The sequence below is a fragment of the Malania oleifera genome, chromosome 8 (assembly GCF_029873635.1).
Source record: "Malania oleifera isolate guangnan ecotype guangnan chromosome 8, ASM2987363v1, whole genome shotgun sequence".
Classification (NCBI taxonomy): Eukaryota; Viridiplantae; Streptophyta; class Magnoliopsida; order Santalales; family Ximeniaceae; genus Malania; species Malania oleifera.
Window position 1 is genome coordinate 8725605 of NC_080424.1, and position 144179 is coordinate 8869783.

The following is a 144179-nucleotide window of genomic DNA, read 5'->3' on the forward strand; positions in this document are numbered from 1 at the left end:
GATTGGTACCATAACTGAGTTAATCCAATAGTAGAGATGCCCTAAAGATTTAAAGGGCCCTAACCTATGAAGATAGATTCTCCTAAACTCGCCATAGCCAACAGTTATTTAGCCCATAAGGCACACTCTGGGATCGCACTTGCAAGAGAGGTAGCTCCAAGTAGAAAATTGTTAGATAAACTCAGACTGGGATAGGATAGAGTAGGCGATCTTGAGGGCTAGGCAGGCAGCCATGGAAGCTGAACAGGAAAACGCCAAGGCATAGTAGGAGGCCTCTAGAGTAGAGGAAGCCTTGACCTGAATTTAAACAATAAATCACCAAATTTTAATGTCCCATCTCCAGACTCTTTTCCATTGCATGAGACATTTCATAAAAATCAGGAGTGCCCACCAGCACAAAATCTCACCCAACATCAAATCCTACAACATTATGATCTGGGCGTTTTGTGTTAATGGGGCAACTAAAGTCCAGGACGTACATTGGGCTCACTTCCACTCTTCCTCGCTCAATTTTTCCTTCTCCCTCATGCCTTGTTATTGTTATTGCTAATGTTCTTATTTCTGAGAACTTATTCAATGGGGTTCTATGAAAAAACAAAAATAGAATGTATACATTTTAATGGGAAGTTGACCAGCACTCTCTTGATAATGATTTTAGATTTCATAATGTCTTGAAGCTAATACATAGCCAAATGCTAATTTTTCTTTTTTATATTTTACAGGTGGTCGTTAGGTGCTATTATGTATGAAATGCTTGTTGGGCACCCACCCTTTTATTCCAATGATCCTATGTCAACATGTAGGAAGGTAAAATTTATGAACTATACTTTTAGATTTTTTTTTCCATAAATTGTTATGCTAGATTCTTGTAGAATTGATCACTTCATAACTATTGTTCATTGTTTATAACCATCAGTTTTTCGTTTATGCTTTAATTTTTTGATTCCATTGGAGGCTTAAACTGGCTTGAGCTACACAATGGGAGGTAGCTTATCTCCCATCTGGTATCCCTGTCCATCCTCCCAAACACATTCGATTCACTTATTTTTCCCTTGTTTAAACCCCAACCTCTATTAAGAGGCTATTAAGTGCAAACAAAGGACTCCTAAACCCATATGGGCCCCAACACCTTATGCCTATCTATCCCAAACACAACCACCTTCACTTCACTCTCCCCAACCTTTCTAACCAAACTACCTTTTCCCTAGGATTCAAACTCCACTCTAACCTCTCAAATATTGGTGTCTACACCCATCCTATTTCTTATACAAATTAGCAAAAAAAAAAAAACTGTAATCTCATTATTTATCAAACTAGAATCAGAGAAGTTGAACCTTTTTTGAATTTCAATTTTTTTTCTTGTTTTGATGGAAAAATAAAATTTATTATGAGGGATAGAAACATTATAATCAAAAGAAGGGCAAGACATCCTTGAGACAAAAAAAAAGGTCAAAAGTAAAAATGAAAAGAAGAAGACTACTTATTCAAGAAGTGCTTCATCAAACTGTTCTCTTCAAAAAATAATGGGTCTTCAGAAGAGTTAAGTTTCTTATTCTTTCTCATTTTAGGTTTACCACAATTCGATCTAATTTCTTGCCTAGCAGGAACAATCAAATGAAAACTCAATCATTCAGCAAATTCTGAACTCCATTGCCCATCTCATTAAAGTCCTCTAGAAAAATGCGAATTTGTAAGATACCATCCCCTTTGTAAGTGCTCTTTTGGTCCTCCTTTACCCAACCCATATCTGGTTCCTACGGACTTTTCATCCTCATAAAAAATAGAAATATCTTCCAAATCAACTGTAGGAGTTTGACACATGGAAAAAGTTTTCAAGAGATGAGTCTGAACTACAACAATACAGGGTGTGTGACACAGCCAATAACAAACTACCATCACTATAACGGCCCGACCCTCTACATGGGCCCGAAGTGCTACTAAAACATAACATACACGTCTCTCTAATCGTCATATACATACACAACGAAAATTGCATACCAATACATCCAACACTTACTAGAGTTCTAACTATTTCCCACATACATACATAACTAATTCCATATCCTGTTATTACAATCCCCAAAATAACAAAACTACTGTCTATGTCTCACTAGCTCTGACAATATCTATCGACTGTCTAACACCAGCTTGGCAGAACGCTAGACTCGATCCCTCGAAGGACCTGAAACATGATTTGTATAATAGGGTGAGACACCTCTCAGTAAGACGGATTATAGTATTATCAGTGTGGCTAGCATGAGTTGTCGTGTACACATATTACTCTTAACATTTAAATACATTTAACTGGAATTCTAAAAATAGTACTACAATATATTTGTCGGCAAACCCATAATTTCATAATAAAATACTGCTAGCTCAATATAGCCCATTCTATAGTAAATATGTTCATATATGCCTAGAAGATACAACTTGGACTACCGAATTAGCATCGTCACATGGTCACATACTACTACGACATGCTTCCCCCCATGATGGGTTATGCGGCCTGTAGGCTGGACCTAGCATATAGCCGACTGACTATAGCTAAGTCAAACTAAGTAGTAAGTACTATTGTGCCTACCCTATACCCATAATTTTGCATCGGGAGGGTCACCCAGAATTCTGCATTGGCAGGGTCACTCGGAATTCTGCATCAGAAGGGCCCCCGGAATTCTGCATCGGGGAGTACTACCCAGGTCTCCAATCGACTATCCAATACCAAAACTCTCTCTAAGATGTGTGGTTGCACTATTTCGCAACATATAACTACGATACCGTGCTCATAACATAACATCATATTCACATGGCTTTAAAATAATATATGGCAATATACATCATAAAACTGAAATCATAATTCATTTTCATAAAACTATATAAAATAGAAATTGTTCGTAATTCTGTGAAATATCTGTCATATGTTGTTTACTAACATCAGCCCCCGACCATCAATCATAACCCGGCCCCCGACTGTCATATCTAATCTTGGCTCATAGCCGTTACAATTCAGTATTACACAAAACTTGTTCATTCATGCCAATTAAAACTGTACTCATGCCACACAATTTTTCACTTGGTAAATTATAAATAAAATAACTATTTGAGAAAATAGACACTATGCTGAAAATAGGGGTATGAGTATCTCCAAGTTGTTATTTTACTAAAATATAGATACGTAGTTAAGTATAGGAAAAACGAAGATAATCAACCCTACCGCCTTTGGTTCGTATTAAAACACGCCTACGGTTTGAAACCCCAAATTTTCAATTGGTGAAAATGTTCATAAAGTCCAATAAAATATCATATTCAAATTTAATCGGTTGGTTTTGAAAATAAAGTCTTTTAACCGAATCTTAGGTTCGAAAACCTAGGAAAAGTCGTGACTATATATATATATATATAAACATATCTAGTATTTCAATCAATTAAAACTTGCAAAAGTAACTGACATAATATAATCCCCTTACCTGATTCCCGAAAAACAACCCTAGAATTCCTGAAAAAAAAAACCCTAACTTTTAGAGCGGGGCTTGAAATCCCACGAGCTGGGAGGAGGGACAGAGGATCGAGGAGCACTTATGATTGATCCAGTGGACTTAGAGAGAGAGCGAGACGTGAGAGAGAGAGAGAGAGAGAGAGGAAATGAGAGTTATAAAATAAAAACATAACTTAGCCCTTAAGTAACTTAAAATACGTCCTCCAAGATATTTATATATAAATATCTAAAAATATATCTTCCAAGATATTTGTATATATAAATATCTATAAATATCTCCTCCAAGATTTTTATTATTATATTTATTTATTTATTATTTTTTTCTGTTCGGGTTACTACATTCTCCTTTCCTTATAAAAATTTCGTCCTTGAAATTTGCTTATTGACTCCCATCACATCCATTGGATTACTATTGATATGCTGATCTGACTTTAAGAAGAGCGAATGGCTACCCATATAGTAGCCCTGTCCAAAGTTTATTGTAACGCCCCAACCTGGGTCTACCAGGGAGCACTGCGTCTTTCCTCCTCCACCTGGATCAGACAATAGGGGGGCGGGCTTTATCAGACTAATGACTGGCCCCACAAACCAACACGTCCTTTTCAGTGTGTTTTGTCCTCACTCACACACTTCATGAGAAAACTTTCCAGGTGGTCACCCATCCTAAGATTGCTCCAAGCCAAGCACGCTTAACTGTGGAGTTCTTATGAGAAGGCTCCCGAAAAGAAAAGTGTACAAAAAAAAAAAAAAACTAATTGAAATAAGAGAAATATATATAAGGTAAGTTATTATAATATATAAATATATATATATATATATATATATATATATATATATAAAGTAAAAGGAGAAAGTAAACTGAAGAAGGAAGAAGAAGAAGAAAGAAGAAGACAAAAGAAGAAGAAGGAGAAGACAGAGGCACGCCCCCCCTGAACTTATTTCCTACGTCAACCACTCCTCCGTATCCGTCTCTTTCTCTCTCTTAATTTCTCGACGAGTTTGTGGCGAATTGGAAAACGGAAGGTGCTGTTGGATTCCTGGCTCCGCCACCGACATTTCTACTGGAGCAGATTTGTCGTGGGAATGGCTTAGGTACTGCTCGTGGGGAAAGGTAATTTTTTCCTATTTTCTCAATTTCGCTGTTAATCTACTGTTGAATCGACGATCAGACACCACCACGGGGTCCTAATCATCGTTGTCGTCATTTTGGCGTATGTAATTTTCAATTGTGATTTTCTTGGCCCTACTCCAAAGTGAGAGTAGGATTTGGGAAATTTGGCAATTTGGCTAAATTTAAGGGTATATTTCTTTATTTAGGAATTATGGCCCTAGGAAATATTTAAATAATATTTTATTCAAGAATAATTTATTGGAATTAGGAATTTAATTTTAGGGTCCAGGTGAGCGCCGTAGGTATTTTTCGGAGTCTCAATTGGCGTAGTTCAAGAAATCAAGTAAGGGGGAAATTTATATATTAAATCAGGTTTTTCATGAATTAAAAAGGATTATGTATTATTTATGTATATATATGTTTTTATGTGGGTTTAAAAATGCCAGCCATGAAATTTGTGTTTTCTGAACTTAGGAATGTTTATATAGCTATGTATATGGGAAAATAAACGAATGAAAGTGAAAAGAATTTTCTGATGAATTAAATAAGAAATTAAATGTATTTTTAGCATGTAAATGTTAATTATGGGTTGGCTTATTTTATGAGAAATATGTATGAATTTTACAACTAAATTGTGTGGCATGAGATTCTGTGCAAATATATGTTAAATGTATGAGATGCAGGCTAAGTAAGTAAAGTAATGAGAATAAAATATGGTATGGACAATGTTGCCTGTGTATGTTAAATGCAACCATGTAAAGGTACAACAGTTGAAAGCCGGGTTAGCAGATCTAGCTCATTTCTATGTGGACTAACTGATGACAGCAAAAAGAAGCTGTGTTAGATTCTAGCGCATTTCTATGTGGACTAACAAATGACGGCTAAAGAGTGGTTGTAGTACAAATGAATGAAATGACAAGGAATGACAACGCAATGAAATGAAATGCGAAATGTGAATGGTACAAATGGGAAAGAGTCACTTAAAGTGAAACACAAGGAAATGTTAAGTTATGAACATGAAAGAATGTGAATGATTGAATAACGATGGAAATAATGATGTATTATGATATTAGAAGTATCTATGTACATAGAACATGATGTGATTGGGCGAGGCATACTCTTCGCCTGAGGGCTTGCTGAATTGAGGGATGGCGTTACGTAACGCCTCAATCTTAGTGAGTGCTCTGATAGGTACCCGTTGTTGCCATGGGCGCAAGGCCCCTAAGGGAAAGTGACAACGCCCGAAAGGGGGACATTACATTGTGGTATCAGAGCAAAGGGGCAGTTACCCCTGATCCTTGGGAACTCTCGTTTATGAATGATTGTGGCGAAGTAAGACTCTTCGCCCGGGGGCTTGCTGAATTGAGGGACGACGATACATAACACCTCAATCTCAATGAGTGCTCTGATAGGTACCCGTTGTTGCTAGGGCGCAAGGCTCTCAAGGGAAAGTGACAACGCCCCAAAGGGGGGGGGGTCGTTACATTTATTACCTACCCTCACTTATTGCGGAGGAATACGTGGTTACATACCATGTCTCAGGAGATTATAATAGCCATACAAAACTCTCCCTAAGACCATCCATATACCAAAATCGTAAACACACTGATAATTTAAACAAACCTACTCTAAACAACCTATATGCAAAACCAAACTTACCTAAGCTGTCATACTTACATGTTTAATGCTGAACCTCTCTAAATAACCGTGGATACTTCTAACATATTTCTGTCTCTAATTCCCATGAAACTTCCTTGACTGCATGATTACGCCAAAGTACCTTCACAAGAGGAATCCTCTTAGTACATAGCTTCTGTTCCTTACGGTCTAGAATCTAAATCGGTATTTCATTATATGCTAAAGTGTCCCCGAGCTCCAAATACTCGTAACTAATCACATGCGAATGATCTAAAACATATTTCCTTAACATGGACACATGGAACACGTCGTGAATCCGAGACAGTGCTGGGGGTAATGCTATCTTATATGCCACTAAATTGACTCTTTCCAAGATCTCAAATGGCCCGACGTATCTAGGGCTCAGCTTGCCCTTCGTACCAAACCGCATCACCCCTTTCATCGGAGCAATCCTAAAAATTATAGCATCTCCTATATCAAACTTCAGCTCTCATCGGCATATATCTACGTAGCTCTTCTGCTGACTTTGTGCTGCTTTTAATCCATTCCCTAATGAGCTTGACCTTCTCAGCGATCTGCTGAACAAGCTTTGGCCCCAACATCTGCCGCTCATTAACCTCATACCAGTACAATGGAGATCGGCACCTCCGACCATACAGTGCCTCATACGGTGCTATCCCAATACTGGTATGATAACTATTATTGTATGTGAACTCAACCAATGGCAGATATTTAATCCAACTACCCCGAAGTCCAGTTACATGCCCGTAACATATCCTCTAGAATCTGGATGGTCCTCTCTGACTGACCATTGGTATATGGGTGGAAAGCAGTACTGAACATGAGTTAAAATCCAAATGCTTCATACAGACTCTTTCAAAACCGGGAAGTAAAATGCGGATCCCTATTTGAAACAATAGACACCAGCACCCCATGCAATCTGAAAATATCTTGAACATAAAGATCTACCTGCTTTTCCATGGAATAATTGATTTTAACCAGGATGAAATGGGTAGTCTTCGTCAGGCTGTCAACAACTACCCAAATAGCATTATGCCCGTGAAGTGCTGATGGCAACCCCATGACAAAATCCATGGAAATGTGCTCTCACTTCCACTTAGGGATGAGAAGTGGTTGCAATGGTCCCGCTGGCCTCTGATGCTCGGTTTTCACTTGCTAGCATGTCAGACACTTCTGAACAAAATGGGCGATCTCTCTTTTCATGCTGAACCAATAGAAAGATTCCCACATATCCCTATACATATTCGTGTTACCTGGATGCACTATATAGAGCGAGCGATGTGCCTCCTCTAGAATGACCCGTTTAATCCCAGCGTCATTCGGTACATATATCCTGGTGTGAAATCTCAACACCCTTTCATCTGAGACATTGAAAACCAGTTTCAAACCAGTTTCAATCCATTTTGTACTCCCTCTATAACCTCTACTAGCTCTGTATCTTTCGTCTGAGTTGTCCTGATCCTTTCCCATAAGGTTGGTTACACAACCAGGCTAGTAATGAATGCCTGGTGATTTCCTTCCACCATCTCACCCAACCTTTCTAGGTCCATACTGATATGATGTTAAACTCCCACTGCCAAGACTGACGCATCTACTAACTTCCGTCTTAGAGCATCAACTACCACATTAGCTTTTCCTAGGTGGTAACTAATGGTACAATCGTAGTCCTTTATCAGCTCAAGCCATCTCCGTTGCCTAATATTCAACTCCTTCTGGGTGAAAAAGTACTTAAGACTTTTATGATCTATAAAAATCTCGCACCTTTAACCATACAAGTAATGTCTCCAGATCTTTAGTGCATACACTACCGCTACCAATTCCATGTCATGTGTCGTGTCGCGACATCCCGGGAGCGCGTGTGCCCCTGGGCGGCGAAATTAAAGTCATTTTAATATTTTCAGGAAAAATATGGTGTAGGAGTCGCCACTAACCTTTAGTGTGGTTAGAACACATGATTACTACCCCATTAGGGGTAGAATCGGTCTACATTACCAGAGTTGGGGCCGGGAGTTTGGTTACGCGAGGGGAAGGTACGAGCACCCCCTACGCGCCCGTTCTTACGAACGGTACCTAATTAATTTGAAATTATCCCTAAATTAATATAATAATTCTTTAAATTACTCCCTTTTATGAATTTATAAATATATGTAAAATAAATAAATAAATAAATATATACATATATATATTCCCTCAGAGCTTAGGGTACGTGATGCTCGAAGGCTCATACCCCCGCAATAAAATCATAGGGATTATAAAAATAAAAAATATTTAATAAAAAATATATATATATAAAATAAAATAAAATAATAATAATCATTATAATAATGAACATAATAATAACAATAATAATAATAATAATAAATAACAATAGTAAAAATAATAATAATGGTACTAATGATAATAATAATAATAATATTAATATTAATATTAATAGTAGTAATCCCATAATGACAATAATAAATAATATTAATACGCAAATATTAACAATAAATACATATTCTAAACATCATAATGGTAACATAATAATTTCACACATGATAATAATAATAATACACTATAAATAAAAGGTAATTATAATAATATTCCTAATGGTACACCCCTAATATCCTATAAATACCTTTACACCCATATGGAAATAATTGATAAAAGAGATAAACCAAATTTCAAATTAAAACATGGAAACCTATGCACAAGTAAAGAAATAACGAAATTATGGAAACAAGGTATTGCTGAAAATAATAAATACAAGATTGTTGCCAAAATTAATACACAATCCTAACTATACAAATATTAAATACAAAGTGAGTACAATAATGACCAAAAACCCTAAGTACATAATTTATATGAAAGCAATTTCAACCCTAAAAGTACATCAAGATACAATAAATCAAAATATGAGAATACAATAAATCAAAACATGATATACAATGTTAAGAATATATAGTAGTAAGGCAGCAATTTTAAATATACCCTAATATACAATATAATAACATAATCTCAAAGTACTAAGGTTACCAAGATAAATGATATTGTGTACATTAAAATACTAAAAATATGATAGTAATAAATATATAATATGCAATATCAACTATAATATTGAACATACCTTAAAACTAACATGCTAAATACACTAAAATACTAAACACAATATTACTAGATATATCAACATACTAACCATAATCAAAATATAAAATATACAAATCAACTATATAAACCTACATATAATAATGAAACAATCTACATAATAAACACAATAATAGCATATAACAATAATGAAACAATCTACATAATAATAATACCAACCATATACAAACAATAGAATATTAATACTAATAAAAATCAATACGATAATTAATATAATAATAATATCCAAACCATACTGCAATTTTACTAATAGTAATATACAAACCGGTAATATAAGAATAACGCAATCATGTAATTAATAATAATATACAAACTACGTAATACTAATATTAATATAATAATAATGCTAATATTAATAAACCAACTATATAACGATATTACTAATAATGATATATAAATCATATAATACTAATAATAACAATACACCTATAATGTGATGACAATATTAGAAATATTATACAAATCATATAATAATATTATTAATGGTAATATACAAACAATATAATAACATTATTGATAATGATATACAAAACAATATAATAACATAATATATAAATAATAACAATATTACTATCAATAATATACGAACAATAATACTAATATGGTTAATATAGTATATTCATATAGTTGCAAATATATAAAAAAATTTAAACTTTAAGTATTAAAACCCCAAACAAAACCAACATATGTGTATATATATATTAACACTAATGAATATATAAATATATATGTGTATTGTGTGTGTGTGTGAGAAATAGTGTTCATGGGTGCAGGGACTGGCAGGGACTTACAGAGGGATCCCGTTGGAATTGCAGCAGGTGGGGCGTGGCTGTCGGACCTTCGGCTGGTTGCAGATAGCCGGCGCCGAGGGTGCAGCGGATAGAGACTGGTCTGAGGTTGCAGCTGGTGCACGGAGTCGTGGCTGGAGTTACTGATGCTGGTTTCAGTTGCTATGTGGTCGAGAGGGTGTTGATCTGCAGAAGATTCTCGGCTGGAGAGCTTGGGGAGGAGGTCCTGGTGAAGCTGGGGCTGGCAGATGGTTGCGGAGGATGGCGGAGACGGCGCCTACGACAGCGACGCGAGTGGCAGAGTTGAGATATGGCGACACTGTGCTGGTGGCCGTGTGGGGTCTATGAAGGTGAAGATGGGATCGTGGGGTGATTGCTGCGGCCTATGAGCTTGCTTTGGCCATGCTTGGGTGGAGGTAGCCGGGGAGCAGATGGAGAGATGGCTGGGTGCGGTGGTGGTTGCTAGAAGTAAGGTGGCCGGAGATGAGGGGCTCGGAAAGAAAAGAAGAAGCAGGGGATTTTTTATTTCTAGCTCCGGCTGTGGCTGTGCGTTGCAGCAAAACAGGGCTTTTTTTTTGTTCTTCTTGCTGTGCCTCTGCGCGGTGTTGTGCCCGTGTGCAGCGCCTCCCCCCCCCCCCCTTGAGAGAAGCCAAAAGAGACCCTTTATAAAAAAAATTTAGAAACCCTACTTCTCTTTTCCTTTTTTGGTTTTTTGTATTTTATGGTATTTTTTTCTTTTTGGAAACAATATATATGAGTATAACTACTTATTATGGTAATAATAATAATAATAATAAGGTAAAAATAATAATAATAATAATAATAAAGTGAATATAGAAATAATGTTAATAATAAAGATAATAATAATAATAATAATAATAATAACAGAAATAAATAATAATAATAATAATAATAGTAATAAAGATAAAAATACTAATAAATAATAAAAATTAAAAATAATATTAATAATAATGAAAATAATAAATAATAATAATAATAATAAATAAAACAGAAGTAAAAATAAAAATAAAAGTAATAATAATAATACTAATGAAAAATAATAATAATAATAATAATAATAATACAACTAATGAAAATTAATAATAATAATAATAATAATAATAAGAATAAATAAAATAATAAAAATACTAATAATATTAAAAATACTAATAATAATAATAATGATAATAAATATATTGGGCCGGGATAAAAATGGGGTGTCTACATGTCGGGTAGTTCTTTTTGTACTCCTTGAGTTGACAAGAAGCATACGCAATCACCTTTCCTTACTGCATTAAGACACACCCGAATCTCTTCTTAGAGGCATCACTATAAATCATGAATCTACCATCTCCTGATATAATGGTCATTACAGGAGCAGTAACTAGCCACCGCTTCAGTTCCTGAAAACTCTGCTCGAACTCACTAATCCACTCGAACTTTATGTTCTTTCTCATGAGATGTGTTAGTAGACCTGATAGTCTGGAAAACCCCGCTACGAATGGATAATAATATCCTGCAAGACCCAAGAAACTTCTAACCTCATGCATGTCCTTCAGTCTTGCCCAATCAACCACCGCTTCTATCTTACTCGGGTCCACTGATACACCTTTCCTAGACACTACATGTCTTAGAAATGCCACTTGCTCTAGCTAGAATTCGCATTTCTTGAACTTTGCAAACAACTTCTTCTCCCTTAGTACCTAGAGTACCAACCTCAAATGAGTTGCATGCTCCTCAAGACCCCTCAAATAAACCAGGACTTCGTCGATGAATACCACCATGAATTGATCTAGATACTCATGGAACACCTTGTTTATCAAGTCCATAAATGTTGTAGGAGCATTGGTCAATCCGAAAGGCATAACCAGAAATTCATAATAGCCATACCTAGCGGAATGCAGTCTTCGGTACATCTTCTGATTTCACCTTCAACTGATGATACCCGGATCACATATCGATCTTGGAGAAGACCTGTGTGCCCTGTAACTGGTCAAACAAATTATCAATTTCTGGTAATAGGTATTTATTCCTCACTGTTACTTTATTAATCTCCCTGTAGTCGATGTGCATCCTCATCGACCCATCCTTCTTCTTTATGAATAGCACTGGTGCTCCCTAGGGTGATACACTCGGCCAAATGAAACCCTTGTCAAGTAACTCCTGTAACTGCTCCTTTAACTCCTTCAGTTCTGCTAGGGCCATTAGATACAGAGCTTTTGAAATCGGTGCCTTCTCTGGAGTCAACTCAATAGCAAACTCCACCTCACGATCAGGAGGCAATCCCGGTAAGTCCTTTGGGAACACATTTGAGAACTTCCTTACTATGGGAATATCCTCCAATTTAAGCTCTTCCCTTAGCGCTTCCTTCACAAATGCAAGGTACCCCTAGCATCCCTTTAGAAGTAACCTCCTCGCCTGAATGGCTAAAAGGATCTGTGGTGCAAAGTGCACACATGATCCTACAAACTTGAATTCTTGCTCCCCGGTAGGTCTGAATACTACCTCCTTTCTATGACAATCGATACTTGCATAACTGGTCGCTAGCCAGTCCATCCCCAGAATGATATCGAAACCATGCATATAAAAAACAATTAAACTGACCAGCAGCACTCTCCCTTGAATCTCCATTGAAAAATCTCTAATCACCCTACTACATACTACTGCTGACTCTGACAATGTAGCCACTGCTAACTTGGTACCTAATAATTGTGCCTCTACCCCACATAATTTGACAAACCCCTAGGAAATGAATGAATGCGTTGCTCCTGAATCAAATTATACAATAGCTTTAGTTGAAAGCATGTAATTTTTTCCTGTCACTACATCTCTTGTATTCTTAGCGTCGCCAGGAGTTAAGGAATACACCTTCACCTGGGTCGTACCCCTCTGATATCCACCTCGCAGTACCTGATTACCTCCCTAATATGACTGTTGTGGGGGTGCGTTACTCCCCGGCGAGCGGCAGTCTCGCACCATATGCCCGGGTTGACCACACTGGTAGCAGACACCTAATCCAACCATGCACTTCCTTAGATGCCGCTTGCCACAAGTAGGACAAGCAAGGTATGATGTGGTACCCTAAGATGCACTACCACCCGTCTCTCGTCGTTGGCCTCCGCCACCACCATACCTCTTCCAATAACCCTGCCTCGCACCTATATAAGAACTAGAAGGCATTGGCCTCTTCTTTGAGTTATATGCCTCTACATACCCTTGCAAGCTCACCTCTGCCATGGTAGCTTTATCTACTAGTGTGGAGAATTCCTGTACCTGAAGCACCGCCACCTGCTTTTTAATCTCCTACTTCAAACCCCTCTCAAATTCCAAGCCTTTGTAGACTCATCTGGTACCATGTAGGGAGCAAACCGTGACAGCTCCACAAATCGGACAGCGTATTGTTGAACTGTTAGCTGTCCCTAAGTCAGGTTTAGGAACTCCTCCATCTTTGTGTTCCTAATAGAGGCTGGAAAGTACCGCTCAAAGAACACCTCTCTAAAATGGCTCCACGTCATCACCACCGGCACTAGTCTCTGTTCCTTAAGTAGCTTTACTGATTCCCACCATCTCTCGACTTCTCCAGTCAAATTGAACATCGCATAGAGCACCTTTTGCTCATCCATGCAATGTAAAACAGCCAAGATCTTCTCAATTTCTTGAATCTAGTTCTCCGCATGGATTAGGTCTGTACTCCCCGCGAAGGTAGGAGGCTTCAGTCAGGTGAACTGATCAATAGAACCTCCCAACTCAGTGGTGGGACAGTCCTGCCCCTTAGAACTTCACATAACCTTCACCATAAACTACTAGGCCAAGTCCCACAATACCACCGTAGAGTCACTGCCAGCCTCATAGCCTGCCCTCTCACTGCTACTCCCTCCAGCATTAGCAGTATTGTCCTTGGACTCCATCCTAAAGAGACAACAGAGATAAATTTATAGAATCTTGATCCAAAAAAACATTGAAGTCTGTCAATGGATTCCTGCCTCCAGGCTTACGAAGCAAAACTTAAGCGTCCTATCCTACCAATTCCTATCCTTGTCCTACTCTGACACCTATACTCTGGTAAGATCATCTAACTTAGTCTGTAGAACCTAGCAAACCTAGCCTCTGATACCACCTATAATGCCTCGACCCTCTACGTGGACCCGGAGTGCTACTAAAACATAACATACACGTCTCTCTGATACCATACATATACAATCCGCCCAAATAAGGGGAAACAGGTGTTCTATACTGATCATGACATACATACACAACGGAAATTACATACTAATACATCCAACACTTACATAAGTTCTAACTATTTCCCACATACATACACAACTAATTCAATATCCTGTTATTACAATCCTCAAAATAACAAAATTACTGTCTATGTCTCACCAGCTCTGACAACATCTATCGACTGTCTAACACCAGCCCGACACACTAGACTTGATCCCTCGAAGGACCTGAAACATGATTTGTATAATAGGGTGAGACACCTCTTAGTAAGATGGATTATATTATTATCAGTGTGTGGCTAGCATGAGTTTTCGTGTACACATATTACTGTTAACGTTTAAATACATTTAATTGGTATTCTAAAAATAGTACTGCATTATATCTGTCAGCAAACCCATAATTTCATAATAAAATATTGTTGGCTCGATGTAGCCCATTTTATAGTAAATATTCTCATATATACCTAGAAGATACAACATGGACTGTTGAATTAGCGTTGTCTCGCATTCACATACTACTACGACATGCTCCCCCCCACGAGAGGTTCGTAAGCTGGACCTAGCATATAACTGGCTGACTATAGCTAAGTCAAACTAAGTAGTAAGTATGATTGTGTCTACCCTATACCCAAAATTTTGCATCGGGAGGGTCACTTGGAATTCTACATAGGATGGGACCCCGAAATTTCGCATCGGGGAGTACTACCCAGGTCTCCAATCGACTATCCAATACCAACACTCTCTCTAAGACGTGTGGTTAAACTATCTCCTAACATATAACTATGGTATCGTGCTCATAACATAACATCATATTCACAGGGCTCTAAAATCATATATGGCAATTTACATCATAAAATTGAAATCAAAATTCATTTTCATAGAACTGTATAAAACATAATGTAGTAATCCTAAAAAAAAAATTAAAAGATTAAAATTAAAAAATATATAATTAAATTAAAATTTTTAAAAAAAATTTAAATAAATTATTATTATTAATAATTAAATAATCTAATACAATATTATAATAAAATATTATATATATATATATATATATATATATATATAATCCCTGAAGGATCCAAGATCTTTCAGGAACCTTTTCTTTTGTTTCTTCTTCTTTCTCTCTGTGAACAGAGAGCTTCACGCAGCTCCTTGTTCTCTCTCTCCCACTTTCCTCCATCTCGTTTCCGTTATTCGACCGATCAAAATCTGAAAATACCATTGGATTCTACTTGCTGCCACTGACATTTCTACTGAAGCGAATTTGTCGTAGGAGTGGCGTAGGCATATCTCTTGGGGTAAGGTCAAATCTCAAACTTACCTCAATTTCTTTTAAATTATAAGCCCCATTAACGAACAGAAATTTCCAAGAGACTCATGGAGAGATTCTCTACAATCTAACCGGAGCAAGTTTTCGAATTGGAGCTCCGGGGTACCAATCCTAAATCGGGGGTAAGTTTAATAATTTAGACTTTTATTAGGCTATTTAGGATATTCTGAACCTAGGGAAATTTTAGAGAAAGTTGTTCTAGGGATTGTGACGAATAATATAATGAATTTTGAATTTCAGGGCTTAAGGATTTTTTTTAACGCCTAAGGCGTAGACTGGGGTATTAGCGGGCTTTTTTAAGAATCAGGTAAGGGGATTAAGTTAAGTCAGTAATTTTATGAAATTTGAATCAATTTAATTGTTATGTTTATATAAATTTATTTATTTATTTCTTTGAGAATTTAAAGGTTATTTTGAAAACCAACTGTTCTAAATGGATTTTACAAACATAGGATATATGGTATGGTATTTTTGAATGAAATGAACGGTAGAAAGCTTGTTTGTTTATATGGATATATTAAAACGTGGAAAATCGTGTGGCAAATGATTTAATTGGTATGAATTATTGTATATTTGGATTTGAGATTTTGAAATACTGAATTGTTTGAGAAATACTGGAAATGCTTGTGAAAATACTTGAATTGTTTATGAAATGCAGGTGTTTGAACTAAAGGCCAGTGGCCGGGTATTGTTTGATTGACCAAGGGCCGAGATTATTATTTGACTGCTGAGGGCCGAGTTTTAATTGATGGTTATATGTCGGATTGTATTTTTGGTCGAGGGCTGGGTTTTTGGAATAACAAGACATATATGTAAAATGATGTTTTAAATGGTATTTTCTATTTTTAAATTGCATGATATGCTTTAGGAACCCTGGGGACCAGCATAGTTTGAGCACAGTACCGTTGCTAGAGATTTGTTATGTGGTCGTGTGTACCCACACCTGTACTGAGAGGTGTAGGGTGGCGTTGTCCGATTTGCCTAGGTGAGGAGAATGCACCCTTGGGTGAGGGCAATCGAACCAGCAGTTGGAGCTGCATGTACCCGCGGATTATGTCAGTGGAGAGTATAGATGACTACTGTCTGGTGGATCCCCCAGGACATTTATCCAGCTTTCGGGCCGTACAACCCGTGCCATGGGGATGTAAATGGCATGTTTGTCATAGGAAGTGTCTTATATGCATATATGTTAATTTATGTAAATACGGTTAATTAATAAGATAACTTCGAGGGCTTACCGAGAAAGATGAGTGCCCTAGTAGTAGTAATGGTACTAGAGTAGAGGGAAGTTACTTGTATGGGCGGGTAATCTTCCCTGTCCTCGACTAATTATGTGTGTGAGTGTGAAATAAGAATGTTTTCATAAATGTGTTTATCTGCTTGGTGAACTGGTTATTTTCTGTACACTAAATGCATATTGGCCGCATACATTAACTTAGTCTTTCCCTTACTGAGTTGTGCCTCACCCCTACTTTACAAATTATCTTTTCAGGAAATCCTAGAGATCGGGTCTAGCGGGCTAGAGGAGCCGGGCTAGAGGTGTAAATTTTATATAGGTAGTGTGTAGATAGAGATTTTATTTTTGTTTAGTTTTATGGGATTTAATTATGTGAAAATGGATATATTTGTGTATAAAGATAGTTAGAACTCTCGTAATGTGATTTGAGGATTTTATATTTTATTTCCGCTGCATATGTGTGTTTTATATTTGATGAATAAAGTATCAGATACATTGACGTCACTAAGTAGCACTCCAGGCCCACGTGGCGGGTCGGGGTTGTTACACATAAACTGTTCGTAATTATATGAAATATCTATCATATACTGTTTACTAACATTGGCCACCGACCGTTAATCATAACCTGGCTCCCTGCCGTCATATTTAATCTCGGCTCATAGCTGTTACAATTCAGTATTACACAAAACATGTTCATTCATGCCAATTAAAACTGTACTCATGCCACACAATTTTTCACCTGGCAAATCATAAATAAAATAACTGCTTGAGAAAATAGACACTGTGCTGATAATAGGGGTATGAGTATCTTCAAGTTGCTATTTTACTAAACTATAGATACGTAGTTAAGTACAGGAAAAAAGAAGATAATCAACCCTGCCGCCTTTAGTTCGTATTAAAACATGCCTACGGTTTGAAACTCCAAATTTTCAATCTGTGAAAACGTTCAGAAAGTCCAGTACTTTAATCCAAAAATATCATATTCGAATTTAATCAGTTGGTTTCGAAAATAAAGTCTTTTAACCAAACCCTAGGTTCGAAAACCTAGGAAAAGTCATAACTATATATATAAACATATCCATTATTTCAATCGATTAAAACTTGCAAAAGTGACTGACATAATATAATCCCCTTACCTGATTCCCGAAAAACGGTCCGAAACTCCTGAAAAACGAAACCCTAACTTTTGGATTATGGCCTGAAAATGAGATCCCACGAGCTGGGAGGAGGGAGAGAGAATCGAGGAACACTCGTGCGTGATCCAGGGGATTTAGAGAGAGAGAGAGAGGGAGAGAGAGAGAGGAAATGAGAGATAAAATAAAAACATAATTTAACTCTTAAGTAACTTAAAATATCTCCTCCAAGATATTTATATATATATCTAAAAATATCTCCTCCAAGATATTTATTATTATATTTATTTATTTATTTATTTTTCAGGTTACTACAAAAGTGTTTTCAAAGTAACTCTCTCATCTGCCGCTTCATTGCAATTCTTAATCTCCTACGAGCAGCCACCCTTACCTCCGTCATCCCCAAAAGCACTTCCTGAACTACAGGAGTTTGGCACATGGAAAATGTTTTCTATGAGCTTGAACTACAATGATACAGGGTATGTAACATAGCCAATGACGAACTACCATCACACTTTTGAAAGTACTTTCAAACTAACTCTCTATGTGTCGCATCATTGCAATTCTTAATCCTCCGTGCAGCTACCTTTACCTCCTTCATCCCCAAAAGCACTTCTTGAACAACAGGAGTTTGACACATTGAAAACGTTTTCTAGAGAGGAGCCTGAACTGCAACAATACAGGGTATGTAACACAGCCAATAACAAACTACCATCACACTTTTGAAAGTACTTTCAAACTAACTCTCTCATCTGTTGCATCATTGCAATTCTTAATCTCCTCTGAGTGGCCACCCATATAGCCTTCATTCGCAAAAGCACTTCCTGAACTAGTTTGACTGTCCACCAACATAAAGTTCTTATTTTTGTTCTCTAGTATATTCTTTGTGAACAATTCTGGGCAGATCCTTTGTTTTTTGAGAATTTTGCATAGCTGGAAACCTAATTGTATGGCCCCAATTCAAGCAGCTCACTTACCAGAGCCAACCGAAGAAGCCTGTGTATGAGTGTCAAATTGAGTATCAATCCTTCTCCTCTGGTCTTGGCTGCCTCATCATTGTTGGAGGGGGAGTGTACTAAATCTACTGGAGAGTCTCGCAGAGAGAGAGAGAGGAAGGAAATGGGAGAGAGGCACAGAGGGAAGAGTGAGAGTGTATACGTAAGTGAGTGTGAGTGTGCGTGGAAAATTATGCATTGACCAGAAGTTTCCTTGGGGAGTACCTTTGACGAGGGAAAGGGCATATGGGTTTAGAGGAACCGTCACGATTGCCGCTACGGTGAACGACTGACGCCCCAATAAGACGCCCACTTGACCTGCCAACCCGTTTGGCAGGTTGGACCCTACTTGACCCATTAGGTCATTTTATTTTCCATGTCTATCAATAACCCAACTTTAGTTTCAATTTGTGTAATTTAAATAAAATATAACATAAAATTACACCTTATATAAATTTGAAATTTAAAATTTATGAATCCAAACATTTTTTTTAAAACTTTTTCTGTAATGTTTTTCTATTTTTTTTTTTGAGTAATTTAGCATATGAATAAGACATTACATAGCTGTGTTAAAATTTCTTGAAGGTGTTCAAAATTTTTGTATCGAGATTTTTTAATGAAAGCATGAAAACTAAGGCATCATATAAGGAACTTTTAAAATAAAAGCATTGATTGCATCAAAACTTCTTAAGCAAATGTTTAAAATTTTGTTATTAAGTTATTTTTTTATGAAAGCACGCTTGCAAAGATACATTATTCCTAAATAGGAAACTAATATTTGTATTAAAAGAATCAAAACATTTTAATGTTTAATTAGTTGACTTTAATTTTGCACAACAATTAATTAGACTAAAGTCGCACCATCATATTAGGAAAAGGGGTTATTCTTATCATTTTGTGTTCATTTTTCAATTTCAAAGTTAAATATCAACTTAATATGCATGATAAGAAGTTTCAATTTGATAGTGGTGTAAGTGGTGATTCAATTCACATTTTTAGTATATACAATTGGCATGTGAAATTTGAGGTTGACTTGTCTGTATTACGACTTTCAAATTTGATTTTGAATGGATTGAATTTTAAATTTTTTATTTAATTTTTAAGCTCTAAAAAAATAGAATTCCATTTTTTTGCTAAAAAAAATAATGGGATTAAGAATCTACTAAGTGTCGAACATTGGTTGCAACAAGGAGAATTCTATCCTAGAATTGAAAAGATTGCAAAAAGTTGCCTAAACATAGATGATTGGCCTTTTTAATTTTTTATTGGCCTAACCACACATAGTTTCTTGTTTTGTCCATGAGGTGCAGTATAATAATAAGGGTGAATGAGAAACTATAAAGATCCTAAATTTGATTTTTCACATGAATGTCATTATATTGACTGTGGCAACCGTAATCTATTGATCCAAAATTTGGTAAAGGGGACAAAGATACAAAAAATCTAACCACCCTAATTTTTCAATGAAAAAATACCAAAAAAAAATAAAAAAAATGGCATAAGACAAAAATGGAACAAACAATGCATAACTATCTCATTTGTGACAAGGATATTCTAACAATTGTACATCCATTTTTTATTTTTTTTTGGGGTTAAAGAAATTATTCTTGCATGCAAATTTTTAATGTAATAATTGATATTGTTGAACCACAGAATGTTGCCTTTTTTTAGAAACCTATCTTTTGCAGGGACGAGCTTCTAGGACAAGAGCTCCAACATTTCTAAATTCATTGTAGTTGCATTTGCATTAGGAGTATGTCATTGCCTTAGTTCCGATAGCAAAATACCCTTCATGGTCGAACCTACAACAGATATAACTGTCGAACCAAAGAAAACACCTCAAACTCATGTCGAGACTATTCAGGGCCAAACAAGGGACAATCTCTTCGATTTATTGATTCCAGTATTACCAGCCACAGTAGACTTGAACATCCATCTGAATCAAATAATTGAGTTAAGGGTGGTGTGGGCCAGTTAGAATAAGGAAAGAAATAAATAGTTTAGTTGGACCTATGGGCATAGTGCATCTCTTATAGACATCAGAGTGAACCCAAAATTCGTAAATGTTGTCATCATGTTCTGGAACACTTCTTACAACTACCTCATTGCGGGAGGTAAGGACTTGGACTGCTGGAATTGGTGTATTCCCAAAAGGGGGGGTGAATTGGGTATTTAAAAATTTATGCCTAGGTCAATTCAGATTCCACAAATAGTATTACACAAACCTATTGTAACGTCCCTTAATAAAATACAACATAATAAATAAAATGGTCGACCCGAACCCGTGGGTAACGGGGACACCTCTCATACACAGCGGAAAACCTAGCAGCAGTAAACATAAAAATCCATACATCCATCCATAAAACATAATACCAGAGCTTTCTATTAACATCAATATATTGTTCATATGTACAATCTCCAAAAAATCAAAATAACACTAGGACTATGCAACCAAAAATCTCCTAGTCCTAGCTCAGGGCTTAACCTTCTAGTAGGGAAGCACCAATCACTCAACGGCGGCCCTGACCCGCCGGTCTCTCTGGGTTTCCTGAAAAATATATTAATGTTGGGGGTGAGACACTTCTCAGTAAGGGAAAGTAAACTAAATATAGCTGTGTGGCAACATGAATATTTAAAATGTTTATACATACACAGTACATTTCATAATTCTGGAAATAATCATAATATCATGCTGGATAATCGTATTTTCATATTCGTTAATAAATCATAACATACATAAACATCTGTTATACCTCGTAATACTGAAAATATACCCACGATAAATAGCTAGCTAATGTCATGTATTACCCCCTATGACGGGTTGTGCAGCCCGAAGGCGGGACTCAACAATGGCTGGCCGACCACTGCCGAATCAAATATGTTTGTAAGTACGATGGGCCCGCCACACCCTAGTCCGGACTGCCAAGTGGACGTCCACACTCTACTGAAAGCCACATCGACTATCCATCTCCTATCCCCTCGTGGAATGGTTAGCACTAATACGACCTCGTGCCAAATCTGATCTACCCATAGCTACGGTACCGAGCTCCTGGTCTGAACTAAACTAACATCCTAGTTATGATAACATATAATACATGATCATACATAACATCATTACGGCCTCGTGCTGAAAACATAGATACGGCCTCACGTCGAAATCATACGTATGGCCTCGTGCCAAAATCATAGTAAATATGGCCTTGCGCCAATAATATCAATACGGCCTCGTGTCGATAGCATAAATACATGGCCTCGTGCCGATAACATAAATATGGCCTCGCGCCAAATACATTTCAGGTATTTACATTTGAAAATAATTCATTTATCATATATTCGTCAACTCAATATAACATAACCCATCTTTCCAAAATACCTGAAAATGTATTTTACTCGTAAAAGCATTCATATCATATCTCATTTTACGTAAAATAATATTCATGCCACACATGCTCTATTAAAAGTCATACTTCATACTTTGAAATCATGATTTTCTAACATCTCATATATACATATACTTTTTAAGCATCATAGCAATATTTTCCCAATTTTACATTTCATTCATAATAAACGAATATATCATATGTTTTTCTGAAAATAAATCTACTCATAATCAATAATAATTTGCATGGAAAATTACTGCTTTAGTTTACTCCCTTACCTGGCTACTGAGAAAGCCCCCTAAAATCCTAGCCTGGCCCTCGTAAGATTTCCTACTCAATATCATGAAACTCAAAACTCCCAGTATTAAACGTCCATATTTTCATGCGTACATCAATTTCTATAACTACCTCAAAGTCTAATTTGGCTTAAAAAGCCTTACCTCAACTTTGGGATGATTTCCAACTTCGTTTCCCGACGATCCGCTCCGACAACCTTGCAAGGAACTTCGCCAGGAGGGTCGTGGTAGCCTCAGATCTTCAATCTGGCGTAAAACCAGCCCAAAATCGAAGAGAGGGAGTGAGAGAGCCGAAGGGGAGAGAGAGGAGAGAGAGAGATTTCTAAAAAATGAGATTTTTTTTCCCGAATTTCCATATTTATAAAGCAGAGGATTTCGTCGACAAGCCCGACCTTCGTCGACGAGTCCTTCACAAATTTCGTCGACGAGACCCTGTATTCATCGATGAAATTCATGCTGCCTCAGAACCCCTCTCAGTATTTTCTCGTTGACGAAGCCCTGTGTTCGTCGACGAAATCTTTAAAGCCTTCGTCGATAAAACCCTGTGTTCGTTGACGAAGCTTGGCAGCTTCCCTCTTTTTCCTTTTTCTAATTTTTCTTTCTTTATTATTTAAATTTCATTTAAAAATTCGGGTCATTACACCTATGGTCTTTCTATATAATCATAAATTCAATCAAATATTCAAACAATTAAATACAAACATTCAAGTGTTGAAATTTAAATTGCAAAAATTAAAAATAGGTACAAGAAATGTTATTGGGGTTCGACCAATACTGCCTACGTCCCCGCCTCAAGCTAACAAACAAGAGAATTCCACTATGGCTCGCTTAATGGGTGGAGCGACACCTAATACAACACTTTAATAGGATGGTGCACCTAGTTCTCCTAAGTGGGTCTGAACCAGTTCGTGACTTTTCACAGGACGAGTCTCCCTCTCTGACCACACGTCAGGAATACAACAAATAATTAATATTTTTGTGTACAAGGAAATGTGCTTCTAACACAAGCAGATGATGTACAACAATATGCTCAGAAATACACTCACGTATGATAAGGAGTTAATGCTCAACTGAGATTTCATTAACCAATGTGTTAACTCTCAACAATATATGTGTCAATATGTATATGTGAGAGTGAGACCTTTAATTTCAAGATAATGTATTTGCAATATGAGTGTTCAAAGCATCTCTAAAACCCTAAGAAGATATCTCAAAAATATTTTTCAAATATCAAGCACAATGAAAATTAGGATTTAAGCTTGTTAAAAATGATTTTATCGAAACACAAAACAAGCTTATGAAACTTGTAATAAGGTTGCAAGTTTTGAAGCCAATGAAGAGTCTTTCCCAATCTAATATTTATAAATAAAATACCATGGGAAAAACTTTATGTAGTGCCCCGGCCGTTATACGGCCCCAGAGTGCTACTACACCTGTATATTACACTTGTCCCTGATGACATACATATACGACCCGCCCTGAATAGGGACATACTGGTATTTCATACTGATATGCTATTTCATGCACAACGGAAAACATAAACATCCATATGGGAATCTAAAAGACATACTAGAGTTTTCTAATTGTATCCTCAACTACATACATCCAAACTTAAAACATAATCAGTTCTTACAATCCCAAAAACGTTTCGAACTAATCTGTAGCATATACAAAATAACTTACGTAAGCTAAATACAAAACGACCCTTTTAGGTTCCTCTAGCAACTAGGACTGACGCCTTGTAGGACCTAAAACAAAGGTTGTATATTGAGGTGAGACACTTCTCAATAAGGTGGAAGATATTACATCAATGTGTGACCACATGCATTTATTTTAATTGAAAACAGATACTTATAAGGAATATTCTCAATACTGTAATATAGGAGATATATAAACATGAATCCTATGATAGATGGTTTAGCATCATAACAAGTAAGAGTCCCTGAGGTTAGAGTAGGGTACATACCCATACACTGTACGATCTCTCTGCCCGGTACTCAAACCTGTGACTTTGCCCATTTTAGTTTTTAAATCATAAATATGCATATTTAGAACACTGTCCAGCTTAGATACAATAATAACAACTACCAACACATTAACCCTTGGCCTACGAGTTATGCAATTTACTATAGTCCGACTGGTACCACCTGGTCCATTAATCCACCAATGGTCACTCCAATATCCAGCCAACTATCTCGATACCCACACTGAAAATCATATGTGTGGTTGCACTGTATCCAATGTATATAAAGCAACGAAACCACGCTTAACGTTGAGCTTTTTAAGGCTCTCTTATAACGATGAGTTTTTTAGGGCTCTCATATAACGGCAAGCTTTTTATGGCTCTGATATAATGGTGAGCTTTTTAGGGCTCTAGTAGTAACAAGCTACAATTTCCAAATATCATATATACAATTTACTGTAAAACGAATTAACTTGTTTCACATTCACAAATCACATGTACAGTTCCAGTATTTTCACAAACTCATGCAATCGTTCTGTGGCATAAATCAGCACACAACCTCTTGATTTAACCCTTTTTATGTTTATAGCTTGGTATATAACTAGCACTTGTTTTCCACATTTTTCACATAGCAAAATGGAACTCCAGTTCCCATAGTTCATATATGTATTTAAACAGATTCACATATTCCATTTCATATCGTATGTCAAACTCGTTTGATCAAAATTCCGCATATATAGTATATAACTTGATAAATATCATTTAAATGGAAAATAAAGGGTTCAAGCATCTCCTACGTTAAGATTAAGGCAAATAAAGAAGTTTTTAAAAGTTTGAAGATCATATGCCAAAACCCTTATTTTTACCAAAATCGTAAAACCGACATTTTCACCCGGTGAAACTTTGCAAACAAGCAGTCAATACGTGCATATAAATATAAGCTGACTTAGATATACACTCTAGATCTGGCCTGAAAATATATATGTGATTGAGTGTTTAGCACACATTAGAGCACTGAGCATATTTACATATCATTCGTGCTTGCATTATTGGCTGAGCTATATTGGTGCACACATCTACTTGTGTTGAAGCACATTTCCGTGTACAAACATTTTTATAACCATTGGCTGTATTCCAGGCACGGGCCTGAAGAGGGAGACTAGCCCTGTGGAATAGTCCCGGATTGGCTTAGACCCGGTTAGAAAAGCTAGGTGTGTCATCTTGTTAAGGCGTGTCAGTTGAGGTCAGCCCTTTGAATTGACCTGGTTGTATTAGGTGCCACTCCACCCATTTAAGTGAGCATTATAGTGGTAATCCTTGTGCCGGTGTGGCCAAGGCGGGGACATAGGCACAGTTGGCCGAACCTCGATAACATATCGTGCGTGTTCTTTAGTTTTCGGCCTTTTACATTTACTGCACATGTATGTTTGTTTGATGATTGCATAGACTGACCCTAAGCTAAATTACATTGTTGATAAAATCAGTAGACCTAGGCAACAAATTTTAAATATCCAATTCACCCCCCCTATTGGGGTTGCACCATAACTATCAATTGGTATCAAAGCCTCGTTACTTAGACTTAGAAGTTATTTAGTAAAAGATCATGATGACTTGTGTTAGTGCATCCCCTTCCTGTGAGGGAAGATTAGTCACACACCCACCTGTATTCTGTGGTATTTATTATGCTATATGGAAATTTAGAATGACTGTGTATGTGAAAGCTCTAAATTGGAAATTTTGGAAAGTCATTGATCAGGGTGATTGTGTGTCTATGAAGTCTATTGGGTGTACTGATGTTCCTAAATCTAAGTTTGGAATGAATGATTATGATAGGGACTTAGTACAAGTAAACTTTGATGCCATGAATACCTTACTGCATGCTTTATATTCTAATGTTTTATGTGAGGTTATGGCTTGTAGTAGTGCTAAGCAGATTTGGGACGAACTTGAGTGGAGATATGGTGCGTCCACGCAAAAGGGAGTTATCTCTCCATGCGACTCAGGCTCCACTGATCTTAAGGAAGGTAACCAATGTTATGTAACTTTAACCAATGATGAGGTTATTTCAGTTCCTTCTGTCTTAGTAGATGAATATGAGCATGATTCTTGTGCTGAATTGAATATTGCATCTGATACTGAATCATATGTTAGCACTAATAGTGAAAGCATGCCTACTTATGAGGAATTGCAAATTGAATATCTTAGGACTCATAAGTTACTTGTTAAATGTAATAAGAAATATTCTGTTTTGAAAAACAAGTATGAAGAATGCATGAAAGAATGTGACTCTAAAGTTCTTGCTAAAAGAGAAAATACTTTGAAAATTAATATACTAGAAAGCAAGAATGAATCATTAGAAAATGAGTTAACTGTTTTGAAATCTAAAGTTTCTAATGATGATAATAAATATTACTTGATAGCAGATCTTGAAAGTAAAGCAAACAACATGTCTAAAGAACTTTTGAAACTTCAGAATGTTTGCAAAAATTTGGAAAACTAAAAAATTCAAGATCTGGAGAAGAAAATAGAAGACCAATCTAAGATCATCTATACGTTCACTAGAGGTAAGGAAAACTTTGATAAACTACTAGGTGCACAAAATATGACCTTAGATAAAGAAGGTATAGGTTATAATGGGATTGAAAATAAGAAAAGAAAGAACCTATACATGGGGTACTTTGTAAAAGAAGGGGCATCGAACACTATGCCAGTACCTCCTCTAGTCCATACACTCACACCACATGCATCTTATGTAAAAAGAAGGGGCACACAAAATTTGATTGCCCATTTAAAAGAAAAGGTGTGAACCCCAAAAATGTATGGAAAGCTAAAGAATCACCAACTCCTAACCCATCAAAAGTAAAAAGAAGAAAAATGGTATGGGTGGTTAAGAAAGAAAAGGAAGGACTTGCTCAAATAGGAATTACATAATCACATAGCTCTTCCTTAGTAGTTAGGATTAGCTGTAGGGGGTAGCATTCTCTAAAAGGTTAGGTAGTGACTTGAGGCAAATTAATTGAAATCTTGTACTTTCACCATTCAAAAGCATACCAAGCATCTTGGAGAATTAAGCCAATATGTAAATTGAAGCACAAAACCAATCTGACCTAAATGAATATTCTTGTTGGTTTAAATATATATCATTGGCTATTTAAATAAAAATCCTCTCCTAAATGGACATGGCATGAGTGCTTTGCATTTAAACTTCAAATTGCTTAACCCCTTCAAACATCTTACGTGAAGCATACTTAGTACATTGTTTAGCTTTGAGATTTGGAATTAAAGTCATAAATCCTGCCTGAATCTTACCTTTAAGTCATTTCAGTGTCTTAAGCCCTACAGATAATCCATAGGGTCTCTTGCTTCAAGAAATAGATCAAATAAGAATAATAAGACCCAAATCGAGCGACCGAACCTTTAAGTACATTTGTACTTCGGTCGATCGAACCAAAAGGTTGACCAAGCCGTTGACCACATTTCGGGCGGTTGAATCTTGGTGTTCAAATCTGCTCGGGTTGCCGATCTATCTTCAGATCCTCGAATATATATTCGAGCTACCAAACTGAGCATTTCGGGTGACCGATTAAGTCAGTTCAAAATCTGTTCAGGCAGCCGATCCTTGAAAATACAAAATGGAGCTTGAAATTCAGCCAATCGAACCTTTCTTTGAGCTACCAAATAGACTCAGTAAGCCCTCATAATTAAAGCTATTCGGGCGACCGAACCAATGCTCAGGCGCCCAAACCGTGCTGACATACATGGTTCTCCGCGAAAAATGGTTCATTTCCTCCATACATTTGAGAGCCGCCTTAGCTTTTCCTATCACATCCTTCCCCAACATTCTGTTAGATTCATTTCCATGGCCAGAGATGAGAGACGTGTTGTCGCGGGTGTCCTATTGGATTAGTGGTTTCCCACACCCGATCGGAGAATAAAATATAAAAGGGTGTTTCGTCTCAAGGATCCCATTCTGGGAAAAATCCTCGATATCGAATTCATGCAAACCCACTTCAATAATGTTCTAGACATGTTTCGATATTAGGGATGGTATGAGCTCATCGCCTTTCAGCCCAAGGGGATGTACCTACTGCTCGTCCGACTCTTCTATGCCAATCTTGACAAAGATGGCTAGGGCTACTACACCAGGGTACTGGAGACAGACATCCACTTCGATGATGAATACCTGGCGGAGACTTTTGACATCTAGCGTGGCGACTTCATCTGCCCCTATTCTTCCTCCACTAGGATAGCCGAGCAGGACTTCACTGTGAGTACATTTGTAAATTTGGTCATGACAAAGCCTGTAGCTGACTTAACCCATACCCCAAGCTACAGATCCTTGACTTTGGAGGCAAAGGTGGTACACCACCTGATTTCCTATAATATTTTGCCCAAGTCAGGATCGAGGGATCATGTGTCCTATTTGGAATGCTTTGTCATGTGGTGCCTCTTCACCAGGAAGAAGCTAGACCTGCCTAGATTGATCCTACGGTGGATGTTTGTCAAAACCATGGGAAAGAGGATAATTTTGCTCTACGATGGGATTCTATCTAGGATATTCGTTAGGGAAAGGATGAATAGGTCACCACTAGCTACCATCAAGAAGGTGCGACCCTTCGACGTATTCAACTCCACCACCTTAAAGTTGATGGGATACGAGCTAACTGGCAACATGTGGTTGACTACTACACATGAGAGAGAGCCAAAAGCTCAGAAGGTCCCACGGGAGCTGCCCCATGTACCATCTACTACTGAGATCATGACAACCATCACCAATCTCACCGCCTCTTTTCAGGAGTTCCGAGTCTCCATGACTGATCAGGCATCTTCTTCTCAGGCTAGACTTGACTCCCTTTACAGTGAGTTAACTGATTTCTAGTTCGAGGTGCGGGCTAACTACCACATCCTTAGTGAGCGTCTGCGAGAGATAAATGATGAGGACATCGGTGAGGATGACCAGATGGAGTTGAGTGGGGAGGAGGGAGATGACAATCATGACGACGGAGAGACCTAGGAGTGCTTCATGAGGATCCAGTCCGTCATTCTACAGCTTCTTATTTGATCATTTATTTATTTTTATTCAGATACATTTTTATTATTATTATTTGGTCTGTATTTATACTTAAAACAACTTTTATTTGTTCCTATTTGACTTTCACATTCACCACACACATGCAGATACTATGATATGGTGACTGTGCTTTTGATTATGATATATATATGCAGTACTTTGATTTGCATGTGTTTGTGTTTAAATGGTTATTCTAATGAAATACATGCTTAGTATAGAAAGCCTCCTACATGGTGGATGCAGTGGATGAGAATTTCCTACTAGTAGTTTATAGGTTCTTGCATGCCTTACTCTTGAAATACTGCCTGTTTAAGAATCGTTTTTGTGCAGGATAATTTTGGGAAATGTCCTGTTTACAGCCGGCATGCTGCCAAATTTTCTATAGACATTTGCCCAAAATAATTGAGATGATTTGCTTTATTGTGTGCAAATGTGATTTATACTTAAAGTTTAAATGCTTACGCTTTGTTCATTTGCTTAATTTGGTTAAACCCCTTGGGGCTGGTTGTGCGTATTTATTTAGATTATTGGAAGATTCTTATGAATTGCTTACATCTTTAGACAAAATGTTGCCAAAATTTTTTGAAACCTTTGCACTTAACCTAATATCATTTTCTTAATACTAAACTCCTTAAAACTTGAGTGCATTTCTAAGATAATTTGCGATTTTTACTCAAGTTGATTTATAAAGAAAATGCATATTCCTAGGGGGAGTCCTTTATCTTAAAATCATTAGACTCTGAGAAAATAAATATATATATCTTGCATTTACCGCTACATCTTTTGGAAAATATAATAAAAATTGGTATTAATGTGCACATCTTGGTAAATCTATATTTGATATCATGTTCATTTCAAAACTAACAATATGTCCTTATAACTAGTGGTATTGTTTTAATAATTGATATCTTCTCTACCACGTAGTTATAACGATTGGTATCAAACTCACACGTTTATTATACTATACCTTATGGGCATACATGTCTGTTTTGGAAACCAAAGATGATTATGATAAAATTAACTTTAAAATATTTTCTGAAAGGATGAGTGAAAACCAAATGAAAGATTAATCTTCATCCTTGCATAATCATCCATTATGGGAGTATACAACATTAAAATTGTCAATGTGTTACATGCTACTTATACTTCCTTGTTACATATTCTGTTTGGGTTAATTGATTGAAATATGCTATATACTATTCGTTATAACTCCAAACAGGTCACTTAGGTACAAAGTTATGATTGGGAATAGTCTACTTTCAAACAGCATGCTGCAGAATTTTTTAATCTTCCCAATATACTTCTTGTAACTAATTGATGTCCTTTGCCTTCGCACTTTATTACTTAACCCTTTTTGTTGTTGCCAAAAAGGGGAGAAGAGGCAAAAGTGGGTAATACTGTGCTTAATTATGCTTACATTTCTTATTACCTTTTACTTTAATTATCTTTATGCATAAAGTTAGGAGGAGCCTCTCTTGGCTGTACCATTTTTGCATAAAGTATTTGTTATCATCAAAAAGGGGAATATTGTTGACCTTATTGGTCACACCCAGTTTTGATTATGACAAATACTCTTGGTACTAATGGTTGTACTGAGAATTGCATGCAGGTTCACCTTGTGCGCGCTTTAGGACTAAAAGACATATCATGATGGCGTGAGGTGTTCATGCCAAAGAATGAAGATCTATGTGTTATATTTTGTATTCATTTGATTATTTCTTCATTTTGGGATGTAATTTATTATGAACTGTGCACGTGTATGGCTTGTAATAATTTGCATCATGCATGGTAGGTAGGTATGCTCAAAATGACTATAGTTCGACTTTAGGGCCCTACACAGACCTTAGGGGATCAGGTCGACCAACGTCGGATTTTTTTCGGTAGGATAGCAAGTCCTTAGGTCTCTAAACAAATGCACAAACAACCCTCATTATCATCTTCATATCAGGGGAATAATAATTGGCTAAAATTGAACTGAAAAATTGAAAAGGTTGAGAGGGTTTGGGCGACCGAACCTATGCCGTGTAAAACGGCTCGGGCGACCGAACAAGTCAACATGTTGATTTAGCTTCGGGCGACCGAACCTCTTTTGAACGTATCTTCCTCAGGCACCCGAATTCTTGTCAGCGTACTTTTCAACTACTTGGGCGACTGAATGTTTACGTTCAAATTGAGGCTCGGGTGACCGAACTGCCTGGTTCAGTTAACCAAACTTAGCTTTAGGCACCCGAACCTCGGACATTTGGCTACTGACTTTGGTTTAGCCAACCGGTCCTCAACTTGGGCACCCGAACCTCTTAAAGTTGAATTTTTGACAGTGTTTGTTCAGGCACCCGAACCTCAGGCCGGGCACCCGAACCTTACGGGTTAAAATAATTTTTACTAATTTTTTAAATGGGGTAAACTAGGTTAATTTTCTTAATGGTCTTTTAAACAATTTTAATTATACCCACTATGTCCCCAACGGTCAAAAAATCCTCCTTGCCTATATATACCAGTTCATTTGTCTTAATTAGTACGGGCTTAGCAAACTTCATTAGGGCAAAAATTCTCTCAACTCTGAAAACCCTAAAAACCCTATATTAGCCAAATTCTTCTTGAAAACACTCACATACTCCTCATTCTCTTTCTTTAAGCATTGTGAGTATTTCTATAAGGCTATTGTGCTTAAATCTCTCTAACTTATACTCTCTCTTGGTATATTGGTTGATTGATTTTACTTGAGAGTATAGCCTAAAGATCTTCCATCGATTTCATTTGATAAATCTAGTGTGGAAAGACTTGAAGGGTTTTGGTTCTTGCATTATTGTTGCAAGTTACCTAAACCTAGATTTTGTGTGCAAAAATCTTTTCTCAAAAAGCTAGTCTTTCAAACAACTCCATTGTGCTTTATATGTCCACCAGCCAAGGAGACATGTGGCTCAATTTTTATTTATTTTTATTTTTTTTAGATTACTTGTAGTAAGGTGATGTCAACATCATGTCACTTGCCACGTAGCGATTTTTTTTTTTTTTTTTTGAATTTTCTACAGTAATGTGACGTTAGCACATGACGATTTTTGGTTGGCTGTGAAAGTTTGAAATGGAATGCTAATGTAGTGATCCAAATAAATAAATAAATAAATATATAAAATAAAATAAAATAAAAAAATAAAAAAATAAATTATTTAAATTATATAATATAAGATTATATAGTTAGTAACTTAGCTTCAGGAAGAAGAAATTTTTTTTTTCAAACAGAGAAGAACTGTGCCCCCCAGCATCTCTCCTTTGTCCTTCTCTCTCTCTCTCTCTCTCTCTCTCTCCTCATTTCTCGGCAGATATTCGGCTGATTGGGAAACGGAAGGTACCGTTGAGTTCCTAACTTTGCCACCGACATTTCTATTGAAGCGAATTTGTCGTGGGAGCTGCGTAGGTACTATTCTTGGGGTAAGGTAATTTCTCCTTATTTCTTCAATTTCTCCTTAAATCTGTCGTTAAATCGACGATCGGCTACCACCACGGGATCCTAGTCACGATCGTCGTCATTTTGGTTGAAGTAAATTTTCAATTTGGGTTTCATAGGTACGACTCCAAAGCGAGAGTGAGATTTGGGGAATTAAGTAAATTGATTATATTTGAGGGTATAATTATTTATTTGGAATTTATGAGCCTAGAAAATATTAAAATAATATTTTATTTATGGTTGATTTAATGGAACTATGATTTTTTATTCAGGATTCAGGTAAGCGTCGCAGGTATCTTTTCAGGGTCCCTATTAGCATAGTTCAAGAAACCAGGTAAGGGGGAATATATATTAAACCAGATTTTTTATGAATTAATTGGGAAATGAAATATGTTATGAATATACATGTAAATGTTTTTGTATGGGTTTAAAATGCCAACCATTTAAATTATACTTTCTGAGCCTAAGGCTGTTTTATTAGATACGTATATGTGAAATTGAACTGATGAAAGTGAATGATATTTTCAAGATAATAATGTAAGAAATGAAAGGTATATTTTCAGCATATAAATGTTAAATGTGGGTTGACTTATTTTATAGGAAATATATATGAATTTTATTACTAAATAGTGTGACATGAGTAAATACGAATGCTGTATGGAAATATGTTATATGTATGAGATGTAGGATATATAGGAAATAAACTGAGTATGAAAATGTTATATGAAATAAGATGCATGTGAGTGTTAATGCAACCATGTAAAACAGTTGAAAGATGTTGGGTAAAATAGTTGAAAAATATTGGGTAAAACAGTTGAAAAATGTTGGGTAAAACAGTTAAAAGATATTGGATAAAACAATTGAAAGATTTTAGGTAAAATAGCTGAAAACTAATAGGTAAAATAGCTTAAAGATACTAGGTAAAATAGTTAAAGGATGCTGGGTATGTTATGAAATGAAATGAAAATGGAAATTGTAAACGCCCTATTTTTGCCCAAACCAAATATAACAAAGGCGCCATTTTGCTATTATTATTATTAGTATTATTACTTTTAGTATTATTATTATTATTAGGATATTTTTACTATTATTAGTATTAGTATTATTATTATTATTATTATTAGCTTTAGTATTATTACTATTATTTTTATTAGTATTATTACCATTATTATTATCATTAGTTTATTATTAGTTTTATTATTATTAATATTATTCTTATTACTATTATTATTTTAGGATATTATTATTATTATTATTATTACTTCACTATTATTATTATTTTATTTTATTTATTATTATTATTATTATTATTATTGTTATTATTATTAGTTTTATTATTGTTATTATTATTATCACTATTATTATAAAAAGATAAAAAACAAAAAAAGGGGGCTTTTTAGGGTTTTGAAATTTTTTTATAAAGGCAGGATACACACGGCTCGAGAGGTGGGGGGGGGGGGGGGGGGAGGGGGCGTGGAGGGGGAGAGGCAACCCTAAAAAAACAAGACTCTCATCTCTTTGGACCTTCTCCCTCTTCTCTCCCTCTCTCGTTTACGCACAGCAGCCATCACAGCTCCTTCCTGCCCCCGGTAGCCTCACGGCTCTCCATCACCACCACCACCACCTCTTGGCACCCTCCTCTCCTTTCCTCCCGACCACACGACTCCCAACCGTCATCCCATCTCCACTCGGCAGCCCCCATTCTCCCTCTCTCTCGTTCTTATCTCTCCCTCTTTAACTCCGGCCACTCCCATCAACTTCGGCAACCCCAGCAGCCATTGGAGATAGGCACACAGCACCACCCTCAATCCTCCTTCGCAGCAGCAGCAGCAGCAGCAGCAGTAGAACCCGTCACTGTCACACCCGCCTCTGGCCAGCACCCAGCCTCCCACGGCCACAACAGCCCCCTACTCCGTTCACAGCTCCGGCACCACTAGAAGCTCAGGGTAGCCCTGCAACTATCCGGCCACCTCTTCGCCTCTAGCTCGCTGCCATTGCTTACACACTTCACCGTCTCCCGTTCGTTGCCGGCAAACACCACCGTCGTCGCACCAGACGGCTTCCAGTCTCCAACCTGCACACACACTTTTACACATATTAAAACACACACCTGTAACACACACTAACTCATGCACACTGCACACACTAACACACACACTAACTCACGCACACAGCACACACTAACACACACACTGAAACACACACCAGCACATATATTTAAAGATGTCTTTTTTTTTATTTGTTTATTTATTCATTAGTTTATTTAGATTTATATTATTATTATCATCTTGTTTTTTTTTTTAATTTTTCGTAAATATTATCCGGTTTGCTCTCATTATTGTAGGATGTTTTTGTGGAGGATTTTTGATGTCATAATATTCATGCATGTTTAAATTTTTATTTTTTTATGCATATTAAATAATAAATATTATTATTCTCAATGTTATAATATTTGTTCTTTTAGTTAATATTCATATTCATGTCTTTTATGTAGGGTTTTCATTGTTGATGTATATCCAATTTTAATTACTTAGAGTTTTCTTTATTGTTGGTGTTATATTTAATGTATGAATACTTGTATTAGTATTTTAAGATATTTAGTTTTAGTATTCTAGTATTTTATCATGTTTATATATAAATGTATTAATCATTATGGCAAGTTTAGCATTTTGGTATATATTTAGTATTTTGCTATTATATTTAATATGATAGTATATAGAATATTATGGTATTATTATTATGTTTATATTTAGTTTTACTTAGTAAGGTATTTTTTTTTAATATATATGGTATTACTTTTTATAGTATTTTTAGTATTTTAATATATATTATATCATGGTATTTTATTACTTATTTTGACATTTGTAATATTTTAGTAGATATGTGTTATTATTATTATTATTATTATTATTATTATTATTATTATTATTATATGTACTGTGGTAGTTTAATATCTTAGCTTATTATCCTATTAACATATATTGCAACCTCCCAGAAATTTTAAAAATATCTTAAAATTATTAATAAAATCCTACAAAATTTTGAAACAAATCTGGGAGTTATTTTTGTAAAATATTTTATTGATTTTTATCCCTATGATTTCAAAAAAGGGTATAAGCTTTCGGGCTTCACGTACCCTAGTTCTGATGGAATATATATTATATATATTTTTATGTGATTTATTTCTTCAAATGTGTATTTCAAAAATTCACTAAAAGGGAGTAATTTTAAAGATCTATTAAATTAAATTTGGGATAATTCTTGATTAATTAGGTACCGTTCGTAAGAATAGGCGCGTAGGGGGTGCTCGTACCTTCCCCTCACGTAATCGAACTCCCGATCCCAGCTTTTGTAACGCAGATCAATTCTACCCTTAATTGGGTCGTAATCCAGTGTTCTAACCACACTAAAAGGTTAGTGGTGACTTTGTTATACCATTTTTTCCAAAAATATAAAATGAATTTTATTTCTTCACCCCGGAGCACCTGCGCGCCAGGTCGTCGTGACAAAAATGAATGAAATGGAAATGAAATGTAAAATGTGAACAATGTAAAATTAGAAAGAGCCACGTAAAGTGAAATGAAATGAAATGTAAAAGATGAAAAACATGAATAGTTGAGAAATGCAGAATAATGGCAAACAAAATAATGTATTATGGTATTATCTGTATTTATGCTGGTTGTATCAAGTGTAGCAATAGGCTATATAATGTGCTAGGGTAGAGGTAAACTACTTGTATGGGCAGGTAAATTTCCCTATTCTTGGGAGTCTTTGCTGGTAAACTTTTGTATGAACTGTGTGAATACGAGATTAATCTATAACTTGAGAGTTTACTGAGTAAGGTGAGTGCCCTGGTATGCTTCAGTTGTGACCTTTGGGTTGCCTAATGTATCAGAGCAGAGGGGTGTTACTTATATGGGCGGGTAATCACCCATATCCTTGGGTAATCTTGTGGGTAAAATACCTTACATATGTTTGAATATGATCAGAAAATGATTTCAGAAATTATGTTAATGATTTGTAAATGATGAATAATATGTTATATACAAACCTCATGTTGGTCACACACTGTTTTAATATATTGTTTGTTCCCTTATTGAGATGCGTCTTACCCGAATATGAACTTATCTTTTTTAGGACCTCTACAAGATCGAGCTTAGAGAGATCGAGCTGTTATAACATTTTTTAGGAAAAGGGTATAATTTTGATAATATTTTGGGATGTATATATTTTATATTTTATGTTTTAAGTCTTCTGAGAAATGGATGGTTGTGAATACTGGAAGTTGTAGATTATGTTTTTGGAGATATATGTATATGTGGACACAGGTGGATGTATGGTTTGTTTTGAATATAGTTGGATGTAGAAAACTTTGGTATTAGTGGAAGATTATATTTATGTTTTTCGCTACGTAAATATTAATGGAATAACAGGTACAGGGAAGTGAATAATGTGGCACTTGGGTCCCACAAGGCAGGTTCGAGGCGCCACGAGGCATGGTCTATTTAGGTTTAACGCACTGGACCGGGTTTTCGAGTTCAGAGCGCTACAGATGGTATCAAAGCAATGTCCAGCCGGAAGTGTGATGAGATTCATATCGTCTGGTTATGGAAATGTAAGAGCATTAGGTTTTGAGATTCTGAAAACCTAGGGATGATTTATACTAAAGTATAGAAATCAGTTAGGATAAGGATACTAGATGGATAGGTTAGGTTGGGTGTTGAGAAGTATATGATTTTGTCTTGTAGTTTAGAGGCAGAAATACATCAACGATTTTCTGTGATTTTTCTGAAGCAGTCGACGGCCTCAGAAAAGCCACGGTAAACCTTAGATGATTTCGTTTCAGAGCTATGAGACTAGTCCTTATATGGGGAACTTGGATGTATATTGGATTTAAATAATATAATTGTGTTGTTGGGGTTATGATATGAAATTATTATCTCTTTCTATCCTATTTTTAAGATGGATCCTAGAGATGAGGATGTAAAGGCAGAAGGAAGGGATGATTCGGAGACCTCCAGTGAAGAGGAAATTGATACCTCTATGATGTTGAGGGGTATAGTCCGACAGGTTAGGGCAAAAATGAAGAAGGATCCCAGAGAACAGAACTGCCCAACTGCAGATAAAGGCAGTAGCATCAAGGAGTTTATGAGATTGAACCCTCCTACTTTTAAGGGAGGACCTGATCCGATGATTGCAGAGAACTGGGTTCAGAAGATAGAAGAGATATTGGAGGTACTTGGCTGCATGGACGAGCAGAAGGTCTGGTATGCCGCATTTAAGATGACCAAAGAAGCAAAATGCTGGTGGCTTTCTATGAAGCTACTAGAGGAATATAGATTGGTAAAGATAGCTCTGACCTGGGAGAGATTTAAGGAGCTGTTCTTTGATAGGTATTTTCTTTCATCTGTCAGAGAGGAAAAGATTGAAGAATTTACTAATCTGACATAGGGGAATATGACAGTCGGAGAATATGTGGCCAAGTTTGTTGAATTGTCGTGTTTTGCTCCGTTCCTAATTCCGAATGAAGTAAGAAAGGTCAGGAAATTTGAAAAATTCCTTAGGTGCATAATTTATGAGCTGGTGGTGGGGTTTCCAGTTCATAATTTTTTAGATTTGGTTGATAAGGCTTCGGTGCTGGAAAAGAGCATCCAAGGCAGTATTAAATCTATAGAGAAGAAGAAGAGGCCTGCACCATCCAGTTTTCAGGCTGAGGTCGGTCAGAGATCAGGGAAGAAAGGGAAATATGCAGTGAACTCGAGATAGGAGACAAGAGAACGAGGTTATCCTGGTTATCAGGGTAATTAGTCCTACCCCGTATGCCAGACATGTAACAAGAGGCATAGGGGAGAATGCTGGTTTCAGACTCCTACCTGTTTCAGGTGCGGTAAATCAGGGCATGTTAAGAAGAATTTTCGGGAATCGTTGCTTGTAGTACCTGAATAGACCCAGGACAGAGGGAAATAGCAGATACCACTAGGCAGAGGTGGACCAACATGTGTTTATACGATAGTCCTGGATGAAGCAAATAAAGTCAAGGGGGTATATATGAATTTATGTTTAAGATAATGATGATTTTATTTAATTATTGATGATACGAAAATTTATTTGGGAGATATATTTACTGAATTGTATGAGGTATAGTAAATTGTAGAATTACGGAAATAAAAGATTAGGTAACGAATTTCAAAGATGAAATTCTTTGTAGGAGGGGAGAATGTAGTGATAAAAAAAAAAGTAAATAAATAAATAAATAGATAAAATAAAATAAAATTTAAAAAATTTAAAATTAAAATAATTAAATAATTATTATTATTTTAAATTATATAATATTATATATTATATTATAATATAAGATGATATAGTTAGTAACTTAGCTTTAGGAAGAAGAATTTTTTTTTAAAACAGAGAAGAATTGCCCCCCCCCCCAAAATCTCTCCTTCGTCCTTCTCTTTCTCTCTCTCTTCTCATTTTTCGATGGATATTCGGCTGATCGGGAAATGGAAGGTACCGTTGGGATCCTAACTCCACCACCGACATTTCTACTGGAGCGGATTTGTCATGGGAGCGGGGTAGGTACCATTCCTGGGGTAAGGTAATTTCTCCCTATTTCTTCAATTTCTCCTTAAATCTGCCGTTAAATCAACGATCGGGCACCATCACGGGATCCTAGTCGCGATCGTCATCACTTTGATCGGAGTAAATTTTCAATTTGAGTTTCTTAAGTACCACTCCAAAGCGAGAGTGAGATTTAGGGAATTAAGTAAATTGGTTATATTTGAGGGTATAATTATTTACTTGGAATTTATGGGCTTAGGAAATATTAAAATAGTATTTTATTTAGGGTTGATTTAGTGGAACTAGGATTTTTTATTCAGGGTTCGGGTGAGCATCGCAGGTATCTTTTCGGGGTTCTTGTTGGCGTAGTTCAATAAGCCAGGTAAAGGGAAATATATATATATATATATATATATTAAACCAGATTTTTTATGTATTAATTGGAAAATGGAATATGTTATGAATATATGTGTATATGTTTTTATATGGGTTTAAAATGCCAACCGTTTAAATTATACTTTCTAAGCCTAGGGTTGTTTTATTAGATACGTATATGTGAAATTGAACTCATGAAAGTGAAAGATACTTTCAAGATAATTATGTAAGAAATGAAAGGTATATTTTCAGCATATAAATGTTAAATGTGGGTTGGCTTATTTTTTAGGAAATACATATGAATTTTACTTCTAAATAGTGTGACATGAGTAAATAGGACTTTTGTGTGGAAATATGTTATATGTATGAGATGCAGGATATATAGGAAATGAACTGAGTATGAAAATGTTATATGAAATATGCTGCATTTGAGTGTTAATGTAACCATGTAAAACAGCTGAAAAATGTTGGGTAAAATAGCTCTAAAATGTTGGGTAAAATAGTTAAAAGATGTTGGGTAAAACAGTTGAAAGATGTTGGGTAAAACAGATGAAAAATACTGGGTAAAATAGTTGAAAGATGCTGGGTAAAACAGCTAAAAGATGTTGGGTAAAACAGCTGAAAGATGCTGGGTATGTTATGAAATGAAATGAAAATGGAAATGAATGAAACGGAAATGAAATGTGAAATGTTAAATGTGAACATTGTAAAATGGGAAAGAGCCATGTAAAGTGAAATGAAATGAAATGTAAAAGATGAAAACATGAACAATTGAGAAATGCAGAATAATGGCAAACAAAATAATGTATTATGGTATTATCAGTATTTATGCTAGTAGAATATGTTACGTTTGGGCAAGACAAACTCTTCGTCTGAGGGCTTGTTAAGAAAGGCGAGTTCCCTGGTTATATCAGGTGTAGCAGTAGGTTGCATAACGTGATAGAGCAAAGGGAAATTACTTGTATTAACGAGTAGATTTCCCTATTCTTGGGAGCCTTTGCCAATAAACTTTTGTATGAACTGTGTGAGTACGAGATTAATCTATCACTTGAGAGCTTACTGAGTAAGGTGAGTTCCCTGGTATGCTTCAGCTGTGACCTTTGGGTTGCCTAATGTATCAGAGTAGAGGGGTACTACTTGTATGGGCGGATAATCACCCCTATCCTTAAGTAATCTTATGGGTAAAATACCTTACATGTGTTTGAATAGGATCAGAAAATGATTTCAAAAATTATGTTAATGATTTGCAAATGATGAATAATATGTTATATACAAACCTCATGTTGGCTACACACTATTTTAATATATTGTTTTTTCTCTTACCGAGATGTGTCTCACCTGAAATGAACTTATCTTTTTCAGGATCTCTACGAGATCGAGCTTAGAGAGCTTAAGCTGTTATAGCATTTTTGAGAAAAAGGTATAATTTTGATGATATTTTGGGATTTATATATTTTATGTTTTATGCTTTAAGTCTTCTGAGAAATGGATGATTGTGAATACTGGAAGTTGTAGATTATGTTTTTGGAGATATATGTATATGTGGATATAGGTGGATGTATGGATTGATTTGAATATAGTTGGATGTAGAAAACTCTGGTATTAGTGGAAGATTATAGTTATGCTTTCTGTTGCATAAATATTAATGGAATAATAGGTACAGGGAAGTGAATAACGTGGCACCCGGGTCCCATAAGGCGGGTTCGGGGCACCACAAGGCGTGGTATATTCAGGTTTAATGCACCGAACCGGGTTTTCGGGTTTAGAGCATTACATCTAATGTGGTAGAAATCTATCTATTCAAAGAAAACACAGACTAGATGGCCAGGATTGCGCCACATCGCCTTCCAAAGGTGCGGTCTTGGTTGGGTTAGCTGGTTTAGATTTGGCTATGGTTGAATTGGGTTAGGAGTAGGAGTTGATGGGCTTGGATTTAAGATTGGACCGCAGGATAATTAGGCATTGAGCTTGGATTTAATTAAATGAGTTCTAGGATAATTGGACTAAGCTTGGTTTTAATTAAACGGGCTACAAGACAATTGGGCTAGGTTTGGATTTAATTAAATGGGGCTCAACCAATTGGGTTGAGTCCAATAAGCTCAAACTGGGAAATAAGCTTATTGGCTTTAGTTCAGTTGGGCTTGAAATTGGGTTAAAGGTCGATGGTCAATGGACCCAGGTCCAAATTGGATTTGGGTCTTTGGGCTTTGGGCCAATCATTTAAGATCCGGATCAGGTGGGTACAAATATGAATTTGGGTAATCAAATCCGGGTATGGATATTGAATAACCGGGTATGTGTAATCAGATCTGAATCTTAAATTCGGATAAATAATCAATCCAAATTAAAAATTTTTACTTGCACCCAAATCACAAAACTTTGAATTCCAATTTTTGCAATTAAAATTAAAGAGCCGACCTTTGTCTTCAAACTCGTCTAATCTTTAAGCTTGACACCAATGCTTCACTACTTCTCCGATTCTAGCCCTTCGCTCATTAATCTTCAAGTCTCCGGTTCTGCAACTTCTTTGATTCTAAATTTTGACCTCATAGCTTTTATCTGAATTCTTTGGAATTCTACCCTTTCTCGATCTTCACAAATTCTCCTTTAGACTCACAACTCTCTCAAACTCTCAATTTTCTATCTCTCACTCTCAATTGTCTATATGACTATGTGTGTTTGTGTGCCCCTTTCACCCTTAGAAGACCTTTATTTATAAGCATGCTCCTGATTCATAACTTAAATTTGATTGACTAATCAAATTTAAAGCTAATTTGTTAATTAAGTTGATTAATCAATTTAAATTATTTAATTAATCTTAATTAACTAATTAGTTTTCAATTCTGATTTTCTAACTGAAATTCATTTATGTGTGTGTAGGTGCTAGCATGGAACTAGAGTATTCGGTCTTCATTTTTTTATTTCATTTTTTATTTTATTTTATTTTTGCTTTTTTTATTTTCAATGTAAAAAAGATTCAATTTCCCTGTATTTTATATATATATATATATATATATATTATATTTTCTCACTTTATTGAAATAAAAAAAAAAATTCGCCCATTTTTTTTTATATATAAGCCCTGGACAAAATAAGGTGGCGCACCTGCCCCTCTTTATATGTTTGTTTCTTAGGATGATATGAAGGTCTGTCTCTTGGCTTCCTAAAGTAACAAATCTATAAAGAGAAAAGACACAAATTTTAGATCGAGCCTTATATAACAAATCCCTAAAATAGAATGTATGGATTTACTAAGATGTATGAATTGCAGGCCAACTCAACAAACTTACAGAGTAAGGTGTAAAGTGTCCAAGTTTAAGGAAAGATCACTACCTTGAGTTGAGAACTATGTCATGTACCGCTAAGGTAGATTACAATTTTAATAACGACTGCTCAAATTTAGAAACACATACCCTTGAAACAACCTAAACAACTTGGGTGCGATTATTTGGATTTAGGAACTAATGTCACGTACCTCCAAGATAGCCAAAACAACTTGGATGTGACTACTCAGATTTAGGAACTATTGCCACATGCCTTTGAGATAGTCAAATGCAACTACTCAAATTTTATGAGGTAATCAAAATAATTTGGATGAAACAACTTAGATTTTTTGAGGTAGCCAAAGCAACTTGGATGCGACTACTCAGATTTTCTGAAGTAGCCAAAGCAATTTGAATACGACTACTCATATTTTCTGAAGTAGGCAAAGCAATTTGAATATGACTACTCAGATTTTCTGAGGTATCCAAAACAACTTAGATGTGACTACTCAGGTTTTATGAGGTAGTAAAAACAACTAGGATGTGACTACTCGGATTACCGAGATAGACAAAATAACTTGATGTAACTACTCAGATTTTCTGAGATAGTCAAAACAATTTGGATGTCACTACTTAGATTGCCGAAGTAGTCAAAATAATTTGGCAATGACTACTCAGATTTAGGAATTAATGCCCCAAATATCCAAAGTAGGTAGAATAACTTGGAATTGATTACTTGAATTTGGGAACTAATGCCTCATACCCTAAGTAGAATGTAGTCCGTTCCAATTTATGGAAAATAATGCATTGAAGGGGTGAGAATTGGAATGAATACTATGATGATGCATGACATGAGGACACATCCTAACTTTACTCGTGACATAAGGACACATCCTAACTCTACTTATGCGATGATAACACTTTACAAAATACATGTGGATTGCTTTCTATCACTATTGACGCTATACATGAAATACATGAAAAATGCATAATTTTTTTCAGGTTCGCTTGTGAACCAATGCCTATCCAATCAACATACTAGGTTCTGCAACCAATCTTTGTCGTATCTCAATTATGCTCATCATTTTTCAAATTCCAATTCATGTTTTGCCAATCATGCCCTTATTCAAGAAATAATGATTTTGAGTAGAAAATACTACTTGCGTTGTCTGATGTGAGTGCCCCTAGATTATCTCCCAAAACTTGGCATGTCGTCTGCCTTAGTCTACTTGTGACCCAGTTATTCAACTTGACCCATTTAGTTGAAGCATATTGATTAACCAATGCTTCACTGGATTTTTTTGGCAATGACACCCCCTTTAAGGACTGTATTCTTAATGTTTAAATCATCTTAAAATTAAATGAATAAATATGCAATTAGATGACACAAACTTATTAAGGATACAAATGAAATGCTCAAACCTGTTTATTTACCTGGTTTTTGTGCTTGTTCAACAGGAAGTGGCTTTAGCAGTATTCGAATGTCAGCTCTGATGCTAACTTTGAGAACCAAATCAACAAGCAATCACCTTTTTTTATTTCACCCCAAACTCGTATTTTTTCAATCCCAAACTTCTTTTTATTTATGAGAGAACTAATATTGCCCATCTATTGCACCCACTTTTGCACTACTCCACTGTAAATCAAACGCCAACTTCCAATGGTACCTTCTTAATTTGTGTTCCATAACCCATTTCAACCTTTCCATCCTGAATTGCAATCAGTGTCTTATCAGATATTTTGATTAGTATTCCAATCTCAGGGTGGACTTTAAGACACGGGACGAAACGTAGGCTATGATACATGCTTCCAAAAGAATAGGCAAACTAAGGCTAAAAAACTCCTCCCCAAAATGACATGTATGCCCCTAGTGGTAAAAAAAAAGGTTGATCGAACTTGTCCTCTGAATAAGATGCCTACGTACCTTATTAGGATCAGGTCAAAATGTAGTTCAAACTCTTAATGAGCTTGACAATTCATTTGAGGTGTTGGCACATACCAATCAAGTCAGGACTTTCATTTTGGACCGTAATGTAGTCAAAGGGTGTAGGCTAAAGAAGAAAAAAAATTTAATAAGACTCAAAGTCATCAAATTTTTTAGCATAACATTTGTCAAGGATCACCTATGAAATGTGCCCCTCACAATTTTTTCCTCATTTTTTTTTCTTCTTTTACTATATTTTTGCTTTTCCTTTCGTGAAGGGATCTTAATTCCTTTTTTATTTGAGATTCTCTTGGGGTTTTATATTAATCATCTTGAAATTGCCCCAGGCTCAACAATGCTAGCAAATGATTTTTTTTTTCTTTTGGGTAGCAAAAAGATGGTCTGCCATCCTTTTGGCAGTAACCATTACCTCAAATGAATTGCCAAACACTAGGGGAAAACTTTTGGTAAACTAACTTTAAGAAAAAGTGGGTTTAAAAATTAAGACTCAAATGGGTTACCAAGAGGTTATTTAGTTCTTTTGGGTATACTAGTCGACCAAAGATGACCACTTATCATTTGATCAGAACACAATCATTATACCCATGAAACACTAACCACAATTTAGAATGGAAAGGAGAAAAAACCTTTTTTTCATTAATCTCCTCAAGAAGGCAAACAGTTTATCAATAAAAATACTTTTTTTTACAGTATCTGAATTGTTAGGGTTAACACCCCTCCTTAGAATTACAACATATGTTCCTTCGTAATTCGGAGTCCATCTTCCATGAGAATCCTTGTGGATCATCAGCATCCTCTTCTGGACTAATTCATCTTTTTAAAATTATTGAGGACACACAGTTCCCTAGGCACCAATCATGATGTTTTTTTTCTTCATTTTTTTTTAATTTCATATTTTTTCATATTTTTCATTTTTTAATTTTGTATTTTTTTTTAAAAAAAATTATGCTTTTTTCCTGCCTTATCGAATGGATTCTCAAAATCAATTATTAGCTCTAGGTCTTTCGTACTGGCACAACCATTTTCTGCCCTACACAAAACACAAACAAAACTAGACAAAATTTGGCAAAGAGTAACAGTCAAAGGATGATAAAATGAGATGAGACTAAAATGTATTTTATTTCATTTAAATTTAAAATAATCTGAACAAAGAGAACTTATGGGGTGTATTCCTCTTATTGGCAAGGGTAAAGGCATTCATAAACATCCATAGAATTTCATTGATTTCATCACCACTGGGTATGCAAACACATGTCATTTATCTAATCCAGTTTTCCACCGTCACTTCAGTGTCAGATTAATCCATTGCTAAAGTTGGCAACCAATTAGCTCAATGTGGACTTCTACTAAGTGAGCACGCTTTCCTATTTGGCATTACTTCCTCCATAGGGGTGACCTTGTATTGCTTGCACCTCCCCATTTTGTTTTTTGATCCATTCCTTCCTTCACAGTTCCTTGCCCAATACTTGAGTTGCTCATCCTTCCCACTTTAAATGCCCCTTCAATTCTTTCTCCAATGGTTACCAAATACACAAAACTTTGCGGAGTGCTTCTAATAAGATGTTCAAAATGTGGATCTTTGAGGGTGTTAACAAATAAAGAAATTGTTTCCTTATCTTCAATCGAAGGATGAACCCGTGTTACTATTTCTTTCCCTCGATAAGCATAATTCTTTAAATGATTCACTCTTCTTCTTCTCCTTATTCTTCAAAGTCAACCTGTCAGGAGCCATCTCAATTACATACATATATTGATTAATAGAAGCATGAGCTAGATCCTTCCAGGTGCGAATCTTTGTTCGGTCCAACTGAATATACCATCTCATGGCTGCCCCAGTTAAGCTATCCTCAAAACAATGGATTAACAACTTATCATTATCGGAATACGCAACGATTTTTTGACAATACATCTTCAAATGAATTACCAAACACTTGGACCTACTAAACTTCTCGAAATCCAGGACTTCGAACATTGGAGGTAGAATCACATTAGGCACAAAACATAGATCAAATGCATCCACTGATCCAAACACGTTCGTACCCTCCACGGCTCGCAAACGCTCCTCCAGTACTTCATACTTACAGTTTACTTCCAAGCTAAGGGTCTGTTCTTTTATTGTTTCTTTGGATATTCCCCTTTCTTCAAGAATTATGATTGGTAGTGCCTGTGCATTCCCCATTGGTTGGAACCTCGAGATTGGTGCTGTTGAAGCAAATGTGTATGAACTTGGCCTTGAGCCTACATTTACTAGTTGTAATGAAGGATGTCCATTGACTAGTGTAAATCCTGTTGGGAATAAAGGATCCTCTTTAATCATAGGTTTTGGATATTGCACAGATTTCCACTTAGTCATGGTAGTGAACATCTCCATCAACTTATTCATTTGACCCCTAATCTCACGAACCCCCTGACTACCTTCTTATACCTTTGCTCAAATCCCAATGTACGACTTTCCAAATGCTCTCCCATGCTTCTTGTAAAAACCCCAAAAAGAGATATAAAAGATTAATAGAATGATTCCAAATAAATATAAAATAAGAAAAAAATAAAAAAAATAAAAATAAAAAATATATATTAATTAATTAATTAATTAAACGAATTTAAAAAGAAAAAGAAAAAAAATTAATTAATTAAAATTTATTTTTATTTTATTTATAAAATATATTATTATTAATATTAATTAAATTTATTATTATTATTATTATATTAATATATATATATTACATCACCTGAAGCTTAAGGAAGCTTCAGGTGATTTGGAATGTTCACGCCCCCCCCCCTCTGCATTATCTTCTTCTTCTTCTTTTTGTTCTTTTCTTTTCTTTTCTCTATAACTCTCTGCAATCTCTCTCTCTCTCCTCACGTTCTCTCTCCCTCTCTCCTCGATTTCGTGACGGATTTTTGCCCGATTGAAAATCCGAAGATACCACTGGACTCCATTCACTGCTGCCGTCATTTCTACCGAAGCGGATCGGTGGTAGGAGCGGCGTAGGCATATTCCCTGGGGTAAGCCATTTTTCCCCTTTTCTTTAATTTCTTGCAAAATATAAGCCCAATTGACGAACAGACACCACCACGAGAATCTAGGGATGATTCTCTACAAGTCTAGTGGGACGAAATTCTCGTGGGGGTGTCGAGCCAAAACCCCAAATTTGGGGTGCGGCGATTATTAAGGGGCTTATTTTTAATTAATTAGCATTAATTTAGAATTGCTAAAATATTAAGCAATTGGGACTGAAGTAAGATTTTTGGAATTTAGGCCCCGGGTGAGCGCCGCGGGTGTAATTTTGAGACCTGTAGGCAAAATTTGGAAAATTAAGTGTGGATGTTAAATAATAGTTTAAATGTTAATTTGAGGTATATGGAGCCTAAGGAAGGCTAGATGAGTATTATTTTGGAGAAATAGATTAATTAATCTAGGGGAAAATGTAAATTGCAGGAGTTAAATTTTGGGCGCCAAGGGCGTGAAATTTTGGGTCCTAAGGAATTTCTCAATAGCCAGGTAAGGGAATAAACTAAAGCAGTAATTTTCCATACAAATTATTATTGATTATGGGTAAATTTATTTTCAGAAAAGCATATGTTATATTGTGTATTATGAATGAAATGTACGATTGGGAAAATACTGCTATGATGATTAAAATGTATATGTATGTATGAGATGTAAGTAATTCACGATTTTAGAATATGAAGTATGACTTTTGACAGCATATGTGCGGCATGAATATTATTTTGTGTGAAATGTATTATGATGTGAAAGATTTTACAAACAAAGCATGATTTTAGGTATTATGAAAATATGAGTTATGTTGTGATGGTTTTGACGATTATGTGATAAATGATGTATTTTCAGAATATATATACTTGAAACAATTTTGGCGCGAGGCCATATATTTATGTTATCGGCACGAGGCTGTGTTTATGTTTTTGGTGCGAGACCATATATTTATGTTATCGGCACGAGGCCGTATTTATGTTATTGGCGCGAGGCCATGTATTTATGTTATCGGCACAAGGCCGTATTTATGTTATCGGCACGAGGCCACGTATTTATGTTTTCGGCACGAGGCCATAATTACTATATTTTCGGCACGAGGCCGTAATGATGTTATATATATGATCATATATTATATGTTATCACCACCAGGATGTTAGTTTAGTTCAGTTCAGGGGCTCGGCATCGTAGCTATATGTGTAGATCAGATATCTACGTCAGATTAGTACTAACCATCCCACGAGGGGATGGGAGATGGATAGTTGATGTGGCTTTCAGTAGAGTGTAGACGTCCACCTGGCAGTCCAGACCAGGGTGTGGCGGGCTCATCGTACTTACAAACATATTTGATTCGGCAGTGGTTGGCCAGCCATTGTCGGGTCCCGCCTTCGGGTTGCACAACCCGTCATAGGGGGTAATACATGACACCAGCTAGCTATTCATCCTGGGTTTGTTTTCAGTACTATAGTTATAACAGATGATTTTATGTATTTTATGATTTATTAACAGATGTGAAAATATATGTTTACCTAGTACGATATGATGATGTTTATAGAATTATGAAATGAACTGTATACGTACAAATGCATTAAATATTCATGTTGCCACACAACTGTATTTAGTTTATTTTCCCTTACTGAGAAGTGTCTTACCCCCAAACTTAATTAATTTTTCAGGAACCCCTGAGAGACCGGCGGATCAGGGCCGCCGTTGAGCTAGTGAGATTACCTTGTGAGAAGGGTAAGATTTTGTAATAGCTTCAGAGTTATTTTGTGTTTGACCCTAGAGATATTTTGATGTATGTGAGAATGTATAGAATGCTCTGGTATTATGTTTTATGATTGGATGTTTGAGATTTTATGTTTACTACTATTAGGTTTTTCGCTGTGTTTGACAGGTATCCCTGCTACCCACGGGTTCAGGTTGACCATTTTATTTATTATGTGATATTCTATGTTAAGAAATAGAGGGACGTTACACTTCTGGCCTTTCTTCTAGTGTTATAAGAATGCAGGGATACTGCCTTATTTTGCTCAATGTTGGAACCCCAAAATTCTCAGCTATATTTCTACCTCTGTCACTTTAACACAAAAATTTGGTAGGCAACTAGAATTTAAGCAATGACCCATTGGCAATGACTACGTGTGCATGAGCATACATGAAATGCATAAATGCAATGCAACTTAAAACAACTACTTTGCAAAAATTCTTAGAAAAACCTCATCACCTAATGAAAACTCCCAAATCAACCCAGCCTTTGATATACAATCTTACAATTTAAGAATTAAGTTGTCCTCCTCAACTTACAAACACATTTATTTTCCTTTGCTGACTTCTAAGAATTGTACCATCTGCTGAGCATTCAACTCTTGATAGATCTTTCCCAAGCTAAGAATTCTTTCATGTAGACCTACCTTTTCCTAAAGCCCGTTTCTTTGAACTTCCATTCTTGTTGATGCAAGACTTGGCAACTGAATCACTCTAAAAATGAGCAGCGCAAGGCTATCCCAAGTATGAGAGTTATGTTACGTAATATTTAGCCCAAAGGCTAGATCGTCTTCTTAGGGAATGTAGTTTAATTCCAAACTTTGTGTAATACCAAAAGAAATTAAGAAAATAAAAGTTTGTTGAACATGGTTTAGATTCGGTTTTTGGGATGTTTGAGATTTTTGCAATGAAACTTAAACTCTAACATGAATAAAAATAACTAATTAAATGCTGGATTCAATGCCAAAATAATGAAAGAAAATAAACCCTGCAAACATTCAATTAAATAAAAATGCTAACTTTGAACACAAGTCCAAACAAGATTAAATTCACCACTAATCTTTAATGATAAAAACACCCAAATAACTATTTAAATTTCAACAAAGACTCAAAATAAGAAAAAACAAACTGAATAATGACCTAAACAAATATTAAAGATTCAATGTAAGGCTTTAAAAAGAACAATCTAAACTGAATAATTCAAACCAAAATAAAATTCCAACCACAACTTTTTATTAAACAAATAAACTAAAGAAAGGGAGTAGAAGAGAGAGAAAGATTCAATCTAAAACTAATTAAAAATATTTAAATAACAAGAAAATCAAACTAACTTATTAATAATGAAAATAGATCTAGCAATTGTTTAAGATTCAAATAAAAAATAAGGAGAGAATGAGAGAGAAGAGAGAGAGAGAGAGAGAGAGAGAGAGAAGAACAAGCTAGGAGGAGAGATTGGAGAGAGTAGAGAGAAAGTAGGAGATGCTCGGGTTCCCACAGGCAGCAAAGTTGTTACTGCTGCTGCTTCCTCTGCGCACCCTCCTGCTGCCTCTTGCCAAAGCAAAAAAAAAAAAAAACCCTACCTAAAACCTAAGCTGCTCCATACACCCCTCTCTAAAAAGCACCCTACAATAAATAAAAAAAAACACTAAGAAAACCTCCCCAAGCTGCCCTCTTCACGTGGTACCTCTCCGCTTCTCTTGCATGGCCGGGTCAAATCAAGCACATCCTCTCCTTTTTTTATTTTCTGTTCCAGCGCACACCCAGCTTAGCCAAACATGCACACAACCCATCCGTCAGCATAGGTCTTCATGGGTCTCTCTTCATGTGGCCAGGCCGGTTCAGCATGGGCTTCTTCACATCTTCATAGGTCTCTCTTCACGTGGCCATGGCCCAGCACGTGCCTCCTTTTATTGTTTGCATGGTTTCCTTTCAAGCCCATGTGCACAACTTCTTTGATGAAGCCCACGAGTCTTGCATGGCCAACCCTTCACAAGCCCACATGAATGCATGCCCTCTTCACATGGTCAGCTTCATGCACACGACTTCTTCACGAGCTCATTCACACACGCACACGACTTACGTGCATGGCTCACGGTCACGTTTTTTAATTTCAATTTTTAATTTCCAAAAATTGTCCTGCAAATATAAAATACCAAAAATCCATGAATTATCGAATATCAACCCAAATATTATAAATGGAGCTCAATGTTAAAATATGGGATATAATAGGCATTTAATTAAAATTATAGTCTTTAATACATGAATTTAAACGCCTAACTATGCATCTTTTGACGCGTAATTGGCAACTAAAAGTCCCATATGAAAAGTGGGAACTTCTTAAGGGAACAATCGCCCCTTAATTCCTTCCTCAACCACCTCAATTCTTTCAATTCAACTACTTTTCTTATGATTTTGACAAACTCTAAAATACTACTGAACCTCTATTTCTTCTTTATTGTATACCACTAGTAAGTCGTCTATATGTGATTTGAGGCTAAGCTAGAATTTTGGCTAAGTAGTGTGTATATCTAAGATGAGTGCAGAATGTGGGAAACAACACTAGGGAACTCAAAACTATATACAACAAAAAAATGGACAAAGTGATGTGAAGAAGAATGAAGATCCTGTCCCTACACTAGGTGGGTTTATCATTTGTAGGTTTTCTCTGAGGCTCTATGTAAGAACCCAAACCGTGATATACGAGTTTAAATAATTAAATGAGGGGTAAATTGGTAATTTAGTACGCTTCGTCAATGAAGTCAGAGTTCGTTGATGAAGTTCATATGTTGCTCATCAACGAAATTCAGAGGCTCATCGACGAGGAGATGCTGAGGGGTTTTGAAAAATTGGTAATATCAGGTTCGTCGACGAGCTGTCTATGTGGTCTCATCGACGAGGACGCCATTCGTCGATGAGGAGTGGCCGGGTCAAAGGGTTATAAATAGCTATTTTCATTACTTCTCAGCTAAGAAAACTCAAATTCTCTCTCTAGAAACTCAACCTACTCTCTATCTCTTTAGATTTCTTCGCCGTATGTAGCGGGAATCGTAGATCCGACATTACCACGAGGATTAGGGAAGGATTTTCTACAAGTTCTACATATTGGATTTTCGTTTCGAGCATTCTTAGGTTTTGGCCCAAAATAGAAGCAAGGCTCAATTTTCAGTTCTGATTTGGTAGTCATGTAGGTAACAGAGTTGTGAGCGAGTTTTGTATTGTGGGTTGTAGGTTTTGGAACTCGATTCATGGTTTAGGGGCCTTGGAGTTCGGGATTTGTCATTCGAGAAAAGGTAAGGGGATTTAGTTTATGTCATTTATTTTTGACATCGGACTCGGTAGAACTGTGGTTCACGGTCCTGTGTGTGTTTTGGTTACTCATTTGGGGAAATCTAACGGGTAAAATTGTGGATTTTTTATGTAACAGTTTTTGGAAAAAAAAAGGGTACTGGGCTGCATTCCCTGGTTTTGTTGGAAAACCTTTGGTATATTGTGTTATGTACTATGTTAGGGATGGTCGTGCCTTGATTTTATTAAACTGTGTACGTTTGAAAATTTATGATTTATGGATTACCAAATGGGTGTGGTTTGTTATGTTATATGAGCATGCATGGTTGTGTTTTAAAATGAAATGCAATAGGAACTGGGTTCCAAATTGTTCCAGGTACTGAAAGAGTGTCCGGCTCTATATCCGAGGGCATGTGTTTATCACCTGCCACATTGGCAAGAGTGTCCGGCTCTATATCTAAAGGCGTGAGCCTTACCAGCTGATCACCGAAGGGTGTGGATCCACCAGTTTGTACCGGTACGATGCCATGGGAGCCTGGGGTTCGCCATGTGCTGGGGACGCCATGTATCACGGGCCGACACCGGGTATCGCGGGTCGGCTTCAGGGCGAAGGGTGTGACGACACCGGGTTACTTGATCATGTGTGTGTGCGTGTATGCATTATTTTGAAACTGTTTTGTGAAAGTACTGGAATTGCATTTAACTGTGTATGTTTTGCTGTCATGATAACACTCAAATGCCACACACTGATATAACATGTATCTGCCCTTACTGAGAGGTGTCTCACCCTTGCTGTATGTACATATTTTTCAGGTCCTTCTAGTAACCGGAACTAGCGTCCTGGTGTTAGGAGTATAATGATCGGTGTACTGCTAGAGGTACTTGGGTAAGTACTAGGATTGTATCGGGTTGACTTTTGTGGTTATGGTTGTCACCCGGGCTGTGTTGTATATTTGTGAAGTTTGAATCCTTTGTATAGACTCTGGTATGATATAGATTGTGTATAGAAAGACTTATCTTTCATTGTGATTCTATTGTGTATGTGAATGTGTATAGGGTGCCTGGGAATCCCACGGGGTCGGACCCTCATTCATTGTACTGTATCTTGATTTTAGTGATACAGGGACAGGTTAGGTTATTCTTTTCACCCTTGGGTCCAATTATTGGGTTCGGGGCGTGACACTCTATCCTAAGGGAGGAAGTTAGAGTCAAATATGTGTGGTTAAAGCTCTATTTCCTATCAACAATTGGTCCCCAGAATGTCCTTTATCCTTACCCAATGGGCTTGGACATAGTACAAATTGAGTAAAGTGGTTCGCGCGCCCCCAAAAACCTTATTCAATGGGAGCTAACGGTATTGCACCCCTATCTATTCCTAAAGGATAAAGCCTAGGTAGGAGGCTCGTGAAAGTTTGTGTGCTCGTATAAATTTTTCAAGCCTATCCCATAATCCCAACATATCATCAGACCATGCACATGCTTATCCATTCATTCACAATATGCATATAAGAATTATACACATGCAAAATATTCACAAGTATGAAACAATTATCTAATTAAAATATGATAGAGTAATAAAAATACCATTAAATTCATATTTGGGATAATTCATAATTAATTAATGGCTCAACTCTCTAGGTTCCCAGTGAAGTCGCCAAGTTGTTGCAATGCCCCGGAGAAGGGTCCGGAATAATGAGAAATAGTAATAATAATATAAGTTAGATGAAGTCGCCACTGACATGTTATTTACCTAGGTGTAGTCAGTTCACCTAATTACTACTCTTTGATTGGTTTTCTAAACTAATCTTAGGCCAAGGAACCAGTAGTCTAGTCTGCTTTTACTAAAGTTATGATTGGGAGTTCAGTTATGCGAGAGGAAGGTACCAGCACCCCCTACACACCCTTTATGAATTGTACCTAATTAATTATGAATTATCCCTAAATTAAATAGAATGATCTTTAATTAACTCCCTTAAATAAATAAATAAATGAAATAAATAAATAAAAATTTAAAGAAAAAATGAAAAATAAAGTACGATTTAGAAATGTCTAATAAGACCTCAAAAAGAAGGGATCTTGTTAGATAAACTCCCCTTCAAAACTAATATAGGTGATGTTTGAAATACCTCTTTACCCTTTGTTTAATAATTGGAACGCACACGCATAAAAAGTAGAATATATACAGATAATAATAAAAAATAAGTTGAAGAAATTCATCTATCAAATCTGTTTCCCCCCCCCCCCCCCCCCAAAAAAAAAAAAAAACCATTTTCAAATATCGCTCGTACCATTTTCTCCAAATTTGAACCAAAACCTCTTCACAATGTAATCATTTTGCTCAAGATGGTATTCCTGATAACACAACCATATTTCCAATCCTCCACCATTTTCCAAAAGCATCTTTTTTCAATGCAAAGCATCAATACTATCATCCTGGAAAAAGCTATAATAATTTATGCTAAAAGTCCAATTGGATCAATGATGAAGAATTAAAAAATTTAAATTTAAAGGTAATCATTACAAAGAAAAATGAAATATTGGTACAAAAGGCCAACAATTGAAGGGATATTTTCAAGAGTTCATTATGATAGGAGAGGCACTTTGAATTTTATTAGCACCTAGAACTCATTCACTATTGCTTGTTGCTTTGTTAATGCCCAAGCTAATGTAACAAAACCACCTAAGGCACCCCTCTTTGGCCCATGAAATTAAAGAGAAGAACTTCAAATTCTAGGAACATAAAGGAAAACCCATGTCCTAACTTCAATTTTCCAGGAAAATTGAAGTTGGGACAAAAAGGGAAACACAAAAAGAAATACCTAATTTGAATTACAATTGGGATACTCCCCACAACTTACCTCTTGTAGCCGAAATGCCCAAATCTTGCATTTTTTTTTTTCAAAGAAATATAGCAGTAGAAACAGAAAACTTAGAACAAAAATGTAGTTAGTGAGCTAAACATTAAATATCACTCCACAAATGACTTAACGAGAAACTAACTCGAATTGCAATTGGGTTACTCCCCACAAATCATCTTTTGAAAATCAAACGCTCAAAGCTTGCATTTTTGTCAAAGAAATCTACTAGTAGGGAAATAAACCCAAAACAAAAATTCAACAAAAGAACAACATAGAGAGATTGGTCCATGGTTCATACCTTGAAAAAGATTGAAGAACAGAGAGAACTGCCATTTGAAGTCTGTCTTTAATGAAAAATTTGAGTGATCTTTCTCTACTACCACTCATTTTCACATCCACTTGTTAGCACTTATCATAGTAGATATCGAATGGCATTGGGATTTCAAGAATTTGGTGTGGCTTCGATGATTCTCATGAGTTCATTGTGGCTTCAAAAGTTAGATCTTTGCTTTAGGCAAACGACTTCAAATGACTTTAGTTGAATGGACTTGAGAGTGAGGATGTGTAATGACCAAAAAAAAATATTATTATTAATTAATTAATTTTTATTAAGAAAATTAATTAAATTAAGAAATTTGAGGATTGTGGGAATATATATATGTATATATATATATATATATATATATACTTAAATACATATAAGGATAAATTATATATATATATATATAAGTTTATATAAAAGCATATATAAAAGAATATAAAAGTATAAAGTAAGGGATAAAGGAAAAAAAAAAAAAAAGACTTAGTGCCTAAGCTTCCTGGAACAAACAAGAAGAGGAAAAGAAGAAAAAAAAAAAAAAAAAAACAAACTTCACGCGCAAAACAGGAAGGAAAGGGGAAAAAAAAAAAAAACTCTCACGCTCTCCACTCCTCTCTCTACGATTTTGCAGTGGATTCTCTCCCAATTGAAAATCCGAAAATACCACTGGACTCCATTTTCCGCCACCGACATTTCTACCGAAGTGGACTTGTCGTAGGAGCAACGTAGGCATATCTCCTCGGGTAAGGTAAATTTTCACTCTTACCTCAATTTGTCTTACATTTTAAGCCAAATTGATGATAGGACACCACCACGAGAATCTAGGAATGATTCTCTACAAGTCTAGCAGAATAGATTTCTCGTGGGGTCATTATAGGCATAGCCCAAAAAACTAGGATAAATGAGTTATTTATAAATTAATTGTTATTTAATTATTATAAATTAGGAAATGTTAAAATAATATTTTATTGGGGTTGATTTGATTGAATCAGGGTTCGGGTGAACGCTGCGGGTATAATTTTGGGAACTCTGCAGGCATGGTTCAGGAAATCAGGTAAGGGGGAATAAAATTATATTAGTATTTTATTAAGGTGAACTAGTTATTTACGAGTATATGAAATTTATTATTTATCTATACAATTTTTTTTAGAACAGCTTGAGTATTGGAATATGATGATTTTGTTTAAGGTTTATATTTGGGATAATTGCATATGATATTAAACTCGTGTGACATGTGAACAATTTTTCCTAATAAATTGAATATGAATTACTATGACATTTGGGTTTGCATGTGGGGATGTTTGGAATGATTATGACATGATGAATGAATTGTTATGTTTAACTCATGTGTGAAAATGTATTGATATGTTGGATTACTGTGTGAGAATGTGTTGATCTATTGGATACCTGTGTGGTAATGCATTGATACGTCTGTATGAACTAACTGGTGTGGTTATTCGTATGCATCTCAATATAACGTTGGCAGGAGGAGGTTGTTATATTGCCTAGATATAAATCATGATATGACGTTGGTAGGTTGAGGAGCTCGTCATACTGTCATTTATATGGGGTAGGACATTGGTAGGTCGTGGAGCTTGTTCTACTGATGTACTATAAGTAGGTCATGGGGATTGGATACTGATGAATAGTGGTGCTTGTGTGGGCCATGTGTCGCAGAAGCTAGAGTGGTGCTTGTGTGGGCCACGTTATATCTTGTGTAGATAATGGCGCCTGTGTGGGCCATGTTATGTATCGTGTGTGGATGGTGGCGCCTGTGTGGGTCATGTTATGTACCATGTGTGGGTAGTGGTGTTTGTGTGGGCCACATGTATATAAAAAGTACGTAGGTGCCTGTGTGGGCCACATATTGATATGTACGCAGTTACTCTGTGTGGGCCACGTACTGAGGACATTAGAAGACGAAGTATGAGATGCATGATTTCTGTGTGGATGTGTTGTGTGCACGTGAATTTAATTAAAACATAATAATAATGGTATAGCATATTGTGAATGCATATGTGTGCATGCGGTGAGGTAAACATACCACCGGGGGCTTGCTGAGAAAGGCGAGTGCTATGATAGGTAGTTTCTTGGTATCAGTGCAAATGGATGCTACTTGTATGGGCGGGTAGACATCCCGATTCCCGGAAACCTTCGCCTTTAAAATAATAAAGATGTGTGTACTGATGGCGAGATAATTCTTCACCTGAGGGCTTACTGAGTAAGGTGAGTGCTCTGGTAGATAGTTTTTAGTACCAGAGCAGAGGGAAGCTACTTGTATGGGCGGGTAATCTTCCCTATCCTCGGGAACTTTCGTCTGCATAAAAATTATGTACTTGTACATATTGGGTGTGTGTATAATATTAGATGTCAATGATGTCATTAATGATACGTTTTCTCAGTTGTTATTGATGTTATATAAGAAGCATTTTTATTTTGTTATATAAATATTAAAACTCATTTGTCACACACTGTGATAATTTATTCCACCCTTACTGAAAAGTGTCTCACTGTAGTGGGCTAATAACTTTTTAGGTTCTTTTGGAGATCGAGCTTGAAGGCCTAGGCTGGGTTTGTATTTGGTGGTTTCTTTTTGGGATATTGTGAGATACTGGTATATATATACATATATATATATATATATATATATTTGTATTGGGTTATGTTTTAAATACTAGTTGTGGATACAGATATCTGAATGTTGTAGTGCTCGTTTTTAGGTTGTTATATAGAACTCTGGTATTTATTTGAGGTTATTTATTTATGTTCCGCTGCGTGCATGTTAATTATGGTATCAGATACAGGTAATTGGAACACGTGGCATCCGAGCCCCACTTGGAGGGTTTGGGACATCACAGGATGGGCTTTATAGCAATGTCGAATGGCTTGATATGTTCAATGGCATCTAGAGGCGTCGTCCCTAATTTTTTGGTTTAAGCACATGGATGTGGGGTTTTCATTTGCCGCCCAAGAGGATTCATCCCCAATTTTACATTTTGGTCTTTTGGGAGACAACAAATTAATACAATTGTCCCCTTTTCATTGCCACCATAAGTCAACTTTTTATAGTGATGTGGATTATGAATGAGTTTTTGCATATATATTCATATACGAGAATCAACATATGTATAAATGGTATATATGTTTGGATGCATGGACACATTTATGTATGTATGCACGCGAATAAGAAAATTGTAGGAGAAAATGTATATTTGTGCATGACTTATATATGAAGTTCATGATTGTTTGCACATAAATTAGTGCAAGCATGCATACTAGGTTTGACTATTAATAGCTAGCATGCATTTGTACATGGGTACATATTTTAATTTGTGTGCAATGTTAATGTAGTATTTGAATTGGCTTATCAATTTATTGAAGGTTGATGATTAAGAAAATAAGAAAAAGTTAAGAGTCTTGTTTAGTTAAATTTAAAAAGATACTTGTTGACTAATTCAGGTATTGTTTATGGGAAGGGTGTATAAGAAGCATTGATATATTTCTTTTACATAATCATACTCTTGAACCTTATTTGGTGATGAGACCAAGACTAGGAAAAAAGTAAGTTAGTGAAAAATCTGTTGAATCTTAAAGACCCATTATCTCATTTTTCACTTGTTCAGTTGCTATATGAGTTAAGACAATTCTAAACGACCCCTAGTTTAGGATGCAACGATAACACTTTAATATTTTTTATTGGTGCAACTATCATGGGTCTTTTCTATGTTCACTGAAACCTCTTCGTTTTGGCATATTACTTGTTAAAGCTTCCATAACTTTTGTTTAGGTCTTTTATAAAGAACACCAATTTATGTATATATATATATATATTAGAATGACTTGAGCCAATATATATTTCAACTTACAAAAAGAACAATGAAATTTCTTCAATGACGATCCTATGGTGCCTAAACCTATTCTCTTAGATGTTTCATTGCACATCTTTGTTCCACTAGTTTTTTTTTTTTTTAAATGTTTTTATGACTTCTTTGCTAATTTAAGAAATGATCATTTAATCACTAATTTTTATTAAAAGGAATTAATTTATATAATTGTGTTTGTTATTTTGGTTATCAATAATGTCTGCTAGTATGGCATGCCCATCACACCTAGTTGGTCTTTCCTTGGTCATACTTTCACACTAGCACTTTGTTTTTTCTATACAATCAACACTAATTAGGCACAAATCAAAATTCTATGGTTACAAATAAACAAGATGTTTGTTGATTTACATTAATGCAATCTTAAGCTTAATGTTTAGCTCATCAATAAATAATAAAAAGTTTGAAATAACAAAATTAAAATTGATTTATCGAGACTAGTTTAATAAATAAATCAAATCTTAATAAGATAACTAAGTGATGCGAGTGAATCAAATTCTATCTTAAAACTTTATTAAATACTCAAACATGAATACGTCAAGTCTAAATTATATCCAAGTAACCTTTACTGTTACTTCTCAAGAACTACCAATAGCACTAAGGTGTACCAATTTTAAGATCCAATATTAGTATTTGGAGCAAGTGACATATTTTGATATGGATGCCAAAATTTGGTGTCAATTTTTATGATGTGGATCCAAGGCCATATAAAGGGGAGTAATGATGTGTGAGCTCTAATAATGTAGGTCTCATATTAATTTATCGGGTCTAAATATTTAATATATTATTTTATAATTAATGAGTTTTTTTTTTTTTTTTCTTTTGGGGAAATCGTCTTTTGGCATTTTGGAGCGAGTTGTGAACCGCTTAGTTCAACCGGGTCGGTTAGGCATTTCCACCCAAAACCGCACCAAGTCGGGTCGGCCAGGAATTTTATCTCCTAGGAGTGAAGTGAGGAGAGACTAAAGGGCGGAGAATTGGATATGGCGAAGAAGAAGGAGCTGTTGTCGTCTGCACCATGGAGAGGGGAAGGAAACCAGCAGTCGGAGAAATTCCAAGACGCGAAGCTCAAGGCCACTAACCAACCAGGGACCACCCCCACCATGTACGTTCCCCGCAAGAAGTCTGTCTCTAAATCCTCTTCAAAACCCCTCACCGATGATGATTCCCCTTCCGAGATCGACCCCGAACTCCGTTACAGCTTCCAGCGTAACTTCCAGGTCTCTCTCTCTCTCTCTCTCTCCCTCTCTCTCACGGCTTGAGTACGTTCTTATTTGTTGATGCGGACTGAAATTAATTATCTAGAGCTGTTTACGTGAGTGTGTGTGTGTGTGTGTGTGTGTGCGCGCGTGCGCTTTTTATTATCCAATTTCCCAATTTCTTGGTTACTTTCACTGCCTCTCTTAAATAATCTTATGCTCGCACCCGTTTGACGTGTGTGTTTGTGTTCATTTTGAATTGAAACTCATATCAAATGTTGTGCTTTGGCCTATCAAAAAAGAAAAAAAATGTCAAACGTTTAATTTCGTTCATGGGTTTTTATGCATTTATATGATTTTCTGCACTTTCTGATATAGTAAATAATGAGGGCTTGCTGTTATGTACTCTTATTTGGCGTTCGTAAATACTAGATTGTCCATTTGGACGATAACTTGGAGAATGAATGGGCAGTGTAGTCCACTTTGAAAGAGCTATTGTTTTCTTCTTCCGCATAAAAGGAAATTGGCCAAATAGTCACTAAAAAGAACAAGAATTTCATGATTCTTGGATTGGAACTCTCTATTAGGGTATATTCCATAACCAGATGAATGGATTGTTTTAGATTTAGTTTCATATAACCATATGCCCATACTTTCATCTTGAGTTCTTGTTACTCACTAAGTCATTTCAATTACTCTCATGTGGACCCAACTGGGAGAGTGTGAGACTCGTGTCTCCTTAAAGGCTTCCATGTTGCTTGCATTGTGTTATGGGCCCACAAGTATCGACACTAACGAGGGCCATGCAACACTCGTCGAGTGATCTCCCCTAATCAAGTCAGCCAATGTTCACCCATTCAAGTTTGCAGACACGAGCATTACATAAGTTCCTCAACCGAAGTGGTAATAGTGAGACTTATATTAAAGACAACGACAATTTATATAGGCAAGAGTCATTAAAGTAGTAGGCATCCATAGATCAACAAAGTGCATCAAAGTCATACATATATAGTAAGGCACAATGATAAAATGATCTATTTATTTTATTCATTCAAGAATGCAATAGTACAAGCATTAACACAAACAGTTCAATTGTTGGCCCCCTAACATTCTTCCCCACTCATTTTATTGACTTCCTCGTTGATCTGCTGTAAGAGGTCTTTAATCTTTTGGTTGTGTTGCCACCGTTTGGGAGTTTAGGAAGTCTTGAATTTTTTGTGAGGCATGCTAGAGGTCTTCAGTCTTCTCCCAACTATTTCCTTCTTCTTTGAACTCTTTCGTTTGACCAGTTATTGCTGTTGTTGATGACCTTTTTCATTGATGACTTTGTCTACAAGGATCTCTTCAACATCTGGTTGTAATCTTCTTTCTAGAAATGGTTGGTTTCCTTGAATTCTGTCGGCTAGGATCTTCTTCATTTGCAAGGAATGACTTTAACTGACGTAGAATACAGGGTGGACCGATCATCTATGGCTTTTCACCCACTTTGGTTGTTCAATTCAATAAGATGCATGTTCGACTTTTTCTATCATCTTGATTGGACCTTCATACCTTTGTAAGAGTCTTTTTTTCCTTATTGTAAAGGAGCCAAAATGTTTTTTGTGGCACTTTCACTTGCACAAGGCCCCCAACTTCAAATTTTTGTGGATGTTGCCCTTTGTTTGCCCCTTTCTTCATATGCTTCAAAGCTTTTTCCAAATGAGCTCGACTTTCTTCTACATTCTGCATCAATTCTTTGCAAACTGGTACACTTTTTAGGCAATTTCCACTATGTGGATCATTAGGGGTGTGTGGACAGGCCAATTGTTGCATTGTCACAATCTTAAAAGGGCTTTTGTTAGATAAAGAAGATTTCATAGAATTAAAATAGAAATTGTGCTATATCCAATAGTAAAACCGATTTTTTCTGGTTAGTGTTCACAAAGCTCTATAAGTGTTCTTCCTACATCCTATTAAAGCATTATACCCGACTGTCTGTCTGCAGGTGGTAGCTTGTGGAGAGATTGAGGTTTGACCCCATTAAGCGAAAGAGTTTGCTTGAATATTCGCCAGTGAGTCTTACATCTTGATTGCTAATAAGGCTCTCTGGGACTCCCTAGTATTTCAACGCATGCTTGAAGAATAGTGAACCTGTTTGTTTCTCCATAAGGTTTTGAAACGGGCACGAATGTTGCATTCTTCGAGAATGAATCGATCACTACCAAAATTGTATTGTGGTCTTCCACTTTTGACAAGGAGATAATGAAATCTAAAGAAACACTCTCCCACGGCCTTGTCGGTATTGACAAAGGCTCTAACAATCCTATAGTCCTCTTCCTCAACTTTGTTTTGCTAATAAATCAAACCAATTTTTGTATCTCATCACATCATCTTCCATTTGTGGCTAATAGTATCTTTGTTTGATTAGGGCATGAGTTTGTTGCTATACTAGGTGTCTTGCCCATAAAGTGTCATGACTCTTTTTCAATAATACCTTTCGTAAGTTCTCAGATTTAGCCACATATAGTTGCTGCCCCTTTGTCATGAAGAGATCATCTTCCATCCAAAATTGTCGGATTTTCCTTTCTTCAACTAATTTCACCAATGCCCTGGCTTGCTGGTTTTCTACCATGTATTTTCTAATAAGGTCTTTCATGGATACGGTAGCCTACTAGTTGATAATTGGCTTATCAATTTCCGTGAAGCTAGTTTTGTTTTTTTGCTCAAGGGGTCTGCCATTTGATTTGTTTTCCCCACCTTATATTTGAAGTAGAAATCAAAGTCTTTTAATTGCTCTGGCTTGATTCGAAGTTAACCTTGGTTGAGGTAAGAAGTGGGTGATAGTCACATTATTCGTCTTTACCATATATTGGGACCGAAGAGATACTGTCTCCAAACTCGAAGGCAATGTACCGCGATTAGGAGTTCCTTCTCTTGGGCTGTATGGTTCCATTTCACACTAATTAATTTTCGAATTTTGAAGGCAATCCGATGATCTTCTTGCGAAAGAACTATTTCTAGTGCAAAATTAGACGAATTTGATTGGACTTCAAATGGCTTCACGGAAGAGTGGTCCCTTGTAATTTTATTCTTTAGTTCATTGAATGCGGAATGACAATCTTCCAACCAAACCACTTTAGTCCCTTTTTAAGCAAATCTTTCAACGATACAATTCTTTTGGAGTGCCCCTCTATGAACTTCCTGTAGTAGTTGGCAAGCCCAAGGAAGAAATGTAGCTCATTGATGAATGTTAGTGGTTTCTACCCGTAAATAGTTTGAACCTTGGTTGGATCTATTCATCGGTCCCTCTTCAATGATATGTCCTAAGTAGCTGCTACATTTTTGGGCAAAGGCACACTTCTCCCATCTTAGGTACAATTGATTTTCCCTGAGCTTTTGGAAGACTTGACATAGATGTTCCTTGTTTTCAACTAGAGTTTAGCTAAACATCACAATGTCATCAAGGTAGACAACTAAAAATTTGTTGAGGTAGTCCCAAAGAACCTGGTTCATTAAAGCACAAAAAGTGGTAGGTGCATTCGTTAGTCCAAAAGGCATATAAGAAAATAAATGCTCCATATTGAGTAACACAAGTGGTTTTTGGTTCATCTCCTTCAGCATTGCACTTGGTGGTACCTTGATCTCGGATCTAGCTTGGTCAAATATTTGGCAGTGCTCAACTGGTCAAAGAGATTTGCAACTAAGGGATGGGGTACTTGTTCCGAAATGTCACCTTATTGAGGGCTTGATAGCCCATACACAATCATAAGCTCCCATCCCTATTTCTCCGGAACAAAATAGGGGCCCCAAAAGGTGCTTTCGATGGTTGAATGAACCCAAATTCTAGTAGATCAAATTATCTTTGAAGTTTTGCTAATTCAGGCTATGACATATGGTAAGGAGCTCGGGTAGACAATTTTACCCCATGAAGACGTTCAATATCATGGTCTACTTGCTGTCTGGGTAATAACACCTTGGGAAACTGATTTGCAATCACTTCTTTAAATTCTTATAAAACTTCCTTAATTTCAACTGGGCACATAACTAGTTCTTCACCACTTGGGTTTACTGGCAACACTAAGAATGAGGGTTCTCTTCTCTTTAACCCTTCCTTAAATTGGAGTACTGAGAGCAATTTCTTTTCATTTATGGTATTATAGGCTATTGGCATGGTACAAGGTGTGTCTCCCATCATCAAGAGGCAGTTTGCGGGCACTGGAACAACTTGAATGATCTTGAGGAAGTCCATCCCCAATATCACATCAAAATCATCAAGGGTTGCTATTGTAAAGTCTATTGTTCTTGACCAAGGACCCATTTGACAAGCTACTTTTGAGGCAACTCTCACGGTGGATAAAGCTTCAAAATTCACCGCCTCCAGTTTTCCTAAATCCTTGTCAACATGCAATTTCATCCATCGAGCTTTAGTGGCAATGAAGTTGAGAGTGGTGCTTTTGTTGATCATTACCTTGGTGCTCTTTCCATTCAGCACTAGATCAATATACATGATGCCCAAATCTTGGATTTGTTGATAGTTGCCTGATGTTCAAGGGCCTTTAGAAGCCTTAAGGCCCCCACCATATCCTATTTCTCTCATGTGTCTTCTTTCTAAGTTTTTGTTCCGTCACAGGGACTTTAAAGCATTTAGGGCCTTTTGTTGAGGACATCCCACTATCTGATGAGGCCCTTTGTTGAGAAAACAAAAAAGGGCGGCTGGTTCGCCCCAGTCCTTGTATATTAACCCCTTGAATCTCTAGGCGCGAAGGGTCTCTTGTTTCTTCCAAAGATAACAATCCTTTTGCCCCCTCCTCTACTTGTCCAACTCTTCTAATCATTTTCATTTATCTTTAAATTTTACTATATTTTCTCCCTTCAGGCTCCTCCACCTAGTCCTCTTGCACTGATTTATTTTGTTCTTTCTCTTTCACTTCCTTTTACATATATCTCCTATTAGAACTTTATGTTGTGTAGTTAGTCTTTCACCTGGAATAACTTTACAATCCTCACAAGATAAACTATCCCCCTCCTAGTAAGAAAAAATCTATTTGAATTTTATTTTGTCCACTCTTGAAGGTTATTAAGTGTTCTTCTCCTTTCTTAAAGCATGTATTCAATATAACCAAATTGTAGAACATGAAAAAATCTAAAATCGAATTGCCAAGCTAATTTTTACCTCCATATCCATGACCTCCATGTATCTGCTCATAGCCTTCATTGTCCTTTTCAATGTGTCCATTTAGATTAATTCCTATGAATGTATTTTCAGACCTTGGTATCCCTTGTACAACACTATCCAAATCCTCCCAAAATTGTTTTTTGAGGTTTTCTGCTAATCCTAGTTGTGAAGCATGCATACTAATGACATATATTATCTTTAAGCCTAAAATTATCTTTATTTTTATAATCCTGTTCCCTATTCTTGTTGATGTCTACCACATTATCTTTTAGGTCTTTGTCTACAATGATTCCCACTTTATTTTTATGTTTTTCCTTTCCAGTGTGCCATAGTTTAAAATCCAATCTTTCAATTTCTCTAGCTTTCTAGCTTTCTTCCCTACTCACTTGGTCTCTTGAAGAAAAATAACGTTAATTTTTCTTCTTATCATTGTGTCCACTATCTCCTTGCTTTTGCCCGTAAGAGTCCCTGTATTCTAAGTTGCTAGTCTAATATTAGTTTCTCGCACTAAATTCTTACCCCTTTCCCGTGTAGAATGCCCCGACTTAGCTCACCCAATTCCATTTTCGCCACACACGGGTGGTATAAGTACAACACGTCACTTGTAGAAGACGTCCTTAAAGAACTCTTGGTAAGGATTCAGATAAGGAAAAATGGATTTGACAAATTTTACGCTAGTTGTCAACTACCTAGCTCAACCCCTACTTCTTTATCCGGGCTTCGGACCGACTGTGTGTATGATAACAATGGCATTTAATGCTACATAAGCGGAGTGCAAGTACCAAGTCATTGGTGATGATAAAAATTTGTAGGTTATCGTTAGAAAATAATCTTTGGCTCTGCATTGAAAAATGTGAAAGCAACATATGCATATAATTCTATTTTCAAAAGCCAGGGGTGAAAAAAAGACTTGTGCATGAATTGAATTTGAAAACCATGGTTGTGTGAAACTCTAATTTGGAACTAGAGAGTGCGAGTTACTAGGATGATGTTAAAATGCATATGTTCAACTAGGAGTCAAATTTTTTTTTGAAAATAGTATGCTTGATTTACAAGTTGTTTTGAAAGTCGTGTTAGTGGTGGATGTCATCTAATTTCAAATTCAATGCATGAGAAGCAAGAAACCCATAAACTAGCCTAGGTAATTGACTTCACAAAAATCCTTTAGACACCCAAGCGTTTGATTCAGATTTCACACCAACATATCAATCCTCAGAATCCTAGACTTTACACCGTTCCTAAACTCGCTCACCTCAAATGCTAAGTCTAAAAGAGGATAAAATTCCTTTTTATATCAATTTTTTTAAAAAAAATTTATTTTCAAAACTCAGATCTTGGGCTGCAACTACATAGATTGATATCACATTTACAAGTGCCCAACAACAATAACAACAACAAGAAGAAGAAGAAGAAGAGAAGAAGAAGAAGAACAAGCCTTAAGTTCCACTAGGTGGGGTTGGTTACATGAATCCTTTTTTGCCAATTCACCCCGATTGAGAGTAGTTTCCTTTACTAGATTAAGAGTTATTAAATTCTTTCTCACTACCTTATTCCACGTTATATTAGGCATATACCTATCTCTTTTCATGCTAAAACAATAACTAACTCACTCATCTTCACAGGTGCGCTGCTAGGTCTGTGTTTCAAATGCCCAAACCATCTAAGTCATCCCTTCCTTGTCTTGTCTTTGACTGTTGTTATACCTAAATTATTGCATATATTCTCTTCGTTAATTTATTTTTTAATGTTATACTACTCATCCACTTTAAGATTCACATTTTGACAACTTTTACTTTTTGTACATGTTGTTTCTTAATTGCCCAACGTTCTGAACAATAAAGCACAACTGACCTTATAACCGTCTTATAGAACTTTCCTTTTAATTTTAAGGGTATTCTACAATCACCCAACACGCGTAATGCACTCCTCCATTTTACCCAATTTGCTTTAATTAAATGTATTACATCCTCTTCAATTTCTCCTTACGCTTGTATAATAGATCCAAGATATTGAAATTTATAAGTGCTATTAATTTCTTGATTATCAAGTTTAATCTTCTCTTCACTATTCCTTATGTTACTAAAATTACATTTTATATAATCTGTCTTATGTTTACTTATCCTAAAACCTTTAGACTCATTGCAGACAACATACACCAAGGGATCTAGTTTTGAATATTCTTAGTGAGTTCATCAATCACTAAAGTAAAAAGATAAGAACTCAAAGTAGAACCTTGATGTATACCTATTGTGATTGGAAAATCCCTAGATTTCCCTCCTATTGTCCTAATGCTTGTTAGTACTCTATTATACATATCCTTAATGACCTCAGTATATCTACTGCAAACCCCTTTCTTTTCTTGGACCCACCAAAGAACTTCCCTATTGTGATTGGAAAATCCCTAGATTTCCCTCCTATTGTCCTAATGCTTGTTAGTACTCTATTATACATATCCTTAATGACCTCAGTATATCTACTGCAAACCCCTTTCTTTTCTTGGACCCACCAAAGAACTTCCCTAGGTACTCTTATGATATGCTTTCTTAAGATCAATAAAAACCATATAAAAATTCCTTTTCTTTTTCCTAAACTTTTTCCATTATTCTTCTTAAAAGATAAATAACTTCTGTTGTCGATCTCCCAGGCATAAATTCAAATTCATTCTCTACAACCCACATTTCTAGTCTTATTCTTAATTCAATTACCTTTACCATAATTTCATCATAATCTTATCTTCGTGATAGTTATTATAATTCTAAATGTCACCTCTATTTTTATATAAAGGTATTAACGTACTTATCTTCCATTCTTCTGACATTTTCTTGGTTTTTGGAATAATGTTGAATAGATTAGTTAACCAAATAATTTCGTTATCCCCTAAACATTTCCAAACTTCAATTGGTATGTTATCTGGTCGTATAAATTTCTCCCTTTTCATCTTCTTTAAAGCTATCTTAACTTCAAGGACTTTAATTTTGTGAATAAATCACTTATTTTTAATCTTCTCCTCATTTGTCACTTCCAAGTTAAATATTTCATTTTGGTTTTCATTATACAACTTATCAAATTATCTCCATCACCACTATATTATGTCTTCTTCTCTAGTTAAAACATTATCATTCTTGTCTTTTATACATTTTACATTACCTAAATCTTTGCCTTTTTTTTTTCTCTAGCTTTAGCAAGTTTATAAATGTCTCTTTTTCCTTCTATTGTATCTAGTTTATTATATAAAGTATCATAAGCTCAATGTTCAGCTTCACTAATAGTCTTTTTGCATTTTTTTTTTTTTTTGCCTCTTTGTACTTTTCAACGTTTTCTATATTTTAACAACTTTTCCGTATTTTATACTAGTTTCTTTTTGTCCTAACAACTTTTTGGACTTCATGATCACTAACTTTTTTTGCTACCCGAGTATCCTTTGGACTCATCTAGAATCTCTTTCGCTATCTTTATGATAGAGTTTGCCATCTTATTTCAAATAGTATTCGCATCTACCTTACCCCTTATTGTCCAATCGAACTCTTTGATCATTTTATCTTTGAATTTTACTATATTTTTCTCCCTTCAAGTTCCACCACCTAGTCCTCTTGTGTTGGTTTATGTTACTTTTTCTCTTCCATTTTTTAGTATGTATATCTAATGCGAGAACTCTATGTTGTGTAGCCAAACTTTTACTTCGAATAACTTTACAAACCTTGTAAGATAGACGATGCCCCTTCCTAGTTAAGGAGAAATTTATTTGACTTTTTTATTTTTCTCACTTCTGAAAGTTATTAAGTGTTCTTCTCTTTTTATAAAGTAAGTATTCAATATAGTCAAATCGTAAGACATGGCAAAATCTAAAATGTCATCACTAGCTTCATTTTTATCTCCACATCCATGTTCTTCATGTATCCTCTCATAACCTATAGTATACTTTCCTATGTATACATTCAAATTAGCTCCAATAAATGTCTTTTCAAACGTTGGTATCCCTTGTAAAATACTATTCATATCTTCCCAAAATTTTCTTTTAAGATTTTCTATGAAGCCTATTTGAGGAGCATATGCATGAATGACATTTACTATCTCTAGGCGTAAAGCTATCTTGATTGTAATGATCCTATACCCCTATTCTTTAAACATCTACTACATTATCTTTTAGGTCTTTGCCTACAATGATTCCTATCTCCCTTTTATGTTTCTTTTTTCTAATATACCAAAGTTTAAATCCTGATTTTTCAATTTCTCTAACTTTCTCCTGTACCCTTTTTGTCTCTTGAAGACAAAATAAGTTAATTTTCCTTCTAAACTTATTTCCACTATTTCTATGCTTTTGCCCATCAGAGTCCCTATATTCCAGTTGCTATAGTACATCTTAGTTTCTTGTACTAACTTCTTAGCCCTCTTCCTTTTATATTGACCCGATCTATTTCCTTGACCTGGGTGGATTTGGTAAGGATTCGTGATATAAGGATCTGACAAGTTTTAAGCTGGTTGTCAGCTACCTAAAGCAACCTTGCTCTTTTATCTGGACTTGGGACTGGTTGTGTACAAAGATAGTTTGTGTTACACAAGCGAAGTGCAAGTTTGAGGGTTTTTTTCTGTTTTTGTTTTTTTTGTTCAAACTTTTTTCACATTAAGCAATCTAAACAAAAAACAAAACAAATAGACACTAAAAAATCTACTAAAAACCTATACTGTGTCCAGTTCACAATTTTCTAAAACACACCCTACAATCAAAAGAAACTGCACAAACATCATGTTGCACATAAAATGAAATTTTGGCCTGTGAATCCAAGCAAGATTAAAATTAAAAACTTGGCCAATAATACTTTTTGAAAAATTTTGTATAACAGAGAATACAAAATGCATATATTAAGCCTACAACTTGAAAGCACATAGTCTAAAAGCATGTTAAGCCTACAAATCAAAAACATAAAATCTACTCTACTGACCATTAGTTGAGGGGGAAAAAAAATCAGGAGAGGAGAAGATCTCACCGGCGGCCACCAAAATGGCAAGGTTGAAATTCTAGGCAAAGTGGATACCCCAATATAAAGTGTCTCGACCAATGATTTGTTGAAGGAGCTCTGTTAATAATTGTATACTTCAGCTAGTCTGCTGATGAGTTTCAATTGTGATAGCCTACTAAATATTTGGAAGGGCAACACAGAAGGTTAGGAATGCATTGACCCCATTAAACCCTGTTTGCAAGAGGAATCCATTCTCCCAAATCGACTGCTAACTTAACTTGGAGCCAGTTAGTGTTTGACAGGGAATAACAGGCCCGGTACTATTTAGCCTGAAGCAGAGTGGAGAATACTATTAAGAAGAGAAATATTTTATTTTATTTTTGTTGACCTTTTTTATTTCTTATTTTATTTTTGTTAACCTTTTTTATTTTTTATTTTTTATATTTTTCTAGCGATAACTTGGCTAGCTTAAACATTGCTAATTAGTAACGTTAAAAAGTGGACAGCAATTTCACTGGGCAACATAAGTTGTAGAGCTACATGCTTGGGTGGGATACGGTCAGTAGATTCTTGAACCTTCTTAAATGTCAACTATTTCTTCGTTAGCCTTATCCTTGCATCTGATTCATTTGGTTAACAGCTGTTCGTGGTCACGCTGTACAGGCTGAAAGAAAACATAACTTTGCACTTCTAAAATACAAAAAAAAAAAGAGAGACAGAGAGAGAAAGACAGCTTAGTGCACAAGGTCAAAGTGGTATCTCATGGAGAGTGGAGTGTGTGGGACATTGCAGCTTTACCCGCTCGCCTGCAGAGAGGCTGTTTCTAAAACTCAATCCTGCCCAAGTTGCAATGGAGCAGCCTTGTTTATACACCAAGGCCCATACTAAAAAAAAAAAAAAAAAAAAAATGGGTGGGGGGGGGGGGGGAGAAAAAACACACACATTAGTAACATTTGAGTATTGAGATATGTAAAATGGCAGGCACCAAAAACTGGTCTTCATTCTGTATATGGTCAGTTGGTGAAGGATGTTCCATCTCCATTCTATTCTGGTTTTTTTTTTAAGGCCTTCTTTGGTTTGTTTTTTGGAAAAAAAAAAGAGGGGGGGGGGGGGGGGGGGGGGGGGGAGAATGACAACCACTTTCCATCCCGTGTTTGTTTATGTGTTGTATTTGGAGTAACAATTGCATGTGAATGGAATTGGGTTCTTGTATTCTCAACTACTACAGATGACATTTTCTAAATTTGAGTAATATAACATTTGTTTTATTCATTAATAAAGAAGGCCATGGGTGTCCTTGTACTTGTAGCCAGCATTGCATTCTTATTGAAAAAAAAAAAATGTTTGTTGCTTTGAGTTTGTTTCAAAGAAAAATAAAATTTATCTAATTTACAAAGTTTGTCCTACTCACTCCTCCATAACTGCTACTGGGTCTCATTTTAACACTTGGACCTCTTTTTTTGTGTGTTACTGTTGCCATATAAAATCATGTCAGTTTCGTCGCGAGACTACACTGCTTCCTTCTGTCATGTTTGCCTACTTCTCCCCATGCCTTAATATGTTCTCTCTTTATTATCAAGTGAAAATGAATAAAGTAGCAGAAAATGGGAATTGCATTGCTGGCTCAGGCAAACACTCAGCTGGCAGTTAACTAGAAGCGTGCATCTGGGAAACAAGGAATTTTCTTTTTCAAAGCATGTTATGCATCTCTTCAATGTAACTTGGAAAAAATAGATTATACATTTATGTTATACTTGGTTCTACTGTAAAAATCATCAACTGCATTTATTTTTTTCTTTTATTCTTTTCCTTTATTTTTTTCTAGCCTTTTCTGTCTAAGTTAACTCTCAGCTTTATTTTTAATGTGTTCTACTTTTGTGCATTACAGTTTCTTCAACGTGTTTTTAGCATTGACACAGTTGTGAAACCTCTTCCTCCTGCCTTGGCATACAATGTTTCTCGCAACTTGAGCTTCTTCACGCGTATTTTCACCCAGTTCTTTGGTAAGTTCAATTATGTTATTCTTCATATGATTGTTATGAACATGGAAGACTGATGGGTGGAGGGGACTCACTCAATCACTGGTTGTGATTGAACTTAGTGAGGATTGCACACAAAACACTCAATTGAATTTCAATAAATAATCTGAAACAAAATACAGAGAAATTCTCAAAATACAATTCTCTCTTCTCAAATGTCCTTCTTTACACCACACCTTACATTACACACACACACACACATCTATATATAGCAAAGGATGGACGATAGGTGAAGATTATAATCAACAATGGTTGCTGGAGTTGGTGAGGTTGTTGCCGACTCCAGCACAAATTCAATAGAGGTGGGCTGCCGGCCATCTCTTCTGCAACCAATCAAGTTTAATTTTCAACATCCCCCTTTAAACTTGACTCTCTAGGATTTGTCATCTCGTGCATTGTCTTCAACCTTGCAAACACATCATACTTTAGTGACTTTGTGAAAATGTCGGCAATTTGCTCATATGTCCTGCAAGAGACCAATTCCACTTCCTTGTTTTTCACATGCTCTCTAATGAAATGATATCGAGTATCAATGTGTTTGCTTCTTTTATGGTAAACTGGATTCTTCGCAAGTGCAATCGTTGATCGGTTGTCGATATAGACTTCTGTGGGGTTATCTTGAAGAAATCTCAGATACTTCAATACATTCCTGATCCATATACCATGACAAATAGCTGAGTTGGCAGCAACACACTTAGCTTCACATGATGACAACGTTACGATGGGTTGCTTCTTTGATAACCATGTAAACGTTGTATCTCCCATGCATAGTAGTTAAAAGCGCGCCTCAGGCGCAAGGCGCAGTGAAGCGAAGAGGCTTGCGCCTCAAACTAGGTGAGGCGAGGCGACCTGCAAGAGGCGACGCTAGGCAAGACGAGGCGCACTGGTGCGACAGGCGCAGTGAGTTGCGCCTTGTGAATTTTTAGTCATTTAAAGTAGAGAAATAGCCACAGCCAGACCCGTAGCCCTCATTGGACTCGAACGAACATAGCCCCTAGCCCCTCTCGGCCCTTCGAAGCCCTTCGTGAGTTCGTTTTGCAGATTCGAACCAGCAGGAGCCTTCTGCGAGCCTTCGAACCAGCCGGAAGCCTTCGCTACTTCGTCTTTGAGCTTCGAACCAGGATCGTGAGTTCGTTTTCGACATTTTGAAGAAGCACGACCCTTCGCGACTTCGTTTCCAACCAGTAGGAGCCCTCGCGAGTTCTTCTTCTTCTTCTTCTTCTTCTTCCTGCTGCCTGCTGCCTTCTGCTTCTCTTCTTCTTCTTCTTCTTCTTCTTCTTCCTGCTGCCTGCGTGCTGCTGACTGTTGCGTGCTGCCTGCTGCTTCTCTTTTTCTTCTTCTTAATATGTAAGCTTATAAATTAAATATTTTCTTTAATTAATCAAAGCTTATAAATTATAACTAATACATAATATTTATTTTTTTTACTGAAATTTACCTACTGTTTTTAAATTTGTAATATTTAGTTTAATTAATGTAAGTTTATAAATTATAACTAATACATAATATTTATTCTTTTTATTGAAATTTGGCCACTTTTTTTCCTCCTCTTCTTTATATGTAATTACTAATTAAATATTTAGTTTAATTAATGCAAGTTTATAAATTATAACTAATACATAATATTTATTCTTTTTACTGAAATTTAGCTACTATTTTTTAATTTGTAATATTTAGTTTAATTAATGTGAGTTTATAAATTATAATTAATACATAATATTTATTTTTTTTATTGAAATTTAGCTACTATTTTTTGATTTGTACTCTTTTCTTTTGATGATGAACTATGTTGAATTTTGATGCTTTTGGACTAAATTTTCAATTTTGTAATTGAATTTTTTGGCATTTTAAATTCTAATATTACTAGATATTCATATGTTCATATATCAATTACCCCAAATAGACATTTTACACCATTTTAATAATTGTGTGCCTCACCTTCATGAGGCGCACGCCTTCGCCTCGCGCCTCGCGCCTCGGCTTCAAAGACCCTTTGCGCCTCGGCTCGCCTCGCGCCTCTAACTACTATGCTCTCATGAAGAATGTGAATCCAATCGTACTTTTTCTTTCATCAAGATCGCTTCCCCAATCTCTATCTGAATAGCCAATAAGTTTGCAATCACCTCTTGATGAATAGAACATACCATCAGTGATGGTACCCTTGACATAGCGGAGTATCCTCTTTGCTGCATTTAGATGGGACTGGTCAGGAGTCTCCATCTACCTGCTGACAAGCCCAATTCCATAGAGTATGTTTGGTCTAGTGCACGTCAAATACCTCAAGCTTCCAACCAGACTCTTGAAATATGTGGGGTCAACATCTCTTTGCTCATTCTTTCTTAACTCCAATCCCGTTTCAACTGGAGTTGTCACAGGATTGCATTTGTCCATCCCAAACTTCAGTACTTTTTTTGCATAGTGGCTCTAAGAGATGAAGATTCGCTTCTCGCTCTGCACGACTTTTATGCCAAGGAAATGAGTCATTTGGCCAATATTCGTCATTTTGAATTTTTTGACCAGGCTCCTCTTGAAAGTGGCAAACCTCTTTGGATTGTTGCCGGTCAAGATCAGATCATCAACATATAGGCAGACAATCAGTATGCTTCTATCTGTCTCCATCTTCATGTATAGCGCATGCTCATAGGGACGCTTCTCAAATCAATTCTTCTGGAAATAGTCATCAATCATCATGTTCCACGCACGAGGTGCCTGCTTCAAACCATAGAGTGCTTTCTTCAGTTTGTACACTCTATCTTCTTTGCTCTTCTTCACATATCCAGGCGGCTGATCGATATAGATCTTTTCTTCCAAAAAATCGTTCAGAAATGCTGATTTCACATCCAACTGGTAAATTTTCCGTTCATTTTGTGCTGATAGGGAAATTAATAATCTGATAGTCTTTAGCTTGGCAATTGGGGCAAAGATTTCTCCATAATTAATCTCTTCTTTTTGCCTGTAGCCCTTGGCGATAAGTCTTGTTTTGTATCTTTGGATTTCTCCTTGAGCGTTCTTCTTGGTCTTGTAGACCCATTTCACACCAGTAGTTTTGTGACCCTTCAGGAGATTTGTCAGCTCCCAAGTTTTGTTTTTCTCGATGGATTGAATCTCCTCATCCATCACTTTTCTCCATTTTTCTTCTTTGTCAGCCTCCTCAAAGCTAATTGGGTCACTGGTCAATAATAGATAGTATAGAGTAACATATTCTTCTATAGGTTTTGTAGTCTCATACATATCAGCTAGATTACGGGCTCCTCTAGGCTTAATGTCTGAGATTTCACGCTCAATTGGTGATGGAGCTTCATTCCTCTGTGGTGAACCGTGTGGAGGTGTTTGCAACTCGGGAACTTGTGACTCAATAGATGCTTCTTTTCTATATGGGATCTTCTCCTTCAAGCGTTAATTATGCATCTTTGGAAGATTCAACTTGGTCCCACTTTCAGGATTCATTTTCTTCAAAAATGACATCCCGGCTGTGAATAACTTTTTTGTTGATAAGATTGTAGAGTTGATATCCCATAGTGCTGTCGCTGTATCCAACAAAGATACACTTATCTTTTTTATCTTCCAACTTTGTCCTTCTTGCCTCTGGGATCTTGGCGTAGGTTATGGAGTCTAAAACTCTAAGATGACTCACACTGGGCTTGTGTGTACTCCAGGCTTCATGTGGTGTCTCTGTATCAAGACTCATCGTAGGATACCTGTTAAGCAGATAGAGTGCACATGACATTGCTTCTACCCAAAAACTTTTTGGCATATTCTTATCTTTTAACATGCTTCTGGCTATGTTAAGGATTGTGCGGTTCTTTCTCTCAGCTACACTGTTTAATTGAGGAGTGTATGATGGCGTGAACTGTTTTTGAATCCCTTGTTGCCTAAGGAATTCCAGGAAAGCTTCATTCTTGTACTCTCCTCCTTGATCTGATCGGAGTGACTTGATGCAATAGCCACTCTGTTTCTCTACAAGAGCTTTGAACTCTTTGAACTTGTCGAACACTTCTAATTTCCTTTTCAAGAAGTAGACCCAAGTCTTCCTGCTGTAATCATCAATGAAGGCGAGGAAGTATCTGTTTTATCCATTTGAAAACGGTCTCAATGGACCACACACGTCTGTGTGTACTAGCTGGAGCGGCATGGTAGATCTCCAGTCGGCTTGCTTTCCAAAGCTATTTTTGTGTTGCTTGCTCAGAACACAACTTGCACAGATCACATTTGGGTGGTGGATGTTGGGTAAGTTTTAAAGTTCAGATGTCCGTACCTGAGATGCCATAACCAGTCTTTGTCTTTGATGATAGTGCTCAAACACCTTGGAGTATCATGTTGAATGGCGAGCGGAAACATTCGATTTTTTGCCATGTGTACTCAAGTAACGAGCTTACCTCGAGCGTCTGTTATCACCATCTGTTTATCTCTAAGGCTAATTTGATAGCCTTTTTCCACAAGCTGTTCGAGACTAAGTATATTAGTCTTCATGGTTGGCACATAGTACATGTTGGAGATAAAAACATGGTCTCCATCCTTCCTCTTGATTATGACATTTTCCCTTCCTTGAACTGGGACTTTAAAGAGATCAAGAAATGATCTCTTTCCCTGAACTTTTTCATCAAGTTCATTAAATAGGTTCTTTCTACCAGTCATGTGATTGCTGGCTCTAGAGTCAAGGTACCAAACATTTTGGTCCTGGTGGGTTGAATTGTGTGTCATCAGCATCAATGATTCTCCTTCGGCTTTCTCCTTTTATGCAAAGTTAGCATTTTCATTTACTTCGTGATTTCTTCGGGTGGTTATTGTATCCCTTTCTTCTTCCTTGTCCTCTGCCTCGTGGGACATAGTTCTGTTGATTGCGTCCTCCTCTAATGTGACCTCTTCCGCCTCTATTGTCTTCTCTGGATTCAAAATTTTCAAATTTCTTCCACGAGATCCTCGGCTTCATCCTCTTTCTTGCTGTGACGTCCCCCCTTTGTCATATCTATCTGTAGTGTGGGACAACTTCATTTGGAGGGCTTGCTCCAGTGCCTTATCATCACTTCTTCTGTTGTTTTTCTGCTCATGAGCTTGGAGTGAGCCCACAAGTTTTTCTACAGACATGGTTTCTAGATCTTTTGTTTCTTCCATGGTCACAGCTCTATAATCAAATTTTGGATCCAAAGATTGCAAAATTCTCACAAATTCTCTTGTATTTGAGAGTCTCCCCATTTCTTCTCAATTGATTTGATACTACCATAACTTGTGTATAGTAATTAACAATAAATTCAGTAGATTTGATTCTTAAAGATTCGAAATCACCTCGCAATGTTTGAAGATGAATTTTCTTCACTTTGTCTGCACCTTTGAGTGTTTGATGGAGAGTTCCAAACTTCTTTGGATGTCTTAGCGGAGGCGATGATTTCGAACGTGGCCTCATCAAGGCCTTGGTAGATTATGAACTTCACCTTGCAATCCCTTTTTCGATCGGCTCGCAAAATCTTTCTTCGAGCATCAGACATAGATGCTTCAACTTCTTTTGATGGGGCTTCTTTGTATCCATCTTCAACAATGTCCATGACATCCTTAGCGCCTAGTAGGGCTTTCATTTGAATACACCAGTTGTCATAGTTTTTCTGTGTCAACTTTGGAATCATCGCTTGTGTAGTATAGTTCGCCATCAGGTTTAATATATCACAAAAAGAGTGATGAGGATCGATTTTGGCACTAGTGTGTTCAGAAGGTCGAAAAACTTTAGAAACCGATTTTGGGTTGCAAAGAACCAATTTAAAAATCATTGAACCGACTAAAAGAAGGTTCTTGACCGGTTTGACTGGGCCTATTTGACTTAATAGAGATTAACGACGTCAAATATTACCGTTAGGACATGTGGCAGATTTTGCACATGCCGCGTGTCGTGATGATCCGCGGATTGTGGATGCAGGTCGGTCAGTTGAGTCGGGTCGTGCTTGCGGGTCTGGATCCGGGTTGCTGGTTGCTAAGTTGGGTTGCGGATCGGGTGTTCGGGTTGGATTGCGTCAGTTGGTCGAAGGCACGTGCGGTGCGTGACTACGCCGGTCAGCATTCTTGCCGGCGCGTGCAGCGCGTTTGGATGACGCTGTTTCGTTTGTTAGCGCGTGTGAGCGCATGTGTAGACCCTTGGATTCTGTTTGAGACGCGGTTTTCACCATTGGACTCGTCTCGACGTGAATTTCACAATGGTATACTCGATTTTGGATTTCAAACAACTTTAAATCTAACAAAAAATTTTGAATTTTCATCCGTTCGCCTCTGTTTGGCGAATTTCAGCGAACCTGAGTGCTTTGATACCACTGATGGGTGGAGAGAATTTACTCAATCAATGGTTGCAATTGAACTCAGTGAGGATTGCACACAATTGCACGCAAAACACAATTGAATTTCAATAAATAATCTGAAACAAAATACAGAGAAATTCTCAAAATACAATTCTCTTTTCTCATTGGTTAATATCCCTCTCTACACCACACCTTACATTACACACACACACACACATCTATATGTAGCAAATGATGGACGATAGGTACAATGGTGGCTGGAGTTGGTGAGGTTTGGTGAGGTTGCTGCTGACTTCTGCGCAAATTCAACAGAGGTGGGCTGCCAGCCATCTCTTCTACAATCAATCAAGTTAAATTTTCAACAAAGACTAGAATTCAAATATGGAATTTAATGAATAGATTTCCAACTCCAAATAGTCATGATTTCAGCCATTCCTTTCTTTTCCTTCTCTGCAACCTAATGAAATAGAGAATATATTGCGAATTGGGTTTTCCCGTAGTAAAGAACACCTATGCTTCTTCCTAATAAATCTGTATGCAAGCTTCTATTCCCTCATCAGGATGGATTTTGGCATTATTCTATCCACATTATTGTGATTGATTGCCAGTTTTAGTAGAGGCTTTGATAATTTTCAAACCATCTTTTGTATTCTTGGATCATTTTCTTTTCTTGAATTTCTCTCGAGAATAAATAAATAATGAAATGTTTGTATAAGATCTTCCTTTTCCGATTTGGTTTGCATTGTTGTGAGATAAAATGTCAAGTTTGCCCAACTGATTTTGTCAGTCTGCACTTCCCCTCTGTAATAATACTGGGTTCATATGTTTAATTTTTCCGAGGAAAGATGCTTTGGGATTGAATGTATTTTGTTCCTTATATGTTTAGAATTGTAAGACTATTAAATTGATAACAGCATTAGCCCTCTTATTCAGTTTTCTGTATTTTATTTATTTATTTTTTTTCTGGTGGAGGTTTTAATCTAAACCTAATCAATCTGGTGTGTAAAATTTCAGATCCTGAAGGTATTGCAAATGCACAGAAATCGCTTGGGTTAGGACAGGAAGAGAAAGTTCGACGTGTCCGCTGAGAAATCTTGCATTATAAGTGAAGAATGTGTTTGAATGCAACGTTTATTTTTGACTTCATCTATTAGTGAGCCACTGTTTTGCCTGCTTAACTTTCTCCTGAAGGCAATAAATTTTGAACACACTGTATAACATTCAGATATTCTCAATGACTTGTTATGATACATGAAAGAATCCCGCAAGAGCCATTTATTTACAACAAATACACAGCACAAGAGGTTTCCAGTTAGGGAGAAGAGAATGGATGCAGAACCTGATGCACCACCTGGTTCTCCGGAGACATGGTGGGCATGGAATAGCCTTTACCCAGAAAAGGGGAAAAAACAAAACCTACTATTTTAGCAACTTGGGCTAATATCAAGCCGGGTTTCTATGAATAGATGGGAGAATCACGTAAAAGTCATAATAATCCGCCTTAAGATTCATTCTTCTTTGTCGGTTAAAAGCAAAGCATGAGCTATTAGATGCCCAAAACAAAAGCCAAATATCTCAGATTGATTGACATTTTAATATGTTGTTTGCTCAAAATTTTCTCAACAACCAAGCAGTGACAATCCCTGCATGCTTAACCAAGATTTTAACAAATGAGAAACAACTGTGGAGAAAGAAAAAAGAAAAGTAGTACTCACCAGAATCACAAGCACAGAGCAACGTTTGACAAAATGCAAACCCCTACCGTTTTATTAAAGCACACAAACTTCGCAGTAATTACTGCTATATAATTTGTTTGCTATGGCAGCCTAGCACGGCAGTTTATTTGGTCCCGGCGGGGCTCGAACCCGCGACCTTCGGCTCATAAGACCAACGCTCTAACCAACTGAGCTACGGGACCAGACAAACGATTTCCCTGATAAAAGATATTAAAACAGCCTGAGTAGCTCACTCCTCGCAGGGTGGATGCCGACAGGTAAGTGGATCGTTTGTTGTATATAGGCATTAGATAGGAGATGATTATTCGTTGTTGTATAGTTTTCAATAAACAAAAAAAGAAAAAAATTTCAAACCAAAAATCACTTTTATTTGTAAAAGCTGTAATAAATGGACACTCATTCTTTCAATTTATATTGTAAAAAATTAAACAGTGAAAATGTTGCAAAACAAAAAACGCTTTTAGCGGTAAATCCGTCACAAAGTCCATAGAAATATAATCCCATTTCTACTTCGGGATGTAAAGTGGCTGTAATTGGCTCGCCGACCTCTAATGTTTAGCTTTTACCTGCTGGCACGTCAAACACGGCTATACAAACTCAGCAATCTCTCTCTTCATACCACTCCACCAAAAATACTCTTATAAATCTCTATACATTTTTGTGCTACTCAGATAAACTGTGTATAAGGATCTGTGTGTATTGAATCAGCAAATATATTTTCAGAATACAATGAAACCTAAAATATAATCTGATATCAGTTTGAGTTATATACAAACGAAAACTAATTACAAACACCCTTAGAAAAATTTGAAAACATTCTTAGAATTCTATTTCTGCAAAAAATAGAATCCATGATTGAAAAAAATATAGTTTGTGAAAGCCTTATGAGAGAAAGAGAAAGAGAGAATGAATGAATTTTCTATATTATTCTTGGAGTGAATTCTGTCTTTAAATAGACAGAATTATACCTTTTTTGAAAGATTACATTTGTTCATTCGCGAAGCAGATTTTTGAAATCGCACTAAGCATCGACCAAGGCTCAAGTCGACATATTATGGAAAACCAATTATTTCTTCATGTTTAGAACGCCTAGTCACACTTTCAAGGACTGATCTCACAATGCTGTAAGCGTGCAAAGTGTTAGTGCTTGTGCACCAACTAAATTGTGCCACCAGCGCCCTATGTACAACCCATGCCACACGCGCGCGGAGTGTGCTTTTCCTAGGGTGCACTGGAGTATACACTAGCACTATCTCTTAACTAATTTTAAGAAATTATTTTACTTTATCATTTATTAATGACTTTTCTTTTTTCATTCTTTCCAATGTGGGACAAACCCACATAACATTAAATATATTTTAGAAAATATTTCAACATACAACTTTAACTTTCAATATAGTGTCCTAATCACTACTTAATTATTTTTTCTTTCGTTGAAAGGAATAACAATTTTTGTCATTTTTCTATTCTAGAAATCCATGATGCAGTTTAAATACAAATAATAATAAAATAAATTTACATTAATAATTAAAGACATAGTTGAGTTTTACTTAATTATATATATATATATATATATATATATATATATATATATAATGAGGATAAGATGCTAGCTATGACAAGTAAAGCCGTCAAGTGTCAAGGGTAAGGGGGAAGGTCGATCCATATGAAGACCAAAAATAGGGGGGCAAGGGTGAGCGAGAATAACACTTAAGGAAAATAATGCAATAGTACTAGACAAGGTTATAAAGTTTTATAAATTAAATTCACATGAAACCAATAGCCCTTCAGATTAAAGATTAATTTTGCGTTTCAAAGCATGAATTTTAGATCTTAAATTAAATTTAGACAAATTTTAATATAATTTTATATTACGTTTTATTCAAATCTAATACAAATCCAAATCTAAGGTTTCTCCATAGGATAAGGGTATTTATGTATGAAAAACTATAAAAGTAAGGGGTAAGAGGGATTTTTTAGGACTATAATAGACTCTCAAAAATACTATAATTATGATAATATATATTTAATTTTTGATTCTTACTTTAGCATTGGAGAAGATCCTTAGAGACTACTGAAGGTCTTCTAAGCTCTTTCATTGTTTTTTTCGGTTGGAAGTGATTGAGCACCATTGATAGTGAATGTTGATTACTTAATATTTTTATTTTTTCAATTTTCCTATTTGTTTATAGCAGCCAATGTGATATATATATATATGCACTATATGTGTATGTGTGTATCATTAGGTTTTGCATCTACTCAGAATTTCATGAATTGCCTGGAAAGTGGACTTTAGTCATAGTCCTCCCTATATGATATCCATCGCTTATTTTTATTTTATTAAAATTGAGAAGGTAACGCCTCAAACATAACTGCTATGAGGATATTCATGTTTATAGAAATGTCTACAGTTATTAACGTTACAACAAAATAATAATTTACAATTACAACTGTTAACGTTATAATAGAAAAATAAATTTACAATTCAATATTCAAAAAACTATTATACAAGTGGAGAGTCCTCTTAATTGTCTCCAGATTTTCCTCTAACGGATTCTCCTTTAATACCCCCCTCAAAGTTGGTGTGGTGGAATATGGAAACACGCACAACTTGGCACGATCCAATAGATATTGTAGTTTAGCAGCCCCTTTAGTGAAAACATCTGCTAACTATAGTTAAGAGGGGACAAATGCCAAACTGAGAACTCGTTGAGCAACAAGCTCCCTAACAAAATAGTAGTCGATGTCGATGTGCTTAGAGTGAGATTTGGTGATAGGATTTGATGCTATAAATATGACACTGTTATTGTCACATAGCAGTTTTGGAGGAGAGGAGAGTTTAATATGTAGTTCATGTAATAGTTGAAGTGTCTAGGAGAGTTCGACAACTACAAATGCAAGAGCTTGGTATTCTGCCTTAGTGCTCGAATGTGCAGCAGTGATTTGCTTCTTTTAACACCACGAAAATAAATTTCGACCAAGATAATTAGAAAAACCTATAGTAGACTGTTGAGTACTAGGGCAACTCGCCCAATTGGCATCAGAGTAACCAACCAGAGTTGAACAAAGACCCCGTGATAGCTGAAGACCATAGTGATATGTGCCTTTAACGTATCATAAAATACGCTTCAACGCATCAAAGTGATCAATAGTAAAAGCATGCATATATTGACAGATAGAATTAACACTGTAACACAAATCTGGACGTGTGAGAGTCAAATATTGCAAGGCTCCAGCCAAAGAGTGAAATTGTGTTGCATTGGAATATGCTGTACCAGTTTTTGAAAGATGAGAACCGACCACAAAGGGTGTGGAAATTGGTTTGCAATCCACCATTTCAGCGTGAGTCAAAAGATCTAGAGCACATTTTGCACGACTTAGAAAAAAGCCTTTGTCATTGTGAATAACCTCAGCACCAAGAAAATAGTGGAGATCACCTAGATCTTTCATAGAAAATTATATGGCAACTCGGTTAATAATAGTACGAAGCATGGTTGGACTGTTGCCAGTAATAACCATTGCCAACATATAAAAGGAGATAAATAACACCATGTTGACCATGATAGACAAAAAGAGATGAATCTGCACAGCACACAAGAAAACCAAGACCAAGCAAAAAAGTGTTGAAACACTAAAACCAAGCCCTTATAGCCTATTTAAGGCCATAGAGGGCACTTTGCAAACGAAAAACATGATTTGATAATTGTGGATCAACATAATGTGGAGGTTGTTCCATATAGACTTCCTCTAAAAGAAAGCCATGTAGAAACACCTTTTTTTACGTCAAGCTAATGAAGGCGCCAACCATGCATGGTGGCAAGAGATAAGATAATCCGAACAGTAGTGGGGTGAACAATGGGACTAAAAGTCTCCTCAAAATCGATGCCATACTGCTGAGAAAATCCTTGTGCAAGAATGCGAGTTTTGTGACTCTCGATAGTTCCATTTGCTCGACGTTTTGTTTTGAATATCCACCGACAGCCTATGACATTATGATCAGAAGGATGAGGTACCAAGTGCCAAGTGTTATTTTTCTTAGGTGTGGTAATTTCATCATCCATTGCAAAGAGCCATTCTAGATGTTTTATAGATGACTTAAATCCGCGAGGCTCTTTAATGGAAAAATGTACTTGAAACCATTGAGGAGCCGACAAAGCAATTAACGAATGAATAGTGCGAGGCTTAAGAATACCGTCCTTTGCATGAGTAATCATTGGGTGTGTAGAGGAAGTCGGTTGGGAGGTTGAAGGAGGTGTTGGAGATATGAATTCCAATGCCATCGCGGGTGAGGGTAGCTGAGAAGAGGTAGCAAATGTGGAAGACGTTGCTACTGTTGAAGGTAGTACAAGTGGTAGCAAATTATATTGTTGTTGTTATCTGCACAAGGAGCACAAAAAATGGGAACCTTCCGATGGGTGGAAGTCACATTTATAGAAGATTTATTTTCACATGGCAAAGAGTTTCCAAGAGGATCAATAAAAATGATGTAATCTATAGAAACCCAAGTTGGTAAACTTGATGTAACATAAGGGAAATGATCATAAAAAATTACACATGACGAGAGACATATACTCTGTTATCTGTTAGTGTTTTTATCAAACACTGAAAACCTTTATGGAGAGGACTATAGCCTAAGAAAACACAAGAAATTGAATGAGGAGACAATTTATGAGGCATATAGTCAAGCAAAGAAGGAAAGCAATGGCAACCAAAAGTGCAAAGTAATGAGTAAGAAGGAGTTTTACTATATAAAATCGCATAAGGGGTTTTCCCTGCAAGAATCGGTAATGGTAGGTGATTGATGAGATAACAAGCTGTGAAAAAAGACTCCACCCAAAGATGTAATGGAACATTAGAATGAAACATAAGGGTGAGACCATTTTCAGTGATATGACAATATTTTCTCTCAGCAATACTGTTTTGATTGGGGGTGTAAGGACAAGCAATATGTTGAACTATACCACACTCATGAAGAAAAGAGGTAAAATAGTTATTGGTAAACTCCGTGACACCATCACATTGGAAGGATTTAATGTTTTTGTCAAATTGAATAGTGACATACGTATAAAAACGGACAAATATATCAAAGAAATCCGACTTAAGCTTTAAAGGAAAAATCCAACTAAAGCAAGAAAAGTCATCAATAAATACACAATAATATCTAGATCCGGATAGAGAAGTGATGGGTGAAGGGCCCCGTAAATCGCAATGTATTCTTTCAAATAATGAGGAGCAACGTTGATCTAAATTGGAAAAAGGTAAACGACGATTTTTTCCCAATTGGCAACCAAAATAAGGTGTAGAATCAAACTTACTTTTATTAGAAATGGTAAAATCCCCTTGCTTATTCAAAAAAGAAACAATGCGAGAAGAAGGATGTCCCAATCGGGCATGCCAAATACTAGATGTAGCACGAGAAGTACATAAAGAAAAAGTAGATAAAAAATTTGCATGGGCATGGTCAAGAATGTAGAGCCCTTTCTCACATTGGCCAACTTCCACTACCACTCTTATTAATTGCTAGATCCTATATAGTAAAGCCAGAAGAAGAAAAGGTTACTCAGTAGTAGTTCTCATGAGTAAGCTTACTTATAGACAAAAAGGTTTTTAGTAATGCTAGGAACACAGAGAACATCAGATAATGATAATGATTTTGGAGCAACAATGGATGAGATGGAGCCAATTCGAGAGATAGGCAATGAGTTACCGTTACCAACAAACACTCGATGATTACCATTGTAAGAAACATAATTATCAAGAGACACAACATCATTTTTCATATGCGAATTTGCTCATGTATTTGCGTACCATTCGGAATCAGTGGGATTACAAAGAGAGGTGGCAGAGAAAGCTTCAATTAAGCCACCAACCTTGGCCTTTTCTTAATAGTTTTCCAAGTTTATAACATTTTTTGGCAGTGTGATTTTCTTTACCGCATCACTGGCAAGCAACAATAGACCGTTTAGTGTAATTGGTTGAACCTTGTGTAGAATTTTCTTGCTTGCCGCGACAAGTAGAGATGGCATAAGAATGGTGTTGTGCAATGAAAGCCGACTACTGAGAGGAATCACTAGGAATGGACCGAGAGAAAAGCTCACGACTCAAAGCTCTAGGAACCAAATTGACGAAGGAAGGTAGTGGCATATGAGAAAACATAGAAGTCAAAAAAATTTTAAAATATGATCCAAGGCCATGAAGAAACTAATGTACCTTATTAGTGTCATCGACCGATTTTCCAATAGCACTAAGTTGATCACAAAGAGAGTGAAAAGAACGAGCATATTCAGCCACACTGCTAGAGCCATGCTGCATTAATTGAAGTTTGTATTTCAATTGAATTTCTCTTGTCTTGGAGCTGTGAGAAAATGATGCTTCGAGAGTCAACCTAGCATCATGAGCAATCGAGAAACTAACAACCTCAGCTATACATTCCTCTGTAAGAGAAGCGTAAATGAGGCTGAGCAACATCTTGTTTTGCGTACGCCGTTTCTTGTAAGATGGATTAGGAACTTGATTGGAACCCTCTCGAACCAGGGTTGTGGGTGCAGGTGAAGATCTATCCAAGAAGCTTATAAGATCTTGACTTTCAAGCAATAAAACAAATTGGCTACGCCATAAGAGGTAATTGGTAGAAGTAAGTTTGATGGTCACCCTATGAACAATTGTATTGAAAAGAAGTTGATTGGAGCTTGAATTGGCCATGAAAAAAAAAAATTAAGGTATTAACCAAAAGTGCTCTGATACCATGAGAAGGTAACACCTCAAGCATAACTGTTGTGAGGATATTCATATTTATAGAAATATTTATAGCTATTAATGCAGAGACTCGAAAAAATGATAATAATAAAAATAATATGAAAAAAGGGAAATTTGGTTTGGCCCAAGACCAAACCGTCGACGGTTTGGGTGAGTCTCAGTAAAATCGTTGATGGTTTTGAGTGTGCATCGTATAGTGAGGCCAAACCGTCGACAATTTTAGCAAGTTCAGGAAAACTGTCAACGATTTCGATTTACCGAGGCTTAGTAAAAGTGAAATAGTAGAAAATGGTTCAGTTAAAAAGAGAAACCGTATTATATATAAAGGGTTTAAGCTCATTTAGTTTGGAAATAAATACTCTCTTTCTCTTTCTCTCTCTCTCTCTCTCTCTCTCTTTCCCCTCTCTCCTAGGGCTACAAAAATACTCTCTCTCTCTCTCTTCTCAATTTCTCTTAAATCTTTTGCCAAATTGACGATCGGACATCATCATGGGGTCCTAACTTTGATCCTCGTCATTTTAATCGGAGTAGATTTGTGGTTTGGGGATCCTAGGTACCACTCCAAAGTTAAGGTAAGAAAAATGATTTATGCCTGTCATTTTAGAATTTAACCGGTTAACGGGAGCATGAGAGCCTAGGGATGTTAGCATAGTAATTATTACGAAATTTAGCTGATTAAACTAAAAAGATTTGATTATAGGATTTTGTACTCTGAATGCCATAGGTGTCGGTTTAAGGATCCTTGCAAGCACTTTCTCAGTAAATAGGTAAGGGGAACATGTTATGTCAGACATTTTCCGAAATTCAACTAATTAAAGTTAAGCATATGTTTACAGAAATATTATATATATATATATATATATATATATATATATATATTTATGAATATTCAAGCATGTGAAAATGGAAATTCGGTATTATTATATGTATGCTATTAAGAAAAACCTGGTAGTTGAATTTTAGAAAAACCCTAGAGATAATGATATTTATTTCAACAAAATTTATATTTTTCTGAGTAGTTATAATGTTATAATTTTTTAGTAAAAAATTGTGTGGCATGAGGATGATTTTTATGACTTGACTAAATATGGTGATTTTTCTAGATATGATATGACGACTATATTGCCAGTTATGATATGATGGCTATATTTCCAAGTTATGATATGACGTTTTATACTGAGACAGGAAATGATGGTTTCTTACCGAGATGTGATTTGACTAGTTTTATACTGATTTATGAAAATGATTTTATGATACTGTTTGTTGTGAAAATTGCAATATAAGTTTGGCAGGATATGAGAAGGCCGTTATATTGTTTTTATAAAATATTATGGAAATTGCAATATAACGTTGGCAGGTTATAAGGAGGTCGTTATATTGTTCATTATATATATACCAATATAATGTTGGTAGGATATGATGAGTTCATTATATTGTTATTATATAATACTATGTAAATTTGCAATATATATGAATTAAGAACCCTAGTGGACCAATTATGTATAGAGGACGGTACCGTAGCTATAGTGAAATGGCAGAGAGTGCAACCACACTGGTCTAATATAATAGTGTTGGTGGTAGACAGTCGATTTGGCTTGCGGAGTGTTATGGACTGCCCTTGAAGTCCGGACCAGGCTACGGTAGGCAAATCGTACTATATACGTATGTTGAAGTTGACTTAGCCTGGTGGTAGGCCAGCCATGGTTAATTCCAGCTTTTGGGCCACACAACTTGTCATAGGGAGGGGGGAGCATGAGGTTAGCCAGATAACCTTACAAGGGTGGTTATTTATGGATATATATATATATGTTGATTTATTTACATAGAGAAATTTATTGAATTGGAGCATGTTTTGGGAAAAAATATGTGTTTTGAAATATATATATATATATATATATATATATCTCTGTGTGTGTGCGTGTGTATGTGTGTATTTGCGTGAGTACAATTATATATATTTTTCTCAGTTGAAGTTAAGATTAAATGGATGTGTTTTGATATACTAAAACTCATGTTGCCACACACTGATAATAACTTATTCCGTCTTACTGAGATGTGTCTCACCCTAATAAATATTCATCATTTCAGGACCTCGAGGGGATCAAACTTAGCGCTCCAGGACAAGGCATAGATAGTGTTATTGAAATTAAGTACTGGTGAGAATTGACATATATATAGTTAGACATGTTTTTGTGTAGTGGGATTGTTATAAGGTTTTGGGAGTATTTATGTAAATATGATGGTATTAGAACTTTGGTATTGTATTCAAGATTTTATGTGTATGACTCCGCTACTTGGTTATGAAAATGAGATTTGGACAGGTAAACCCAGTACCCCAATGTGGTATGGGTTGTACAGTTATGGTATCAAAGATTGGAAAAAAAATGGTAGAAATTTTGGGTCGTTACAAGTTTGGTATCAGAGCCTAAGTTGCTAGGTTCTACAAGGTTCAGCGGATGGCAATACTAGAGTATAGGAATGGATCTTGGAGAGGGTAGGAAATGGGTAGATTGGGAATGTAGCAAGTCATTATTGGAAGTTAAGTTAGAATCTTGGGTTTTGGTTTCGAAGCCTGGAAGTATGAATCCATTGACGGTCTTCTATGATTTTTCTGCGATGACAATTTCAGGAAAATTATGGCAAAGCATCGATGGTCTTTGTTTCTGAGCAGAGAGATTGGAATTTGAGACTCTAGTTGGTTAGACTGGTCGAAATTTTTTCGGATTAGCAGTTTGGTCCTTGAAATCGTTAATTGTAGGATTAATGAGGGATTTTTGGGCCAAACTGTCGACAAATTTGTGTGGCTGGTGCAAACTGTCAACAGTTTCCTCAAAACAAGTTCTTGGGATTTTAGGTTTTTCGTCAACGGTTTTAGAGGTCTCAGAAAAATTGTCGACGGTTTTGTGTTTGAGTTGTGTGTTAAGGCTTATGATGAGAATATGGACATTAAAATGTCTTCTTAGTTAAATAATTGTACCCGACACATTAAGATGTTGGAATTTTAAGATTGTTTTCTATCCTATTATCATGATGGATCCTAGAAATAATAACGTGAACGCTGGAAGAAGTGCTATGTGGGGGCTTCTAGCTCGGGTGCCAGTGACTCAGATAAAGTCTTGCGTAGCGTTGCTCAGCAGGTTATGGAAGAGATAGCACGAAGTTATAGGGAATACGGTTGCCTACTGGTAAACCGGGGCTGCACCATAGAGCAGTTCACCCGGATGAATCCCTTGGCTTTTGCAGGAAGCGCTAACCCGATTATGGTAGAAAATTGGATGTAGGAGATTGAAAAGATCCTAGAGGTATTACATTGCACTGACGAGCAGAAAGTTCTCTATGCAACATTTAAGCTGACGGGTGAGGCCAAACGATGGTGCTCAGTGGTGAAGCTCCTGGAGGAGCAGAGGTCAGTGCCCACAACATTGAGTTGGGGACATTTTAAAGAGATCTTTTTCGACCAGTACTTCCCTGCCTCCTTTAGAAATGCTAAGATGGAGGAGTTTCTGAAGCTGACCCAGGGTCATCTGATAGTGCCACAATATGTTGCTAAGTTTGTGGAGTTGTCTCGTTTTGCCCCATTTATGATCCCAGATGAGTTCAGAAAGGCGCTAAGACAGGAAATATATGAGTAGATGGAAGTTTTGCATGCGCGAGGTTTTTTAGAGCTGGTGGATAAAGCCACTGTAGCAGAGGCCAGTCGACAAAGGGGTATAGGAGGATAAAGTTAGAGGAAGAGGCCCATGCCTACTGGTTTTCAAGTAGGAACCAGCTAGGGTATGTGGAGGAGGCATGGTGGCAGTGGAGGTCAGAGACGAGAGATGGGGAATCTGACATTACAGGGAAACCCATCACACCCTATCTGCCCTAGATGTAATAGGAGACCTTCAGGTGAATGCCAAGTCAGGGCGATTATCTACTATCAGTGTGGTAGACCCGACCATATTGTACGAGATTATTGTATGCCGCTGAATCATATGCCCGCTCCTAATCGCTACTGAGGAAACAACCAAGCACCTCGAGCCAATCAGTAGAGGAATACTACCCCAAAGCGGGTTTTTGCACTGACACCGAGAGACGCAGAGGCGGTAGACAATGTGGTGACAGGTACCATTTTTATTCTGTTATATAAAACTGTTGTGTTGTTTGATTCAAGGGTGACTCATTCATTTATAGCGCGAGAGTTTATTAAGTTATGTGGGATGGAAGTTCAGCCACTAGATGTTGATTTATCAGTGGCTACACCGATAGGAGCTGTAGTGGTGTGTAGGAGAATACTTAGGGATTTTCCAATCAGTATTTAGGAGAGGTCACTGCCAGCTAATTTGGTAGTTCTCGATATGCATGGATTCGAGGTGATCTTGGGGATGGACTGGTTGGCTACCAACTATGTCAGTATTGATTGTTATAAAAAATATGTAGTATTTAGGCCTCCGGGGGAGCAGGAGTACAGATTCGTTGGGACATGTGTGCGCTCCTCACTGCAGATATTATCAGCTATTCAGGTAAGGAGATTGGTTCAAGAGGGATGCTAGGGGTACCTGACCTGTGTGAAGGAAGCGCCAGAGGGAGAATTAAAGTTGGAAGATATCCCAATAGAGAGGGATTTTTCTAATGTGTTTCCAAAGGATTTGCTGGGGTTACCTCCCGTTCGTGAAGTCAAATTTGAGATTGATTTACCTCTAGGGACGATTTCGATCTCTAAGGCTCCATACAAAATGGCTCTGGCGGAGTTGAAAGAATTAAAAGAACAATTGCAAGAATTGTTGGACAGAGGATTTATCAGGCCCAGTGTGTCACCCTAGGGGGCACTAGTGCTTTTTGTGAAAAAGAAAGATGGGTTGATGAGGATGTGTATCGACTATAGGGAGATAAAAAAAGTGAGTATCATCTTCCCCGCATTGATGATTTGTTTGACCAGCTCCAGGGAACATGAGCTTTCTCTAAGATTGATCTTCCATCCGAGTACCACCAAGTGAAGGTCAAGGCAGAGGATGTTCCGAAGGCAGTGTTCTGAACTTGGTATGGCCATTATGAGTTCCTGGTAATGCCATTCGGACTGACAAATGCTCTTGTCGCATTCATGGACTTGATGAATAAAGTTTTCCATTAATATTTGGATCAGTTTATTGTGTTTTTTATTGATTACATATTGGTATATTCGAGGAGCCCCGAGGACCACGAGGATCATTTGAGAATAGTTCTTCAGGTGTTGAGAGAAAGGAGGCTATATGCCAAATTCAATAAGTAAGAGTTCTGGTTGAAATAAGTCACATTCCTCGGGCATGTGGTATTGAGGGGAAATATTTCTATAGATCCGAGCAAGATAAAGGCAGTAGTGGACTAGGTGAGACCGAAAAATGACAACGAGGTCAGGAGTTTCTTGGGATTAGCAGGATACTATCACCGGTTTGTAGAGTGTTTTTCTAAATTGTCATGCCCTTTAACAAGATTGACCAAAAAGAATGTAAGATATGGATGGACAGATGAGTGCGAACAGAACTTTTAGGGATTAAAGCAGCGACTTATCACTATACCTGTATTGACAATCCCTTCGAGAGAAGGAGATTTTGTAATCTACAGTGATGCGTCTCAGAAGGGGCTCAGATGTGTGCTAATGCAAAAGGGGAAAATTTTAGCTTATACTTCTTGGAAGCTGAAGGAGTAGGAGAAGAATTATCCGACATATGATCTGGAACTGGCATTAGTGGTTTATGAGTTGAAAATTTGGAGGCAGTATTTGTATAGGGGTAGGTGCGAGATCTTCACAGACCACAAAAGTCTTAAATACTTTTTCACGTAGAAGGAGTTAAATATGAGACAGAGAAGATGACTTGATTTGATTAAGGATTATGACTGTAGCATCAATTACCACCCAAGAAAAACTAATGTGGTAGCCGATACTTTGAGTCGAAAATCAGTGGATGCATCAATATCAACAGTGGTAGCTCAGCCCCATATCAGGATGGATTTAGAAATATTAGGTATGAAATTAGTAGAGGGAAATCACCAGGTACTCATTGCCAACCTGGTAATCCAACCCACTTTGCTGGAAAGGATTAAGGCCGCTTAGATAAAGGATGATGAGTTGATGAAAATTATAGATAAAGTGCAGAGGGGGTGAGAGGGCAGATTTTAATATCTCAGATGAGGGAGTGTTGAGGTTTCGTATGAGATTATGTGTACCAGCAAATGTTGAGATTAAAAGGATTATTTTGGAAGAGGCACATCATTCCTTATATACAGTGCATCTAGGAAGCACCAAAATGTATAGGGACCTACAGAAATATTTCTGGTGGAGTAATATGAAGAAAGAAATTGCAGGATACGTATAGCAGTGCTTGACATGCCAGCAAGCGAAGGCTAAGCATCAGAGACCAGTGGAACCATTGCAACCACTTCACATCCCTGAATGGAAATGAGAGCACATTTCTACGGACTTCGTTATAGGGTTAACATCGACACTTCATGGACAAGATGCCATTTGGGTAGTTGTAGACCGATTAACGAAGACTGTTAATTTTCTCCAATCAAAGTTAACTACTTCATGAGTAGATTGGTAGAGTTGTATACACAAGAGATAGTTAGACTGCATGACGTGCCAGTGTCTATCGCTTTTTGATCAGGACCCACGGTTTACATCTCAATTCTGGAAAAGTATACAAGAAGATTTGGGTTCTCAACTGACATTTAGTACAACATTTCATCCTCAGACCAATGGACAGACAGAGAGGACCATACAGATACTGGAGGATATGTTGTGAGCCTGTGTGTTAGACTTTGGTGGTAGTTGAATCTACTATTTGCCACTAGTCGAATTTGCTTATAACAATAGCTACCAAGCCAATTGTTGACTTTGGTGTAATCCCAAGAGGGGAGGGGGTGACTTGGAAATTTAAAAATTCTTCTTAGGTTTAGCTAAGCCAGCAGCAATAATACACAACCTAGGGCCTTTTAGAGCTTTAAGCCTTTGCAAAGAGCTTGTAATTTTACCAATTCATCGGTCACTTTGTTTGCTTTGTATTCAAGTTCAAGAATTTTAAGATCTTTTGCATTATCACACGAAATCTTAGATCTTAACTCTTTCAGCTCTTTTGCCATTATATCATTCCTGTTTTCTAATTTCATAATTTCTAAATCTTTTTCAGTCTTTTCTTTTTTCCAAGAAGTTTGAGACTCACACAGATCATCTAACTGTTTTGCTAAGTCTTTATTTTCTCTTTCCAAAATAATTTTCTTGTTGGTCATCCTTGTTAGTATTTTAAGAACTTTAGCAAGTCCTTGTTGTACTTCCTCATAAGATGGCATATTATCATTATCAGATTCATCACAATATTCACTACCAGAGGTATCACATGATGTATCACAGTCATTGCATGAATCATTTTGAGAATTTGAATGAGTAGTAGAGTGAGTAGAGTTTACCTCTTCATCAACCAATGCAACTAGGCCATAGTTTTCCACTACCTTATCATTTGAGTATGGATCTTCCCAAGTAGAGAACTTCTTTCCTTTGGTCTCACCAAATCTCCTATCGAGTTCTTCCCATATCTCCTTAGCACTTTGACATGACTTGATTTCATGAAAAACATTAGTATCTAAACCAAGCAATAGAATGTTCATAGCACGAAAATTTATTTGCATTAATTTCATATCATTCTCATTTAGCTCATATTCAGATTTAGGGATTTCAACATTATCAATAATTTTCATAGGAACTAGGTTTCCTAGATCAATTACTCTCCAAGTTCTCAAATCTATGGATTTTATAAAAATAGTCATTCTCATTTTCTACTCGGTGAAATTTTCACCATAAAACATTGGAGGTCTTGCAGAGATTTGTTCCACACCAATTGGGGATACACCAAAATAATCCATGTGATCTTTTTACAAATTAACAATTACGTCTATGTACACCCGCTCTGATACCAAATGTTGATTAAGGTGTAATCCCAAGAGGGGGGTTAAATTGGATATAAAAAAAATTAAGCCACTTAGTTTCCTTCTACACACTTCTTATCAATTTACCAACTACTTCTTATTGCTCAATTATGTATGAGTGTAGCAATCCTATCTATGCATGCAATATACTCTATTTAAATATAACGCGAAAAATAAAGAGTAAAAGGAAGAGAGAAGACAAACGCGATTTTATGAGATTCAGCCGACTTGGCCTACGTCCTCGCCTTGAGCAACCACTCAAGGATTCACTAAAAACCCTGCTCCTTAAAGTGGGACGGAGCTTCCCTTACAAGCTGCTGCTTACAAGAGGTACAACTCCCTCCTTATTCGCTGCTCACAAAAGGTACAACTTCCTCCTCACACTCGGTTCATAACCCGAACCGTGTTTACAATGAAATCTGAAAATAACACTCAAAACAATGCTTCTAACAAAAGCTTGCGAGTACAATTCAATTTCCTAACACATTAACATATGATATAACTTGAAACTAGTGAATGTATGAAAAACGATACAATCGTTTGATGTATGATATGTGTCAACACACAAATTCGTATTTAATCAAAACTCCCAAGTAAAAATATTTTGAAATTCTTTGGAGTCAACTAGGGTTCTTGATTCACTTTGTAAAGATGCACAAGTATATTTGAAGTGAACTAGTTAACAAAATCTTTGTCTTGAATACAAACTCAATCAAAATCACAAAACTTCTTTCAAGTTCCAATATTTTAATCAAAGTAGGTTTTTCAATATATATATATATGTGTGTGTGTGTGTGTGTGTGTGTGTGTGTGTGTGTTTATATACTTCTTGAATCACAAATCAATCAACCAAGCTAACAAGTTTTTCTCAAGACATGATCTTTTCAAAAATCAGTTTTTATATGTGAATACACACTTAAGATCAAAACCTCTTTCTAATGATAAACACGTAAAGAGATGAGAGGTTCTTGAAAAGTAATAACTTGAAAGATCAAACCTTAATACTGGATTAAAATTTAGTTGGATGAATGAATGTCCTTTTGATTTCAAAAGAGATTTGCCCAAAGAAGATGGAAGAAGATTGAAGTGCAGAAAATCAGCTCTAGGGTTCAAGTCTTGCAATGAGATGTATATTTTTCTTGTTGTGTGTCTTAGCTTATGTTCTAGGGTTTAGATATTCATAATATATAGTATATTACCCTTAGAATTAATCTCAGCCGTTGGATCAATAAGATACTTCGTGTGTCTTTTTAATAAAGAACTGATTTTTAGGCTTTCCCGCGAGTTTAGGCAACTGAACTCGACTTCAGGCTCCTGAAGTGTCAACTTCAGGCGCTTACGGTTCCAAGGTTAGGCGACCGAAGAGCCTCGGCCAGGTTCTGTCTTCTCCATTTAATTCTGCAGGTGACTGAATTTAATCTTCAAGCAACCGAAGAAATTCTTCAAGCTACTGAGGTTTGAGTTTAGGCGACCGAAGTCCCCATTTTCTCAAATTTTCATTTTTAACTAAAAATCTACTTGACTCCTTTTCTTGGGTCTTTCATAAAACATATTTTTCATGACTTTGAAAACATTTCAAGGTCCATGAGAGTTTCCTAATGATGTACATGAAATACATGAATCCTAAAACCATTCTAAGTTATAACGAGCCTCAAATTAAATCATAATGAAAACGTAAGTACATAAGTTCTAAATACCCTTTCCCAAGATATTCTTGAACTTTTCCGCTTTCATGTTGAATCTCGTACTCTTTGAGTTCCATGGATCTTGTCAAGATTTGTTGACTTTCCGTGCATGCTTAGTGTAAGTCCTGTTCACAAACTCAATGCACAGATCAAATATCAAGTGATTTGTTATTATCAAAACAAGATTGGACTCGTAGAGTCAACATCAATACTTCTCCAATAAGCAAGTATGTACCAATATAACCAATGCACTTCAATATGATAGGATTTATAAGCTCAATGAAGATTAATATAACTACTCTCAAGATAATGTCGCTATAGCAAGTAATGTGTGAGAGTGAGTTATGATAGATTCTTTGAAACAATATATATATATATATATATATATATATATATATATATATATATATCAATCACAAATATAGTTTCAAATATATTAATACTACAAACAAATATCTCAAAAATATTTTATCAAGTATTAAGTACAAGAGATATTTGGATTTCTAGCTTATCAAAATTAGTTTTCTAAAAGCACAAGAAAAGCTCTTGAATCTTGCAACAAAAATGCAAGACTCACAAGCTCTGGAGAGTTTTCCCAAAGAAGACTTATCAATTAAATCACAAGGGAAAACTCAAAGCTTACTCTTAATAAAAATCAATCTCAATCAAATACAAGCAATGAGAGTGTAAGCTTATAGTATGATCTCTAAAACACCCTTACTAAATAATTTTAACAAGGAGGATGAGTAAGAATGGAAGTAGTAAGCTTGTATGTGAAAAATGGGTATTTGAAAATTCAGAGAATATTTTGCTAATGATGTTTGCTAATCAGTGCTAATCAAACCAAAAAAGGGAGTATGTATAGACACTCCAAAAAATATGGCCGTTGGGGACTCATTCGGTATTTTTGAAAAAGTTTAAGTAGGTTTAATAAAAAATAACCTCTGTTTAACCTTGGTAAAAATTGGGCATCCCGAGAGGTTCGGTCGACTATATTCAAGGTTCGGTCGACCCAAATGCCATGTTCGGTTGATCGTGAAGATTTTGAACTAAGAATATGATCGACCGTATCAAGGCAATTTTGAACCCTTTCATGGGTTTGATCGACCAAGTTAAAGGACGGTCAGCTGCTCATGTTAGTTCGGTCGAACCAAGCCAAAGTGAACTACACATTTGGTTGGCCGAACAGTTGGGGTGTCAGACACGTGTTGGTTCAATCGACCTAGGAAACTACGTTCAAAGGCTAAGCGGTCGACTGTGCAAAGTCAAAATGTTGACTTCTTGACTGTTCGGTTGACCGTGGCATTTATACTACCATAGGTTCGGTCGACCATGGCTAAGCCATTTAAACCAACAGAGGTTCGATCGACCCAGTTTAGTATAACTAGACTGGTTCGGTCGATTGAGGCCCTTTCAATGTTTATTTTAGGTCATGATTTTTATTAGAAGCTAGTCACCCCTATTCACATAGGTATAATTTTTAAGTTATAAGAGATTTTTCATGAAGTGTTTATGGGGACCTAATGTCAGTCTAAGTCCTAGGCTTTTAAATTGAGCCCAAAAAATCTGGCATTGGTCAACCAAAGGTCGACCAAAGTCTTTGTCAAATCCATTTTGGCCCTTGAACTTTTTCAACCTTGTGTGAATAAGCCGTGAGATTTTATCTTAGGGTAATTAGTTCCTATGGGTCAAACTATGGTCTCTTGAGCTTATTCAACCTATCATGCATGCGATGCATTAATTATTACAAACCATAATTATTACAGAACCAGATGAATTAAATAGCAAATACAATTCAAAATTATTTGGTCTACATTTCGTTTGCTTCTCCAAATGCCACCATATAATGTGAGCATTGAGTTCCTTATGGCCTCCACTATGTCTTTACCCTTGCGTGCAAAGTATGGTCCTATTTACAAACTTAAGGCATTGGTAAGTTACCAAGATATTTGTCATTATCAAAACGGGATATGACCTATAAGGTCAACACTAGTATTGGGATGGCACCGTACGAAACATTATATGGTCGGAGGTGCCGATCTCTGTTATATTGGGATGAGATTGGTGAAAGGAAGATTTTGGGGCAAGAGATTGTACAACAGACTCATGAGAAAATTAGATTTATCCGAGAAAGAATCAAAGCAGCTCAGAGTCTACAGAAAAGTTATGCTGACACTCGCCATTGAGAGCTAGAGTTTGGTGTGGGGAATCATGTATTCTTGAGAATTGTACTAATGAAAGGAGTGATGAGATTTGGGAAGAAGGGTAAGTTGAGCCCTAGGTATATTGGACTATTTGAGATACTGGAAAGAGTTGGTCCAATTGCCTACAGGTTGGCATTACCTCCGGTACTGTCTATAATTCATGACGTATTCCACGTATCTATGTTGAGGAAGTACGTCCTAGATCCTTTACACGTGGTCTATTATGAATCACTGGAACTCAAAGATACCTTTTCGTATGAAGAAATGCCTATTCAGATTATGGACCGAAAGGAACATGAATTACGCACTAAAAGAATCCCATTGGTAAAGGTAAATAATTATTTTTAACTATTTTCCTGTACAATGTAGGGTGGTTAGTTATGAGTTAGTGTTTTTGGTTTTAAGTTATGAATGGTTTTAGGAGAGTTTTCTTTGATTAATTATAATCTCCCAGGACCTCTATTGTGACCACGATATTCTTCCGCCACAAGTGAGGACAACAAATAAAATTTTAACGAATTTTTCAAAAGTGGTATAAGTGTTAGTAGCAAATTTCGAACACGAAATTTATATAAGGAGGGGAGGATGTAGAGACCTAGAAAAATGATAATAAGAAAAATAATACGGAAAAAGGGAAATTTGGTTTGGCACAGGACCAAATTGTCAACAGTTTGGGGGACTCTCAGCAAAACTGTTGACGGTTTTGAGTGTGTATGGTATAGTAAGGCCAAACCGTAGACGGTTTTCTCAAGTTCAGGAAAACCATCGACGGTTTCGATTTACCGAGGCTTAGTAAAGGTGAAATTGTAGAAAATGGTTCGATTAAAAAGCCAAACCGTCAATGATTTCAGGAAAACCGTTGACGGTTTCCCCTGGGTAGCAGCTTATATATAAAGGGTTTAAGCTCATTTAGTTTGGAAATAGATACTTCCTCTCTCCTCTCTCCTAGGGTTTCGAAAAAACTCTCTCTCTCTCTCTCTCTCTCTCTCCTCAATTTCTCTTAAATCTTCTGCTAAATTGACGATCGGACACCACCAAGGGGTCGTAGCTTCGATCCTCGTCATTTTAATCAGAGAAAATTCATGGTTTGGGGATCTTAGGCACCACTCAAAAGTTAATGTAAGAAAAATGATTTATGCCTGCCGTTTTAGAATTTAACTGATTAATGGGAGCGTGAGAGCCTAGAGATGTTAAGATAGTAATTATTACAGAATTTAGTTGATTAAACTAAAAATATATGATTATAGGATTTTGTACTCCAAACACCGTAGGCGTCGGTTTAAGAATCCCTGCAGACACTTTCTCAGTAAACAGGTAAAGGAAATAGGTTATGTCAGAAATTTTCAAAAATTCAACCGATTAAAGTTAAGCATATACTCATAGAAATATTATATATGTTTTTCTGAATATTCAAGAATTTGAAAACGGAAATTCGGTATTATTATATGTATGTTTTTGAGAAAAACTTGGTGTTTGAATTTAAGAAAAACCCTAGAGATAATGATACTTTATTTCAGCAATATTTATATTTTCCCGAGTAGCTATAATGTTATAATTTATCAGTCAAAAATTGTGTGACATGAGGATGATTTTTTATGGCTTGGTTAAATATGATGATTTTGCCAATTATGATATGATGGCTATATTGCCAGTTATGATACGATGGCTATATTACCAAGTTATGATATGATGTTTTATATTGAGACAGAAAATGACGGTTTTATAGCGAGATGTGATTTGACTGGTTTTATACAAAATTTATGAAATTGAGGTTATGATACTATTTGTTGTGAAAGTTAAAATATTACATTGGCAGGATATGAAGAGGTCGTTATATTGTTTTTATAAAATATTATGGAAATTTCAATATAATGTTGGCAGGTTATGAGGAGGTCGTTATATTTGCTCGTTATGTATATATAACGTTGGTAGGATATGAGGAGTACGTTATATTATTATTATATAATACTATGTAAATTTGCAATATATATATGAATTAAGAACCTTAGTGGACCAATTATTTATAGAGTACGGTACCGTAGCTACAGTTAAATGGCAGAGAGTGCAACCACACTGGTCTGGTATGATAGTGTTGGTGGTAGATAGTCGATTTGGCCTGCGGAGTGTTGTGGACCGCCATTGTAGTTCAAACCAGGCTGCGGTAGGCAAATCGTACTATAGACGTATGTTGAAGTTAACTTAACCTGGTGATAGGCTAGCCATGATTAAGTTCGGCTTTCGGGCCGCACAACCCATCACGGGGGAAAGCATGACATTAGCCAGATAACCTTACGAGGGTGGTTCTTTATGGATATATGTATATGTTGATTTATTTACATTGAGAAATTTATTGAACTTAAGCATGTTTTGGGAAAACTATGTGTTATCGAAATATCTTTATATATATATATATATATATATGTGTGTGTGTGTGTGTGTGTGTGTGTATTTGCGTGAGTACAATTATATATATTTTTCTCAGTTGAAGTTAAGATTAAATGGATGTGTTTTGATACACTAAAACTCATGTTACCACACACTGATAATAACTTATTCTGTCTTACGGAGAAGTGTCTCATCCCGATAAATATTCATCATTTCAGGACCTCGAGGGGATCAAGCTTAGCGCTCTAGGATAGGGCATAGATAGTGTTACTGAAAGTAAGTATTGGTGAGAATTGTCATGTATACAGTTAGACATATTTTTGTGTAGTGGGGTTGTAATAAGGTTTTTGGAGTATTTATGTAAATATGATGGTATTAGAACTCTGGTATTGTATTCGGGATTTTATGTTTATGATTCTGCTACTTGGTTATGAAAATGAGATTTGGACAGGTAAACTCGGTACCCCAATGTGGCACGAGTCGTATAGTTATGGTATCAGAGATTGGAAAAAAAAAATGGTAGAAATTTCGGGTCGTTACAATTAACGTTGCAACCGAATAATAATTTACAATTACAGCTATTAATGTTACAACATAAAAATAAATTTACAATTCAAAATTTTAAAAGCTGTTATATAAGTGGAGAATCCTCTTAATTGTCTCTAGATTTTCCTTTAAGGATTCTCCTCTAATAAAAATATTATGTTGAATTTTAGGGTTTTTAGGTTTATAAATAGGCTTCTAAGATCACTAGTCATCCGCACAATTTAGGATTAAAAAGTCCAGTCTTTCCTTCTGTCTCTATTTGCAGGAAACCAGAACTTTGATTTAAGATAGGATTAAATGCTTTGACATTAATATCTCAAACATCCTATTGAGATGAAAAAGCTTGCAAGAGTGTTCCAGAAAAGATTTAGGGGGTATCAGTGGTGAAAAATATTTTTTATTTTTCAAGATCTATATTAAAAATGTAAGGGCCATTTGGTATCAATGCCAAAAGTAGAGAAACAAAAATAAAATATCAAAATAAAAAATTAAAAATAGAAATTAAAAACTAGAAACTAGCAATATGTTTGATTAACATTTATAAAATCAATATAAATTAAAAACTTAATTAAAAAAATGCTCATTTTCATCTTTAAATCAAAATATTATAAAAAGATGATTAAAATAATAAATTACAAATAATATATATTAAAAAATTACTATAATAAAAAAAAATTATTATAATTATTTTTGTTAATTGTTCAACTTTCAAAATTTACTTCATAATAAAAATTTATTACCCATGACAATTGGAAAATGCTAAAAGTATTTTGTAATTGGCTTTGTTATTATTTTTTAAAATTTATGTATATTTTTATTTTAATTATATTTAAATTTATATGATCATTTAGTTTTGGTTTTAATTTAAAAATATATAAAATGAATAATTTAATCCAAAAAATTATTTATGGATAGTAAAATTTCTGGTAACAGACTATCAAAATAACTGAAAATCATAAAATTTAATTTTCAATTTTTTGCAAACAATTTAAAACTGACAACAGAAATCGAAAACTGACAATAGAAACAAATATGTTTTTATAATCTATTTTTTTATCGTGGAGAAATAAATACAGAAAATAGGAAACAACAACAATACTAAACAGGTCCGTAAAAATAAAGAGTTTGTTTAGTCGCACAAAATTATTTTTTAGTTTTCATTTCTGAATTTCAAAATCATTACGCAAAAAGAAAAACTTAATCGTTTCTTATAGTCTTTCGCGATGAAATTCTATTTGTTACTATTGTTAGAGCTTTAGTTTTGAAACCATAACCATCACTATTAGTTATTTTTAATATATATTTTTTTACTTATAATTTGTAAAGTAGCAGTGACGATTATTAAACTGAATAACCGTCATTACTATAGATATTTAAGCGTTTTAGTGACAATTTTAAAACTGTCACCGGCTTCTATTAAATGATAAAAAAATTTAATATAATTTCTTTAGGCTTTTAGTGACGATTTTGGACCGTCACTACTATCTAACAAATATATTTATAATTATTTATTTTATAATTATTTAACCAGTAGTGATAATTATTTGAACCATCACTAATATTTTTTTTGGATATTAGTGACAGTTTTGAAAGCTCATTAATATTCTCCCCAAAATTATTCCATTGTTCTTTCCCTTGCGCCCCAAAATCCTGCGCACCCCTTAAAGCTCCTTGTGGGCGGCCTGCTGTTGGAGTTTTTTTTTTTTTTAAAAAAAAATATATATTAAATAATATTTTATTTAAAAAAATATTTTCTCAAATTTTCTCGCTACTTGGTCAGATTTAAAGGGTCAGGCAGTTGAAATGTTGGTGACAAACAAATCTTGTTGGATCATCGAGATTTGCTTGAAAGTAGAACGGCGAAATAGTTTCGCGAAGTCTTGACTCTTCTTCGAGCTCTCGACGTACTCCGATAGAGTCTCGAAGAACGGCGAAACGTCGTCCCTCGCGTCGTCGTCCCGCCTTTTCCTAACCACTCCCGCGGGCTCCGAACTGTACGATTTGAGCGTGTAGAAGCGAGGCTGCAGAACGATCTTCACATTTTCCAAGGGAGATTCGGTGGATTGAGACCTCTGGAGCGGAGTTGCCGATTTCTGCGCCCTCAACTCGCTAAATATCGCCTGAGCCGCGGTTGCCATCGGGTGGTCGGATCTCAGGTGAACCGGAGTTGGAGAGTCTCTAGAATCTGTTGGGATATTTTGGTCATTTGGGGGGTCAATATTTGGGTAAGGGGCGCCAAAGCCGAATCCGTAGCCGTAGCTGTAGTTGCCGCCATAGCTGCCAGACCAGACTTCTGGAGCCTCTGTAGAGCTAGGGTTTTAGCTCTTGTGCAGACACCAATGGAGGATTGCGAAACCTCTAGGACCGCTACTTCCCCTATAGCCTTCACCTTCCTCATGTACTTTCCCATCTCGGCTACAATCTCATAGATTGAGAAAATACACACAAATTTAGAGATAGATTCAAAGAACAGAAGAGGGATAGACAAATGGTGAAGGAAAATACAGGTGGAAGAACAAGGAAGGGGGTATTCCAGAGAATGACATAGGAGACTAAGACACAGGTGTCTCAGACTCAGAGAGGGAAAAAGAGAAGGGAGGGGTTTGGGAGGGTAAGGGGCGCCGTTCTATTTTAGGCAAATCTCACTGATGGTACAGTAAGATTTGCTTGCCACATCTCGACATCTTAACTATCCTGACACTTTAAATTTCTTCAGACGAAATAGTGAAATTAGAATCATTTTAGAAAATATTTTTCCAAAAGCATTATTTAATATATTATTTTAAAATAAAGATAAAATGGGTAAGAACTCTCAGCTTTGGGTTTTGTTAGGATTGCTGGTGTGGAGCCGTCAGCAGCCGCACCAGCCCAACCGCCGACAGCCGCACCAACCCAGCCACCACCTTTGACTCTGAAGTCCGGCAGCCACCTACGCTGCAGATTTTGTTGAAATCTACAGCCACCCTCTTTGAATTCTCCATTCCCTCTTGTATATATATAGCTGTGTGCGTGGAGAGCTTTGATATATATATGTGTGTAATGAGTTGTGTGTGCAGCAGAGAGTTGTGAGAGGTGTGCAGTGTGTGAGAGTGCTGTGCTGTGTGCAGACAGCAGTGAGTTGTGGTGAGTAGAGCAGTGAGGCTCCTCTGTATTTTTTCTCCCAGTTTATAGTGCAGTGGTGTGCTCCCGTGGACGTAGGTCAGTTTGGACCGAACCACGTAAATCCGGTGTTCCTTGTGGATGTGCATAATTTTTCTTCGTGTGTGATTGTTGCTCTAGGTATAATCCTCCCCAACAATTGGTATCAGAGCTTTGGTCGGAGTAAAATCGCCAGATCGAGAAAAATTCCGGATTTTGAGCCCCTGTCCAGTAGCTCAAAATTTCATTTTGAGGCTACCATCGAACTCCTCTCGCCGAGACGAAGCCAACAGCAGTAACCGGAGCTCAAACAGAGCTCGGAAGAAGCCGCACGAGCCCGCACGCGCCCGCACGTGCCGCCAACGTCCAAAGGACTTTCCCACGCACACACACGCTCCGGCAGAGCTTCGGCGCATCACTCCACGCGGGGCCACGCGCCGGAGAAAGACCGGCGACTAGCGGAAGGTTGAAGACGCTGATGTCAGCGCCGCGTCAGCTAGATCCCGCCACGTCAGCGCGTGTCACGGTCCGACTTTTTCACACCGTTGTGAAGGGCCGTGCGGCGCTAGCTAAAGTACTCTTGCTTAACTAGCCAGCCTATTGTTTACCAACATTCATCCACGATGCACTTTCATTAACATTCAATCAGATAGCAGCGGAAATAATAATCAATTCATGAAAGCCGTGGCAACCAAGCAGTAAATATTGAAGCAAACGTAATTCATTAACAAATCCTTCGTTGACATGTTGTACTTAGCGAGGGAGGCAAGTAGGCTAAGCACATTGACAATTGCTAGTGAGTTTTACAATGATTGATGAACACTCACCCTCCCCTAAAGAGCTTTCTAGGCCATTCTCACTCTAGCACTAGGAAACATCAAAGTGACCGAGGAGTCATACTGCCTTATTTGGCTTACAATGAAATAAATACTAGAAAATAACCCTACACTAGTATTTACATGATGGAAACCCATCCCAAACACACGAGATAAGGGGTCATAGGCAAGCATAATGCCCTGAACAAGCTTAGCCCGTGACATTCTCCCCCACTTATGCGGTCGACGTCCTTGTAGACTTTTGGCGATAGGTACACTTCAACTTTGTCCACGAATGGCTTCAAATCTTCCGCAGAAATCCAGCTGATTTCTTTGTCATCAAGGCACTTCCACTTCACAAGGAACTTCTACTGCTTCTTCCTTGAGGATATGAACTTTCTGTCTGTGGATCTCTTCAACATCATGTCTGTCAGGTTGCACTGTCTTTAACTCTGTGTTGTTTGGCTGACTTCTGCTCAGGTTGTTGGTGTTGGCGTTGAATGGCTTGAGGCAATTGACATGAAATTGCGGTCTTCTCTCCTGTTCTGTCCACTTCTTCATCTTCTTAGAAGCTTTCTCCAGATAGGCTTCGGCAAAGTTTGCATTCTGTCTCCCTTCACTGGTGAAGATGTACGCCCTAGGACTCTTTCGTTTGTATGGCTCGCGCACTATGTGAGGTAACAGCGGCAGCTGGCCTGTAACAAGCTCAAAAGGGCTTTTGTTGGTTGTTGAGCACCTTTGGGCGTTGCCACAGAATGGAGCCACATCAAGTAGTTGCACGCCATTCTTCTGGTTGTCATTGACACAATGGCGCAAGTACTCATCTAGTAGCTCTCTGAATCTCTTCATCTGTTCATCTGTCTGTCGATGATAACTCGAAGAGATGTCAAGGTGTGACCTGAATATCCTGAAAAACTCTGTTAAGAAGTTGTCAGTGAACATTAAATCTTGGTCACAAATAATAACTTGGGGGAAAACCCCAATGTTTCACAACAGTCACAAGGAACAATTGTGTCGTCCCCTCTGCCGAACAGTACTTTGGTGCGGCCATGAAAGTACCATACTTCTTCCGCTCCCCCTTGTCTTGTTGGCAAGTGAGACAAGTTTTGGTATAATCAACCACATCATCCTGTGTGTGCGGCCAATAATACCTCCCTAGTAGTCCTGTCATTGGAGTCATTCTCCGCGAATACCCCTTAACGAACTTCCTGCAAAGTTTAGTAAGGCCAAGAAAGGAACGCAACTCCTTCACTGTCGTGGGGATCTTCCATTCTTGAATCATCCTTACCTTCTCCATACCCCTCCGGATACGACCTTGTTCAACGACTTGACCAAGGAATTTGTTGCTCCGCCGAGCGAAAGAGAAATTCTCCTTCTTCACATTCAGGCTGTTTCCCTTCAGCCTGTCGAACACCTTCCGTAGATGCTCTTCATGTTTCCTCTGAAACAACACCGATGCTCCCAATGATGTTTTGGAAGGGCGAACACATCCCGCTTCCACTTCATCAAGTTGCTTCCCCAACTCTACTATCTCTCTAGGCGCAATCCAACATGGCCTTTTAGCAGGTGGTTTCACTCCTGATAACAACTCGATCTCTTGCTCCACAGTCCATCGTGAAAGCAAATTTTGAGGCAGCTTATCCGACAACACCTCCTTATCCTCATCCAGCACCGCTTGGATGGTCGTAGGCTCCAACTCTTGGCCTACTTCTTTGTCTACCAACACCGTGGCTAGACGTGTCTGCTCACCTTGACCCAATCCTTCATTGAGTTGTATGGCTGAAAGGGACTTCCCTTCGTCTCCTTTCTTTGCAACGACTTGCACCATGCACGAGTGATCTCCCATCAGACACAGGGAACCAGCCGAAGGTATCAGCACTGCCCTCGTCCCCATTAGGAACTCCATTCTTAGAATGACTGGATAGTCATCCAATGGCACCGCTGTGAAATTCGCATGACCTTCCCACTGTCCAAGCTTTATAGCCACTTGCTTGGCTACTCCCAGAGTAGGCTGGGCTACAGAGTTAACTGCTTTCACGCGTCCTGTATCCTTCTCTAAGGATAAGTTGAGTCTTCCTGCTTCCAACTGCGAAACAAAATTATGAGTAGCTCCCGTATTCACCATAGCGCGAGTACTCTTCCCATTTATCCTCAAGTCCACAAACATTAACCCTTTTGCTTGTGTAACTTTCGGTGTTTTCACCTGCTTTTCCAATGCGTTCACCAACCGCACTGAACCCACCCTTGGTGCATCATCCTCTTCCCCTTCGTCTTCCACTACCTGTTCTACAATGGAAGCCTGTAAGGCATTAAGTGATGCTTTGTGAGGGCACTCAAAAACTCTATGAGGACCTCGACACAAGAAACACTCAATTTTACTCTTCCCCTTTCCATTGGGTGTGTTGAACCCTTGAGACGACGAAGCTTCCTGTGAGGTTGATGATTTAGAGTCGGCTCCCCCACTCTTGGGTTTGCCATTCCTGAAAGACTTTCCACTGTTTCCCTCTCCGCCAAACCGTTTGGACGAAGCGGTCTCATCACCAACGTAGTCTGTCAAGCGCTCTGCAGCCGCTTGTGCAGTTGACAAGTCTTGAACCCTTTGCCTATGAAGTTCAGTTCTTGCCCACGGTTTCATCCCCTCAAGAAAATAGAACAACTTGTCCTTCTCTGACATATCCCGAATATCCAACATTAAAGTAGAAAATTGTTTCACATATTCACTGATTGACCCCGTATGCTTGAGATCTCTCAGTTTTCTCCTTGCATTATACTCAACGTTCTCAAGAAAGAATTGGGCCTTGAGCTCTCTCCTCAAGTCTGCCCAACTATCAATTACACAGTTTCCATTTTCAATTTCTCTGTACTTGGTACACCACCACAGTTTGGCATCACCAACCAAGTACATGGTCGCAGTATCCACCTTTGCCTGTTCTGAGGCCATCCTCACAACGCGAAAGTACTGCTCCACATCAAACAAGAAGTTTTCTAACTCCTTGGCATCTCGGGCACCCCCATACGTCCTGGGTTCTGGCACCTTGGTCTTGCTGACTCCCGGAGTGTTGGAGTTCCCCATAGCAAGAACCATCACATTTACCTTTGCATCCAGATCTGCCATCCGGGCTTGCAAAGTTTCCACAGTGTGGCGAAAGTCCTCTGACATGTCGCCTATCAAACCTGCTTGATGTTTTTGTGATCCCCTCACTTCATCAACAAGTTCTCTCATCTGGGCCACCTCCGCGGCCATAGTGTTGGTTGCTTCCTCAACCTGTGCTTCCAGCACGCTGATCCTCTCAGCATTGTTTGGTGCCATGGTCACTTACCAAAGCTTTCCAAATCCAACAACGAAGGCAATTGAATTCACGTCGCAACTCAACCTTGGGCTCTCACCAAGTGTCACCGACTTGGCTCTGATACCAAATGTCACGGTCCGACTTTTTCATATCGTTGTGAAGGGCCGTGCGGCGCTAGCTAAAGCACTTTTGCTTAACTAGCCAGCCTGTTGTTTACCAACATTCATCCACGATGCACTTTCATTAACATTCAATTAGATAGCAGCGGAAATAATAATCAATTCATGAAAGCCATGGTAACCAAGCAGTAAATATTGAAGCAAACGTAATTCATTAACAAATCCTTCGTTGACATGTTGTACTTAGCGAGGGAGGCAAGTAGGCTAAGCACGTTGACAATTGCTATTGAGTTTTACAAAGATTGATGAACACTCACCCTCCCCTAAAGAGCTTTCTAGGCCATTCTCACTCTAGCACTAGGAAACATCAAAGTGACCGAGGAGTCATACTGCCTTATTTGGCTTACAATGAAATAAATACTAGAAAATAACCCTACACTAGTATTTACATGATGGAAACCCATCCCAAACACACGAGATAAGCGGTCATAGGCAAGCATAATGCCCTGAACAAGCTTAGCCCGTGATAGCGCGCCACACCAACGCTGTGTCAGCCGGCCAGTCAGCGCCACATGGCGCCACGTAAGCGCCTAGTCAACAGCGCGTCAGCGCCACGTCAGTAGCCACCACGTCAGCAGTAGGCCGCAGTGCCACGTCATCAGCAGGTCCCACAGTGCCACGTCAGCAGTGGACCCCACAGTGCCACGTCAGTAGTGGGTCCCACAGTGCCACGTCAGCAGTGGACCCACAGTGCCACGTCAGTAGGGTTGACCATTTTGACCAAGTTTGACCGAAAGTTTGACTTGGCTTTTTGAAGCCATTTCGGGTCTGTTTTTCGAGCGACTTAAGCCATTTTTAGGGTTTTCGACCGTTTCAGATCCAACCGTGCTGTCCGATTGAGCTAATTCCATCTCTAGATTAGTAAATCGAGATGTCGAACTAGAAAAGCTCTCACATCGAGATGTTTGATGGCACGAACTTCGGTTTCTGGAAAATGCAGATCGAGGATTTCTTGTTTGGTAAGGAGTTACACTTACCACTGATGGAGAGGCTAGAATCCATGAAGGAGAGCGAGTGGGAGTTGCTTGACCGAAAAGCCCTCGGAGTTGTGAGGATGACGTTGGCAAAGTCTGTTGCCTTCAACATCAAGCACTTGACAACCACCAAGTCACTTATGGATGCGCTATCGAACATGTACGAGCAGCCATCAGCCGCGAACAAGGTACATCTCATGAAAAGAATATTTACAATGAGCATGTCTGCAAGTGAAAGTTTCAACAGGCATTTGAATAATTTCAAAGAGTTGTCGGATCAACTCGCCTCGGTCTGGATTACCTTTGACAGTGAGATCCATGCCCTATTAATTCTCAGTCAGCTGCCTGAGAGTTGGAAAGGTATTGTAACTGCGATCAGTAGCTCTGCTGGAAAATCGAAGCTGAAATACGACGAGGTTATCAGCATGATTTTGACAGAGGAGATCAGAATGCAGTCGAACAATGCCTCCACTTCAAGTTCAGCTTTGAATGTGGAAAGCCGAGGAAAGGGAAGCGGGCATGGACGATCTAACAATCGTGGCAGATCCAGGACCAGGAGGTCGAAATCCAGAGATTCCAGAGGTACTCAGGACATAGGTTCTCAGAGCAAAAAAGTTATTGAGTGCTGGAATTGTGGAAAGACTGGTCATTACAAGAACCAGTGCAGAAGTCAGAAGAAAGATACGAGGGCAAAGACAGAAGCAAATATTGCTTCCGAGAACGATGATTTGTTGATCTGCTCTTTGGAGAGCAAAAAGGAGTCTTGGGTGTTAGACTCTGGAGCTTCATTCTATGCCACTTGCAGCAGAGATTGCCTGGAGGAGTACACACCAGGTGATTTTGGTAAGGTGTACCTTGGCAACGATCAACCTTGTGACATTGCCGGTAAGGGGACAGTGAAGATCAAAATAAATGGGTCAGTATGGAAACTAAGAGGTGTCAGGTATATTCCAGACCTAAGGAAGAATTTGATCTCAGTCGGACAATTAGCAAATGAGGGTTATAATACATCTTTCATTGGTGATGAATAGAAGATTTCGAAGGGAGCATTGACAATTGCTCGAGGTAAGAAAAGTGGTACTCTTTATGTAACTCCTGATACATGTATGTCTATTACAGTTGCTACAGGAAATGATGATAGCAACTTATGGCATCAACGACTCGGACACCTGAGTGAGAAGGGACTCAGGGTGATGCACTCAAAGGGTAAATTGAGTGATTTACAGTCGGTGAAGATTGACATATGTGAGGACTGTATATTTGGGAAACAAAAGAGAGTTAGTTTCCAGACAAATATCAGTACCCCGAAGAAGGAGAAACTTGAGCTAGTCCATTCAGATGTATGGGGACCAATAACCATTTCGTCTACAGGAGGAAAGCATTACTTCGTCACGTTTATCGATGATCATTCACGGAAGGTATGGGTTTACTTCCTGAAGTATAAATCTGATGTTTTCAATGCTTTTAAAAATTGGAAAGTGATGGTAGAAAACGAAACTGGTTTAAAAATCAAAAGGCTGAGAACTGATAACGGTGGAGAGTATCTTGACACCGAGTTCAAGAAATTCTGCTATGAGCACGACATCAGAATGGAAAGGACTGTGCTAGGTACGCCTCAACACAACGGCGTAGCCGAGCGGATGAACAGAACGTTGATAGAAAAAGCCAGAAGCATGCGTATGCAGTCAGGCTTGCCAAAGATGTTTTGGGCACATGCAATCAACACAACAACTTATTTGATTAATAGAAGTCTTTCAGTAACATTGGACTATTGCCTACCAGAAGAAGTTTGGAGTAACAAAGAGGTAAGACTTTCACATTTGAAAGTTTTTGGTTGTGTTGCATATGTACATATCAATGATCATGTCAGGGATAAGCTGGATCCGAAATCCCAGAAATGCACTTTCATCGGTTATGGTGGAGATGAATTTGGATACCGCATTTGGGATGATGAAAACAAAAGGGTGATCAGAAGCAGAGATGTGATTTTTGATGAAAAGGTGATGTACAAAGATAGGCACACAGCCGAATCCACCGAACCAGTTCAGAGAGAATCAACCCATGTAAATATGGATAATGTCCCAGAATGTGTGGGGACACAACAGCAGAATGCCGAGAATCCACAGGTGGAGGAACCAGTGGAGCAGTTCGTCGCACCACCGCCTCCTACTCCAGCTCCGGAGCTTAGGAGATCTACTCGGCCCCATGTACCAAACAGAAGGTATATAGATTATTTACTTCTTATAGATGGAGGAGAGCCCGAATGCTATGATGAAGCATGTCAGGCAGGAGATGCGAGCAAGTGGGAGCTTGCAATGAAGGACGAGATGAAGTCCCTCACCTCCAACAGAACGTGGGAACTAGCTGAGTTGCCTAAAGGTAAGAAGACCCTTCACAACAAGTGGGTGTACAGAATCAAAGAGGAGCATGACGGCTCCAGGAGATACAAGGCTCGGTTAGTAGTTAAAGGCTTCGAGCAGAAGGAAGGAATTGACTACACCGACATTTTTGCACCAATTGTGAAGTTGACAACCATCAGATCTATTCTGAGTATTGTTGCCTCAGAGGGTTTACATCTTGAGCAGTTAGATGTAAAGACGGCGTTTCTTCACGGTGATCTTGAAGAGGAAATCTACATGCATCAACCAGAAGGATTCTCAGAGAAAGGTAAAGAGAATTTGGTGTGCAGGTTAAAAAAGAGCTTGTACGGTCTCAAACAAGCTCCCAGACAATGGTACCGAAAATTTGACGGCTTTATGCACAAGAATGATTTTCTAAAGTGTAATGCCGACCACTGTTGCTACTTCAAGAGGTATTGATATAGCTATATCATTCTGTTGTTATATGTGGATGACATGTTGATTGCAGGACCAGATATAGAAGAGATCAGGAAATTGAAGTAGCAATTGTCAATGGAATTTGACATGAAAGACTTAGGCTCAGCGAAGCAGATACTTGGGATGCGAATCTCCAGAGATAAGCGACAGGGAACATTGCAGCTATCTCAGTCGGAGTACATTGGCCGTGTTCTACAGAGGTTTAACATGAGCAACGCCAAAGTAGTAAATACACCTTTGGCAGGACACTTCCGCCTCTCCAAGGATCAGGTTCCCCAGACGGATGAAGAGAAGGACTTCATGGCTAAGGTACCTTACGCCTCAGCCATTGGAAGTCTCATGTACGCTATGGTTTGTACTAGACCGGACATTGGCCAAGCAGTGGGAGCAGTCAGTAGATTCATGTCTAATCCAGGAAAGACTCATTGGGAAGTAGTGAAGTGGATCTTCAGGTACCTCAGAGGCACTATTGATAAATGCTTATGTTATGGCAAAGGAGACTTGAAAGTCAAAGGGTATGTAGATGCCGATTTTGCTGGTGAAATTGATCACCGCAGAAGCACCACCGGATACGTATTCACTGTTGGCACAACAGCTGTTAGTTGGATGTCGCAGATACAAAAGATTGTTGCCCTATCCACTACAGAAGCTGAGTACGTAGCAGTGACAGAAGCCAGCAAAGAGATGATTTGGCTTCAGGGTTTGTTGACAGAGCTTGGGTTAAAGCAAGAGAGGAATGTTTTGTACAGCGACAGTCAGAGTGCAATACATTTGGCAAAGAACTCTGCATTTCATTCCAGAACCAAACATATCGGATTGCATTATCACTTCATCAGATCTCTATTAGAGGATGGAGTACTGACACTTGAAAAGATTCAAGGCAGCAGAAATCCAGCTGACATGTTGACAAAGGTGGTAACTACAGAGAAACTGAAGTTGTTCTCAACTTCAGTTGGTCTTCATGCTTGAAGACAGACATGAGCACAACATTTGCATATACACTAGTTGAGATGCTGCCTTCGTCTCCAAGTGGGAGATTGTTAGGATTGCTGGTGTGGAGCCATCGGTAGCCGCACCAGACCAGCCGCCGACAGCCGCACCAACCCAGCCACCACCTTTGACTCTGAAGTCCGGCGGCCACCTACGCTGCAGATTTTGTTGAAATCTGCAGCCACCCTCTTTGAATTCTCCATTCCCTCTTGTATATATATAGCTGTGTGCGTGGAGAGCTTTGATATATATGTGTGTAATGAGTTGTGTGTGCAGCAGAGAGTTGTGAGAGGTGTGCAGTGTGTGAGAGTGCTGTGCTGTGTGCAGACAGCTGTGAGTTGTGGTGAGTAGAGCAGTGAGGCACCTCTGTATTTTTTCTCCCAGTTTATAGTGCAGTGGTGTGCTCCCATGGACGTAGGTCAGTTTGGACCGAACCACGTAAATCCGGTGTTCCTTGTGGATGTGCATAATTTTTCTTCGTGTGTGATTGTTGCTCCAGGTATAATCCTCCCCAATAGGTTCGAGTCGTCGGACCACTGCCCACCTGCTGCTGCATCGTCGCACCATTGCCGTAGCACCCTTGCCGACACCCCGTCGCCGACACGTTCTGTATCTTGCGCCCCAAAATCCCTTGCAGCCCAAAATCCTCCCTGCGCACGATTTGCTGCTGGGTTTGAGTCGTCGCGCTAACCGCCGCCCGCCTGTTGTCACACAGCCGCACCATTGCCGCATAGCCGTTGCCGACGCTCCATCGCCACCGCACCGTCGTCGACGCCCCTTGGTTCTTTCCCTTACGCCCCAAAATCCTGTGCACCCCCAGATCCTCCTTGCACGCAATTTGCTGCTGGGTTCTAGTCGCTGGACCGCCACTCGCTTGTTGCCACACCATGTGCTGTCACCCGACGCCAGCACCGCAAGAGGATGAAGGGCCTGTAGAGGAGCATCTCGTCTCGTTGGCCACCGCACCATCGCTGCCACACCGTCTGTTACTTTGCTTAGCTGCGGCGGCCACCTCCTCCCCTGCTTAGTGACGGTATGTATGTGCTTCTTGTCTGTTATAACTTCTTAATTATTGATCCAAGATTGAGCTGCTTATTTTCACATGTAATTGAAATTTTACTTTTGAACCGTGGAATGGATGTTGGAACTTGGATGCATCAGCGGACACTAGCACCACTATTATATTTCCATTCAAAAAATGGGAGGCATAGGACCCTAACCTTTATTTCAAATGAACTTTTTATTTCAACCTGAACATAAAAAAACTTCATACTTGCATTTATCTTCCATTGAAATATTATTTCAAAACAAATAGATTTAATGAGTTGCTATATTTCTCTTTGGTTAGCTACTGACTTGATCTTTTTGTAGGAGAAAAAAAATCCCTCTTAAAATTGATAACAATTTTGTGTTTGTTGAAACCCTACTTTGTCACGACAAAAAATAAAGTTATTAGTGACGATTTTGTAAGTATTAGTGACGGTTTTGAATTAGTCGCTATATCTGCCGTTACTAATACTTATTAGTGACGAATGTTTCAAACCGTCACTAATAATAGAGTATTAGTGACGAATTAAAACCGTTACTAAAAACCCAAGTTCGTCACTATAAATTTTATACCGGCTCGATAAAAAAGCATCATTAAAACCATAGTATTAGTGATGATTTTAAATTTGTCACTAATGCTTTATTATTAGTGACGGTTTGAAAATCGTCACTATATTATTAGTGACAGTTTGAAAACCTTCACTAAAACTCTTAAAAAAAAAAAAACATTTATTAGTGACAGTTTTGAAACATTCACTAATACTTAAATTGGACAATTAATAGTGACAATTTTAAAATTATCACTAATAATTTTAAATTAATTTTTTTCAATTATTTATTCCTGTAAAAATCTATAATTACATTTTCGTATACGTAACATTAAACCATAATTGTTAAAAAATTCATAAATTATTCAAAATTCAAATTCAAATTCAAATTTAAATAAAAATACAAATATATTATACAAATTCAAATTCAAATACAAATATATTATACAAATTCAAATTTAAATACAAATACATTATACAAATTCAAATTCAAATACATTATCCTTCCCTTGCTCCCTCGATCTTTGCCACAAAAACATCACAAAGCCGACAATCACAGCCACTGAGGTCGTCACGATCACCACCGCCTAGGTGATGGAGCAGACGATGAGATCATGGAGGGTCATAAAGGACAATGAGGTCATGGATGACAGAGAAGGACAACGAGACCATGGATGTTGGTGGCTGCATCAACGATTCTTTATCTAGTTTACCCGGAGTTTCTTTTCAAAATTGATTTGAAATGCAATAAGTCTGCCCATGTAGACAAAATGAATTTTAACCTTTTATCTGATAGGTTGTCTCTTATAGTTAATGTATGATGCCCTTCAAGAGAAATAAAATTAATATCTAAATCATACCTTAACTATAAGAGACAACCTATCAGATGAAAGATTAAAATTCATTTTGTCTACATGGGCAGACTTATCGCATTTCAAATCAATTTTGAAAAGAAACTACAAGTAAACTAGATAAAGAATAACCATCCACCCCACTATAAGAGTACCTGAACCTCCCGATTCTTACCTCTATGTCCATCATAAACTCCAAAGAATGAAGTGGAAGCATCCAGAACAGGATATATAGCATGCTAGTAAATCAAACATTTATAGTCAATAACAAAATATTCATACTATGTACCCAAACAATTATTATTCAATCAGAGGAATTTAACAAGATATTTGTTACTATCCAAGTGTGAAAAAAAGATGTCATAAATAAGTTTAACACATACTGATTCCCACAACTTGTGAAAATATGCACATGAAGAACATATATTTCATACCTTATGAGCTGACTTGGCAAGTGCTCGCATATCGTAGCTTGTATGTGCATAAGAAACCAATTTTAACCACACAATGCAAGTGAATAACATTAATGTGACACCAGATAAGATAGCTGAATCACACCTGCAGAATTTAGAACTAATCATTATATAAATCAAAATTTTTTTCTAATTCTTTTGACAAGGTTTTAACGGTTTTGAAACCTTAACAAGAAATTAAGACATGTACAAAATTGCTAATCTAACTCTGCAGATAGCAATGAATGGATTGGCTAAAACTTCCTGGTAGCTTGGGTCCATGCACCTCAAATCCAAAATAAATTTAGCTTGACTAAACCCAAAAAACGATACCTAGTTATCAAGGAGTCAACAACTAATAAATATTATAGCAACCAACAAAATGAACTATGCTTTATTGGGGCAGCAGCACTGCATCTATCTACTAAACAATATCTTATACTGTAGCTTTTCAGCACCATAGACCCAGTTGTAATTTTGTACCAAAACCATTCTCTTCATCCAGTATCTCACCAAACTTATTAGACCAACAAATTGTAGGATAAAAGCGGCACACATATATTTTCGTCATTTTCTATTCCATGCTAAGTAGTCTCCATATTTGTGCATAATTGCATAGGCACACATATATGCCAGTTAAACTAGTAGTTTCTTAAATATATGCCAACTAATAAAAAGGCATGACATGAAAGAGAATTCACGAAAACGCCAACTCCAAGCTGGCAAAAGAATAAAGCCGGAGCATATCTGGCCATTTTTGAATTAGAAAAGATAAGAAATGTATGTAATTACATTTCATAGAATTATATTTCCACTTGTTTCATTATACAATGAATATACGTCCTATTGTGCCCTTCCACTCCACCATCGGTAACATTTGACACAAAACGTGAACAAAACAAAAAACAAAAACAAAACTCGAAAAATAGAACATTGAGCCCGAGTCCCAGCAATCCGAAAACAACACAAATGAAAAGGAGAAGCGTCAAGTCCGGCGTCATTCCAGCCCCAAAAAATGTTTTTTGAATAAATAAATAAACAACAATAAACACTCTTAACCCAAACAAACAATCATAGAGCACTTCGAGAACCAAACCCAAAGCAAAACGGAAGATTCAAACGCTAAAACGCTCCACTGACTTGCAGCATGGAAATACCCAACCCCAAACCTCAAATCAAGCGAGAACCCGACGAAATGCGAGAGAAAAGCTCGAAGCACAAGCGTACCTGAACATCAAAAGCAGAGAAGAGCAGTCGGCCGTAGATTACAAGCGGAGACTACAGTAGTGGTGAAGCCATTGCCGATCTAGGGTTTGCGATCCTCCTCCTCTCGTCGTCCTCCACTCGTCGAAACAAACAAGCTTCGTTTAACTTTGAAAAAGGAAACCGAATCAGAATTTGGAGAAAGAAGAGACGACGAGAGGGAGAAGGAGGCGGGAGGAGAAAGAAGAAATTTGGGGAAAGTAGGGGAAATTATGCGTGTAAAAGCGGGGATTTCAGATTTTAAGCATTAGTGACAGTTTCAAAACCGTGACTAATACCTTATTATTAGTGACGGTTCTCCCAAACCGTCACTGATATCCTTAACTAATTTTTTTATTATATATTTTTAAAATAAAAATACTAGTAGTAACGGTTTCAAAATCGTCACTAATACCCTATTATTAGTGACGGTTCACTTGAACCGTCACTAATACCCTTAACTAATTTTTTTATATATATTTTTAAATAAAAACACTAGTAGTGACGGTTTCTAAACAGTCACTAATACCCTATTATTAGTGACGGTTCTCCCAAACTGTCACTGATACCTTTAATTAATTTATATATATATATATATATATATTTTTAAAAAAACACTAGTAGTGGCGGTTTTAAAATCATCACTAATACCCTTAATTAATTTTTTTATATATTTTTTAAATAAAAACACTAGTAGTGACGATTTCAAAATCATCACTAATACCCTATTATTAGTGACGGTTCTCCCAAACAGTCACTGATACCTTTAATTAATTTTTTTTATAGTTTTTTTTAAAAAAACACTAGTAGTGACGATTTCAAAACTGTCACTAATACCCCATTATTAGTGACAGTTTGGGAGAACCGTCACTAATACCCTTAACTAATTTTTTTAATATATTTTTTAAATAAAAACACTAGTAGTGACGGTTTCAAAACCGTCACTAATACCCTATTATTAGTGACGGTTCTCTCAAACCGTCACTGATACCCTAAACTAATTATTTTTATATTTTAAAATAAAAAAACTAGTAGTGACGGTTTCAAAACTGTTACTAATTCGCTTAACTAATTATATATATATATATATATATATATATATATATATTTTAAATAAAAAAACTTGTAGTGACGGTTTCAAAACCGTTACTAATACCCTATTATTAGTGACGGTTCTCTCAAACCGTCACTAATATCCTAAACTAATTTTTTTTTAATATTTTTAAATAAAAACACTAGTAGTGACGGTTTCAAAACCGTCACTAATACCCTATTATTAGTGACGGTTCTCCCAAACTGTCACTAATACCATTAAATAATTTTTTTAAATATTTTTTGAATAAAAACGCTAGTAGTGACGGTTTTAATACCCTATTATTAGTGACGGTTCTCCCAAACTGTCACTGATACTCTTAACTAATTTTTTTTTTCAAATAAAAATACTAGTAGTGACGGTTTGAGAGAACCATCACTAATACCCTTAATTAATTTTTTTATTCATAAATATTAGAGTGACGGTTAGTTCTGTCACTAATACCCTAAAATCGTCGCTAATATTTTCCTGAAAAAATTTTCTCGCGAAAATTATTTACCGCATTATTTTTAGTGACGAAAGTAGTAGTGACAGTTTTAAAACTGTCACTAATAGAGTCGTACTAGTGACGGCTGCTAAAACTGTCACTAATGCTTACACTATTAGTGACGGTTCTTAAAAATCGTCACTAATACCAACTTTTAGTGACGAAATTAAATTCGTCACTAAAAATTAATTTTTTTGTAGTGTGTGAAACTGTGACATATAATCATCAATTAGAAATGCTAGTAGGCTTATTGTTGCTGCATATCAGTTCACAGCCATTGATAACCTATTTTCTTTGGAGTCCTAATGCCAAAAGCAATCCTAGTGGGATCCCAGCAATGCTGACTTGGAGAGAGGGAGAGAGGGAGGTGGTATGGGGGTAAAGGCAAAATGAGTGTAGTTCCTCCCGTTATTATATTTGGATATGCATGAAAATGCCTTCTTGAAAACAAAATTTGCGTTGTGGTTAGAGGTATAATTGTTTCAACCCAAAAGTTGAAACATATAAGTTTGTATCTATGTATGTATATATGCATATTATAAATGTAAATATATAAAAGTACAGCCCAAAAGTTCAAGCACAGTAATGAAATATATGTAAGAGTGCTTTGTGTGTAGATATAAATTTACAAAACACTAATACTCAGTATCATACAAATAACGGAGAGCAATTTAGAATATTTATTATTTCTTTTGCCCTTTATAACACTAGCTTAGCTATAGTTTTATAAGAAATATTTTTGTATTTTATAATGTTTTTTGTTTAAATTAATATAGGCACAACCACTAACTACATACACACACACACACACACACACACACACATATATGGAAATAAATTAAATATATATTTAGTTTATTTAATTAGTAAGAAATTTTAAATATAATTTTAAAGTTTATTAACAAACACCTAATCCATAAATGTTTTACACCCCAAAACATTTTTAAAAATAATATTCGATAAAATAAAAGTAAAATAAAATTTAGGTTTGCTTGGTTTCCATTAGAGTGCTACCATGGCTATCATCTCACAAAGTCTGTTGTTGTGATATGTGGCTCATATACTTGATGGGATGCATATACAAGGAGAAGACATAGTGGAAAATCATCGTGCTGAGGAGCAGCAGGAAAATCATCAACAGTTTGTTTAGGACCGTCAACGGTTTGGTACCATAATTCAAAAAATTTACATTCTGTCTGAAATCGTGGACGGTTTGGCCCAATCCGTGGACGGTTTGGCCAAATTCGTGGATGATTTTGCTTAGCAACCAAGCGAAGATTTTTGAATTTTGAACAATGAACATTAAGTTGGTTAGGGTTTGGAGGGAAACCCTCTGAGAACTTTATATATATACATTGTTCTGGGTGTATTTGTATAGTAAGAAGATCATTGTAAGTGTCTTTTGATACCAAGATAGTAAATTACTTTACCCATTGCTCCCGTGGATGTTGTCGAACCACGTAATTCCTTGTGTTGTTAATTTTGCTTTCATATATACTGCGTGGTTGTGTTCTGTATTTGGTTTTCATTGATTGTTGCATTGATATTCTACTATGCAAATACAATTCATACAACAAATTGGTATCAAAGCAATTGTTGTAATGGCTTCGGGTACTTTGTCTGTGAAATTTGACGTTGTCAAGTTTGATGGAATTGGGAACTTCGGTTTATGGCATAGAATTGAAGGGTGAAGGATTAGGGATGGTGAAGGCCTTGTATGATGTTTAATTGAAAGGCATGGACGAAGCAAATTGGAAGGAATTGGAGGCAAAGACGATGGCTACTATTAGATTGTGTCTGGCAGATGATGTGTTGTATCACATCATGGAAGTGGATTCTCCTGTGGTTGCATGGCAAAAGCTTGAAAGTCGCTACATGTCTAAGTCTCTTACGAATAAACTTTTTCTTAAGCAAAGAATTTATTGGCTTAAGATGGTGGAGGGATTGGATTTGAATAAGCACATCAACGCATTTAATCAAATCATAAGTGATTTAATGCTAGTTGATGTGAAATTCGAGGAAGATGACAAGGCGTTGATGCTACTGAATTTCCCGTCGGTTTCTCACACGTATGAGAACTTGGTTATGACTCTTGCATATGGTGAGAAGACCTTGAATTCGGAAGAGGTGACATGCGCGTTGCTGGGCTTTCATTAAAGAAAGAAAGTCAGCTATGAAATTTCACTCGATGAAGGGCTTGTGGTGAAGGGTAACCATGAGCGTGGGAGAGGAAAATTCAAAAATGGATCAAGTCAAAATAAATCCTGATCTTAGTCCAAAAGGAAAAAGGAAATTTGGTTTTTTAAGTGCGGTAAAAAGGGGCACACAAAATCGGAATGTCCGAAATGGAAGAAAGGGAATGCTGAAAAGAAAGAAGGCACTTCAAAATAAGTAAATGTAGTTAAAGAAGTGTTGGCTTTTTTAGTTTGATCTCCGTTTTGATGCTGACAAACACAAGCGGTTCTTATGTGTGCTTTTAAGTGCGTGAACAGGTATAATTCAGGCCACACATAAGATCAAGATGACATGGAAGCCATGACACGACTCAAAGCTTATATCTGGCGTATTCCATAGAGTTAAAGAGCAAAGAAGAAAGAAGAAGACATTTGTGTTTTATTTGTATTGCATTTATTTTCATATCTCTGGTCTGTAATAATGCATGCATCTGCCTGATATAGATTATATGCTCAGATGGCCGTAGTTTGATTATAGGGAATCGAATGACCTTAGGGCTACGCCGGATTTTTAGGGTTATTTCTCAAAGGCCTTAGACTGACCTTAGGTCCCTGAATATTTCATAAAAATATGCCCCATAGGCTTAACATTAATCATCATATGAATAAGGTAAGTTTTATAAGAGAAAAAGGACTGAAAATGCCCATATTGGCATGTTCAGTTGACCGAACTCAATTATACTGAGTTCCTCGGTTGACCAAACTCCCACCGGGTTAGTAGGTTGACCTCTCGGTCGACTGACCAGATATATATAGGCAGACTTGGTCGATTGAACCTCCTCCGGTCAACAAGTTGACCTCCCGGTTGACCAACCAGATTTATACGAGCAACACCTTGGTCAACCGAACCCCAACGTGGGAATTGCCAACCGGCCGGTTGACCAAACCTCATAGTTCAAATTGACCTGGTAGACTGAACCGCGTGGGTTTGGAAATCTTCTCAAGTCTAGTCAACCGAACCTATAGTTCAAAAATTCCCTAGTCGACCGAACTTGGCTCCACGGTCAACCAAATCACAAAAGTGGTTAACTAGAGCTCTCGGGTTGGAATCTTTTAAATGCATTAAAACGTCATTAAAATTTAATTAATCTTTTTCAAAATACCGAGCGTGTCCCCAATGGTCAAAATTTTCAAAAAATCTATGAATACCCCCCTCATAACTCTAGATTAGCAACTTTGATTAACTTAAATTTTCTTTTTAATCCATTGTTAATCAAAGTTCCCCTAAAATGTTTTTTTACTATTTAAATCATTCTTTTGGGGCAAAATATTTTATACAAATCTCTCAAACTCTCTTTCATGCATTTATTTCAAAATCATCTTTGAGGAGAGTATTTTATTTAGGGCATTTTATTTGCACATATTCTCACTATGCACCAAATCTTTGAAAAATATTTTTGAGAGCATTGCTTAGGTTTTCTCTCGGTTATTTCTTTGATAAATATTTTTAGGAGAAAATTGTTTGTTGCACAAATATTTTCTTGAGCTTAGCTCCTAGATTTTCCAAGTATTTCTCATTTTCATAAATCTTTGTTGGAGAACATAATACTCATTTTTCACACACATTCTATTTGTGAAAAAATCATTGAAAGAGCAAAACCCTAAGTTCTCCTATATTATTATTGAAATATATTTTTGGAGAAAACTTTTTATTAGGGTTTAAATATAGTTAAGCACCCTTACTCCCCTAAGCATTATTTCATATCATTGGAGTGCATATTTTTATTGAGCTTATTGGGAACATTTCTTCTTGTATTTTTCAGAAGTATTTTCATGTACAAAAATGGTTTTAATGTACTGGTTGGGTTCAGCCCGTCAATTGAACTGGGGAGTCTTAGCCCCGTAAATGAGATCGGTTTGGTTCAACCCGAAATTGAATTGGGGAGTATTAGGCCCGTAAGTGAGATCAGTTTGGTTCAGTCCAAAAATTGAACTGGAATTTTCCTCGCCCCGTAAGGAGAAGATGTAAAAGGCTTTTGCTCCACTCGGTTAAGTTAGCAGGTATAATGGAATCCTTGGGGGTTATGCTCAAGGCGGGGACGTAGGCAGTATTGGCCGAACCTTGTTAACAAATCTGTGTGTCATTCTCTCTTTATCTTATTTAAATTTCTGTACTTAAATTTCAGCATGTGTATGTCTGTTCATGTTTTTTTATAACCATCTTGCATGCACACTAAACTAATTTAAATGAGATATACAACACATGTGTATGTATGCGCACACTGATAACTTAATCGTTGTACGTACACGTTTTTCAATATTGAATGGGATATGAACTATGGTGAACTAGCGTAATTGTTTAAATTAGAAAAAAATGTTTTAAAGCCCAATTCACCCCCCCTCTTGGGATCACACCAATTCCAACAAAAAGGAAATTCAGAATGCAGCGATGGTGACATACTTTCAGTTTCGTCAAGGTCATATTGCCTCACGGACTCTTGGATCCTAAACTAGACATATTCTTACCACATGACTTCAAATAAGGAGTCGTTCAACACTTATAGGTTGGTTAATTCAGGTTAAGTTCTTATGGGCATTGATGTTTCATGTAAAATAATTGGTATGTGATATGTACGAATTAAAATATTCGATGGTGCTGTAAGAAATCTATGTGATGTAAAATACATTTTGGACCTACAGAAGAGCCTAATTTCATTAGGCACTTTGGACTGTAATGGATTCATTACAAGTTCGAAAATTGAGTTATGAAGGTATGCAAAGGCAATCTAACGGTGATGAAAGGGAAAAGTTAGATTGAAATATTTATGCATTATTAGGCACTACAGTTGTAGGTGGAGCTCTAGTCGTAGATTCTGAATTTGATGAAATCGTCTTGTGGCATATGCGACTAGGGCATATGGGTCAGCATGGTATGAAAGAAACTTCACAAAAGGAAGCTCTTGAAGGGTATGAAAACATGTAAGCTAAACTTCTGCATATTTTGTGTTCTTGGGAAGCAAAGTAGGGTGTAGTTCAAAACAACTATACATAAGATGAAAGGTATTCTTGATGACATACACATTGATGTTTGGGGGTTGGTGAGAGTAGCAACACGGGGAGGAAATATGTATTTTGTGAGTTTTATTAACGACTACTCACGGAAGGTTTAGGTGTACTTTATGCGACACAAGTTAGGTATGTTTGCAAGGTTTAAGTTGTGGAAAGATGAAGTGAAAAACTAGACCGAGATGAGAATTAAATGCCTTAAATCAAACAATGAGACCGAGTACGCTGACTCTAGGTTCATGGAGTTTTATGAGCAGCAGGGCATTAGGAGACATTTCACTATTCGCCGGACACCTAAAAAAAAATGTTGTGGCTGAAAGGATGAATCAGACCCTAGTTAATAGAGCTCGGTGTCTCAGGTTTAATGTAGGTCTAGCTAAGAACTTCCAGTTCAAGGCAGTTAGTATAACTTGTTTCTTGGTAAACAGATCACCAAGGGCATTACTAGAGGGGGAAAGTGACAGAGGAGGTATGGACGAGAAATGCGGTAGACTACTCCAAATTGAAGGTATTCGATTGTCCAACCTATGTACTCTTGCTATGGATTTGAAAATCTAGTATCGTATGCTTTCATTACAAGTTGTAAGGATCCAACTACTTTTCAAAAGGCAGTGCACAACAAGGAGAAAAGTAGGTGGATGGGTACTATGATTGAGGAAATGGAGTCACTGTATAAGAATCAGACTTGGGATTTAGTGGAGCTTCCAGATGGAAGAGGGGGATAGGCTGCAAATGGGTATGTAGGAAGGAATGAGCGAAATTCAAGGCACGGTCAGTGGCAAAGGGGTTCTCACAAAAGAAGGGAGTAGATTATGATGAGATCTTCTCGTTAGTGGTTCGACACACTTTCATTAGGGTAGTGCTGAGATTAGTGGCTTATTATGACCTACATTTTGAACAAATGGATGTGAAGACAAAATTTTTCCATGGTGACTTGGAGGAGCATATTTATATGGCACAACTAGAGGGATTTAGTCAACCTGGGCAAAAGCACTTAGTTTGCAAACTAAAAAAGTCTCTGTATGGACTGAAATAGTCTCTGAGGCAATGGTACAAACAATTTGATTCCTATATGATCCGGATAGGCCATATGAGGCGTGAGTATGATTGTTGCGTGTATGTGAAAGACCTTGACGATGGTTCTCTTATTTTCTTATTATTGTATGTTGATGACATGCTAATAGCTGGGAAGGATATAATTGAGGTAAATCAGTTGAAGATTCAGATATGTTGTATAAAGAGTTTGACATGAAGGATCTTGGGGCAACCAAGAAGATACTTAAAATGGAGATTCACTAGGACAGAGTTGTAGGGAGGTTGTGGTTATCTTAGGGTGATTATGTGGAGAAGGTGTTGGAAAGGTTCGACATGGTTGATGCTAAACCAGTATGTACACTGGCCTCCAGTGAATCACTTTAAATTGTCTACCTTTGAATGCCCAACGACCGATGATGAAATTCAGGACATGTTAAAGGTCCCCTATGCTAGCGTTATAGGGAGTTTAATATATGTCATGGTGTGTATAAGACCAGACTAGGCACATGCAATAAGTGTGGTGAGTAAGTTTCTCTCTAATTCGGGTAGACAAGATTGGGAAGCAATCAAATAGATTTTCAGATACTTATGGGGTACTTCTAACTATGGTATCATATTTGGCAAGCAATAGGATAGTCCATCAGTTGTGGGGTTTGTTGATACTAATTATGTAGGGGATATGGATGACAGAAGGTCTACAATGGGTTATGTATTCATCCATGTGGGAGGGCCTATTTGTTGGAGGTCCATGGTACAATCCCTGGTGACATTGCCTACAACTAAGTTTGAATATATGGCCGTTACCAAAACTGCAAAGGAAGTCTTATGGCAACTGGTTTAGTCAAGGACTTGGGTATACAACAAGGTGGAGTTATGGTGCATTGTGATAGTCAGAGTGTCATCTATTTGGAGAAGAATCAAGTGTATTATGTTAGAACCAAAGATATTGATGTAAGGTTCCATAAGCCCAGGGTATTAATTTCTTCAGGTGAACTTATACTTGAGAAAGTTTATACATTTGAGAACACAGTGGATATCTTGACAAAGCCGATTACCACTAAAAAGTCCAAGCATTGCTTGGACTTGCTTCATGTCTCCAAGTTCTAGAAGGGAGACAGTCCCCAACTTAACGTCCCAAGATCAAGGTAGAGCAACATACTATGTTTTTGGGTTCTCTTAAGGGGCGTATACTTGTCAAGGTGGATATTGTTGTGATATGTGACTCCTATACTTGATGGTGTGAATTTAGGTCTAATCCCAAGAGAGGGGGTGAATTGGGTATTTAAAAATTCTTGGTCTTTAGATCCTAATTTTGAAAACCACAACTTCACAAGCACAAGCTAGGTGACTTTATCAAATAATCAATATTACTCAATCACTCACAATCGTAATGAATACTCAATTCATACACAATAAGCAAATAATTAAACGCAAGCTGAAATATAAATGAGTTAAGGGAAAAGAGATGCAAACACAATTTCTACAAGGTTCAGCGAACCTGGCCTACGTCCTCACCTTGGGTAAACTATCCAAGGATTCCACTATACCACTCCTTAACTTGGGACAAAGCTTCCCGTTACAATCCGCTGCTTACAAGAGGTACAACTTCCTCCTCTTGATTCACAAACCGAACCGTTAATATAAATAACAAATAAATATTTCTGGATGCACTCAGATTGCTTCTCAACAAGCAAATGAGTACAATAAATTCCTAAGCACTCTCACAAAATATATTATAAAGTTCAATGGATTGTATGTGATGTGTTTAATAAAATCTTTTGCAATTACAAATGTATGATTTTTGTATAGAAATATGTTTGTTACGTTTGCTCCAAAGATCTAAACCAAATATATGATCATATCTTTGTATGTAAAAAATATTTATATGATAACTCCAAAGATCTAAACCCCATCAGTATTTTTCCAGAAAATATTTCTCAAAACTATATACTTTGGAGATTTTAGGGTTTGCTCTCAAATAATTTTTGTAATAACTAAATAAGATGAAATCTTTGAATAAAATATAAACATGAATACTTTCAAAAATTCAAACTTTAGCAAAACTTTTTCCCAAGTAAAATTTTCAAGTGATGGATAGATGAAGAACAAGAGCTTTTCTTAATAAAATGTTAGATATAAGAGTATGAGAGATGAAAAAATTTTTTGATATAAAGATTGAATGCGCAAAGAAACTCCTTATTTATCAAACCTCAATACCTAGGGATTGCTTGCAAGATATGTATGTGAATGGCCTTTGGAAACTGAGATAATTGCCCAAAGATGTCTGAATGCAATGAGCATTGGCAAAAAGGTATAAAACTAGGTTTTAGGGTTGATATATATAGGCATCCTTGGCATCTAGATGCTCGCCAACTGTTGGATCGTTAAAGAGGTATTTTAATTAAAAGGTTTTCTCGTTCAGTGCTAGAGCGTTAGTTTGCGCGACATATTCGTAGATGAGTGGACACATTCGTCAACGAGTGTTCTTCACTTATTCGTCGACGAAACCAGGGGATTAGTCGATGAGTTGTCTGTCTGATATTTTTTGGGTCTCGGTATTTTTTCGTCGATGAGGACATGCATTAGTCGACGAGTGCCCTTCATGCATTCGTCGACGAGGCTAGGGGACTAGTCGACAAGTGCCCCAGATTTCTAGCCAAATCCATCCTAGGTCGAATGCATATGAATATTTTATGAAAAAACATGCATCCTAAGGTCAGTCTATTGGTCATTTTTGAGCTTCCAACTATATCATGTGATCATGCATATACAAATATAATCTAAAACAGTACAATTGAAATAAAATTACGTCTTCACTCATTTGCTTTTGAATTCTCTTATGGAATGGGGTAAGGTATGTGAGTTTTATGTTCCTTATGGCTTCCATTTTTCCTTTGCCATGTGTGCGTGCTTGAAGTATAAGCCTATTCAAGTACTAACACACAAATGAGATATTTGTGTTTTGTTATTATCAAAACGAGATCGGACTCAAAAAGTCAACAATCTCTTCATTTTTGACAATGACAAACACAAAAACAAAATGCATAAATTCAAAATAGACATTGTAATTCAATCATATCCAGAGAGAAGATAATGAGATATTTCAAGTTGAGAATTTTAAGTTCAACTCAATATGCATCTAGATTTAGCAATAAAACATATACACATATATCATTTAAAATTTAAATCTCGTTTAAAAAGCACAAGGAGTATATCATTTTTCTCAACAATCCTCTCTCCCCTTTTGGCATTAGCAAAAGGGTTAAGTATAAAACAAAAATTTCTTAACCTTAAAAAGACAACTCCCCCTTTCTGAAATAGTTTTTTTTTTAGCTCAGAAAAACTTCCCCCCCCCCCCTTTTTGGCATTTAAGCTCATACATATAGTATAACTGGCCATTAAAAAAATTAAAATGACATTGTAAGAACCCGAACCGTGGTATGTGGATTTAATATTTGAAAGAAGGGTAAAGTGGTAATTTGGGAAATCTTCGTCGACGAAGCCAGAGTTCGTCAACGAAGTCCCTTTTGTTCTCGGTGAAGAAATTTAGTGTCTCGTCGATGAGGAGATCCCGAGGGATCTTGGGAAAAAATCTGGAACCTTGGCTCATTGACGAGGCCACTGTCTCGTCGACGAAGGTAATGGCAGACTGGTTGACGAGGACGCCAATTCGTCGATGAGGGTAGCCGAGTCAAGGGCTATAAATATCAGTTTCTATTGCTTCTAAGTTAAGTAATCTCAAAATATCCTCTCTCTATCTCTCTCTCTAGAACTTGAAGAACTCTCTCTCTCTCTCTAGTTTTCTTCGCCGTTCGTCACTTGATTCGTAAATCCAACGTTACTGCGAGGATCAGGGAAGGATTCTTTACGTTTTTAGTGGATCGGAATCTCATTTAGGATTTTCGAGTTTCGGGCAAAATCGAGGTAAGACTTGATTTTCATTTCTGATTTAGAATATGTGTAGTAGTACGAATTGTAAGCATGTATTGTACTGTGGTTTGTAGGTTTTGGAGTCTCGATTTGTAGTTTTGGGGACCGTAGAGTTCGTAGTTAGAATTCGGGTTAAGGTAAGGGGATTCAGTTTATATCAATTTATTTTTGAAATTAGGATCTGTAAGCTTGTAGGCTATGATTGTATGTATGTTTTGGTAACTTATTTGAGAAAATCTATTAGGTAAAAATACGGGATTTTCGGGTTACAATTTTTGGGAAAATTTGGGGATTTCGGGTATCATATCTGCTTTGTTTGGAAAACTGTTTGTTTTGTTTAAACTGTATTACTGAGATGACTGATATCCATATTTGTATAAATTTTAATACTTGAATTGGAAAACGATATGATTTGCCGTAAACCAAATAAGTGTGGTATGTATGGTTGTATGTAATTGTTCTAGGTATTTTTTAAAACAGTTATGTGGTGGCTAATTACCGTACGCTGAAATGTATAGGAGTGTGAGCTCCAAAATGATTTCAGGTTTTGTGAAATTGGCTAGTGACGACTAATTACCGTACACTGAAACAGTTATGTGGCGACTAATTACCGTACGCTGTGCCATGTACCGGTGTGAAAACCATGGGCGAGAGTGTCCGACTTTATATTCGAGGGTTTGAACTATTACTACGTATCCCGGCTGGTCACCGAGGGGTGTGAGCTACACTGTATTGGCAATGTAATCACTGTGAAGTTTCAGGTTTCACGGAGTAGTTGCATATGGGCAATGTAATCGCTGTGAGGCTTCGGATTCATGGAGTAGTTGGGTACTAGTGTGAGCTACATCGTATTGGCAATGTAATTGCTGTGAAGTTTCGGGTTTCATAGCGTAGTTGCGTATTAGTGTGACGACACTGACCGTATGTTTTGGGTATCGTATGTACTGAAATGAATTTGTGAAAATACTGGAACTGTATGGAACTATCTGGAATTATATGGAAATGTTTTCTAACTGTATTGTATTGTATAGTGTTATGTTATGCGTAAAATAACACTGGTATGCCACACACTGATATAACCTACTTTCTTCCTTACTGAGAGGTGTCTCACCTCGAATGTACGTACAATGTTTTCAGGTCCATCAGGTAGCCGTATTTAGCATCCTAGCAATCGGAAGCGGGGGTGTCATTAGCTGCTGTTAGTACCTGATTAGGTACGAGATTTTGTAACCGGGTGGTCGTGATGGTCTTTGTAGACACCTGGAGTATGTACGGTATTTCTGGGATTGTATACCTTAGTATTGTATGGGTTCGGGTATCATACCTTTGTACATACTCTGGTATGGTATGTTATATAGATAGATGAAACATTTTTCGCTGCGTAACTGAGAAGTATGAATGTATTTGTGTATGTGTATAGGCCATCCGTGTACCCCACGGGGTCAGATTCTCTTATTGTGTTGTATCATGTGTGTTTTAATTGATAATGAGACATGTTAAGTTACTATATTCACCCTTAGGACCCATCTGGGTGTTCGGGGCGTGACAGAAATGATAAACATAGTTGGATCAGAATAATATACAAACCATTTCAATTAAAAAAAAAATTATATCATAAGACTCGTTAAAGATTAGAATTTAAAACATACGACATATGATAGCAAAATAGTAGGTTTGAGCACGATTTCCATCTAACTAATTCGCATGCATTGTTATGTGCATTCACTGAATCAGTTATGCAATTCAAACACATATATATAAAGAATATGGCAAGAGAAGGAAGATTTTAGTGGAAAAATAGTCATTTGCATAAATTGATTTGAAAAAATTTCCCTTTGATATTTATCAATTAGTACTAGAGATGATACTTGCTGAAACAAAGACTAGAATTCAAAGTTTAAGCAAGCAAACATCTTCCTAGTTACGCATTTAAGTAAATTCTGAAAAGAAATATAACCAGAAGGAGTAACCGTACATATCCTAATTATATCAACGCATTTTAAAACAAGATCGTATGGTTAACTCGAGGAACTTGTGGCAAAGTAATAAGATCATCATAATTAAGTACATGCCACATAAAGTTCAATGCACATGTAAGCATAAAAATATTAGTGAGCATAATAAGAGATGCTCCCCCTATGAGTTTGAATACTTGCTTATATGAAATGAAATACTTATACTTATCAAAGATTAATTTCACTAATAGTTCCAAGTAGTATAAACAATCATTTTAAAATATCTTAGACCAACTATACTGAATATTTATCAATTATATTCTGATTAGTACAGTCGTCTTTATAGGCCACAAATGCACCAGATAATAGATATTAAGGTATACAATGATGTTCATAATCAAGAACAATCCATATATGAACACAGGGCTATAATAGCAGGATATGATGTTTAGGGTTTTTAGGAGAGCCTCAATAATCAAAAGCGAAGTGATGCAAATGAGTCCTTTATGTTCTTACTTCAAAGAATGGAGCTCAACTCCCTTGAATATGTGATGATTGTGTAAAGATGAAATTTTAATATTCATTTACTTTTCACTCATCCTTTAAAAAAAATTATTTTATTTATTCTATCATAATCATCTTATCACATGATTTTATTTTGAGAAAAAAATTAATTAAATTTCGGCAACATGCCGTCTGTAAATTTGACATTTTTTTTATAAAACCTATACCTAAAATATGGTTGTATTCAACAATTAGATCATTTGAAACATGCAGCAACCTAATTCCACTACCAATATGCAATTCAAATCATTGCATTAGCCATGCATGTGGCGTTCCAAATTAAGCATGCAATCAGGTAGTTCCACTAACAAATCATAAATGACATCAAGGAAATTTAATCATTTAATCCATTGTGGATAGTAATTTGCAAAACAATTTTCATAAAGGCATATGATAATGATCATGAGAGCATTTAATAGAGTTAAAATTTAATGAGAAATGCCCCCCCCCCCTGAGTTATGCACTATTGCTTTCTTATGCCTTTACCATTTTTCAAAATCCTAAAATTGCAGAGTAATATTTTTACAAAGTTTCAAGAAATCAACTCAATTGAGAGAAAAAAAAAAAACCAGAGTAGATACTACTCCATTAATACAAAAATGTTCTTAAAGATTTAAAAAATTAAGCATGGAGTGTCCCAAAAGGATCTGTGATTTTGTTTCTTACCATATTTATCAGGAAACAATAGTTGAGATTAATATTCTTAAAATTCTAAGGCTATCCTTAAGCTTGGAGGAATACTAATTTTGGACACGAATTAGGCATTGTCCATTAAAGATTTAAAGATTGAAGAACATAAGCTCAAATGATTCTATTGAATTCACACTGGAGAGATGACCCACTGTGAAAAGAATAGGTAAATCAAGCACTAAATTTGAGAAGAGAAATATTATATTTATAATAATGCCTCTTAAGGGTGGGTCTAAACTTAGACTTGATCTCTACTTAAATTATGAGGGTTCAAGTCCTTAGAGGTTTCAGTTTTATATTTGAGATAATACATTTGTGTTAAGTAGAGAATGCTAGAGGGACGAACCACTATTTCGATGAATTAATCAAGTGTTCGAAGAATTTCAGACACCATCTTTTCTTTTCAAAAATATGTATATATTATATTTATAATAGACTAAATTTTTGGGTTCAAAGTTAAATTGTATTTTGGTATAATACTACTATATACGCAGCAGCATCATATATATATATATATATATATTCTCCCATGCATGCCATTGTCAAAAGAAAATGGGAATTGAAATCATCCGAATTCTTCATAGCAACCAATTATCTTATCAAATTAGTTATCTTCTCCCAAACTTTCCGGAATGAATGGAGAGCAGCCATGCATGCATAATGTGTAAATAAAATGGCCGAGAGAAATTAGCTCTTTTGAAAACCTATCTTATATATATACTATCGGGGGATTATTTTTTCACACGGGCACTCATCATCATCATCATCCATCCCAAGTATTTAGGAACACTTTATTAATTTATACATATGAACTTCATCTTATTTTTTATTAGACCATGATTATAAGATTAAAATCTCATTTTGATGATTCTACAGCTTCTCCATCTTACATCTCTCTCTCTCTCTCTCTCTCTCTCTCTCTCTCTCTCTCTCTCTCTCTCTCTCTCTCTCTCATCTCTAGCCCCTATATAAGGAGCGTCATCTTCACCAATCCTCCATTTCTCTCAGTCTAACTCTCTCTCTCTCTCTCTCTCTGAATCTGAGAGACGAATCTCAGTTGAAGAAAATTTAGAGATCGAAGAGCTTTCTTTCGATCAATGGGGATTGCGGATGCGACGGCGGAAGAGGAAGGGCGCGCAAACAAGGTCATAAAGCGTCTGCGTATATTTTCCTCGGTGGCTTTGAAGTTGGGGGATGACAAGTTCCCCAGCCGGTGCCTCAAACTGAACTCTGAAAACGATTCACCTGACTCCAAAACCAACAAGTCTTCGTCCGTGGCTCACCATCGTGTCGATCGTGATTTCGAGAAGCCGAAGGCTGAGAATATTGGCGGCGACTTTAATGGAATCGAAGCGGTGAGAACGATGTTGTTGGTCGATCGCCAAGAGCAGGTGGATAAGTTGAAGGTTAATTTTGGGAGAGAATGGGAAGCGGTCACGGCGGAGTCGTCGTCGTTTGCTCCCACCTCCAAGCCGTGGAATCTGAGGGCGAGGAAAGTTGCGCGCAAGGCGACGATCGACGGCGATGAAGCGAAATTCACGATACCGCTTTCACGGCAGGAGGTGGAGGAGGATTATTTGGCGATGTTGGGACACAAACCCCCGCGTAGGCCCAAGAAACGAGCTAAGAACGTCCAGAAGGAAATAGACGTAAGTTTCTTCCTTTACCCGCCGTTTGGTTCTCAAGAAAACCCACACGATGAATTCAAAATAAACAAAAAGAAAGTTGGGTTCATCTTCTGCTTTTTGGTTCGTTTGATTGAATCTGATTTTCCCGAATCATTTGTTTATAGATCTCTAACTTTGCATGATGCATTAATTTCTTTGCACGCAGGCTCTTTTTCCAGGCTCAACGTTAACTGAAATTACAGCTGACAGATACAAAGTTCCTGGGCCTAGAGGATAGGTGATTACTCCATCCGCTTGTTCTTGCTGATCCCAATTTTTCTTTTTTTCCCTTTAATTAGTTTTGATTAATTCCGTCTTTAATTTATCTGATTGTTTGTTCTCTTGATTCTTATTTTTGCAGGGGTAGCAGTGGGATCGAATTGAATATCTGTCCCGGCCAGTTTAAATTAGTGTATTTGTGAATTGGGAATTGCATGCACAGAAAATATTGAATTTTCCAGGAAAATTGTGTTTCTCCTCGGCCACTTTGTGTACGTTGTTTAGGGCATGGGATGGAAAGATAGTCGTTGGATAGTGCCAAACTGAGCTATCAATTTATCCTGTTTGAATTATTGTAACCATTTTTTAAATTAGTTTGAACCGTGTTTATCTTCGACTGAGTGAGTTTTCAATAAATAAATAAATATTTATGGTCAAGAATGTGTTAGCTCGAATTTCAATAAATATATATCCTGTTTGAATTATTGTAACCATTTTTTAAATTAGTTTGAATAAATAAATAAATATTTATAGTCAAGATTGTGTTAGCTCGAATATCCAGGAAAATGCATGCATTAAAAAATGAGGGTAAATTTGTCATTTTATTAAAAAAAAGTTAAAAAATAAATTTGGAGTGCATATGTAATTTTGGAGGGCCAGTAATCATTTTTTTTTTTTGGGCTAAAATTTCAAAAGCCCATTTAATTTTCTAAAATAATTAAATCACTAGTGCACTAATTTTTTTGACTCGTTCAAAAAAAAAAAAAAAAAAAATTAATATGTTTTTACATGTTGCAACTTGCAACTCACTTCAATGGAAAAATTATAGAGGAGACTCGTCCCTCCACATGTCTGTATATTTGTTTCATAAATTTTAAACATAAATTTTATATGTCTGATATTAATGAATGTAGGATCATTTTATCATATAATTTCTCATATAACTTTTATTTGTTTAAAAAAGTGACCAATTATCTAAATTAAACCATAATTATATTTAATCAATATTCATTAGTTTTACAAAAAAATAAAAATAAAATAAGATACTTATATTTTGATTATATATATTTATATATGTTATTTCAAAGATCTAATTTTTATTTATGTTAAATAAAATAATCTTTTTTACAGATTATGGTCTTATGTTATGCAATGCAACTACACCTATGATGCACTTAATATCGTAATATTTTCACACACAACTTGTCTCAAGTCTTAGTAAAGGAGGAGGGTTGCACTAGGTAGCTGACAGCCATCGTAAAATTTTTTAGATCACTATGATATGAATCTTTACTGAATATTCATTGGGGCGTCCCCTATGAGCGGCGTGTTGCACTTATACCACCCGAGTGTAGCAAAACGTGGACAAGGGTGGGTTAGGTTGTCGTCTCAAAGCGATGCGATGTGTGGTGGGATAGGTTGTCACCTCGAAGCGATGCAATGTGTCGACGCCTAGGCACATTGTCAAATATGCGAGGGTTCTCACATCATTTTGAATGTGGGTGGGTCAAGAAGTTAGTATAGTAAACTAGGATTAGATTAGTAGCTTGAAATATAGGGACACTTACAGGACCGGGTAAAAGCGTGGAAATTGTGTACTCAATGATTAGAAGATAAATTTATATACTTTATCTTTAAGAAACTAAGTGGGTGTGGGAGAAAACTAGATAAATTGTTAAATTAAGATTTAAACTTTAGCAAACTGGAAAAGAAAAACATAAGAATGGGGTAGAAATTATTGTAGATAAAAACATAAAAGATAGTGTCTAAGAGAACTACATAATGGAACTTAAAAGGATAAGAAATTATGAAATTTAAAAATAAAATGATAAAAGATGGTGATTGGAGTATAAAGGATGGTGTAGACACAAACACTCTTTGGAGTAAGATAGCTTGCTCTATTAAAAATATAAGAAAAGAGATTTTAACTGAGTCAAAAGGAAGATTCTCGAATAGCAAACAATGTTGGTGGTGGGATTTTTTTTTTCTTTTTTTAAAAGGAGTGCAACACAAGGACTTCCCAGGAGGTCATCCATCCTAGTACTACTCTCGCCCAAGTACGCTAAATTGCGGAGTTCTGATGAGATCCGGTGCATTAGTGTTGGTATGATCGCACTCTTTTTTGGTGGTGGGATCAAGATGTTCAAAAAGCTGTAAAAAAAATATTAAAAAATTTAAAAAATTGGTATAAAACATGGGGAAAAAAAATAGAAACATGGATAACTTTGAAAAGTATAAAAAGGTGATAAAAGATGCAAAAAAGGTTGTTAGTGAAATTAAACATACATCAATTAATAATTTGTGTTGGGGGATTAAAAGTCGAAGGACCTCCGATGAACGTTTCGATCTAGATCGGAAAAAGAAAGAAATTAGAGTGACTTGGAGGACTCAAGGTGTGCTCTGGGGGATCACTCCGATGCTTAAGTAAGGGACTGCTTTAGAGAGGTTGTATGCAACAGTAAAGATGAGTTAGAATGAGATACCTTTGTCTATTAACAATAGCCCCTTTTTGAAAGTGGCGAGGTTTGACCCTTGGTTCATTCACCATTATGGCACCCGGCGTAAATCACTCCGGCCATTACGGCATCGATGTGGATCACTGTGGTCGTTATTGAGTTGGAGCCGATTACTTTGCCCATCAGTTGACTTGAGTGATGACTGCTCTCATCAATGTTGGGCATTAACTTCCTTTTGACTCAGTGGTTGATATATTTAAGGTATATTAGTTGCCCCCCTTAATTTTGAATTTTTGAAGTTTATTCTTGAAATTTTGAAAGTTGTCCTATCTCTTCCTCATTATTTTTTTTTTGGCCGGCGGGTTGTTGGCTCATCTGAGCCGAGCTCTGTGTACAAGGCTCTGGTCTAGTCGAGAGTCTTTACATTTTGGATTGATCTGAGCTAGTCTTCTGCGCCCATGGCTTTGCCGATCCGACATCAAGAGTGTCAGCTAATCCAAGCCGGTTCTCGTACAGATGGCTTTGCCGAGCCAAAATCTTCGGCTGATCCGACTTAATTTCGTAAGTGTGCGACTTTGCTAGGCCGAACTTTTTGTAAGGCATTTGTGCCGAGCAGCTCTTTAACAGGCGTTCGTGCCGAGCCAAACTCTTTGTGAGGAATTTTTTTTGAGCAGCTCTTCGAGAGGTATTTGTGTAGACCCAAACTCTTGGTGAGACATTCGTGCCAAGCAAACTCTTAGTAAGGCATTCATGTTGAGCTGAACTCTTCATGAGGTGTTTGTGCCGAGTTGAACTCTTGGTGAGACATTTGTGCCAATTCGAACTCTTCATGAGGCATTCGTGTCAAGCTGAACTCTTTGTGAGGCATTCGCACCAAGCCAAACTCTTTGTGAGGCATTTGCGCCGAGCCAAACTCTTCGTGAGGCATTTGTGTCGAGCCGAACTCTTCGTGAGGCATTGGTGCCAAGACGAACTCTTAGTGAGGCATTTGTGCCAAGCTAAACTCTTCGTGAGGCATTTGTGCACTCGCTCTTTGAGAGTTATTCATGTTGAGCAACTCTTCGAGAGTTATTTGTGCCAAGAAAAATTCTTCGTGAGGCATTCGTGCTGAGTGGAACTCTTCGCGAGGCATTTGTGCTAAGCAGCTCTTCGAGAGTTATTCGTGCTGAGCCGAATGTCCGTGAGGCATTTTTGCCACGCCAAACTATTAGTGAGGCATTCATGCTGAGTCGAACTCTTCGTGAGGCATTTGTGCCAAGCCGAACTCTTCGTGAGGCATTGGTGCCCAGCCGAACTCTTTGTAAGGCATTTGTGATGAGCCGAACTCTTTGTGAGGCACTTATTTCGAAGCTAAGCTTTCCCTAAGCAATCACTATGAGGTTTTCCCTTTCCAACTTATTTTCAGGCTAAGTTACATCCTCTCTCCTTATCAGGTGGAGTCCCTTCTCTAACAAGAATACCTCTTCTTGTTAGGCAATGATCCAACAACCTGAATCATCAATACAACAAAGAAAAACAAGAACAACTTTGGTTCATACAAGAACACTCTCAGTTAGAGCATATTTATGCAATTAAAATCACATTATACTTCATCAATTAATCAATATAAAGATTGAAGCTCAAGTAAATATCACTGTGATTCTGATTTGTTTTGAAAAACTCAGTAGAATGATTAGAAATCATGAGTATTGATAAGCAAGAACATAGCAAAAACTTCAGCAGAAGGTTTTTCAACAATAGAGCTTTGAACATGTGAGTATTGGCTTGATTACTGATTGATGTTGCTTTAATTCTTGGGATTAACATGTATTTATAGAGTTAAAAAGTAAAATTTCATATTTTTCAAGTTACATGCATTGTTTCCCCAATTTTCTCAAAGTTTGGGGGCCAAGCAATCAATTTTGGAAACTTTCCCTCATTATTTAAAGTTTAAAAATACAAACATTAGTCGCCTGTGCCACAAGGGTCAGTCGCCTGTGCCTTTTAAGTTCAACGTATTTTTCAAACACAGAATGAGGTCAATCGCCTGATCCTAAGAGTTTAGTCACCTGTCTCAATTCTGTCCATTCAGTTTTTAGTAGCATAAAAATGTCAGTCGCCTGATGGAATTTTATCAATCTCCTATCTAAGTTCTGTTTGCTCAATTTTATCAGCATAAGTATGCTAGTCCTTGCAGCTTTATATGCTTTCAAAAACTTTATTTCCAAAACTCTTTAATTTTTAACTTGGAATATTGAAATGAGACTTTAAAACATATTTTCCGTGGTTCTTAAAAATGAGTCTCTAAGTCAATAATAGTTCCTAAGAATTTCAAACATTTATATTGAAATCGTGAAGTACTTACATGAGACTTCTTAAGGACTATGACTTTCTAATCACTAAGTCTTCATGCTTTGCTTCCATTCTTTACGTTTGATTTGACTTCTGGCTTCAATAGTCTTCATCATCTCTTCTAGCTTTAAGTACAAGCTTTTAATAGACTTCTCAATCACTTGATTTTGATCGTCTAGAAACACACTTGAGTCCTGAAACTTCACATAAGCAAAAATGTTAATTTCTTTTGATTTGTTATCATCAAAATAAGATTCTATATTTTGTTAGGCCAACAAAATCCCCTTTTTTGATGATGACAAATAAGGAGCTAAAATGAGTAAGCCTTAAAAACTGGCTCCCTCTTATAATAAGCATCAACTTAACAATATTTGAAAAGTATGTCAGTATTCATATAAACATATATCATGAATATCTTATGCTTGATATCTCATCATGTTAGAATTCAAAGATCAATTTCAATATCATGCTCATATTTTTATAGTTGAGCCAATTTTAGCCAATATTTAGCAATTCATTCAGAGGTAAGCAATACTTATGCTTTTATGTGTCATGTATGCTCAGTTTTTCCAAAAAAATTTCCAAAAATTCTCCCCCTTTTGACATTAATCAAAAAGAGAGGATAAACAATAAGCACATACACAATCTAAACCATGGAGCAGTATAACACAAAACAAATAATTATATTCATCATGCTTTTAGCAAGAATGCCAAAAATAGCATGAGAATCATTAAAGAAAATTTCTAAAGTACAAGTGACAACTAAAGTTTGTACAAACAAAATCAAGTCACTAAGCATCTGCATCTTCATCTGCAACTACTTCGTCTTCTTCATCGTTCCCTTCTTCTTCATCTTCTTCATTTTCACCAGCATCACTAGAATTGATCTCCATTGGAGCCTTGCCATGTGAAGATCTGGCTGTATGTTGTTCAATGCGACCAATCCTTTGATCTAGAGAAGATTAGTTCGTTTGAAGAGAAGCATAATTTCCCTGAAGTGTGAGAAGGCTAGATCTCGTGTCATCACTAAAATTAGTGAATTAGTGATGGTATGCAATAAACCATGAAGATGCATCACCAACTTGAGGAGTGGGTTGCTAAACAGGTGGTTGTGATTCAGGAGCCTATCTTCGTCGTCTTCTTCCTTTAGGAAACCATCCTTGATTGTGTTTTTTGTATCCAATTTGCTTAAGAGTATTTGAAGAGAAAAGGTCAAAATGAGTTTTCTTTACAAACAAGGATGTAGGAGTGGTTATATTCAGATGAGCAAAGATGAGATTCAATACTTCACCATATGGAAGAATGACACGGCGAGCTTCTTCCCTAGTGATCATCCACTTCAGAATTAAACTTGGCAAATCCAACTTCTTTCCTTTGAGTAGACACCATATTACAAAACAATCTAAGTAAGAAATGTAGTCATGTGATCCTGCTCATGGCAAAATATTGTAGGTGATGAGCTTTTGCAGAATCTAAGCCTGTACGTTTAGTTGGTTGTAAAGTGGAGGGTATCCAAAATATATTGGGTCCTCTGTCATAACTAGTGGCAAAAATTTTTGAGGAGTGAAGTCTTGTGCCATTATCCATGATGTACTAGTTTAAGGACACTCAAAGTTGCCTTGCTTGATGTTTAGAAGTTTGGCTAACGTTTGTGGGATAAGAACAATGGATTTACCTATGACATTGGTAGAAGTAACCGAGTCTCCTATGACCATATTGGCATAGAAAAATTTGACCAAGTTTGGAAAGTATCCTTTGGCTTGATACGTAATGAATTTCTTTCATTTGAGTGCTTTGAACATAGGCAAAATGTCAGGAAAATCTGTTTCAAAGAAAGTAGTATCCAAGACGTTACCAAATATAGGTTCTGTTGAGATGAATCCGATATAGTTGCTTGGCATGTGGAGTCACCAACCATTGTTCAATTGAAGCACTATCATCTTGCTTGGAAGATGATGCTTTATTTCCAACGATTTTTGTTTGTGGCATGATGATTTCAAGAAAAACAATTGGTGAAACCCTACAAAATCTTTAAGGGAATGAAGTAGGATAATGTTCCTCAGAGATTAAATGGAGGATTTTGAGTGATGGAGCACTTGGGATTGAAGGAGAATAGGTGTAGGAGACGTGAGAAACAGAGTCAGGAGCCTAAAGGTTTGAAAAGTTTAGGGTTTTGCGTATGCTCGATATTTAAACTGCCGTCAGTCAGTCGACTGACATCAAAGGGGTAGTCGCCTGAAAATTTAGCACATTTAAATTTTCTCAAATAGTAGCAATTCAGTCGACTGAGGCTTAAAAAGTCAGAGGTCTGACGTTATTGGTTTTGAAAAATCAATTAAGTCAGAAAGGATTCATTCGACTGCAACTTAGTTGTCAGTTGCCTGACCTCACTTGTCCTTCAATATTTACTTGGCTACTCATCCAATTTCCTCTTTAAACAACTTCTCTACTATGCAATAAACCTAGTTCACGTCTTATAGAGATAAAACTATCCTCTGGAAGAGGTTTTGTAAATATATTAGCCCATTAATCACTTGTATTCATGAATTCTAGTGAGATGTATTCTTTTTGCACATGATCTTTTAAGAAATGATGGCTTGTATCTATATGCTTGGTTCTTGAGTGAGATATGGGATTTTTGGATATATTAATGGCACTGGTATTATCACATTTTATAGATACAGCTGAATACTCCAAATTAAAATCCTTTAATTGTTGCTTCATGTAGAGAGTTTGTGTACAACGGCTGCCTGCTA

The 144179-nt window shown here is 36.8% G+C and overlaps 5 protein-coding genes and 2 non-coding genes across 7 annotated transcripts; 3 read left to right on the top strand and 4 right to left on the bottom strand.

Annotated features, from left to right (window-relative positions):
• Positions 1 to 38458: 38458 nt before the first annotated feature.
• On the top strand, positions 38459 to 39034 carry LOC131162566 (uncharacterized). The gene is made up of 2 exons (XM_058119181.1): positions 38459 to 38611; positions 38720 to 39034. The coding sequence occupies exons 1-2, from the start codon at positions 38459 to 38461 to the stop codon at positions 39032 to 39034; spliced, it is 468 nt and encodes a 155-aa protein (XP_057975164.1).
• Positions 39035 to 47027: 7993 nt separating this feature from the next.
• On the bottom strand, positions 47028 to 47762 carry LOC131162567 (uncharacterized). Its single transcript, XM_058119182.1, has one exon. It carries the CDS (start codon positions 47760 to 47762, stop codon positions 47028 to 47030), a length of 735 nt encoding a protein of 244 aa, XP_057975165.1.
• Positions 47763 to 61362: 13600 nt separating this feature from the next.
• On the top strand, positions 61363 to 81393 carry LOC131161387 (uncharacterized). The gene is made up of 3 exons (XM_058117126.1): positions 61363 to 61734; positions 73715 to 73829; positions 81158 to 81393. Exons 1-3 carry the CDS (start codon positions 61498 to 61500, stop codon positions 81229 to 81231), a joined length of 426 nt encoding a protein of 141 aa, XP_057973109.1. The 5' UTR covers positions 61363 to 61497; the 3' UTR covers positions 81232 to 81393.
• A 594-nt stretch (positions 81394 to 81987) lies between these two features.
• Positions 81988 to 82061, bottom strand: TRNAI-UAU (transfer RNA isoleucine (anticodon UAU)). The gene has a single exon. It is a non-coding gene; the product is annotated as a tRNA-Ile (tRNA).
• Positions 82062 to 105183: 23122 nt separating this feature from the next.
• On the bottom strand, positions 105184 to 105531 carry LOC131162568 (stress enhanced protein 2, chloroplastic-like). The gene has a single exon (XM_058119183.1). The coding sequence runs from the start codon at positions 105529 to 105531 to the stop codon at positions 105184 to 105186; it is 348 nt and encodes a 115-aa protein (XP_057975166.1).
• A 30316-nt stretch (positions 105532 to 135847) lies between these two features.
• On the top strand, positions 135848 to 136784 carry LOC131162569 (uncharacterized). Its single transcript, XM_058119185.1, has 3 exons — positions 135848 to 136399; positions 136584 to 136634; positions 136779 to 136784. Exons 1-3 carry the CDS (start codon positions 135848 to 135850, stop codon positions 136782 to 136784), a joined length of 609 nt encoding a protein of 202 aa, XP_057975168.1.
• Positions 136785 to 138635: 1851 nt separating this feature from the next.
• LOC131163246 (5S ribosomal RNA) lies at positions 138636 to 138754 on the bottom strand. The gene has a single exon (XR_009139021.1). It is a non-coding gene; the product is annotated as a 5S ribosomal RNA (ribosomal RNA).
• Positions 138755 to 144179: the final 5425 nt, after the last annotated feature.

Bases quoted from the DNA above. Each gene is read 5' to 3' on its own strand.
- LOC131162566 (XM_058119181.1), top strand. From the start codon at position 38,459: ATGATTGCAGAGAACTGGGTTCAGAAGATAGAAGAGATATTGGAGGTA. The intron at 38,612-38,719 runs GTAAAGATAGCT...AATCTGACATAG, and splicing joins TACTAGAGGAATATAGATTG to GGGAATATGACAGTCGGAGA.
- LOC131162567 (XM_058119182.1), bottom strand. From the start codon at position 47,762: ATGACTAAGTGGAAATCTGTGCAATATCCAAAACCTATGATTAAAGAG.
- LOC131161387 (XM_058117126.1), top strand. From the start codon at position 61,498: ATGGCGAAGAAGAAGGAGCTGTTGTCGTCTGCACCATGGAGAGGGGAA. The intron at 61,735-73,714 runs GTCTCTCTCTCT...TGTGCATTACAG, and splicing joins GCTTCCAGCGTAACTTCCAG to TTTCTTCAACGTGTTTTTAG. The intron at 73,830-81,157 runs GTAAGTTCAATT...GTAAAATTTCAG, and splicing joins TATTTTCACCCAGTTCTTTG to ATCCTGAAGGTATTGCAAAT.
- LOC131162568 (XM_058119183.1), bottom strand. From the start codon at position 105,531: ATGGCAACCGCGGCTCAGGCGATATTTAGCGAGTTGAGGGCGCAGAAA.
- LOC131162569 (XM_058119185.1), top strand. From the start codon at position 135,848: ATGGGGATTGCGGATGCGACGGCGGAAGAGGAAGGGCGCGCAAACAAG. The intron at 136,400-136,583 runs GTAAGTTTCTTC...CTTTGCACGCAG, and splicing joins ACGTCCAGAAGGAAATAGAC to GCTCTTTTTCCAGGCTCAAC.